The sequence below is a fragment of the Bos mutus genome, chromosome 8 (assembly GCF_027580195.1).
Source record: "Bos mutus isolate GX-2022 chromosome 8, NWIPB_WYAK_1.1, whole genome shotgun sequence".
Classification (NCBI taxonomy): Eukaryota; Metazoa; Chordata; class Mammalia; order Artiodactyla; family Bovidae; genus Bos; species Bos mutus.
Window position 1 is genome coordinate 15,464,558 of NC_091624.1, and position 144,179 is coordinate 15,608,736.

Sequence of the window (144,179 nt, forward strand, 5' to 3'; positions counted from 1 at the left end):
AAAAGCCAGCGCAGGGGAGAGCTGGTGAAAGGTAAATGCCTTCCATTTGTTCTGCTCTATGGTGCTATTAGTAGCACACGGAAAGAATTTGGGTGTCAGAGTTTCATCCCCAAAGCCTCACTCAGATAACGGGGCATTTTGCTTACATAGCAATCTTTTGATAGGATTTCCCTCATGTTTTTAAAACTCTCCTGCCTCATGCCTCACCTAAACACAGCTTCAATTTCTTTTTCTGCATCCTTTCTCTCTGCCCCCTTGGCAACAATGACAGCCACTGTTTTCTGAGCTTCTACTATGCAGAGGACCCTCCCCACACTTGGGAATTCTGAACAACCCTTTGGAGATCACAATCATTGTCCCCCCTACACCCATAGATGAGTCTCTGCAGATTCAGAGAAGCAAAGTCACTGACCCAAGGGCACACAACTCATGGGTGGCAGACCAAGGGAGTGTCCTGGTTGAAGCCATGAGGGCCCACCCCACCATGCTGCCCCCACCCCCTAAGTGCTTCAGAAACTCTAAGTCACTAGACCCTTGGCATTTCATACAAGTTGCTCCAGTGTATAGTCTCTGTGCTTAATCACTCACTACAGATGTGTTAATATTGCTTTGGGGACATTTTCAAGTCATTCTGGAAGTTTCTCTAAAGTATGTTTGATTTTCCCTGAAAAGGGCATATTTCTAAGTTGAAAGTAGAAACAGAGATTTGTGGCCATTGCTGGTCTTTCTGCTGTTGTTTAATATATAGTGGAGGCAGGGGCGTTGATTATCCTCTTGTTGTTTTATTTGGTATCACTGAGAACTTGCTACATCTACTTCAAGGGAATAAAATAATACCAGAATAGGTTTATGGAAAATGAAAACAGGAACTGGCCAAGTCAACGCTATTTCACAATTATTTGCTAAAAGAGTTTGCAACACTCAGATTTAGTTGCTTTATTACTTTTTGTTGTTCTGTTTCAAATGAAGGATTAGTCTGAATTTAAGACATTTTGAACTTGCTAGAATGCCACGTGCCCGGGGGGTGGGTGTTGGCGGGGGTGGGGGAGTGGCGGTGGGGAGGGGAGGAGAACTCTATGAAAAAATCCAAGTATTAGAAACTTGGTGAGATCTTCTCTGCTCCAGTTTCCCCTATATTGGGAAGCTGATTTCTCTGTAACCTCAAGGAGCCTGAGCTGCCTCTTTAGAGAACAGAAAGAACAATATCCCCTTTTAAAGAGAAGCTGCTCCAGCCAAGGTGTAGGGACTGCCCATCTGCTTGTCTGTGGACAAAGGCTGGTGAGCCTTTGAGAACCTCAGTGTCATCTCTGAGCCTAACACTCAGAGTCTTTACCAAAACAGCTGCCGAGAGACTGATCTGTCGTGTGAGACAAGGATGTGAAAGAGCTTTACATTCCACACAACTGAATTCTGCACAACCTCACGAAGGGGAGTGCTCCTTAGAGCCATCGTCAGGATCCAGAATATGACTTGATGAGTAGGCACAGCCCTCACAGCACATCCCATGTCTCAATGGAACGGTTTCAACAGAACTAATTCTTATCTGATCCTGGCAAATGTTCCTTTTTATGAGTGATTCCAGGAGTTCAAGTTGACTCGGTCAAGGGCTTGGTTTAAACTACCTTTGATACTGAAGGCAGGGGAGAGGGGGGCTGGGGGGTGGGAGACAACTCACTTTGTCTTTCATTCATTCATTCATTCATTCAGCAAACCTTCTGTTACAAAGAAGCTCAAACAGAAGTCTTCCCATAAGGAAGAACTTAAGCATTTTTAGAGGCACCATTTACACAGGCTTTTCACATGTTAAATATTCATTTACCAAGACTGGGTGGGTAACTGCTCTGCAAACTGTTAAGGTTATAGAAAGGTGAGGAACTCACTTTATAAATCATTTTGACCTCCTCTTTAAAGCAGCTCCCAGAGATGCCTCTCACTCACCTTTGGATCACCTGATTTAGGTGTGCATAAGGAGTTTTAAATCGTCAAGCGTATTTTAAAGTTATGTAAGATATGTATCTGTGACTTATCTGTTTTCAGCGTAGGCTTTGTCTAGTTCTTTCTCTAGCACTAAGATTTTACAGTGAATGGAGACAGAGTGGAGGGCAGGATGAACAAAGGGCTTTCCCAGTACAGATGCGTGTGTGTGTGTGTGTTCAGTCATGTCTGACTCTTTGTGACCCCATGAAATGTAGCCCTCCAGGCTCCTGTCCATGAGATTTTCCCTGCAAGAATACTGGAGTGGGTTGCCACTTCCTCCTCCAGAGGATCATCCCAAACCCAGGGATCGAACCCACGTCTCCTGCATCTCCTGCATTGGCAGGCAGATTCTTTACCACTGCACTGCCTGAGAAGCCCAGTGCAGGTACCTAGAAACAAATGATTTGCCTCTTTTGCAAAGACCTGAGTTTCCTGGGGCTGGGGCGGGGGTGGCGGGGTGGTGGGTGAGGAGGGGCAAGGGACGAGACCCGGCAAAGGTGACTTCTAGGGGCTGATCCTTCTGAAGCTTGAATCTTTTTAGAGGATTGGGTTCTCCCAGTCCCTCCCTGACTTGTTCTACCTTTGCTTGCACAGATCATGCCATTTTAGGGGGTGTTTGCTAGGTCTCTGGAGCCCCATGAGGCTTCTCCCCACCCTGTCTGATTCCTGAGTGGGGAAGAGATACACTGGGAAGAATTTTCGAGCAAGTGAAACCACACACCTCAGATGGGATTTGAATCCAGGGATTGAAATTCAGATTGGGAATTGAACCCACTGTCTTTTTTTTTTTTTCCAGGCGAGGCTTTATTGCAGCAGAGGGGAGTGAGAATCAAACCCACTGTCTTTTAATTAAGATCGCACACCTGGTCCCAGGACTGAACCAAGCTCAAATTCTTTATGTCTCAGTGCAGAAAGTGATAGGTAAGAAGTGGATTTACTTAGGAAGTTCCATAGACATTCCATAGACAGAATGCTGCTGCTGCTGCTGCTAAGTCGCTTCAGTCGTTTCTGACTCTGTACGACCCCATAGATGGCAGCCCACCAGGCTCCTCTGTCCATGTGATTTTCCAGGCAAGAGTACTGGAGTGGGGTGCCACTGCCTTCTCCAAGACAGAATGCAGTCTGTCTCAAAATGTGAGAGCAGCCTGAAATATAGGCTTCCTTGGTGACTCAGTGGTAAAGAATCCACCTGCCAATGCAGGGGACATGGGTTTGATCCTTGGATCAAGAAGATCCCCTGGAGGAGGAAATGGCAACCTATTCCAATATTCTTGCCTGGAATATCCCATAGGCACAGGGAGCTTGGCAGGCTACAGCCCATGGGGTCACAAGAGTTGTATGTGACTTGGTGACTAAACAACAACTTTGTATGGGCTGGGTGACGTCATAGGCTAATAAGAGGAAGGATTATTCTGACTATTTAGGGAAGGAGTAGAGATTTCCAGGAATTGGACCACTGCCCTTTTGACCTTTTATGGTCAACCTAAGATTGAAGGCAGGAGGAGAAGGGGATGACAGAGGATGAGATGGTTAGATGACATCACCAATTCGATGGACATGAATTTGAGCAAGCTCTGGGGGTTGGTGATGGATGGGGAAGCCTGGCGTGCTGCAGTCCATGAGTTTGAAAAGAGTCGGACACAACTGAGTGACTGAACTGAACTGAGGAAGTGTCATGGAGCCTGTAGGTGTGACATTTAGCTGATGTATTCCAGTGAGCCGATGCTGAGGCTCAAGGCCCCTGGAAGTCGACTCTTCTGCCATCTTGTACCTAATCGCTTTTCATCAGTTTTTGTCATATCCTCAATGACTGTCATTCTTTTAAAGGTCATGCCCCTGCCCCCTTCCCTCCTATTTCACAAATAGATGCTAGAATGATCTGTTCTTCAGACGGGCACCCCCAGAGTTTGGGGGAAAGCTCTTTCTGGAAAGGACTTTGAGAAGTAAGGTAGCCGGAAGATAAAGAGGGTGCACAGCTTTCTCAGCTTTGCTGCTGCTGCTGCTAAGTCACTTCAGTCGTGTCTGACTCTGTGCAATCCCAGAGACGGCAGCCCACCAGGCTCCCCCATCCCTGGGATTCTCCAGGCAAGAACACTGGAGTGGGTTGCCATTTCCTTCTCCAGTGCATGAAAGTGAAAAGTGAAGTCGCTCAGTCGTGTCCGACTCTTCTCGACCCCATGGACTGCAGCCTACCAGGCTCCTCCGTCCATGGGATTTTCAGGCAAGAGTACTGGAGTGGGGTGCCATTGCCTTCTCCGCTTTAGCAGGAGACAATGGACACAAAAGAAAAAGAGCACATGCTCCTTGGATTACGTAGCAAGGTGCTTACACTGAGCTTGTCATTTCACAGTTGAAGCCAGTTGATCCCCGTAAGCCTCAGTTTCTTCATCTGTAACGTGAAGAGGAGAATAACTCCTACAGGTTTACTGGGAAGACTAAGTAAAGTAACTACTCTCTGTAATGTAACGAGCACTCTGTCTTTGAGGAAGAGTGAGCCTAAAAAGAATGGTTAACAGTGTGGCTGATCATAGGCGTTGTCAGAAACGCTAATGCAAGCACGCGACAGCTCGAGCCACTGGCCTCTTTCAAAGCAGTGGAGGTGATGGTACCCGAGCGCCCTGCCCAGAAAGCTTCCTCCTTGGACCGTTTCCTCCCATTCCTTGCTTGTCTTCTCAACTTCAAAGCTTGTTGGAGGCACCATCTGCCTCCCACACCAGAAGTCGTCTCCCTGTCTTCTTTCTACCTTCCTTGCCAAGTTCTTGTCTGAAGGTTGTCAGACAGGGGCCCCCACCACTGTTCTCAATGAGCCCGTCTCATGCCCCACAGGGGTACCCTACCTCAAGCCCATCTATCTCTCTCCTCAGTTGAAATACTACCCCTTCTCTGGTCTCTGTGCCCTGCCCCTTCTCCATCTCAACACCCTCCATCTCAACAACCCACAGATCTTATCAAGCCTCCTGTCTATAATCTCTGGATTGGGGTTCACATACCCTGTGGGTGGTCAGGCTGATCCACTGAGGGCAGAAGGACAAACATAGGAACTTTATTTACACATACTTTATATCTCATTTGTTTTCCTTCCTAATCATGAGTATATTTTACATTTTGAGCTAACATTTATTGAGTACTTACTATGTACAGAATCCCCTTGAATTTATCCTATGAACTCAGACAGTCATCGCAGCAACCCTGGGTTATAATCTCCACTTTAAAGATGGGGAAATTGAGGCACAGCTCTGTTAAGTAACTTGAGGTCACACAGCCAACAAGGGGCTGAACTTGTACTCTTTAAATTATTCCAATAAATATATATTAATTGGTATAGAATATGAAAAATATGGTTGTATATTTTTTATTTGATTTAATTTAATGCTTTTAAATCAAAGTATAGTTGATTTATAATGTTGCATTAGTTTCAGGTATACAGCACAGTGATTCCATGTTAACAGTATATTCTTTTTTAGATTCCTTCCCCTTATACGTTATCACAGAACATTAACTAGAGTCCTCTGTGCTATACAGTAGGTCCTTGTTGGTTATCTATGTTATAAATAGTAATGTGTGCATAGTTAGTTTGAGCTGACTTCAGTTCAGTAATAGTCAGTTGCTCAGTCGTGGCCAACTCTGTGACGCACCCCCCCTGCCAGGCTCTGTCTATGGAATTTTCCAGGCAAGAATACTGGAGTGAGTTCCCATTTCCTATTTCAGGGGATCTTCCCAACCCAGGGATGGAACACATTTCTCTTTCATCTCCTGCATTGGCAGGTCGATTCTTTACCACTGCACCACCTGAGAAGCCCCAATGGGTATATGTTAATCCTAAATTCCTAATTTATCTCTCCCCTCCCTTTCCCCTTTGGTAACCATAAGTTTGTTTTCTGTGTCTCTGGTTGTACAATTTTAAAAGTTTGGACCAAATCTGTACTCTGTATCTTGGCCTTGCAGAGCTATTCTGATCTGGCTGCTGCCTCCCTCTGCCCTCTTCTTTCTTAGCACTTCCCTCCCTTTGCAGAAACACCAGGCTTCAGGACTCCAGATCTTGACTGGAGCTGTTCAGGTCAGATCAGTCACTCAGTCATGTCTGACTCTTTGTGACCCCATGAATCTCAGCATGCCAGGCCTCCCTGTCCATTACCAACACCCGGAGTTCACTCAGACTCATGTCCATCGAGTCAGTGATGCCATCCAGCCATCTCATCCTCTGTTGTCCCCTTCTCCTCTTCCCCCCAATCCCTCCCAGCATCAGAGTCTTTTCCAATGAGTCAACTCTTCTCATGAAGTGGCCAAAGTACTGGAGTTTCAGCTACAGCATCATTCCTTCCAAAGAACACCCAGGACTGATCTCCTTTAGAATGGACTGGTTGGATCTCCTTGCAGTCCAAGGGACTCTCAAGAGTCTTCTCCAACACCACAGTTCAAAAGCATCAATTCTTCGGCGCTCAGCCTTCTTCACAGTCCAACTCTCACATCCACACATGACCACAGGAAAAACCATAGCCTTGACTAGACGGACCTTTGTTGGCAAAGTAATGTCTCTGCTTTTGAATATGCTATCTAGGTTGGTCATAACTTTCCTTCCAAGGAGTAAGCGTCTTTTAATTTCATGACTGCAGTCACCATCTGCAGTGATTTTGGAGCCCAGAAAAATAAAGTCTGACACTGTTTCCATGTTTCCCCATCTATTTCCCATGAAGTGATGGGACCGGATGCCATGATCTTTGTTTTCTGAATGTTGAGCTTTAAGCCAACTTTTTCACTCTCCACTTTCACCTTCATCAAGAGGCTTTTGAGTTCCTCTTCACTTTCTGCCATAAGGGTGGTGTCATCTGCATATCTGAGGTTATTGAGATTTCTGGAGCTGTTATCTCTACCCAAATGCTCTTCCCTCCAGACCTGTTAGCACAGGTGAGATTCCAACTGCAGGGGAAAATGTGTGCTTTAATGGGAAACTCTGTATTGTTTAAAGGATGTCTTCCAGGTTTTCTGATTGATTTCATGGGAGCTATTTTACAACTCTGGAAATCATAGATAACTGATTGCCATGCAAACTAATTTGTGTTTATAGACATGTAAATTCTGTCCTGTCCACAGGGGTGCAGTTGACTTCTCCCTGGACTGTGAAAGAAGCTAGTTTTGCCTCTATTTGCACATTCATTGCCATGTTCCTCATCTATACCTGTGTCAGTTCTCTGGATTCTCCTTTGAACTGGTTGTAAAATCTTCTTGGTGCCCTCACTGATTAATGAAATAAAAGAAATCTTTGGCCCATATTTACTTTCTACTTGGATGAAAGTCATGATGCTATCCTTGTCTGAAACTATCCTTTAGTAACAGTGAACTCTGACCCTGAGCCTGTCTCATTCATTCACTGAAAACCTACTCAAGTGTTGGGTCCTTGGGATCAGGGATGAATTAAACACCATTCCCACCACCTACTGACTCCAAGTCAGGCCAGAAGGAGAAGGCATAAGGACATGGAAACTGTAATCAAAGTGAGGACCTGAGCCTCTACTGGCAACACAGAGAAGGTTTCCTGAGAATCAAGGTAAAAATTAATGCAATGAACTAATCCCACTACAACAAATACTAAAATTCCATCCCCTAGATGGGACAAAATATAATGTTATGCTGAATATTATTTGAATTAAGTGAAGTAAACCTTGGCAACATCTGGTTTCTCATGAGATAGGTTAGTAATGATATTTGGCCAGCACTTGGCTTGAAATAATAACTATACTTGAAATAATACTATATCCTTTTCCAAAGAACATAGTTTAATGTTTCCAAATCCCCAGGACAAAACTGATTAGTCAGATTTATCCAAACAACAGTCAATCATCAAATAGCCATCCCCATGGAAAGGAAAATACCTATCTACACAACAATGGAACCCTAAAGCTTTCCTGACACAAGACAAAAGGAATGGGAACATGTGTGAGTCTGAAATTAAAGCTAAGACAGGCATACATTTAACTGAGCTTTGGATTGGTTATCCATATACAAGCTTGTCTCTTCACAAGTCAACTGATTATATTCTTCCGTATTGAAAGTGTCCTGTGCAATTAATCTATCCATTCATTCATCCATCATTCATTCTAAAATCTTCACTGAATAACTTCTTGGATCTATAGCCCCTCAAGGGATATATGATGAAAAAACAGACTCAGCTCCTGTTCTCAGTCTTGTGGCTATTGATGGGGGAGGGCCCACAGTAAATACCCATAGAGCAATTAAAAAAAAAATTATTTCATTGTGCTGGGTCTTAGTTGCAGCATGCAGGATCTTTTGGCTGCAGCGTGTAGGATCTAGTTCCTTGACCAGGGATAGAACCAAGTCCCATTCAGAGAGCACAGAGGCTTAACCACTGTACCACCAGGGAAGTCCCAATAATGCAATTTAATTCATGTTACAATATAAGTTATATTCAAAGTTCTGTTAAAAGGAAGGCGATGGGGAGGGTGAAGGAGGCAGGGAGAACTTGTGAAACAGAAGGTGTTTTGAGGAGGCCAAGAAGCCTCCAGCAAAAGAGACACACAAGACGAGTCTGGGCTAGACAAATCCAGAGTGACCGCTCTCTCACTTCCAAGAGTATGTGCATCAGGAGTGTTGTTAGAGCATAATCTTCACAAAGCTAAAAACATGTCTTTCCTACAAATGTAAAACCGTGTCCAACCTAGAGGGGTAGGATGGTATGGGAGGTAGAAGTGAGGTTCAAGGGGGAAGGGATGTATGTATGCCGATTGCTATTTCAGGTTGATGTATGGCAGAAACCAAGAGGATGTTGTAGAGCAATCATCCTCCAATTAAAAATAAATAAATTTTAAAAATTAAGAATAAATAAATAGAATAATCAATAAGGACCTACTGCATAGCACAGGGAACTCTCCTCAAGACTCTGTAATAACCTATATGGGAAAATAGTCTGAGAAAGAGTAGATATATGTCTATGTATAACTGAATTACTCGTACACCTGAAATTAACACACATTGCAAATTATTTATACTCCAGTATAAATAAAAAATTTTAAAAAAACCCAACGGTGTCCAAAGAGTTTTTCAATTCTTTCATTAATAAGATATTAAAACCAGTTCAAATGAGAATTCAAGGAACTAGGTATTTGTAGGCGATTTAATAAAAAAAAAATCCCAGACTGAATATAAAATTGGCTAATAAGCAGTAGATTTTTGATTGTTGACAGAGGGGGTCCTGACCTCGCTGAACCCTATCCCTGGTTCAGTGAACTGGGCTAAATGTCCTACTAAAGACCTGTCAGTCATGGAATTGTGGGCCTCTCCAATCAAGCTTGAGATGATCCTGCAAGGATAAAGTTAGATGCCAAATGGTCTTATCCACACTTGTATTTTGGATTCCTTTTTCCTATGTCTTATGTGTGGGGTGCGGTGGAAGTTTGTAGAAAAGCAGTGTGTAGGCAGTTGGTGTTTGGAGGAAGAGAGCATTTGTATTTTAAGGTCCAAGGTATCACAGTGTCATAAAAATCATCTGAAACGTGAAATTGCCAAGAGAGTTTACTGGTGATTTTTCAGTGCAGTTCAGGGCTTTGACCTTTATTAGCTTTCTATTGGGAGAAGGCAATGGCACCCTACTCCAGTACTCTTGTCTGGAAAATCCCATAGACGGAGGAGCCTGGTGGGCTGCAGTCCATGGGGTCGCGAAGAGTCGGACACGACTGAGCAACTTCACCTTCACTTTTCACTTTCATGTGCTGGAGAAGGAAACGGCAACCCACTCCAGTGTTCTTGCCTGGAGAATCCCAGGGATGGGGGAGGCTGGTGGGCTGCCGTCTATGGGGTCACACAGAGTCAGACATGACTGAAGCAACTTAGCAGCAGCAGCAGCAGCAGCAGCTTTCTATTGATGAAGCTATTTTAAATCTGTAAGGGCTGAAGTTAATGTGTAGATTTTTTCTTTTTGTGTTTTTTTTTTTTTTGGTAGAGATGCAAAATTTCTGACAGTGTTAAGCTCACATAGTTCATGCTGCGATGACCTCTGTGGTATTTCAATGGTAGTGGGTTTACCCAGTTGGGGCTTCTTTCTGGTCGGTTGTAGCAGCAGTGGTGGGACCAGCGGGATGAGGTTATTCGCCAAATCCCACTGAGGTCACTCCTCCCCCGCACTTTGAGACGATTCAACCAGCACAAAACAAGAAAGAAGCTGGTGGGTGTTTTCAGGAAACAAGAAGTTTGTTATGACAGACAAGTAGTCTGAGGGGGAGCAAAGTGGTCTGAAGAAATCAGTGAGCCGTGTTAAGGAGAGCGTACGTTCTCCATTCTAGACTTGAATGCAAGGCGTGCATAACCTGCAGAGGGTCTGAGCCACAGAAAGACACCTTCTAGCATGAGTGCTCCAGAGACTGGAGTCAAAGAAAGCAACAGGAGGCACAGAATTGTTCAGAGCTGGATGAGGAGGGCTCGGGTAATTTAGAGAAATATCGAAGTGGCAGGATTTACTGAGTTGGTAACGAATCATGTGAGGAGTTAAAGAGAAGTCAAGACTCTGTTAGTTTTCTAATTTGAGTGTCTGAGATAAGGTGTACCATTTTAGAAAATTAATTAAAAGTAGGTTTAGGGAAGAGGGTTGAAGATGGTGAATCTATTCCTTGAGATAGTGAGCGCCCGGTAGGAGGTGGTAATCTCAATGCACAAGATAAAATGCACGGAGCCCTTGGGGGTCTTTGTTTTCCATGATGGGCCAGCCTCGAAATAACATGCACCCTTGAAAGTGTTTACAGAAGAGACATCCTCTGAGGCTCACACAACAATTCTGGCGTAACAGAGGCTTCTCTCATCCTTGTAGCCAATCATTTGTGAGGATCTGAATGCCTCTTGTGTGTTGGGTGTGTGCTGGGATGAAGTTACTCAGACAGGTTCTTCATCTTCTGAAAGTTCATTGTATCTGAGAACGGAATAACAACAGATGAGATGGAGGGCGGGAGGGGACTTGAGGGTCACAGGAAAGAGCCCCCTCCCACTCCTGGTGGCATGCAGCCACTCCCTCCGGGAACCCAAGGCCAGCTGGTCACAGGGTTTCTGTGTGGCCTTCATCTGATAAGAAGTCACTTGCAGGAGGAAGGGGAGAAAGTAACTAAAAATAAAGTGGTTTCTGATGCGAGTGTTTTGCAATCTTCTTTGGGTCATTTTAAGGAACAAGACCCTGTGTTCTTGTAGGAAGAACTTGGAAATCAACAGCCATAGATGATCTGAGTCATGAAATGTTTAAAGGCCTGGACCAGGCTTCTAGAAATCCTTCAGACATTGCTTCTGTCTAAAAAGAAGAGAAAACGTAATTTTCCTTTTCCCTTCTCTCTTCTCCCTCTCTCTCCCTCCACCAATCACCCCAATCTCTCTCTCATATTCTCTTCCTCCCACAAACTCCCATCCTCCTCTCACTCTCAACCCTTTCTCTCTGAAATGCAGGTGCTGAGAAATAAATTGATTTGATGTCTTTACTCCCTGGTCAATAGCATGATGTCACCATGGGATCAGGTTCAGGTACAAGGTCTCAGGCCTTTTTAAGTCTGCATATCTTTCCCAAAAGCCTTTGTTGGAGGGAGGCTAGATTCCCTAATTATCCATCTCTCAACCTGTCAAAGGCTGCCCCATCCTTCTCCCAGGTAGATTCGATCCTCCTTGCTTGAGGCTCACAAGCACTTGACGTGCATATCTCTTTCTGTTTCTTATAATAGCAGCCTGCATGGGCAGTAAGTTTCACTCTTGTGGCCCTAGTGCCTGCCACAGTTCCAGGAACACAGCAGGTGCCCAGTAGTCTTTGCTGGATGCAGGAATTTGCCACCAGATCCTCAGTACCTATCATGGTGCTGACCACTTAGTAGGCTCTCAATAGTCATTGGCTAAATGTATGAACATAAATTCATCCCTAGTGGCTCAGTGGTAAAGAATCAACCTACCAATGCAGGAGATGTGGATTCAATCCCTGGGTTGGGAAGATCTCATGAAGAAGGAAATGGCAACCCACTCCACTATTCTTGCCTGGGAAATCCCATGGACAGAGGAGCCTGGTGGGCTATAGTCCATGGGGTCACAAAAGAGGTGGATACGACTTAGTGACTAAACAACAACATGAACATAAGCTCATCTTTTCTCTCTGATTGACAGGTATTAGGTGAGCCATTGCTCTATGATTCCTGTTCCTTCCCCACCTCACCCCTACCCCATCCCCACCCATGAGCCAAATTTAGCACTTTGTACATGGCTAGTGCTGGGCACATATTTTTAAAAATGTGTTTTTCATATTTATTTTGCTTATTTATTTAGCTCACTGGATCTTAGTCGTGGCATGCAGGATCTTTGATCTTTGTTGCGGCACGCAAACTCTTAGTTTTGCCATATAGGATCTAGTTCCCTGACCAGAGATTGAACTCAGGCCCTCTGCAGTGGGAGCACAGATTCTTAGCCACTGGACCACCAGGTAAGTCCCTGGGCATGTGTTCTTAAAGTTATTTTGACGAGGAACTCTCTGCACTATTTTCACAATTTTCATGTAAGTCTAAAATACAAATTCATTTAAAAAATTAATTCGATCTTCCTTTGGAAATTTTCTTCTACCAGTAAACCACCAGAACACTCGGGAAGTTCTTTTTATAGCTCTTTTCATTGACAAGCCTGCCTTTTATTTCACAATTTACATAGATTTATTTGAAAAACATTTATATCATCATATGCCAAGAGCCACTCTGGGTCCTTTGTAAATACAACTCATTGAATCTTCATAACAACCCTGTGGTATGGTTATAAATAGTACAATTATCTGTCTACAAATAAAGCACTGAGACATAGAGAAGTTAGGTAGCAGTCATCAAGAGGCCCAAAGCCACATGGGTCTGGTCAGCTTAGGATATTCCTCCTTCCCTGGGTCTTCTTTACTCATGAACTGAGAGATGGTCTACTTCCACTCAGCCTAAAGAACCTCCATCCCTGGAGGTGACAACACACACAGCTCGAGAAAAGGTCACTATGTCTGCTTTCCCTGGACACTTCCTGAAAGAAAGAAAGATCACTGTTTCCATCAGTCTGCATGTGAAGTCAACTTCTTGTCCACCCTCAGGGGCTGAGACCAGGTCAAAGCCAGCCAAGCCGTCAAGTCTCCTTGCTGGTGTGAGCAAGAGTCTAGCTCATCTTCACACCACATAGGATACGTTGTTCTAACTTTCTGAGTCAGCTCATCCATTCCAAAACGTTTTATCTACTCCTCTGATGCTGACCACTCTCTCCAATTTCTGTCTCCAGACACCTGGCCCTGCATATCCCTCTGCCTTGTTGGCTACCTGAAACTGCCATCCCCTTAGTTACCCGCAATTCCTCAGTACCCCCTGCATATCCCCCTACCTCTTTCCAACCTGTAGCCATTGTTCTCCTTTCCCTCTTCCTGAAATAAACTCTACTTCCTGGCCCATCTGGTGGATTCCTACCTATTTTTTCCTAACTCATCCCCACATATCTCCTCCTCTTGGAAATCTCCCTTGACATTACTAGAAGTTGCCTCTGGGGCCCCATGGACTGCCAAGCTCATGGATTCACCATACTGCAAGGTTATTTCCAAGTCTAGTCTTAAATGATTCTGCACAACTTTTCTCAAATTTTTTTTGATTGACAAATATTTACATAACTGAACTGCACAGATCTTAAGCATACAGTTAAATGGAGAAAAGAGAGGGAATGTGTGCTCAGTTGTGTCCAACTCTTTCCAACTCCGTGGACTGTAGCCCCTGGGGCTCCTCTGTCCATGTGATTTCCCAGCAAGGATACTGGAGTGGCTTGCCATTTCCTTCTCCAGGGGATCTTCCTGACCCAGGGATCAAACTCACTTCTCCTGTGTCTCCTGCATTGGCAGGTGGGTTCTTTACCCCTGAGCCACCTGATGAATTTTTAACAATGCAGACACTCATGAAATAAAGACATCAATCAAGATTCAGAGCATTGCCAATAGCCTGGAACATTTCCTCATGCCTCTTCCCCATCTCTGCCCTCATAGGCACCATTGCCAGTATCTCTCACCAAAGATACAACTTGTGATCTTCAATTTTATATAAATGGAATCATACAGTATTGCTTCCTTTTTGTCTAGCTTCATTCTAACTTTCATTCAGCATGTTTTTGAGATTAATCCTTATTTTATATGTCAGTCATTTATTCTTTTTTATTGCTGAGCAGTATTCATCGAAGGAAGATACCATACGTTGTTCATCCATTCTTCTGTCGATGGACTTTCGGGTTCTTGCCAGCTCTGAGCTGCTATAAACAAAGCTGTTGAAAGCATTCATTTACAAGTCTTTTGTAAAACATAGGTTCTTACTTTCGGGTAAATATTCTTTCAAAGTGTCTGATCTTCCTGGAACCAACTTATCATTTTCCCTCTTACACATGTTCAGTGTCTCCATGTCTTAAAGGCCCAGGGCTTTTAAGGACCACCTTCACAATAAGCCTACGAAAAAGCCACAGTTAACCCCAAAATTCAGAGGAGCCAACGGTCTTGCCCAGAGTGTTGCCCCAGGGACAAAACAGGACGAGAGACTTCTAGACTCAGAGCCCTACCTCTTTCCTTTCTGACAAAGATATGCTGCCCACAGTTTGTGTATTTAGGAAGCTCCTTCAAGTTAGTCCATTTTTCCTCCCACCAGTGTTCTAGGGCCCTTATGTGAGCCCAGAATTCGAGGGTCCACAAAGCGCAGGAACCGCAAGTTCAGAACCCTTTTTACTTTTGCCTTGTCTTCTTGCTACCCTGGTAAACAAGTATCAGCTGGACTGCTCTGGATAGTTCAGTATTCTTTGAAAACCATGCCCTGGAGAAGAGGAGAGAGAGAGTTGAGGCATTTAGATATAATTCACATGGTGCTGGAGTCAATTCAATGAAAACTTTTTTTTAAGACTATTTTTTTTAATTAATTAATTTATTTATTTTGAATGTGCTGGATCCTGGTTGCTGTGCTCCAGCTTTCTCTAGCTGGGGCGAGCGGGGGCTACTCTTTATTGTGGTGGCCTCTCTTGCTGCAGAACACGGCCTCTGGGTGCATGGGTTTCAGTGGCTCATGGCCTTAGCTGCTCCAAGGCATGGGGGATCTTCCCATACCAGGGATCGAACCCATGTCCCCTGCACTGGCAGGCAGATTCTTATCCACTTTGCCACCAGGGAAGTCCTCAGTGAAAACTTGTGAGTGCCTATTTTACACTAGTTGCAGAGAACACGAGAATGACTAAGGTCTAGTCTGAGTTACAGGGAACTCACAGCCTAGTGAGGTAGACAGATGAACAATATTGCAAACAAGCAAGGCCCTGGCACCGACTGTTGATTGTGGGCGAGACTCGTTTTCTAGAGAAATTGAGATTGGAAGCTTTCTTGGAGGTAACAGCCAGTGCTTTAACCCTTGAAAATTGACTAATTAGATTGCTATGCTTGGAAACGTACGAGCCAAGTCGTAAAGTTGGAAGAGTACAATTAACACTTTATCGATTGGTGGATTTTCCAGAAACTAATGCCTGTGGCCTGTGATTTGTTATGTAAATGAATATCAATAATGTTCAGGTAATGAAAGGGATATTAATAATACGGATTATTAATTCGTCTCTGGTCAAATAGTTGTTAAGATGACATGGCAGTGCCCAGAAGAACGTGGCTGGAGCCTAAGGCTCATTCAAGGCCATCGTGAATGACTGACAGGGGTGAAGGTGGCTGGTTGGGACTGGGTCACCAGGGGCCCCCGTGCCAGACTGCATAGAGTTTGACTTTCCCTGATGGGGATCAGTAAATAGACCCAGGTTTAAGAGGATGCTGGAGCATTGAGAAGATGGACTGTGGAGGAGGAGGAAAGAGAAGGAGTCGTCAGATGAGAGATGCTGCAGGCCTATGTGTGTATCAGGGACAGAGGGGGACAGGCAGAGAGCAAGAGACTCGGCAGAGAAAGAGGCATGTCTTCAAGGACGTTAGCAGAGCAGAAAAGAAAGGGGCTCCAAAGCCGGATCTGTGGATGGCAGCCCAAGGGGCAGAAGTACTTACATTGGAAAGTGGTGACACATGACCAGCTAAGGGCAAACTGGAGATGAGAAGTGTTTTGGGGGAAATTGGCAAGAACAAGGAAGTCCAGTGTACTGGGCCACCAGCCCCAAAGCCAACACACCTGACAAGTTGGTCAGAATGTTGTTTGCTTTTGTATATGTTTGGTTTTTGCTTTATTTTATGTCTTTTTTAGGCAAATAGCAGCACAGACTCCTAGGAGCAGAAATAAAGGGAATCTCTCTGAAGGCTTAATCAACCACTGCAACAGAAATTAAAATTGGGAAGAAGGGCTCTTTCCCTCCTCATGGACCTTCTCCTAGTGGAAATGGGGCTTCCAAGGGACTGGGAGACCTGAGCTCTTGTGTTGCCCTCTAACTGGGAGACCCCAAGTACATCATTGTTCCCCTTCCCCACTTTCATCAGCCAAATTCCTGCCGTACCATCCTTACAAGCTGGTTTTGAAGATCAAATAATACTGTAAATGAATGAAGTTTATGAAAATGTAGTGCCACGCTAAGTCACTTTGGTCATGTCTGACTCTTTGTGACCCCATGGGCTTTAGCCCACCAGGCTTCTCTGTCCATGGGATTCTCCAGGCAAGAATACTGGAGTGGGTTGCCATGCCTTCCTCCAGAGGATCTTCCCCACCCAGGGATTGAACCTGCATCTCTTAAGTCTCCTGCATCGGCACACAAGTTCTTTACCACTAGTGACATCTGGGAAGCCAGGTGAGAATGCAGAGTGCCACTCAAATAGGAGACACTCTCATTCCTATTACCGTTTTGGTGTGCCATCTGCCAGGAAGAAAGAGGTCCTGATGTCACCATCCCTTTACACCAGCACCTAGGAAAGGTAAAACTCTCACTGACCAGATTTTGTTTAGCCCGAGAAAATTTAAATGTCATTGCCCCCAAAAGGATGACGCATTTCATAGCATTGTTTCTAAGTAGTAATTTTCCACGAAGAAGAACAATGCCACTTGGCTTGAGGGTTTTTAGCAAGACTTACTTATTTTTCCCTCCTAAAGAACTTCTAAGGATTTCTGGAAGCACCAAATCATCCTTGAATCCTTTCATTTCCTACTAATTATCCACAAAAGTACTTGTGACTAATATAATAGGCTACAACATCCTGAAGAACATCAAGCTTTCATTCAGACAAATGTGTCTGGGTGACCTCGACAGAGCAGGGAGTGTGAAGCCAAAGGGACTTCAGAGGCGCCCTGTCCTGACCTTATGTAGGATCCCCACCTAAATGGTCTTCTGACACAGGGTTTTTTTTTCAAAGGGGGCAAACTTCTCATGGAGCAATAAAGCCGGGTTAGGTAGGTGCTGAAGGTGGAAAGTTCTTGGCTGTGTCTGTACCACACACTTGTGGAGTACATCCCCTACCCCACCATCACAACCCTCCATAGGAGCCTGTGGTCCGTGCACATGGAAATTAAACAAGGTACCCACGTTCCAGGAGCTTGCAGACTTTCTCAGGGTTACTGAAAGACAAGTTGTGGACTGTGCATACGTGCTAAGATGCTTTAGTCGCGTCCAACTCTTTGTGACCCCATGGACTGTAGCCCTGCCAGGCTTCTCTGTCCATGAGATTCTCCAGGTATGAATATTGGAGTGGGTTGCCAGGTAAGGGGATCTTTCCAACCCAGAGAACGCGCCTGTGTCTCTTATTTGGGCAGGTCCTTTGCCACTTGCGCCACCTGAGAAACCTCAGCTGCTGACTATCTCTGCTCAGAAGAGCCTTTGTTGGGACTTCCAATTCGATTTCATTATCTGCCTATGAGAATGTGACTTCATTCCTTCAGTATCAGTTCAATTAAATTATTCTGTCACTTTATGCCAGACACACTGTCCTAGGCCCTGGGGAAACAGGATGTAATAAGCAGCCCTTGCCCCAGGGTATACGTACAGCCTAGTGGATGAAATTGACCGGGTTCAAGAGTAAGAAGGGACCCAACAAATGAATGGATAAAGAAGATGTGATATATACAATGAAATAATGATGTATTTCCAAAGAAATAATACTCAGCCATAAAGAAATAATGAAATAATTCAATTTGTGGAAACATGGATGGACCTAAAGATTATCATACTAAGTGAAGTAAATCAGACAGAAAAAGGCAAATATATGATATCAATTATATGTGAAATCTAAAAAAATGATATAAATGAACTTATTAACAAAACAGAAATAGATCCACAGACATAGAAAACAAACTTACGGTTGCCAAAGGGGAAAGGTGGGGAAGGCTAAATCTGGGGTTTGGAATTAATATATACACCCTGCTGCTGCTGCTGCTGCTAAATGGCTTCAGTCGTGTCCAACTCCGTGCGACCCCATAGACGGCAGCCCACCAGGCTCCCCGTCCCTGGGATTCTCCAGGCAAGAACACTGGAGTGGGTTGCCATTTCCTTCTCCAATGCATGAAAGTGAAAAGTGAAAGTGAAGTCTCTTAGTTGTGTCCGACTCCTAGCGACCCCATGGACTGCAGCCTACCAGGCTCCTCCGTCCATGGGATTTTCCAGGCAAGAGTACTGGAGTTGGGTGCCATTGCCTTCTCCGGATATACACACTGCTGCTGCTAAGTCGCTTCAGTCGTGTCCGACTCTGTGCGACCCCTTGGACGGCAGCCCACCAGGCTCTTCCGTTCATGGGATTTTCCAAGCAAGAGTACTGGAGTGGGGTGCCATCGCCTTCTCCGGATATACACACTACTATACATAAAATGGACAAACAGCAAGGACCTACGATACGACACAGGGAACTAAGTACATCTGAGACTAACACAACACTGTGAATTAACTATACTTTAATTTAAAACATGGTTAAATTTTTTTTAAGACTGTAGGATGGGACCGTTGAAAACCCTTTCTAATTTCAAATTCACACTTTTTGAATGACACGTGTCTAACGCGTTTTTTCCATTTGTTTGTTTTTAGAAATCATGGTTACTCTTCTGTCAACCCGGAATGAAACAAAGAATTGAGAATGAATCGGGTTAACCTGACCCATGTGTGCAGAGATGCTGGACATTTAGAACTCCTCAGATCTGCATAGGAGCCAGGATGTTCTGTCCTGCAGCCTATAGTGGTCAAATTAACCTGAATCCATCCGAAAGCCAACTCTCCTCAGCCAAGTCAGCAGAGGCTTCAAGTTACAGCAGAGGGGAAGGCAGAATACAAAGTAATACTATAATACAGAAGAGTTTGGTGAGAGCTGAGAAAAAGGAGAAAAAAAAATCATTTTAAGTGAGCATTGGGCAAAGTCTTGCAGACTCCTACAAAACATACACAGGGGAATCCTTCTCAAGGTTGAATTAGTGACCAGACCAATTTTACCCTCCCTTAAAAAAAAAACTGGCATTGATTAGTGCGTGTGACTGAATGAGCTATTTGGAGCTTTAGGTCTCATTCCAAGAAACTGGCAGCGTCTCTCACCACTGATCTCCCTAAATTGATGGATGGCAGCAATTATATAGAGTTATTTATGTAATGTGTTGTAATAGCAGCACACGTTGGCTGTCACTTTGAACCAGACAGCCCCTCGCCCAATTATAAAGAAACCCTATCACAGAACTGCCTTCAACAAGGGGGCCGGAAGAGAGAGAGAGGAAAATAAAACCTCTTCGTTCCACCTCCCACCTCTCATGGAAACAGAAACTTTGAAGCTGTCAGAGGAAATAATGTCCCTTCTGTAGGGATACTTAACAAGTATTGTTCAGTATTAATTTGTCTTTGTGGTTTATCAGTCCATACGGGCATTTACCCCTGCTTGTCCTCGGAGCAAGTGAAGATGAAAGCAGACTGAATGCCGTTCTTTCACTCAATGAGCATTTAATGACTGCAGGAAATGCACAGCTCTAGTCTGGTCTCTAGGATGCAAAGGTGAAGCAGAGCTCCTGGGCTCCGGAAGCTGGGTCCCTGGTGTCTCCAAGATAAGAACAGGAATAACAAGCATAATAATCACGGCTCTCATTTATTGAGCACCTGCTGTGTACCAAGCCTTGAATTAGATGCTCTAACACACAGTCTCATAATCTCCGGTGAGGCCTTCTCCTCTCTGGTCCTCCTGCCTTCCATCACTGATTTCTTTGTTCTTCCTTGAACATCTAGGTGTGCTCCCACCTCAGGGTCTTGCACCATTTCCTCTCTCTGAACTGTCCTTCACCCACAAATCCACATCTCATTTGCTCACTCATGCAGGATTTTGTTCAAATATCCCTTTATCTGGTGGTCCCTTCCTGACCACCAGCATCTTCACCCTTCCACACTTATTTGTAACACTTCTAACAAATTAGAGATCCCCTTGAAACTGACCAAGAATCAGATAGTGGTACAGTCATACAAGCTTGCTATGTGATAAAAACAACTGAATCGTGCATTTTAAGTGGGTGAATTTTATAGTGTGTGGATTATATCACAATATGGCTATCTATGGAGAAGGCAATGGCACCCCACTCCAGTACTCTTGCTTGGAAAATCCCACGGACGGAGGAGCCTGGTAGGCTGCAGTCCATGGGGTCGCTGAGGGTTGGACACGACTGAGCGACTTCACTTTCACTTTCCACTTTCATGCATTGGAGAAGGAAATGGCAACCCACTCCAGTGTTCTTGCCTGGAGAATCCCAGGGACCGGGGAGGCTGGTGGGCTGCCGTCTATGGGGTCGCATAGAGTCGGACACAACTGAAGCGACTTAGCAGCAGCATGGCTATCTAACAAACGAAGTAATAAACTGAAGAGACTTTAGTGTCTCTCCCTCCACCTCTCAGAGGCAAGCAGGACCTTTCCCAGTTTTATTCTTGGGGCTGAAAGAAGCATCAAGCAGAATTGTCATTCAATAAATATTTGCTGAATGAATGAACTTATGAAAAGGGATTTTGAAAAAAGCATTGATTTGCCACAAGTATGTTTGTACTTTTATTTTTTCCCCATCAGTGAAGATTGGGTTCTCCTAGAAGTTAAATCAGAATAACTCCTGGAATCTTTTGTCTGCTTCTCAAAGAATTTGTTGGGCTTCTAGATTCCTTTTTTTTTTTTTTTCAGTCAATTGCAGAGTCATCAAACCGAGAAGTGAAAAGAACACTTAACTGATATACTTTTCTAGATACACACTAGAATCATACACTGGCTCTGCCATTTGTAGTGTATGTCCTCAGTGAAATCACTTTTTTTAACCTCAGTTTTCGCATCTGTAAAATGGGGATCATAAAATCTTATACTGAGTTCTTACGAAAATTGAATAACAGAACACACATGGATTATCCTAGTAGCTTTGGGGTATATCAATACAATAAACAACCAAGAAGCTAAAGCACCTTGAGGATACTTAGATTTGATCCGAGGGTGCAAACGTTTCACAAAAAAAAAAGAAAAGAAAATCCCACATCTCAAGACAAATGAACCTAGATTTTAAAGCAACAAGAAAACGCCATGACTGCCCTTCTGCTGGGTGTCTAGTTTCATGCCCACCTCACCTCCTGTCATCATGAATGCAGACCTCTTGACTTCTGTGCCATGGGCATTGATCAGCACAGCAGAGTGGGGGAAGTGCTGGCTGAGCTAGGTTTGAACCTCGGAACTGCTTCTTTGTAACATTGAGCAAGAAGCTTGATCACTGATTCTCAATTTCCATTCCATAGGAATCACATGCAATTCTCCTCCTCTCTCCATCCCCTCTCTTGTTGACTCAAGGTGGAATGAAGTAACAGACGTGCAAACACAGCTCACATTCCTAATAATCGAAGTGCCTTATATTCCCTACCCCTGCTCACCCGGTGTCGGCTTTAAGGACTGTTCAGAAAGGCTTTCTTTCATTCATTCCTTCAATCATTCAATATTTAATGGATACCTCCTCTACTGAGCTTTGAGGAAGCATGGGTTTATAAGACAGACTTGATGGTATAATACTCCCCTTGCAGAGCACAGAGTCTGCAAAATCCCAGGTGAAACAACCCTCTCCTCTGTCTTTGAGACACATTCCAATTAGAAGCAGTGAGACTTGGGCTCCGGGGCTTCCCTGGTGCCTCAGTGCTAAAGAGTCCACCTGCCAATGCAGGAGACATGGTGTTCAATCCATAGTCGGGAAGATCTCACATGCTGTGAAACAACGAAGTCCATGGACCACAGCTACTGAGCCTGTGCTCTAGCGCCCAGGAACCGCAACTATGGAGTGCCCAGGCCATAGCTGCTGAGGCCTGACTGCCCTAGAGCTCTCGCAATGAGAAGACTGCGCACCCACAAAGAGGAGTGGCTCCCACTGGCCGCACCTAGAGGAGAGCCCACGAAGCAACAAAGACCCAGTACAGCCAAAAATAAAACAAATAAATAAATGTTAAAAAAAAAAAAAAAAAACTTGGGCCACAGAACAGCAGCAAGCAGCCCTCTAGTCCTTCCTCTCCTTCCCTCTGCAGGGTCCCAGAGCGCTAGGGGTCCAAATTCCTAAAAGGAAGAACCTTTAGTCTCTCCCGCTGACCACACGAATGAACTAAGGAAAACCTTCTCTCTAGCTTCCAAGAGTTCTGGATTCCTAGAAAAGATTAAAATCTGACTCCCAGCCCCAAAGACCAATGGTACAAGATGTTGGACTGCCATTAGCTCCAGTATCAGAGGAACATCAGATAAAGCATCCACACTTGAAAATAGCATCCTGCCATTATTGGGATGATATGTGGATGGTATATGGATGTACCATTTCAGTGAACTTTCTCTGCCACACTTAAGATCTTCATTCCAAGAAGGGAGCTAGTCCATCTTCCATGGACCAATAGCTTCATTGGAAACACAGGTATTAATTAGTGATTTAAAACTTCGAGTAGGAGAATTCCATGGCAGTCTAGTGGTTAGGACTCAGGAATTTCACTGCCAAGGACACAGGTTCGATCTCTGGCCAGGGAACTATCATTCCACAACCAGTGGTTTGGCAAAGAAAAAACAACAGCAAACAGAAAACAAGTAATGTGAAATCCCTAAAAATAAATAAGTAAAGCTTGGAGGAGAATGGGCAGCATATCAAAAAGCAGAGACATCATTTTGCTGACAAATGTCTGTATAGTCAAAGCTATGGTTTTTCCAGTAGTCCAGTATGGATGTAAGAGTTGGACAATAAAGAAGGCTGAGCACTGAAGAACTGATGCTTTCAAACTGTGGTGTTGGAGAAGACTCTTAAGAGTCCCTTGGACAGCAAGATTAAACCAGTCAATCCTAAAGGAAATCAACCCTGAATATTCATTGGAGGGACTGATTGTGAAGCTGAAGCTCCAATACTTCAGACACCTGATGCAAAGAGCCAACTCATTGGAAAAGACCCTGATGCTGGGAAAGATTGAGGGCAGGAGGAGAAGAAGACAACAGAGGATGAGATGGTTGAATGGCATCACTGACTCAGTGGACATGAATTTGAGCAAACTTCAGGGGATAGTGAAGGACAGGGAAGCCTGGAGTACTGCAATTTATGGGCTCACAAAGAGTTGGACATGACTTAGTGACTGAACGGCAACAGAGTGAGCAGAATTCGACTCCCTGAGTCACCTTGTAAAAAAAAATCCTGTCCAAATATCAGGGCATTCTTATTGCTTGTCCTTAATCAGAGTTTGGTGGAAGGAACACATCCCTCCTTTCAAGAAATGCTGCCTGTACTGTGCTTGAGAAAGAAACAGCCCATCCCTGATCCTTGTCATCAGCTTTGACTTTGGGGCCTTGAAAGATGCCTTTGCAGGCTGTCGCAAGGCCCCACTGCTGTGCAGCATCGCGTGCCTATAAATGTGGGTGCTTAGATCTGGTTTCAGGATGTGTGCTTACACTGTCTGGAACATAATATTTGTCACATGGCTTGATTTCTCTGTTAAAAAACATCCAATTCTTTCATATCTAATAAATTATTTTATAGCATATTACCACGTGCATTATCTCACTTAATTTTTATAACAATCCTGTGAAGTAGGTATAATCCTTTTTACAGAGGAAGACACCAAGCCCTAGTAACTTTATAAGGAGTAAAATCAAATCCAGGTCCTCAGATTTCAAATCCAGTGTTTTCCATCTAGTCCATACGGTCTTGCAACATTTTCCTGGAGCCGTCGTTGAAATTAAATATATATGTGTAACATGTGTGCATGCGTGTTCAGTCACTTCAGACATGTCCAATTCTTTGAGACACTATGAACTGCAGCCTGCAAGGCTCCTCTGTCCGTGGGATTCTCCAGGCAAGAATACTGGAGTGTGTTGTCATGCCCTCTTCCAGGGGATCTTTCTGACCCAGGGATCAAACCCGAGCCTCCTGCATTGTAGGCAGATTCTTTACCTGCTGAGCCACCCGGGAAGCCCTGTACATATTACATATATATATATATATATATATATATATATATATATATATATATATAAAATTGTTTTTTTTTATTTTGTGGGCAACAGTGAGAAATCATTTGGCCATAAAGCAACAGAGAACAGAACTCATTTCTTTTCTCTCTATAACCCTTTTGCAGTAATCCTGGGTATTTAAAGCAGTTTTAATGACTAGAACTTACTGTAGAATGCTTAGTCTCCATCTCAAAAGTGTGGGTTCTGTTTTCTATACCTGCAAGTCAATCACTGCAAGACTGAGAGAGAAAGAGCAATCCCTGGGGAGGAAAATGCTCTGGGACTCCCAATCACAGGTAGAACCATGCATGAAGAGCAAGCTTACTTAAGGAGTCCCAAAGAGCCAGCCGAGCTTCACTGGGGCATAACAGTATAATATGCACACACGTTTTCTCTTTTTTTCATGGGTTTAGGCAATAGATGGATTCCAAAGAGTTGCATGAAATCACGTGTTCATCAAGTCACTCAATATGTAGTTTTAACAGGGATAGTCTTTTGGGGAGAAATACTTAATTGTCTTTTCTCCCCTTCTGACTCCACACTTCTTTGATCATGATCTTCCATCTACTTACATCTGTTCCTCTTTTGAGCTATCTTTCTTGAAACATTGGCTCCCAAATTTCCTAGAATACATGGTTATAGAAGACTAAAACTAGAGGATTTTTAAGTTATCGTGTTTCTGGTTTAGAAAGTTTAACCAAGTTTACGCAGGAAGTCAGTGTTTAGAACACCCTACTGAGATTCAGCCCAGAGAAGAGCATCACCCACAGGGCTCAAAGCTCATGGACAGAAGAACTCAGGCACCAGGCATTCTGACCCTCTAACCCAAACTGCAAAGTACATGGAAGAGTCTGGAGAGATCTGCTGGAGAACGGGCTTACTGATGGCCCCTGTGACTACTCCTTGTCTTCCCACTTCCCAAACACACTGAGGTCAAGCCTCAGGAGCAAAGATTAAGGAAAACCATGTCAAAGAAGAAAAGGAAATGCCCACCGTCCAGCCCTTCAGCCTCATCTCCTACTAAGGAGCATCACCCTGCAGGGTTGTGGGTGGCCTGAGCCTCCAGCATGACTCCAGCTGATGCCTGGAAATTTCAGAGTGAGTGTGGCATGGGGTTGAGGACATAGGCTTGAAACTGAATCTCTTCAGTCCGAATTCCAGCTCCAGCACTTATTAGCTATTTGACCTTTAGAATAAAAACAGTGGCAACCTCACAGTGAAGATTAAATGAATTAACCTGTGTAAAGTGCTTGGAAGAGTCCCCAGGACATAGTAGGTCCTTCATAAAAGTGGAAGCGGTTCCAAGAAAGTTGGGGTGGATCTGAAAGATTTGTCTATTGAGAGATTCCCCTTTGTCCCTCCAGACTGACTCTACTCTTAGAAGACACCCTCCCTTGGGTTAATCTGCCACCAGAAAGTCCTTTGTAGGGGGCTGCAGGGGGGTGGGGGATGACTCCTTAAATCCCTGTTGTGTTTTCATCCTTGTAAATTCCCTCACCCCATACTGTACATCTGACTAAGGCCCCCTTTCCCACTCCAGTCTTCTGATCCAACTTGACTGAGAGCTCAGTGAAGCTTTCTCCACTTTCCAACCTGAAACTATCATTTAATTTTCTTCAAATAGTCCAGGACTATGGTGATGAAAAAAGGAAGGCATTTCAAGAATACGACGTGTCTTTCTGCTAAGAAAGACAACAGAATTCAACATGCACACACTTGTCTCTATTTAAAATCTCTTCCATCGTATATCTGAAAACTGTGACAGCTTTTCCTGCTCAATATTTAAAAGCAGCTTAATCCCTCTTTCTAAAGAAAAGCTTCCCTAAGGACCAGCAATTCACCACAGTGTCAAAATGAGGTGAAATAAGAAAATAGTTCCAACTGGCAGTACTTCCTCTCAACATAATGCTTGCTACCCAGGAAAGTGTGGCGAAAAGCACATGGATTGAAAATCAAAAGACTCGTCTTTTCAGATCATTGTTTCCCCTCTGTTTGATTTGCTGTGTGACATTGGATATGGGACTCTCTCTCTCTGGAACTCCACTTTGCAGTTTCAAACCCAGGGGCTTAAAGTGCAACGATGATCTTTCCCTGCCTCTCTCATTTCCTTCCTATTTTCCTTTCTTCCTTCCTTCTCTTCCTCTCTACCCATCTTCCTCTTTTCCTTTCTCTTCTTCTCCTTTTTCTTCTTCAATCTTTCTTCCTATTTTTTAATTTCAAATAGTAGAAATCCCCTTCCTCCCAGTAAATGAAGTTTCATCCACTTGGCCAATATCTTAAACATGAAGATGGAGTTGCTCTTTTGATGGTCTTCCCCTTGCCTTCAGGAGTGTCTTGGTAGCTAACTAGCATCTTATGTCTCCTTAGAACCTAGGTCTTTTTTTAGAAAAAAGGAAAAAATCACTGAATTATAGGTAAGAAACCACATACTGTAGTGCAAGGTACATCCAGTTTGGCATAAGACTTCAGTCCAAATTCCTTCTCATGCCTGCTCTTACCAGGGCACAACTATAGAGGAGTCACTGTACATGAACTACTCCTTCAACCCTCATCATCTGTAAAATGGGAATACTGTCTAGTCAATACAGTTATTATGAGGATTCAAGGGAAGACTGTATTAAAGGATGAGTTAAATTACTAACAAGGGCTCAATAAATATTGAGAAGACCAAATGTGCCACCCAACACCTGTAGTCCTGGAATCATGACTAATAGCACGCCCTTTCACTCTCAAAAGGTTCTGGTTTGGACAATAAATCATGACTGTTAATCTCCTAAAGTCACCTCTCCAGCTTTGATTCTGGGGCTCTCAAAACATGCATGAGTCTATGGATTGAGTCTTAGAACCCCACAAGGGACTGCAGACAACCTGTTAACGTTAAGGTATGAGGATGTGGCTGGTGTCACGGCAGAGGTAGGCGGGCAGCCCACAGGCACAGAGGAAACTTTTGTTTGATGCTTTTCTGCTTCTCCAGGGAAGGTCCCCTCAGCCCAATAACTGGCAAATTCCACAAGCATCCACGTTTGGTATCAGAGTGGACCAGAGTTCTGAAGGAAGCCAGTTTTCCAGGAAAGCCAGCCTTTGCTCGCACGAAGAGGACCTGTGTTGGGAGTCAGCAAACTCTTACTCGTTTCGTGTCTCCTGCAATCCTGGTGTTTCCTTTCCTTGTTGAACACAGACGTGCACGATTCACTCACACTGTTGGGAAATAAAACACTTGAACTATAAATTCAGAGCTGGGACTAAGCGAACACTGACCTTAAGAGTGTATTCTGAAATACAGACAATGTGCGTGGGGGCAGGGATTTTATGTGATAGTGGTGTGTTTGTGGTTCAGTTCAGTTCAGTCGCTCAGTCGTGTCTGACTCTTTGCGATCCCGTGAACTGCAGCACGCCAGGCCTCCCTGTCCATCACCAACTCCCGGAGTTCACTCAAACTCATGTCCATCGAGTAGGTGATGCCATCCAGCCATCTCATCCTCTGTCGTCCCCTTCTCCTCCCGCCCCCAATCCCTCCCAGCCTCAGGGTCCTTTCCAATGAGTCAGCTCTTCGCATCAGGTGGCCAAAGTATTGGAGTTTCAGTTTTAGCATCAGTCCTTCCAATGAACACCCAGGACTGGTCTCCTTTAGGATGGACTGGTTGGACCTCCTTGCAGTCTAAGGAACGCTCAAGAGTCTTTTCCAACACCACAGTTCAAAAGCATCAATTCTTCAGCGCTCAGCTTTCTTCACAAGTAAGTAAATCCGTTACCAGCCAACAAATACTTGTAGACTTTGTGTGTATGTGTGTTATTGATTTTGTTCCCAAGCCATTGACTTATTTGTAGAATTGAATAGTTTGTTCACAGAAAGCGAGCCATTTCAGAACTGTGTTTTAGGCTTCTACAACAGCCTTGAGAACAAGACAGTAAACACAAGTGGCACTTATCACTCGGGCAGGCTCCACAAACAGCATTTTGGAGTGTTAACAGCCCTTAATAAAGACTCTCACTGGTGTTGGTTAAACAAACAGGCAGTAAGGTGAGGAAGGCACTCAGTGGCCCATCTCCATATTGACTAGTTGTTATCCTACTGGCCTCGGCTGACACTCCGGCACATTCCCACCACAGCACCTTCTGACGAGAGCCAGTGGTATTCGCCACCTAGGAAACAGAGGTTGTATTGTTTAAACCTCTATTGAAACAGGTGGCTGTCAATAGACATTGTGCCACTTCCAAATGTTAGAGGAAATCTGGGGATGGAATTTGAATGTTTAAATATTATCATTTCTGGGATAGTTGCATTATTGATAGCGTGAGTGGGGCAGAAAGTTTAGAAAAACCAGTGACCCTTAGTATCTGTGAACAGCTTACTCATCTGCTTGGGAGGAAGGAGAAGGGAGGGGTGGGCAGTATAAAGGTTTTTGTGCAAATCACTGCACCACTTTAGAACTGGATCTACAGTTAGAGCTGGGCTGCTATTAGTTCTGTCCTAAATAAACTGGAATTTAAGCAAGGGTGATGTAAACTGTCTGTACTCCTCTTTTTCCACAATCAGTAAAAGCCCATCCATTTTCCCAGGTCCTCCTCAAACAGCACTCATCTCTTCTAGGAAATTTTTTCCCTCACACATCCCTCCTCTAACCCCATCAGGGGAAATTATCTTTTCTCCTCTGAATTCCCCCAATACAAATTTCAGCTGCATATGAGTCACTAGAGTTGTTTACAAACAAGGGAGGTACCTCTCTACTCCAACAACTGGAAATCCTGTTTCCAGTTTTGAATCCCTTAAAAGTGAAAGTCTCTCAGTCGTGTCTGACTCTTTTTGGCCCTTTGAACTGTAGCCTGCCAGGCTTCTGTGTCCACGGAATTCTCCAGGCAAGAATATTGGAGTGGGCTGCCATTTCCAGCTCCAGCAGATCTTCCCAACCCAGAGACCGAACCTGGGTCTTCTACATTGCAGGCAGGTTCTTTACTGTCTGAGCCTCCAGGGAAACCTGAATAATGCTCTCTAAGTGACTTGTATAGGCAGACAGAGCTGAGAACCAACCACTGCTTTTCTCCAAAGAGATTCTGATTCCATTATCTGGAGAAGGCTCCAGGAATTTTAATTTTTTTTTTTTTCTGTAGGAATTTTAATTCGTAACCAGCATCTTGGGGTTTGTTCCCAGTTCACATTTGAGAAATACTGCCATGGCCCTTGGGCTCTAAATGGGGCCTGACAGCTAACAGCTTAACATTGCTGTTTAAGGCATGTAAATCCTGGAAACTGAAGCATCCTTTGGTCTTCTAAGCATCACAGTGCTGTCTTCATATACAAGAGTGGAGGTAAAAGCTGAGGCAGAGGCGAATTGTTCTAATCATGGAAGAGAGAAGGCTGAACATGTAGGGGTAGGGAAGGGGAATGGGGGTGGGAGAGGGGAATAGGGGAAGAAACTGGGGTGGACAAGGCTGAGGAAGAGAAAGCAGGAAACCCACGACTGGGACACACGACCCCATCCCAAAACCAATGCTGAGGAATGAAAATATTTCAGGAGAATGAGTGAGAGAAAGTTGCTCAATCTTTGTGATCCCCGTGGACTGTAGCCAGGCTCTTCTGCCCATGGAATTCCCCAGGCAAGAATACTGGAGTAGGTTGCCATTCCCTTCTCCCAGGGATCTTCCCAACCCAGGGATTGAACTCAAGTCTCCTGCATTGCAGGCAGATTCTTTACTGTCTGAGCCATCAGGGAAGTCCTAATTTGTCAACTGTTTGCTCCAAGACATGCAAAGCAATCTCCCTCCTCCATCTCCCGTTATAAACCTTGAGTAAAGAGGTGCTGGGGACTTTTTCTACGTTGGCAAAGGTAGGAACAGGGAGACACTCGAAAAAGCAGAGTAAGAGGCGGAAGGACAGCTCACATCTGGCTAACATGTGTGCGCCTCATCGTTGCACGAAACAGGTGTTCAAGTATTTGGGAAACAAATGAAATGATTACTGGGAAAAAGTTGAGAAGGAAGACCCATGGTTCCTACCACCACAGAGGACGGACAAGGGTAGAAAGAGAAATGAAGTGGCCTTTGCCTTACCTTACCAGTTTGCAAAGGCAAATCCTAACTTCCTTAACTTCAAGTTAACACAGTACACGAGCATCTGCCAAGAAAGAGCAAGCAAGTTCAAAGCATCTAGTGCCAAAGAACCATCCATGTGACATTAGCTTGGCTATTGTTATTGTTTTGGAAAATTTGGGCAAGAAAAATTAAAGGAGGCAACTGAAAATACACAGAGGAAACTTACCACATTCCACGTATCCTGGTGTGCATGGCACTGACCTAAAAGCAAGCAGAGCATGAGATATCCGTACAACCCAGCTGGTTGAGTGAAAAGTTGCCTGGGTCCCATCTGTTCTAAGCCAAAGAGACAGATATAGCCTGGGGCTTCTACTCACAGTTCAGATTCACACAGCTCAGCAGCAACTCTTCCTTCTTTTGCAAGTCATGTTCCTTGGCTTGGAAGCTATATTTATCTCTGAACTGACAGAATTCACCTGATGACCTTAGAACAACTGTCCCAGGACTAGCACTGACTCAGAGAGAGACCTAAGCAAGAACCAGAAGCAAGTACTTTCGTTCTCTAGGGGTGTCCATGTGGGGTAGATATCCTTTGTTTCTGTCAGTCCAACACCCCTCCTGACTTTGGATAACTCTCTTCTTTATTCTATGTCATCCCCAGCAGAGCTACCAGTCTCCACATCCACCAGCATCCCCTTCCTGACCACAGGGTAGGTCATGTGACTCCAGAGTTGCCAATCGCAATGCTCTGGGCCCCTAGCAACAGTGGTTGATCCAGGCGTAGTTGTCTGTTCTAAGCGAGGCCGCTCAAAGTCTTACCTGGATTGCTAAATGGGTATTGGAAGTTAACAACCTGGAAAACATGTGAGTCTGGTGACCAGAGTCTTCCCTTGGGCTGGAGCCAATAACCAGAAGGACACTGAGCTAAGCAGTAATGAGAGGCTGCTCCTTGGCCTCACTGTTGGAACCCCTGGATCCCGCTGTACCTGAAGGTAGGTCATCTTGGGACTTGACCAGCTCGTGAAATTTCATTTTGTTTGTTCATTTATGCTTAGGTTAATTTTAAATTGGGTTTCTGTAACTTATAACGGAAAATATTGTAATGAACATAAGTGAATATAAAATGGTTATATTCAAGCTACTTTCATGAAGCAAAATGGAATCATCTCTTTAGTTATTGGTTGAACACCCGTTCAGAGCCAAGACCTATACCAAGACAGGAAATGTATACCTCGTTTGAATGTCCCACTTAGCATATGTAGAACTGAGACTTGGAGAGGTTGCTTGTTGTTGACAAAAATCACTGAGCTAATCAGCAGAGGAGTGGGTATCCTCATCTACACTCAGCTGACATTCACTTTACTCCATGCTCCATAGGGCCATCCAGTTACTGGGCATTAATTAGCGACTCTTTCATGCTTATTTAGTTAGCAGAATGCCAGGATTTCTCTGTGAAGCTAAGCCATCACTGCAGCTCCTTTTGTCCTACACAAGGCTCTGAGTTTCCCAACCAAAGTCTTGAGGGAGGCAGAGCCCAGCCTGGAAACCCAGTGGCCACCATATTGGCCAGGTGGGCTGCCCGTGCCACACCCCAGGCCACCAGAAGAGGCTTACTCTGCAATTAGCACTTGCTGGCTGAGAGCTGGAGGGGAAACAAACACCAAGATGGTGAGTTTCATCTAGGACCAGCCGCTTTCTTGGTCCACAGTGAGCTCATTCAGCCTTTCCTGAAGTGGAGAAGCAGAGGAGTTGAGACAGTTCTGATACGTGAAAAAAAAAAAATGAAGTGAGCATAACCAGGTTCATCCCTGACCCCATATGTGACTAACTCTGTCCATCCTTCCTCTTGGAAGTGGCAGGGGAATCACAGCCTAGGGAACACATTCCAAAGGCTCATTAATGAGGTTTTCCTTTGTTTGAATGTCAAATCCCATTTCCAGTTTTGAAAAATGCATGGTTTCCCCTATTTAAATTCTCATTCTGAGTTTTGAAAATGCATAAACATAGCGTGGACTTCCCAGGTGACTCAGTGATACAGACTCTGCCTGCCAGTGCAGGAGATGCAGGTTCAATCCCTGGGTTGGGATGATCCCCTGGAGGAGGAAATGGCAACTCACTCCAGTATGCTCGCCTGGGAAATCCCATGGACAGAAGAGCCTCGTAGGCTACAGTCCATGAGGTCGCAAAGAGTTGGACACGACTGAGCTACTAAATAACAACAACAAAACATTGCCCAGCACCACCATTCATTGCCTCTGTGACTCTGGGCAGGCTGCACAGTCTCTCCGAGCCTCAGTTTCCTCTTCTGAAAAATGGGTATAATGCTACCTACCCAAACTTATCACAAGAATTTAACAAGGTGATTGCCATCACTCGCCTTGGTACCTGGCAGGTGGTGAAGTCACAGTAATAGTAAATATTGGCAGGGTTTCTCCTGAGTATTCACAAGAACAAACTTTCATGTGTACCAGACACTGGCTCCTCTGCCTCATTTGGAGTTGCTGCCTATTAAATAGCCAACTTCTTCCAAATGAGGCAGGAAGTAAGTGACAGCTTTTCCCGTTTGCCATTTTCCATGACCCTAGAATCCCCGCAAATAATTGCTGGCCAAATAATTGTGTGGGAATAATATTGTCTGTCTTACAGTTGATGCAAGGACTACATGGCTCATTAGAAGGAAGTTAAGAAATGATGGCTATTGACCATTATTCAGAGTAATTAACTTGAAAACATAACAGATTTCTCTCCTCTGTATAGAAGGAACAGGAAAAGAAATATGACTTGAACACCCAAGTGCTAGCTCTAAACTAAAGTGTTTGAGGTCCATAGTGTTATGCCAATTTCACAAAAGGGGAAACTGAGCCCAGGGAAGAGTAAAGAACTTTTATCCAAGATCCCAAAGCTGAGTAAGAGGCATGGACCAGTTGCATCTGATTCCAAAGCTACATTCTTTCCCCACCACCTTGCCTCTGCTATATCCTGGTTGTGGGCAACCTACCCCATCTGAACACAGTACTCCCCAGTCAGAGGTTCTGAATACTAGCTGTCAAGGCTCCAGCTCCGACTCACATCCAGGCCCTTTCCTTGGCTGTGAAGCCGACAGCCTGTTTACAAGACACAGGTCTGGGATGGCAAAGTCTCAGTGCCTGCTTGTCTGCTTCTGCCTTCTCCTCTCATTCAGACCTTTAGTGAGTCAGTCATGGTCATATCCACGGACGGTTTGTGCTGAGTTCACTCCAGCTTAGGGAAGGTGTCTGAAGCCCTGGAGGTCACTGGGTGGAAGTGCCAAGGCAGACAGACAGATGACCTCTTGCCTCCTTGCCGGAGGGAGCTGTTTGTTGAGTAAAGAGTTCAAGAGCATCCTCTCCAAGTCCCAAACAGTCCTGAATCACCACCCCCACTTTCCAACCACAGATGTTTTCTTGCTCACAGCCAGGTTTCAAATGAGGCAGGCCCTGCCGGATGGAGCCCTAGAAGCGACTGTGAGGCTTCCCCTGCAGCGGGGGAATGTGAATCTGACAGGTTGTTTTCACCACTCTAAACCCGACATCCTGGTCCCTAGCCCAGTCCCGCCTCAGAATTCCCCCTTCTACAGCAGAGATGGCTACATGCTCCCAAAGATTCCTGCACCACCCTCCTCTCCATAGAGAGGAATTGCCGCTGGGACGTGGCTGCCCTGTCAGTGATTCCATTTCCCAGCATACCTTGCTTCTGGTGGGGGTCATGTGATCACTTCTCACCAATGAGCAGGCACTGTGTCTCCCTCCTGGAACACCACATACCTTCTTTACCCTCATCACAGACAGAAAGAAGCCACGGGAAGGAGCCTGGGTTCCTGACTCACCATGTGGAAGGTTTCTGAGACTAGGAACACCCATGGAGATGGAATGGTGATTGAGAAATAAAGCTTTATTATTTTGAAGCCACTGAAAAATTCAGATTTACTGTTAAAGCAACTAACATCACTCTCATCAGCAACCCCCAGGGTTGAGATAGCAGCATCTACTCTGGACACTTGATCTCAGTGACAAATTTCACACTTCCTTATGCACCTTCCTGCCATTTACTGCTTTTAACTCCCCTGATAGAAGCTTGCCTGTTCTATCACAAGTCCAAACCTTACCCATCAGGTACTAATGTCAATACAACCACTTCTAGAAATCCTTTCCTGAAATCTGCAACTGGGACTTCTGTCTCCCTCTCCTGAGCTCAGGCAGCAAGACTTCTTAAGGCCATGATAGCTTTGAAAACTGTTGACTCATTACTTGATTCCAGGTCTTATCTCCTCCTCCCAGTTCCTTAGAAAAAACTCCACCTGCTTCAACTATGCCTTCTCCATTTCGAGTATTGAATAGAATCATGTCTGGTACCTGGCTTCCCTGGTAGCTCAGCTGATAAGGAATCCACCTGCATTGCACAGAATTGTGGGCCCTTCCCTAGACCTACTGAATCAACCTGCATTTTTATAGGATTCCTGAGTGATGGACATGCCCATTACAGTGTGAAAAAGCACTCATGAACATCATTTCTGCCCACATTCCACTGGCAGGAACTCAATCTCAAGACCCAAACCAATTGCAAGGAAGGCTCAAAAAACTTCCCTACCCTGACGCCTAGATAGAGGAAATGGATTTTGCTATATGCTGTGTGGAATAGCATCATGTAAGAAAGAAAGGGTCCATTCCCACCTCCAGGTCAGTTAAGTCATATAGTAACTCTCTATGTTAGTCACCTGCTCTGCAATAGCCAAGGATGGATGGCGCTTCTACGCCTGGTTGAATAAGGGACAGGCTGTTTCAAGATGGCAGAATCTAGCGGAAGGGCAGAGACTGCCAACATATCTGGAGAGAGATGGAAGCCCGGTGAAAAGTCGCATTAAAAAAAACCTCTTGGCTAATGGCACTGAAAGAGCGTTTAAGTAGTGTACCCTGAATAAAAGAGTTCCCCTGTGCTCCCACCAGTGGTCATTCAACCAGTGCAAAAGGCAGCAAGCAGCCACAGCTGCGAGCTGAAACAAGCCATTGTTCATTTTCTGTGAAGTTTTGACCTGTTAGATGCGACTGTTCTCACGGTTTCCATTGGTCATTGTTTCTCATTGGTTCTCATTGTTCTTATTAGTTGAAATTTATCTTAATTATCCTATTTAATTTTTCAAGAACACAAGGATTTGAGGTCCACATACTTTCATCTTTTCTTTATGATTGGTTAATTAAGCAGCACTGAGTGGAGCATGAAAAGTGGAGGAAATGTTTAAAAATCCTTTTCATGTAAATATGTAGACCACTTGAGAAAACTCAGAGGTCCTTTGTAATATTTGTTCTTGATGGTGTTTTGCTTGGGAAATTATGGTAAGCCAGCTCTTAAGGTTTAAAGTATTTCATTAAAATTTTAAAAAGAAAACAAAATTATTTCATAGTAAGATTAGCTTCCATGTGCTAGACATGGAAAAAAATCAACCCTGAAACAATCAAAATTTCTCCATCAACACTGAGCGTATAACTTTTATAGCAGAACATCTCTTGTCCAAATATAATGCATTTTTATTTTTAAACCACAGAGAAATAAATTATCTAGAAACTCATTAGGAGAAAAGAAATCCTTGAAAAATATGTATCATGAAAAACATTTCTAGTGCTGAGTATAAATTAGCGTTTTATATTCACTCCTGTTTTTTTTTAAGTCTTTATTCAGTTTGTTACTATATTGCTTCTGTCATTTATATTTTGGTTTTTTGGCCATGAGGCACGTGGGATCCCAGCTTTCTGACCAGGGATCGAACCCTTACCCACTGCATTGGAAGGCAAATTCTTAACCGCTGGACCACCAGGGAAGTCCCTCACTTGTGTGATTTAACATTAGGAATCAATATGGTGTTACATAATTCATGAGTGAGCTTCTAGCATGAAAGAGTAATGTACATATGTATGCCATCAATTATGGGGAAATGCTTGCATTGCTAAAGGGCCATATGTCTTTTTCTCTTCCTTTTACTTTCATTTCTCTTCCTTGTGTTTTCATTCAAGGATAGACCACCTCTTTAGACAAACCATCCCTCTCATGGCTTCAATAGCTGAGTTGGTGACTCCCAAGTCTTCCTCTTGAATCCACCCTGCTCTCGAACTTTATACTTACGTGGCCAATTCATTGTTGGACACTTGTTTCCAGGTGACTTAGGCCAAGTGAAACCACCTTGGTTGTCTATCTTGTTAGTTTAACAGTTAGGTAATTGACAGTGGACTTAGGTAAATAACCTTAGTAAATAACCTAAATTAACCTTTCCTTGATGACTATCTGCAAAAGAGGAGGTAGGCAAAGAATTATCTTCTTTCCATGGTCTTTTCTGCTTCTCTGATTCTGATGAGCATCCTAAAATGAAATGTTAGTCCTGTATAATAAAAAGATAAAATCTAAAGATAAGTAAAATTTCTAAGTTAGGAAGTAGAGAGAAAGTATGGGGAAAATACTTCAAAGAATCCCCACAATACCTCTTGAAGGAGGTGTTAATAACCCAGTTTATAATAAGAAAACCAGACTCATTGAGATTAGAAAGTTCTAGCACTGGGATTCATAGTCATGTCTATTTGGCTCCAAAATCAACATTCTCCCTATGGTCCACAGTAACACACACAAATGTTCTCTCTGCATCTAAGACCCTGCATTTGCACTAGATTCTAAGAATACTTCTGGTTACATTAATGCTGACTTCACAGCGACCCTCAGTCTCCATCATCCTCCACTTCAAGCCTCCCCCAGTTACCTGGGATCTCACCTGTGCTGAGCACATGATGTGTGCAAGGCCCTGGGCCTCAGTATCAGTTCACCTTCATGGTCCTCCTACTAAGTCTGTACTGTTACTCCCTCCCATTGCCAGAGGGGGAAATTTACTCAGAGAAGTGAAATCACACCTCAAGTCACACAGCTGGATGAGGTGGATTTCAGATTTGAATCTACAGCTGTTGGGTTACAAAATGATTGCTATTACTGATTGTAGGACCATCTAAGAATGGTGACCGTATTAACAAAAAAAATCTAGTAGTTCAGTGCCCTCTTGGTGATGACTAGTGAGATCTATCTCAGGCCACTTTCCCTCTCCTGGCCACAGTCTTCACATCTGTAGAAGAGAAGCCTACTTCAGTAACCTTTGCAGTGGGGTTATCAAATGATCAAATCTGTTATTAAGTAATCAAATCAAAGGAGTCACCACAAGCGTTAAAAACAAGAAGAAAAAAAAATCAGAGCAAAGATGGACATTGTTTCTTGACAAATACACTCATGCACACACACAAGCATATATAGGTGTGTGTGTGCGTGTGTGTGTGTGTGCGTGCGCACACACACTAGGTCATGACATGAGGTCAATTTGCCATTGTCACTGTCAATCTGTTGCTATCAGGAGGTTGAAAATTACTGCTTTAAGGTACCTTTCAGACCAGCCACTTCGGACTGAGTGAGTTCTGACAATTTTCGAATGCAGACCCACCAGTTTCCTGGATACTCTGTAGACCAATAGACAAAGGAAACCCTTAGAGCCAGAGAGACATGGATTTGAATTTGAACTCTTCTACTTCTGACTTTACGCCCTTGGGCAAATCATGTCATCTCTTTGGGCTGCAGTTTCATCATCTATAGAATTCAAGCAGTAACGCCTGTCTTATAGGACAATAATGAGACTTAAAAGAAAATGCAGATACTTAGCAGAATTCATAGCACAGAGTAATGCTCAAAATATGTTAATTACAACCATTATTATTAACCTAAGTATTTTATTATGACCATTATCATTATTTTCAAATTGCATTGAAATCGTTTATTTATGCATCTCTTCCTAAACTAGACTTACAAAGAAATCCCAGGTATTCTTTGTCATTATGTTTTCAAAGCACATTTTATTCAGTGCAAACTGATTATGCGGACAGTACCTCCAAAGTTAGAACTCAAACCAGAAGGTATAAAAACCACTCCCCACACCCTCCCACAAATTTATGACAGAACTTTCATTCAGTTAAGGGCTCTTTGAAAAGACAATGTGGTCTTGAAAAGCAGTAACAGGAACAAAGCGTGAGCACAGTTAGGCGTTTTATCCTTACAGTATGAGATCACCCACGTCATTTTATTGCAATCTCACTATTTCAGGGGAAATAGTCAATATTATTTCCCTGTCCCACCACACAGACGTGGATGCTAAAGCTCAAAAAGGCAGAATGACTTACCCAGTGCCGTGGAACCAAGAATACTGACTTCAGGCCGTATGTTCTTTCCTTTGTATCAGTGACTTTTAAAAAACTTGAGTTAAATTAACATGTAATATAATATTAGTTTCAGGTGAACAACACAATGACTCAGTATTATTATACATCATGACCTGATCACAGCAATAATACCAGTTATCATCCATCACCATACAAACTTGTAACAATATGATTGACTACAGTCCCTATGTGTACTCTATATGCCTATGATTTTATACCTGGAAGCTTGTACCTCTTTATCCCCTTCACTTTTTTATCTCCCCTCCCCCTCCCCTCTAGCAATCACTGGTTTTTTCTCTGCATCTATGAGTCTGTTTCTGTTTTGTTTAGTCGGTTTGTTTTTTAGATTCCCTATGTAAGTGAAATCATGTGATGTGTGGTTTTTCCTGTCTGACATTTCACTTAGCATAAACTTCCAGGTTTATCCATGTTACCACAAATAGCAAAATATCATTCTTCTTATGGGTGAGTAATATTCCACTGTAGCTGTATCTTGTACATGTGTGTGTGCTCAGTCGCTTCAGCTGTGTGCAACTCTGCAACCCCATGGACTGTAACCTGCCAGGCTCCTCAGTCCATGGGATTCTCCAGGCAAGAATACTGGAATGGGTTGCCATACCCTTCTTCAGGGGATTTTCCTGACCCAGGGATCAAACCCACATCTCCTACATTGCAGGCGGATTCTTTAGCAACTAGGCCACCAGGGAAACCCCCTATATACCATATCTTCTTAAATACTAGGATGTGTGCAAGAATAACCAAGGGCCCATTCGAAAACATATTACCAGCCTCACTCCCAGAGATTTTTAGTTCCTTCATTGTGGACAAGTAGGATTTGGCTTCTAACAAGCACCTGCAGATGGCTCTGATCCAGGTAGTCAGAGATGCACTGGGTCTCCTAAAAATGCCCACTCACAAGCAGGGGACTTCTTTCTGTAGCCTGGAAACCTGTTAGTATATTTTCCAAAGGCTGCTCTCAGTTGGATGGGCACGTAGGGAACTGGAATCAAGAAAACTCGGCTTTTATTTTACTAGTGGTTTTCATCCTTGACCAAGCCTTAGGCCCTGGTGCTGACAGTGGTAAGGGGGGCATCTTCAGAGTGTCTGTCTTTTCTAATCCACTCTTCATGACCCAAGAGTCGGACCAACCTGTAACTACACTACACCATGGGGACTGGTAGGTTCCAGCATTCTGAAGGGCTTTGGGCGGGTGAGGATCCACCTTCTGAGAAGCCATCTTCAACTGCGTTAGCTGGAGTTGGTCCCTCCAACCTTGGCTCCTGCATCCTTTGTGTCCAGAGTAGTGTTATTGTTACTTACAAGCCTGTCACCCAGAAAGAGAGGCTCAGGGGAGGGTGGGCAAGGGAATCACTTTTTCTTCATGTTTCTATCCCAGTACCCAGTCCCAGGCACTCAGCAGATACTTACGGAATGTGTGAACCAACAAACAAATGCATGAATGGAGAACAAACAGAATCATGACTTACTCTTATTACAATGTTTAATGAAACTTTCCTAGATGCTTTTGTCTTTTTCTAGTCATTAGGTTTGACAATCTCTAGAATTCAAAGGAGAAGATCTTTTTTTTTTTTTTGACCATGATAAAACCTTTTATTTTTCTTGGAATACTTTAAAAACATAAAAAGGAACACTTCTCATGAAGCTATAAAAATGGTGCACAATGAACTCTGTGGTTTGTGAGACATGAAACACCATAAACTGTTTTGAAAAGATAATTTTACTGGAAACAATATATTTGGAAACTAATTAGCCATCTCAATTGCCAAACCTTGGCCTGCTAATCCCCTCGAGAAATATGGGGCATGAGGCTTTGTGGTGCAGCCAACATTTCACAGAATGATTTTCCCAGGACAAATCTTGTGCATAGAGCATCCAGACCAATGTTCTAACGGCATTCTCTCAATTGCCCTCTGACAGAGGGTACCATTCCCATTTCACAGCTGTAGTAACTGAGAGTCAGAAATCACATGGCTAATAAAAGGTGATGTGTGTGTGTGTGTGTGTGTGTGCCCAGTTGTGTCTGACTCTTTGCCACCCGCTGGACCACAGCTAGCCAGGCTCCTCTGTCCATGGGATTTTTCAGGCAAGAAAACTGGAGTGATTGCCATTTCCACCTCCAGGGGACCTCCCGGACCCAGGGATCGAACATGCTTCTCCTTCATTTTCTGCATTGGCAGGAGGAGTCTTTTACCACTGAGTCACGTAGGAAGCCCCTAAATAAGAGGTGGAGCTGGATTCAAACCTAGGTACTTTTGAATCTCTGTAGACTTCATGTAACTCTCAGGCTACAAGCACTTCTAATGAACTCTTGTTCAGTTGCTAACTTACATCTAACTCTCTGCAGCCCCACAGACTGCAGCAGCCAGGCTTCCCTGCCCTTCATTACCTCCTGGAGTTGCTCAAACTCATATCCATTGAGTCAGTGGTACCATCTAACCATCTCATCTTCCGTCGCTCTTCTCCTCCTGCCCTCAGTCTTTAACACAAATCAGTGAAAATCCAGGCCAAAAAAAAAAAAAAGCTTTCCCTTCTCAAAGAACCCCCTTGACCCCTTTCTCAGTCTCCCGTGCCACATGCTATGAGCTGTATAAAACATGCAAAATTGTCTGACAGCTGTTGCTCCATTACCCTGAAGCTCTCAAGTCACGTGGACCCTCAAAAAAATCAGGCTGCAATGAAAAGACATAATACAATTTAAAAATAAATACTCATAAAATAAAGTTTGGAATAAATTGAAAATAAGATACAGGACCCATAACCTAAAGACTGTAAAGTAGTTGATATTCTCTTGGAGAAATATATGGAATCATAGCACGTGGCATACAATACTACGTCTTTTTGCTTTTCCATTTAACATTTTTTGAGGTGCAATTGATGTATGATATAAGTTTCAGGTGTACCACATATCGATTCACAATTTTCAAAGGTTATATTTCATTTAGAATTATGATGAAATATTGGCTACGTTCTCTGTGTTGTACTATGTATTCTTGTATCTCATTTATTTTATACATAGTGACTTGTACCTCTTGATCCCCTACCCCTATCTTGCCCCTACCCACTTTTCAACTCACATTTATGCAGACACATTCTGCCATGCCTTGAAGTAGTCTTTGTGGCTTTTACTGGATGCATAATATTCTACCGAGGAAATATCCACTAATTCAGTTTGGTTCAGTCACTCAGTCATGTCTGAATCTCTGCAACCCCATGGACTGCAGCACGCCAGTCTTCCTTGTCCTTCACCAACTCCTGGAGTTCACTCAAACTCACGTCCATTGAGTCGGTGATGCCATCCAGCCATCTCATCCTCTGTCGTCCCCTTCTCTTCCTGCCTTCAATGTTTCCCAGCGTCAGGATCTTTTCCAATGAGTCAGCTCTTCGTTACACGCTTAGGTTATATTTAGTTGTTCATTACTCTATGCAATTCTATAATAAACAGCTTTGTAACCAAAGCCTTTTAGAAAACCTTTTTTTTTTTTTGACATTAGGATGCATCCCCAGAAATGCAATTATAAGTCTCTCAGGTTTGAACGTCACTCCAGTTGCTGAGCTCTTTCTGAAAGCTTGTGCTATTCTGCATCTCATCACCAGTCCAGTTCCTTTAGCTGGACCAGGGAGACCTTCCTTGGAGCCCCACACTCAGAAGGGCTCTCCATTGGCTTAAATGCTCAGTTAGCACCATTCTGAAATCAGGAATAATTTATCTTTGATTATGGATTTATGAGTAAAGTCTGATGGATCATGGGAAGAGTTAGGTGAGCAGAAGAGATGTGGGTCATGCGTGTCCACCATTCCCATGTTATGTCAGCCATGCCTCATGAGCAGAAAATTCTGGGGAATCTGTGGTGTGTGGGAGTTCAGAGGGCTGAGAGGAAACACATGTTAAAGAAGCTGGGGGGACCGGGGCGCTGACCTTGCTAAGAGGCCGTGCCTTTTGCTACAATCAGAACTTGCTTCACATGAGCCCCGTCACAGATTTTTGTGCCTGCGCGAGCTCAGTCACATCCGACACTTGCGATCCTATGGACTGCAGCCCGCCAGGCAAGAGTACTGGAGGGGGTTGCCATTTCCTATTCCAGGGAATCTTCCCCATCCAGGGAGCAAAACTGCATCTCTTACATCTCCTGTGTTGGCAGGCAGATTCTTGACCACTGTGCTATCTGGAAAGGTGAAGTCACAGGTTTTAACCAGCAACGTGGTTCCATCTCCTTGCAGTCCATCCTTACTCACTAGCGGGCCAAAGGTCAAGAACGTTGTTAGAATGTGCACTTAACAAGAAGTGGGTTAGAAACAGCTGAGTTAGTTTGCTGCAGACTTTACACCATTCTGGTAACAGTGAAAATCATCTGCATGCATGCATCGATGCAAACTACAAAATATGAATTTCAAATGTAGCACAAATACAGAATGTAATTTTGGTGATTCCACATATGAGTCTGCCTCCTCTTTTAAAATGAACTCAGTCACTTTGAGAGAATCAGAGAAGGACTGTACCAAGAGCCACCTTCCTCTTCCTCCTCCCAACCCTGCTCTATCTACCTTCTGGCTCAACTGTCAGCTGATGGTTGTTCCCACAAACTAATCCAAGACCGAGTGACTGGCCATCACTTCTCCAGATGGTGATTGGTTAATAGCACTGTTGGTTTGGGGACTAGTGTTTGGTAAAAGGCAAATGGGCTACTGTTTCTTTATTGCCCCGTTCTCTCTAAGGCTTAGGTTTTATATTTACCTACCCGCTGGTAAGTTTTTACAGCCTCATTCTGCCGAATATTGCTCTCCTTTAGGTTAAGGCTTCATTTCTGAAATATAGCACTTGAACTTTGGATAGCTGTAAATTCACTCTTGCTCTTATGAATTGACTCTTCTTTGTAAAATTACCAAGTTTTCCTCCTAAGGACATTATTACAGCAAACTCATTTTATGTTTTATAGCCCGTGTGCAAAATCCCCTCGGCTGATAACCCATAGCCTGGAGAAGAACACTCCTACCTCTAAGGCCTTTGTTCTCAGATGTCACTGCTCATTAGGAGGAGCGGAGGAGCCTCACAGAGTGGGAGAGCCTGGATCTCACCTACACGATTCTGATTCAGTGGATCTGGGGTGCCCTGAGGGTTTTGTTTTGTTTCTATTTTTTGGCCACGAACCGCAGCATGCGATTTTAGTTCACCGACCAGGTACTGAAAACACACCCCCCGGCAGTGGAAGCATGGAGTCTTAACCACTGGACTGCAGGGAAATCCCACAGGCTCTGAGAGCTTTAAAGGCTTTCCAGACGATTCTCTATGCAGCCCCAGTTTGGGAGGTGCTTAAGGCCACCGCTCTAAAATCTCATTTCTTCAATTTCTGAGGAGGAAATCCATCCAGCTGGCTCAGTCAGACCACCAGCCTCCACACTGGTAGGATTGAACAAATAATTACCTTGCTCCTGCTGCCTGACTGGCCTAATACTAGGCCCTATGGCAGCAGTGAATAAACTAAGCTCCCAGCCTGGAGGAGCTTTGCAGATGGAGGGCAGGTGAGAAGGTCAGCAACTAGGATGAGAGGAGTGTGTCAGTGGAGTATTTAGAACAGTTGCAGCCAGGAGCCCAGAGGACATAGGACACTTGTGTAGCCTCTGGCCAGGGACTGGCAGAGCGCTGTGCCAATGGCAGGGGGCTTTGCAGGTGGCGCTCGTGGTAAAGAACCCTCCCGCCAATGCAGGAGATGCAAGAGACCCAGATCCCTGGGTCAGGAAGATTCCCTGGAGAAGGAAATGGCAACCCACTCCAGTATTCCTGCCGGGAGAATCCCACAGAGGGAGTCTGGTGGGCTATAGTCCATGGGGTCACAAAGAATTGGACATGACTGAAGTGACTTAGCATTCACACATGTGCCAATGGTGTATCAAGCAGAAAAACAAAAAAGCCTATAAAACAGTGAGCTCTACAGCAAGAACGCTGTCTTGTTTGACTTTGTGTCCCAGAGGACCCACACAGTGCTGGCCACAGTAACACAATGCTGGTCATCAACAAATGTTTCAAGAATAAACAGACAGCCCTATTTGTAGCATAAGATGCTTGAAGGACTGAAACCAAAAAGGTTTAAAGCTATGTCTGAGCCAAATTGTGCAACCCTGGAAAGTTCTTGAGCTGGGCAGTTCCATCATCTGAGCTGTTCGTTGGAAAACAAATCTGGGAGTAGACATAGGCGATGCTTTGTTTGGAGACTAACCCTGGAGATGGTTTAGGAAGCAAGAGTTCAGAAATTGGGGGGGAGGTGCTAATGGGGTCCTGAACTATGCCAGAGAAAGTGGGGATAAAGTGGAAAGTCAGGCTAGGAGATGGTGCACTAAAGTGTTTAGGAAAGAAGCTTTATTTTAGGATATCTCACCCGGAGCCTCTCCTACCTAGACAGCCCAGAGAACCTCAGAAGCTACCATGGCCTCCTAATCTGACTCTTTAGACAGGATGGACACAGGCAGGAACATCTGCTCCCTAGTCCTTCCCCAATCAGTCCCCTCTGCGTTCCCAGAGTCCACCTGTAGTAGTCACAACACATGCCACGTACTGACTACCTGCCACGCGCCAGGCTGGGGAAGCAGACACTTTTGAGATGTCTGCTCAGCTTTGACAGTGAATCCGAAGCCCCAGCTGAAAGAGTGAGGGATAGGAGAGAGGCACTAAAGCTGAATCCTACCTCTTACTGGTTACTTGGGCAAGTTACTTAGCCTTGCAGGGCCTTTCCTGCCTATGTGAATGAAAACTGCTCAGTTGTGTCCAACTTTTTGTGACCTCACGGACTGTAGCCCGCTAGGCTTCTCTGTTCATGGAATCCTCCAGGCAAGAATGCTGGAGCGGGTAGCCATTCCCAAACTTCACCACCCGAAAGAAGGAATAGTAGTGTCTGCCTCCTAGGGCTGTAGGCAGAGCTAACTGAGGAGACGCACGGGAAGCCTGTAACAACACTGCTCCGAAGACAGTGCCGTATTTAGTGTCCGCACTTTGCCCTTCATTTCACCCCTCACAGGTTGCCAGTGTGCACACCTACTGCCCAGGTGGAAAGAGGACTGAACAAAGTCATCTGTAGGCTTCAGCTCAGGGGGTCAGAGCAGGAAGAGGGCTGAAGAGGTTGTGCTATCCCAGTCTTCAGGAGATGCAGTCCAACCTCCTGTTTTATGGACTGGGACATCAGGCCCGGAGAAGGGCTGCCAATTGCTCAGACCCGCCAGCACCTTGGGGTGCTCGTGGAGACTCCATTAACCAGAAGGGAGGAGAGGCAAGGTTGCCCAGGGTGTGGCGTGTCCAGCCCTGCTCCCCGCCCCACCCAGCCCCCTAAGCCCCGAGAAAGGCTTCTGGAAGAACCCTCCAGCTTGAGGGGCAAGGTGCCAAAGCCTCCCTAGAAAACTCTCTTTCCAGGAGATCTGTGCTACAACTGACTCAACAGGTCTGACCACCTCCTGCGGGCACTCAGAACTAGAGGCTTTATCCTAATCAACCTCAAATCTTCCTCCCCACACAAATTAATAACCTTCACTAATAACAAGACAGAAGTTCCATCCATTTTTTAATAAAAATGCACCTTTGTAACAGCTACTCAGTCGTTGAGGGTCACAATACACCAAATAGGGAGAGAATGAGGAGGGATCAGACTGAGCAATGACTCTTTCCGCAGCAAGTAGATTAACCGAAAAGTCCCTGTCTTTGTCCAAATTGACAAGGATGGTTCATTTTGTGTGTTAACTTGTCTGGGCCATGGGGTGCCCACATATTTGGTTAAACATTATTCGGGGTGTATGAGGGTGTTTCTGGATGAGATTAGCACTTGAATCAGTAGACTGAGTAAAGCAGATTGCCCTCCCTGAGGTGGATGGGCCTCATCTAAATCCTTTGAAAGCCTGAATAGAACAGAAAGCTGAGTAAGGAAGAATTCACTCTCTCTGCCTGTCTTCAAGCTGGGAAATCAGTCTCCTCCTGCCTCTGGACTCAGGGTCAAGCTGGAATTTGCACCATGGGCTGTCCCGGTTCCCAAGGCTTCAGATTCAGACAGGAACTTACACCATCAGCTCTGGGTCTCCAGTTTACCCGCTGCAGCTCTTGGGACTTAACCTCCATACATAACTGCATCAGCCAATTCTTTACACACACATACATATATGTGTGTACACACACATGTATATGTACACACATGTATATATACACAAACATGCATATATGTATATATGTATGCATACACATATATATATTCTACTGGATCTGTTTCCCTGGGGAACCCAGAGCACTACAGTATCATGAAGGACTTTGCATGCACATTCATGTTTAATTCTCACAACAATCTTCAGCAGAGGGAAAGGCAGAGCACTATAGTGGTTTTCGTCTGCTTGGGCTACCACAACAAAATGCCATAGACAAGGTGATCTTGTCAGTAGAAGGTTATTCTTCACAGTTCTGTACAACAGGAAATTCAAGACTGACCTGCAGGCTGGTTTAGTTCACTGTTGGAGCACTCTTCATGGCTTCGTGCCTTCTTGTCATGTCCTCACACAGGGAGAAAGAGCTGCCGGGGGCTCTCTGGTGTCCTTCTCATAGGGCATGAATCCCATCATGAGTGCCCCACCTTTGTGATTCTGTCCAACCCTAACACCTCTCAGAAGCCCCATCTCTAAAAAGCATCACATCGATGATCAGACTTCCATGTATGAATTTTGGAGGACACATGCATTCAGTTGATAACAGTTGTCCCCTCATCTCACAAATGAGAACACAGGCTGGGAAAAGGGACGTAACTTGGCAAGTCACCAAGCATATAAAGTACAAGAGTCGGAACTCGATGCAACGTTTCTCCTGCAGCTGCCATTCTGGCCTCTACAACCATGGTTTTTTTGTGAGCTGTTTAACGTACAGCAAGGACTTCACCTTCAGAAATAGCCAGTAAAGATAGGAAAAGTTAAGTTGCGCTCTCTTGCTAGTTATCTGGGACTACTAATTAAAATGACAAGCCAGACTTCATCTTTCACTCATCAGATGAAAATCAGTAAAAAGCAAAAGGCTAATATCTAGTGTCAGTGAGGGAGGCGGAATGGCATGCTCTTAAAAACTGCTTGCAGGAATGCACATCAGTGGACTCTTTTGAGGGCAATTTGGCAGAATCCATAACAATTTTAAACATTCATTCTCTTTAATCAAGCAATTTGAGTTCTTGATACCTACCTCAGGGAAATACTTTCACATGGATACAAAGAGGTGTACACTGCTTTTTCAGGAACAATGAAATGTTGGTAGCACCATCTTACCTGTTGGTAGGAAATGGCTAAAAGACCCGGGGAGTATCAAGCCTTTGGCATCTGTGAAACCAACCAAAAGAATGTGGTTGATTTGTATATTCTGACAGAGGTTGGTTTATTCAGTAAAAAAAAAAAAAAAAGTAAACGGTGGGGTATGTATAGCTGAATTCTATTTATGAGATTAAAAGAAAAAGAGACCATAATGTCTACATTATATGTCTGCTGCTGCTGCTAAGTCACTTCAGTCGTGTCAGACTCTGTGCGACCCCACAGACGGCAGCCTACCAGGCTCCCCCGTCCCTGGGATTCTCCAGGCAAGAACACTGGAGTGGGTTACCATTTCCTTCTCCAGTGCACGAAAGTGAAAAGTGAAAGTGAAGTCGTTCAGTCGTGTCCGACCCTCAGCGACCCCATGGACTGCAGTCTACCAGGCTCCTCCGTCCATGGGATTTTCCAGGCAAGAGTACTGGAGTGGGGTGCTGTTGCCTTCTCCACATTATATGTCTATAAGTGTATAATTTCATTAAAAACATCAAGGACACATATACATGAGGGAAATGGGAGCAAAAACGCTCTTTTGTCCTGAAAATGTATTGATTGAGATTTCACAGACTACATTCATGTTACTGTTTTTATAATTACGGTAAAGAAATATACGCATAAAAGCATGGGAAAGAGGTGCTTTCCTTCACAGTGTTTCCTTCTTCAAAGAATGATGTCTCCAGGCTGACAAGATAGGGTGATTGCCTCAATATTCTAAACAAGAAAGCGGGGCATCTGAGGGGAGAGGAATCCGAGTAACAAGATAGGTTAGTGACAAAGCCAGGACTAGGATCTAAGTCACTGGGCTTCCCTGGTAGCTCAGATAGTGAAGAATCTGCCTGCAAGGCAGGAGACCCAGGATCCATTCCTGGGTTGGGAAGATCCCCTGGAGAAGGGACTGGCAAACTACTCCAGTATTCTTGCCTGGAGAATTCCATGGAGAGAGGAGCCTGGTGGGCTACAGTCCATTGGGTCGCAAAAAGTCAGACACAACTGAGCAACTAGCATTTTCGCTTTCCCACTCCACTTCCAGTGCTCCGTGGGTTGCATCCTTTGCTTCACTCATTTTCCAAAGTCTTCACACCACCTTGCCCCTGATGAGAGGAAGCTATCAACCCATCCTTTCAAGAGAACCTCCAACTCTTAAAGAACAATAAGGCTTCAGGATTTTCCTTCTCCCTCTTTGTTTTTAAAGCACTGCTGGGACTGAGGGCAGCGTCCTCAAATCTCTGCTTGAAACCGGCAGGTTCAGTGTTGAGAAGGACTTGTCTGATGTTCCGTCCGATTTCCATTCAAGTAAATCTCGTTTTGCTGATGTCTGTGAAGTCTGACTTTATAGCAGAGAGCTCTCCTAGAACTCTGTCTTTAATAAAAGGGGAAAGAAGTGGAACTACTAATTTAGTTTCTTTAAAAGGCATGTATTTTCATGCACATTAAGTCCATCTGTTGGTGAAATGGATGCCTTTGCACAGTGTATAATTTGATAAAACCCAAAAGAACTCAGAGCTCCCAGCTTGAAGCAGAAATAGAGAAAGTGGCTGGGAACCTGACTCAAGTGGAGAAATCCAAACACTATTTTTAGAACTAAAACCTGATTTAAAAAAAAAAAATACCCGTCAGGGAGACGGATTAGTGTTCTCCGCATAAGTGTCTCTCAGCACATTTGAACTGCTTGAGGGACCAAGATCAAAGCGCCCGGTGTCCCTGCAGCTCATTTACTGGCAAGGTCTTATTTGAAGCACCATGCAATGTCTGAGCCCCTCACTTCCTGCCTTCACAACGCCCAGCAGCTCCCCACTAGCTACAAAGAGCTTACAAGATAGCAGCCACACTTCATTTTGCTAGTGCAAAGAATTCTAAAATTTGAAATGTTGGCATTTCACATTAATAATCAGAAATTTCGCAGGAAAAAAAAAATCAGAAGATCTGGCCACATGGGGTCCACAGTCCCACAGAGCTTTAACGGGTTGAGGCTGAGTAGTGGAGTCACACCCTTAGACAGTGTTCACTTCCTTCCACAATCCCCACCTGTAAATGTCTGACCTCTAGGGACATTTGAGGTTGCAGTACCTGGTCTTGGAAATTATTATCTAAACTTCTCAGAAGGGCATTGAAGACCCTTCACTACTGGCTTGGCTTCTGGCCAGCTCCTCCATCTTCATCCTCTCCCAGTCCCTTACCCATTTATTTAGTCAGGAAGACTTCACTGAAAGAGGCTGTGTACTAGGCTGTGTGCTGGGTGTGTATGGAGTTGAGCGAAATGCATTTATCAGTCAAGGTCCCAGGAGGTACACACAAACCAGCAAAGCTCAAGCAGTACTGGCTGAAGGGGAGAGGAACTTCAAGGAGAGTGTAGCATTCTGAGCTCAGAAGTTCTGGGACTGATAGTACCTCTAGGCCTGGAGGAAGGAGTTGCTTACTGCAGAGAAGCTACGACCTACAGCTACAGCCAGCCCAAGATAGCCCTGCAGAGCAAGAGTTCGGGGAAAGATCCCCTGCACTCTCTCTCCTCCCTACCTCCAGTCTTCTCTGGGAACTCGCGCCTTGGCCAGAGCCAGAAGCAAAGGGCAAGGAAGCTTCTTGATGCTGTCCACAAAGGTCAGCTTCCCTGGATGGAGAACAGGGCAGGAAAAGGGCAGAGTGGATCAGAGGTGCAAAGAGATGATACTGAGCCAGCCTGTTCTGTCCTTCCGGAAACTCAGTCTAGTGAGAACAAAGACAAGACCCAGGACTTCCCTGGTGGTCCAGTGGTTGGGACTCTGAGCTCCCAATGCAGGGGGTCTAGGGTTCAATCCCTGGTTGGCAAACTGGACCCCAGATGCCACAGTAAGATCCCGCATGTGGGATCCATGTGCTTCAACTAAGACTCAGTTCAGTTCAGTCGCTCAGTTGTGTCCGACTCTTTGCGACCCCATGGGCTGCAGCATGCCAGGCCTCCCTGTCCATCGCCAACTCTCAGAATTTAGTCAAACTCATGTCCATTGAGTTGGTGATGCCATCCAACCATTTTATCCTCTGTTGTCCCCTTCTCCTCCCGCCTTCAATCTTTCCCAGCAGCCGGGTCTTTTCCAATGAGTCAGCTCTTCACATCAGGTGACCAAAGTATTGAAGCTTCAGTTTCAGCATCAGTCCTTCCAATGAATATTCAGTACTGGTTTCCTTTAGGATGGACTGGTTGGATCCCCTTGCAGTCCAAGGGACTCTCAAGAGTCTCCTCCAACACCACAGTTCAAAAGCATCAATTCTTCGGTGCTCAGCTTTCTTTATAGTTCCAACTCTCACATCCATACATGGCTACTGGAAAAACCATAGCTTTGACTAGATGGACCTATGTCTGCAAAATAATGTCTCTGCTTTTTAGTATACTGTCTAGGTTGGTCATAGTTTTTCTTCCAAGGAGCAAGCGTCTTTTAATTTCAAGACTTGGTACAGTCAAATAAATTTTTAAAAAAGAAAGAAAGATGAGACCAACAAACAATGCCAGTGAAATAGGAGCAGAACTTTGTTAATGAGTATCATGGTGGCCTATAGGAGCTTAGAGGGGCTAACTACCCTTCCCCCTTGCCCACAAAAACAAACAAACAAAAAAACAGAACAAAACCAAAAAAACACAGAGATAGAAAGCACTGAAGAACAAGGACATAGATAGAGGTGAGGAGGGAGAGAGATGGTGTGTTCAGAGGGAGGGAGATTTCGTCAATTAGATGTCACGGGCACTGCATACTCAATCCGTGGGTTACCCAATGTTCCCCAAGTGTCTCTGGCTCCTTTACACCTACATGCCTGTGCATGGACCCTTCCTCAGATGGGAGAGCTCCTCTTCATCCTTTTGGGGAAGTTGTCGCATCCTCTCTAATCAATTCCACTTCTGGGTGTACCCAATAGAAAGGTAAACATACATACACCAAAAGGTACATTAGAATGCTCACAACAACATTGTACATTGGGCCAAAGGTTCACTGGGATTCCCCAGTGGCTCAGCAGTAAAGAATCCGCCTGCAATGTAGGAGACACATGAGACTCAGGTTCAATCCCTAAACTGGGAAGATTCCCTTGAGGAGGGTATGGCAACCCACTCCAGCGGAGTTGCTGGAAAAATCCCATGGACCGAGGAGCCTGGCCGGCCATGGTCCTTGAAGTCGCAAAGAGTCAGACACGACTGAAGAGACTGAGCTCACATGCATGCAAAGTTCCATCAACAGAGACTGGCTCATTAAGCTATGATATATCCATAGAATAGAACACTATACAGTAACGAGACTGCATGGTTTATAATCATGGGTAGAAATATGAGACAATACACAAACATGATATTGAGTTAAAGAAACCAGACAAAAAATAGTACATCTTTTATCAATAAGATTCCACTGATTAAAAAGTTCAAAAACAGGCAAAAATCAATCTGTGGTGTAAGAATTCAGGATAGTAGCTTCCCCTTAGTGAGGTGGTAGATGCTGCAGGGTAGCACAAGAAGGAGGGCTCCGTGTTGTTACTGATGTTTCATGAGCTGAGTGCTGGTCACATGGGTTCATGAGAATTCATTCAACTGTACACGTATGTGTGCTTTTTGTCACATTATATTTTAAGTCTCCTTCACTGGGAAATCATCCCAAGTTATTGAATAATAGAAGCTTCATGTCCAAAGAACTCAGAAAACTCTTCTGTAAAACTCACCCAAGACCTCTGAAAACCACCAAGCAAAGACAAGTAACACAAAAAGTTTTTTTTACCATATACCAAAAAAAGTCAATTTAATCAGGGTAATGGCTGTATAAATGCAAAAATCTTACAACAAAATGCAAATGCAGTATTATATATGTGTAGTCAGTTTCCATGCAAGTATGGCTGCTACAGTTTTATAGGCATCAGAGATCAATGGGTCCTCTAGCTTTTTCTGAACTCCTGTGCCAACCCTGGACAGCCTCTGCTCGTAAAAAGGCTGTAACTCTAGGCTGAGGGGCCCCTGACTTTCTCATCAAGGAGGAGGCCTGTCACTAATATTCCTCCCATGAGCCCTACATAATGATAGAGGATGAAATTTTTTTAAAGATGTTTACTCTGTCACAACCCATTTGTTTCAATCAAGACATTTATATAGACCTGTCAACCTGACCTTGTGACCAGCATCAGAGAACCAAGGTGCCTGCAATGTTGCTGTTGTTGGTGTTCAGTCACAAGTCGTGTCTGACTCTTTTCGACCCCATGAACCGCAGCACGCCAGGCTTCCTCGTCCTTCATTTTCTCCCAAAGTTTGCTCAAACTCATGTCCACTGAGACAGTGATGCCATCCAACCATCTCATCCTTTGTCTTCCCCTTCTCCTCCTGCCCTCAGTCTTTCCCAGCATCAGGGTCTTTTTCAATGAGTTGGCTCTTTGCATCAGGTGGCTTCAGCTTTAGCATCAGTCCTTCCAATGAATATTCAGAGTTGTTTTCCTTTAGGAGTCACTGGTTTGAACTCCTTGCTGTCCCAGGAACTCGCAAGAGTCTTCTCCAGCACCACAATTCAAAAGCATCAATTCTTAGCTGCTCAGTCAAAGCTATGGTTTTTCCAGTAGTCGTGTAAGGATGTGAGAGCTGGACCATAAAGAAGACTGAGCTCCAAAGAATTGATACCTCCAGTGGGATGTGTAATTCCAGCTCAAAGCAGATTAATATGATAGTTTAGTTTATCCAGGAATATCCATTGCAGGGGCTCAATGTAGGGTTTCTGTGGTTAATTTTGTGTTGTAGGCATTCACTCAGAGCCCTTATTTCTTTTTCTCACATCTCTCAAGATGGCACCCCTAAGTCGACACCACCATATTAGTTCCCCAGGCTACAGACCAAAGCGACTTTGGGTTTTGTCTACTCAAAGATATTTCTTGGTACTACTTCCTGACTTCTTTTCAATAATCAGCTGAAAATGATATGGTCTTTGTGGTGCTGCATAAGCCAAGTGAAATGAAAGATGATTATTTTAATAACATCAATGTGATGTTAGTCACTCAGTCATGCCGACTCTTTGCCACCTCATGGACCGTAGCCCACCAGACTCCTCTGTCCATGGAATTCTCCAGGCAAGAATACTGGAGTGGGTTGCCATTCCCTTCTCCAGGGGATATTCCCACGGGTCTCCTGCACTGCCGGCAGATTCTTTACCCTCTGAGTCGCCAGGGAAAACACGAATCCTGGCTGCCCTTTACCAGCATCTCGTGTGTGCCCCCACTGTCCTGGCACCTTACATGTGTTCCTGAGGGCTGTGAAGTCAGATAGCAGGAGTTCAAATTCCACCTCTGATCCTCACTGGCTCAATGACCTTAAGTGAGCTTGTTCTTGGACTCTGGGTCCCCATTTTCTTATCTGTAGGATGGGCTTTCTACCATAGTTAGGCCACTGAGTTATTAGAATGATCGAATGCATCTCATCCATGAGAACACATGGCCTAGCGCTTGGCACAGAAGGATTGCTCAGAGAAGAAATTCTGCTTTCTTCACCACAGCCCTTTCAAGAAAGCATCATTATCCCCAAAGGAAAAACTGTGGTTCAGAGACTTGCCCAAGATCACACAGCAATTGAATGGCAGATGCAGGATTTTTTTTTTTTTTTTGGCTGTACTGGATCTTCATTTCTGCATGTGGAATTTCTGTAATTACGATGCACAGGCTTCTTTTTTTGTAACATGTGGGTTTCTCTAGCAGCAGCAGCAGCACATGGTCTTAGTTGCTTCACAGCATATGGGATCTTAGTTCCCAGACCAGGGATCGAACCCACATCCCCTGCCTTGGAAGGTGGATTCTTTATACCACACCAGGGAAGTCCCATATCCAGGATCTTTAACTCTTGCCCTTGACATCGAAGTCTGATCTCTTTCCACTAGTAAACCTCAGCTGAATGCCTCAGTAGTTGCTTCCAATCCCTCGTAAACACAGAGTATTTTTGAGATAAAGGATATGTTGAATATTTTACTTGATTATTTTAAACAGCAAAACTAGGTAAGACTTTTGCCTTTGTCAAAAAAAAACATTTTTCCAATTTCATTGTTTACGGATTCAGGATTTTGATTATTTTAGTTGGTAAGTTCTGTCCAACTCTTTTGCGACCCCATGGACTGTAGCCCTGCCAGGCTCTTCTGTCCATGGGATTTCCCAGGCAAGAATACTGTAGTGAGTGCCATTTCCTTCTCCAGGAGATTTTCCCGACTCAGGAATCAAGCTTGTGTCTCTTGCATTGCCAGACAGGTTCTTTACCACTGGGCCTCCTGGGAAGCCCTAATTTTGTGAATGTTGCCAATTTTGTTTCAGTCTTTAGCAAAAGCCTAAGGGAACCCTGGCCAAGCCACGTGATCTTGGACATCCTCTTCCCTCTCAAATGGGCCTTGGTTTCCCTTTATGTAGAACCGGATAGTGAACGGAGGCTCCTGCAGTTCCTGCAGCCTTGACAGTGGAAATCTCACTCTTGATGTCATTCCAGGGCCTTTTACACACGTGAGCAGCTGGGCTTCCAACTGCCCTGTCTGTCTGATTCTTGCTCTTTTCTTCCTGAACTGTGTCAGAGGGGAAAATTAAAAAAAAAAAAGAAGAAGAAGAATCCGACATCTGTTTTCACACCATGGCTGGGAACTCATTCCTCAAACATTTTTCATACTTGACCAGAAGAGCATTTCATCACGAGTAAGAGGATCCGTCCCTTGCTTCCTGGCCTCCTCTGCAATTTGCTGATAAGACAGTAACGAATGTGCTGATGTGCATTTCCAGAAACCCATGCTTCTCCCGGGCCAGGCCCGCTGCCTTCTCAGAGGCAGGTGCCAGATCCTGGGGCCTGCAAGGCCCTCCCAGGCAAGCTGGCCAAGCTGCTGTCCTTGGGCTCCCCTCTCTCCCTGCTAGCACCTCCTCAAGGCCCAGAAGGCAGGGATTGACCACTGACATAGTCACCAGTCAAATATCCTTCTCTCTGGCTTCCCTGGTACCCAGCCCAGAAGGGGAAGAAGGACCCTTTCTGCCAGCTTCTCCATCTCCAGGCTTGGAAAGAGCTAGATACACCCTCAATCCCACCAAGGGCTCAGGGGAATCTCTACCACTCACTCCCAGGGTGACCTGGGACAAGACTCTTAACATCCTTGGTACCTCCATAATAGCTAATATTTCTAGAACACGTACTGTCTTAGTTAATTTTTACAGGAATCAGCTCATATTTAAACTACCCAACAACCTCACATCATGTGTAATTGACTGTATTGTCACCCTACTTCACAAGTGTGAAAACTAAGCCTTCAAGAGGTTACACAGTTTACCTAAGACCACACACAGTCAGGACTTAAACCCAGGCCCCCCATTTCCTGAAGGGCTCACTCTTACCAGTAACCAAGCACTTACTTTCCTCCAGTGCTGTGGTCTCAGGACTCCTTGACAGCTTTCAAAATCACCAAGGATCCCAAAGAGCTTTGGATTCTGTGGGTTAGATGAATCACCATATTAGAAATTAAAACTGGAAACAAATTTAAAGCCCAAGAATACACAACACATGTTCCATTAGTCATCAGAGCCATTAGTTATCATGCATCAAGGGACCTCCAAAAAACTCTACTGTATACCCATGACAGAACGGAGGTGAGAAAAGTAAATGACATCTTAGTATTATTACAAAAATAGTTTTGACCTGGTGGACCCCTTGAAAGGCTCTCAGAGACTCCTAAGGGTCCCCAGACCACACCTAAGAACTGACATGCTACACTGCCTCCTTAACTTTCTAGAACACGCACCCAAGGATGCCTCCCTTCCTTCCCCCCAACGGAGTGTTGATTCATCAACAAATATCAACAGAGCAGTGACTGCTGTATGACCCTCAGTGCTAGCCCTGGGAGACAGCAGGAATTAACAAGCACATCCCCACTCTGTAAAGCTCCCCGTTCACTGAAGGATGCAGACATCCAGCAGAAAATCTGTCTAATAAGTAATTTTAAGCTATCAAAACCATTGTTCAGTTGCTCAGTCATGTCCAACTCTTTGCTACTCCATGGCCTACTGCAAGCTAGGGTTCCCTGTCCTTCATCATCTTCCAGAGTTTGCTCAAACTCATGTCCATTGAGTCAGTGACGCCATCTAATCATCTCATCCTTTGTCGTCCCCTTTGCCTCCTGCCTTCAATCTTTCCCGCATCAGGGTCTTTTCTAATGAGTCGGCTCTTTGCATCAGGTGGCCAAAGGATTGGAGCTCCACCTTCAGCATCAGTCCTTCCACTGTATATTCAGGGTTGGTTTCCTTTAGGGTGGACTGGTCTGATCTCCTTGTAGTCCAAGGGACATAGTAAGCAAAATTACTAAGAAGCAACTAGACACAACTGGACCATAAACCAGAGACACGATGTTGTTCGATGGGTCAGGGAAGAGTTTTCTGAGGAAGCGGCCAGTCTTGCTGAGACCTTAAAACTGAAACTGCTTTGTAGGATGACCCCACTGGTGGCATCCTTCTAATGAGGGTTCCTGCATCATAGCATCTGCTCTTCCCACTCCTTCTGTTAAACATTTTCAGCCCAAAGACATTCACCCTTGAGCAGCTCTCTATTTCAGCTCAGAAACTTCTCCCCAGCATTAAGGGCCAACACAACAGCTCCACAGATCACATGAAATGGGTGAAATTGGTGGCCAGGGAGACAAGAGGCAACTCAGGGAGGGAAAAGACCTCTGGCTTTGGGCTCCAGTCCCGTCCCAGGCTCAGCCTTTCCTATTCACATGACCCAAGTTAAGCCCCTGTTCTGGATTCTTAGCATCCCCAGCTGGACCCACAAAGAACAATAATACCTCCATGACGTGGTTAGAGAGATAACCCAGTAAGGCAATGTATGCAAAAACACCTTATGAGTGCACAGTATGTACAGAAACTCACAAGCATGTGAGTACAGCAATATTGATAATCTTTAAATTAGAATCTAACTGTCAGACACAGTGGACGAAGCAGCTTTGTCTCTGTTACATGTGGAACTCCACGCTTAAATATAGAGTGCTTCACAGAAAGTCTATAATTCAAAATATAGATTCTTTGAAGGACGCATAGTGGTTTTTGTCCTTTTTCCTAAATGCAGAGCTACAAATGCAAAAAAGCAGCTGTAATTTCTTCAAGACAGAAGTCCTGGTGATTCAAAGCTTGCTGTTGCTCAGCTTGTTTATCTTTTAAAACTGAACTTTCTCATAAGATCTGCTAGGGCATTTGGAGCCAGGCACTGTATCTCATCTCAGCTCTGGATCAGTGATCACAGCAGGCTTTTGAATAAGTTTCTTCTCTTGTTTCGCCACAATTTTCACATCTATGAAATGCGTGGGGAGGCTGTGGGAGACTATCAATATTTCTCAATTATTGCTTTGACTGTAACAGTACTTTTTCTCTATGAGGGCTGATTTCAGGAATTGTAGTCTTAAGAGAAAGTAACTTAGTGAAAAGATGAATCACATTTCAATTCTCTTTTTATCCTTCAGATTACAAAGAGAAATTCTCATCTTGGGGCTTGCAGGTCCCCAACTCTTGACATTTGGCACTTTCCTCTTTCACTGAGAACGTGTTTCAGGACCAGGGGTCAGCAGACAAGAATGTTTAGCTAGAATTTAATTTCATTATTTGTTATCATTCTGCATACACCTTGGTTAACTTCTACTTTAGCAAGTAACTCTTTTGGTTTTCATAAATCGTCATGTTGTACAGTTTCCTTTGTAAATAAATTCATCTTAGTCTTAAAAAGCGAGTTAGTTTAAAAAATAAAAAGTATGGGAGACGTTACAGGAAGCGCGTGGCAACAGCAGCGGTGCTGGCCGTGTCACCCAAGTGAGGGAACTCTGTGTGCTCATGTCTGAGGTCACCTCGCTTACTAAGCTAAGTCACAGCTCCCACTCGGTGGCTTTGAGTGGGTTGGTCATGGGAGGTCCTCCCCATCTGCCGTTCCTCTATTATCCCGGCTCCCTGTGTGCTGATCTTGTCCTAAACGGACTCTGGGTGAGGGAAAGAGAGATCCGTGTGGCTCAATTATGCTGCAGGTAGAAGAACAGCAGGTAGATTCTCCAAGAATAATCCTACTTACAACGCAAGAGGGCCCTGGGCATGATTTTAGCCATATTCAGAAGAAATTATCAGAATCTTGAGCTCTCCATGACTTAAGAGCTTACAAGGTGCTTCCTTGCATCTCAGCCCAGGATTTTCACCACAATTTAGATATTATTTCTGACTTCATTTTGCAGGATAGGGAAACAGAGGCTTAAGAAGTCACACAGCTAGAAAGTAGTTGGAGTAAGGACCTTAATCCTGCCTCTTGTGTCACCAAAGTTCATACTCTTTCAATTACAAATGAGATTAAAGGTTTGGAAACAAATCAGGAAGATGAACCCAGATATTTTTATGGCTATGAATATCTCATTCTATGAATGTGCTAAATAGTCCCCTACTTTGGAAACTATCTTGAATCCAATAAAGAAAAAATCTTGTGGCTAAACCTTGTGTACATCTATAATATGTTTATAAGATTTATTGTTGGTCACTCAATTGTGTCCAGCTCTTTGAGACCACATGGACTGCAGCACGCCAGGCTTCTCTGTCCTTCACCATCTCCTGGAGCTTGCTCAAATTCAGGTCCATTGAATCAATGGCACCATCCAACCATCTCATCCTGTCGTCCCCATCTCCTCCTGCCATCAGTCTTTACCAGCATCAGGGTCTTTTCAAATGAGTCAGCTCTCCGCATCAGGTGGCCAAAGTATTGGAGCTTCAACTTCAGCATCAATCCCTCTAATGAATATTCAGGATTGATTTCCTTTAAGATTGACTGGTTTGATCTTCTTGCTGTCCAACGGACTCTTAAAGAGTCTTCTCCAGCGCCACAGTTTGAAAGCATCAGTTCTTCAGTGCTCAGCCTTCTTCATGTCCAACTCTCACATCCATACATGACTACTGAAAAAACCACAACTTTGACTATATGGACCTTTGTTGGCAAAGTAATGTCTCTGCTTTTTAATATGCTACCTAGGTTTATTATAGCTTTTCTTCCACGGAGCAAGCATCTTTTAATTTCATGGCTGCAGTCACCATATGCAGTGATTTTGGAGCCCAAGAAAATAAAGTCTGTCACTGTTTACATCAGCAGGCAGATTCTTAACCACTGGACCACCAGGAACTCCATTACCTTCATTTTCAGTAACTCTTCCCTCTCCTTACATCCCTGCCAACCCCACCGTTGATCCTATCCTTGGGAAAGCAGACGTGCCGAAGACAACCATCTCCATGGCAACCAGAGGTGATGTTACTGACATGTTTATAAAAGAAAGTATCCCAGCTTATAAGAAGAGAACAGCAAAGCTTTAAGAGACGCCTCATACCTGTCTTTACCCAAAAAATCACTGGAAAGATTAATTTCTTATTATAGATTTCCCAACCTAGACAGCATATTAAAAAGCAGAGACTACTTTGCAGACAAAGGTCCATCTAGTCAAAGCTATGGTTTTTCCAGGAGTCACATATGGGTGTGAGAGTTGGAACTATAAAGAAAGCTGAGCACCAAAGAATTGATGCTTTTGAACTGTGATGTTGGAGAAAACTCTTGAGAGTCTCTTGGACTGCAAGGGGATCCAACCAGTCCATCCTAAAGGAAATCAGTCCTGAATATTCATTGGAAGGACTGGTGCTGAAGCTGAAACTCCAATATTTTGGCCACCTGATGCGAAGAGCTGACTCATTGGAAAATACCCTGATACTGGGAAAGACTGAAGGCAGAAGGAGAGGGGGACGACAGAGGATGAGATGGTTGGATGGCATTACTGACATGATGGACATGAGTTTGAGTAAATTCTGGAAGTTGGTGATGGACAGGGAGGCCTGGCGTGCTGCAGTCCATGGGGTTGTAAAGAGTTGGACGTGACTAAGCAACTGAACTGAGTGATTAGATTTCTTTTAGTGATGATCATTTTAAATTAGAAAAAAAAATGCTCGTTTTTCATCTTGGGTGGGTATCTGGTTAAGATAAATTTCACTTAGCTGAAAATGAAGGAAGTTAAAATTCCTACAAACTGATTATTGCATGAAAATGAATGTGTAAACACAGAATGGCATTGCATCAAGGAAAGTTTTGGAAGTGCATGTCTTAATACACTAGGGTGGCTCACAAATATATTTTATTTCACATGTCTTCCAACAAAAGGAGGACCTGCACATTTTAACCTTGACCTCCCTTTACATCCCATTTCCCATCCTTTCAGCTGGATTGACTTACCCACACATTACACTCCCGATGATCAGTTAAAGTGAGCTGTAGGCAGAGCTGATGTGAGAGTTCATGGAGGAGCCCCACCGTCTATGTGACCTCTGCCTGCTCTCTCCCCTTCTGAACTCCTGGCTCCATTCACGGCTCTCCTCTGCTGGTCCTCACAGCTGGTGGTGCCCTTCCTGACTGTCCAGTGAATAGTTTCTAGCTTGGTAAAGTTCTGGTAGCTGCAGATGTACCGGTCCTCATAATCTCCACCCCACAACCCCACCCAAGCTCTCAAAAGAGTGAAGATGAGTAGATGTCAACGTGTGCCTGGTTTCATCTTTGGAGCAGGAGAAATAAGATGGAGCTGTGTGTGGGCATCTCACTAAATCATCACATGTATGCGTTTGAACCACATTGTTGTTTTGGCCCATGTCTGCCTTCAGTCTCCTTTAGGACATTCCTGATCACAGAGAATTAAAAGTTAAAAAATATTTCTCCCAAACCTGCTAGCAATGTAGAGCTTGTCTTCTAGAACTTCTGACATTTTGTTCAGCTTCTATTTCCCTGCACTAAACTCCTTTTCTGCTTAAACTAGCTAGAATGTTTTCCACTGCCTACACCAGAAACCTGACCAATATACTTCCTCTCCAGTAACTGATGCTTACGGTGGGTTTTAGTTTTATAAAGCACTGTTTCAGAATTTTTCTTTCTTTGGAGCCTCATTAAACTTCCAGGACAGACTATGCATGTCACTAGATCCATTTTTCCATATGATTAAGCTGAGGCTTGAGACTCAATATCTCATTTTGAGAAGCAGTAGAACAATGCAAACCCAGATTTTCTGATTCCAGATCCCAAGCTCCTCCCACCATATCACACAACCTCAGAACCCAGCAGTCTCAGACAGGGTGTCTTGGACATAAAGGTTTTCCTTCTGATGGCACTGCAGACACAATTAACATGTAACGGAGTTGGCTGGCCAGCCAAACTGGCACAAGGACCAGAGCGGAGACCAGCATGGAAGCTCCAGCCCCACACTGCCTTACACCAGTTGTGTGATATTACTCAATTTATTTCAACTTTGATTCTCGGTTTCCTCATCTGTAAATTGGAGATCATAATACTCCCCTCTTATTGGAGATCATAATATTCTCCTCTTAAGGCTAAGATTGGAGAAGGCAATGGCACCCCACTCCAGTACTCTTGCTTGGAAAATCCCATGGACGGAGGAGCCTGGAAGGCTGCAGTCCATGGGGTCGCTAAGAGTCAGACACAACTGAGCAACTTCACTTTAACTTTTCACTTTTATGCATTGGAGAAGGAAATGGCAACCCACTCCAGTGTTCTTGCCTGGAGAATCCCAGGGACGGAGGAGCCTGGTGGGCTGCCATCTATGGGGTCACACAGAGTCAGACACGATTGAAGTGACTTAGCAGCAGCAGCAGCAAGACTAACATGACGGCTAAAAAATAATGGCTATGAGGTGCTTACCACAGTGCCTGACACAAAATAAACATCCAATAACTCAGTTACCTCTCATGAGTAGGGCCTTGTACCGAAATAGTCAGTAAAAGAGAGGCATAGGCCGTGGGAGAATGCTGAGTGAGAAGACTTGAACTTCACTCCCCTCAGAAGCCTCCCCTGGCTCTCCCAGGTAGACTCAGGGTTTGATCCCACAGTATCTTATTTGTGTCCCTGTTAAGTCATCAGTCATAATGAACAGTCATGGACCATTTGCATGTCCATCTCCCCAGCAGACTGTGGGAGCAGGCACTAGTCCTCTGGTCTTTATATTTGTAGGTATGGACAGTGCCTGACATGAAGCAGGCACTTGCTCATTAAATGTGATTGAGTCAGTGAATGAACAAATGAATAAATGAATGTTACATCACTGTGAAACTTTAAGTCAACATCACTCATCAGAAGGAAGGTGTTGGTGGCCTTACTGATAGGGATCCTCTCAGCCCTGATTTTTAAATCCTTTCCCAGTTCTCTCAATTTTATCAAACTGATTAAAAGAGACTGTTGTTTCCTAAGGAATGCAAAACCTTAAAACTTATATGCTTGGTACAGTTTATAAGAATAATTATTATCATGAATCAATACCTCCAATCCAAGTTTACAATTAAAAAAAAAATAGCTGCCTAATGAAGTATTCATAGGATGCTAATTGATGAAGTTAAATCTTCTTCCTTCCCTGCATCCCTTTAACCTCTTTCCATTTTCAGTTCATACTTCTGTAAAGTAAAATATATAAATAATAGCATTTATTGAGCACTTACTATGATGGGCTAGTCAATATTCCAAGAACTTTACAGTGATTGATTTCTTCAGTCTCACTGGCAGATTTCATTATTGCCACGATTGTAGAAATAAGGAAACTCTGGCACAAAGAGGTTAAACAGCTTGCCTTAGGTCACGCAGCTAGGAAGTGGCCCTTCGGAGCTGTGAACCCATAGCCCATGAGTCCACTCTGGTTTTAACCTCTACACAATACAGTTTCTCTTTTCCTCAACATTTAAAAATAGCAAGTATTAAGAAGTTAACCAGTTACGAAATCCTTCCTTGCTATTTGGTCTCACTGACTTTAGCTTTTATAAGACTGCCCTTAGTATCTCTAATGGAAAGTTTTGTTTTTACTCAGGGAAAGAGGCAAAAGGTGTGTTAACCCCATTAGCACCTCTGATGAAAACTCAGCTCCGGTCTGGCCATCATTCTGGCCAGGAACCATATCCCAGGGAACTCTGTCCTCACGAGGAGGGGCAGGCCAATGATCAGGTGGGTTTGAGCGCTTCCCTTAGGGATTCCTCACCCCTCACCCAGCTTTGAGGGGAGGACAAGGAGGGAGAGTAAAACATGCCGACTTTTGCCACGTTCCTGTCTTACAAGATCTATATTAGCTTCCCCATTTGATAGGTGAGGGAGTTGAGCTCAGAGAGGTTGAGTGACTTACCCACAGTCACACAGCGAGCAGGCTGTGGCATTGACTGTGGGCCCCCTTTCTGTCCGATACCAGAGCCCAAGTCTGCCATTCACAGAGCCAACTGACATGTTCCTCAGCCTCTTGATCGACCAGGTGCCTGAAGGCCTTGTGGGACGTGGCTGCCCCTGGGATTCTGTCTCATCTGTCCATGGACTTGAGGCTAGGTGGTCGGCACAGTTAGTGTGGGAAGAAAATTGCTCCAGCTGAGGTGTGGATGAGGGGCAGTGTTCACAGGACAAAGGCCAGCCAGGAGCACAGCATCTCCTGTCCCTTTGCCTTGCCTCCAGCAATTCAACTGCCACCATCACCCACCCCAGGATCAGGGCAGGAGAGAAGATGCAAGAATGTTGTGTGTGCTTCTGTGGTGACCCTGCAGAGAGAGATGCTTGACCTATCCTTTTGAACCCCAAGTACGTGTCGCTCGGGCACCTCCTGAGTGTGGACAGTTCATTCCTACCATTGAAAACTTTAGAGGCCATTAGATGAAAGCTCCAAATTCAGAGTCCCCCTAAGAAAATAAAATAAACACTAGTCTTCAGACCTGGTAGAAGGAGAATGGAGAGAGGGAAAAGAACCAGATGATATTCCCTTAAAAAAACTAAAAATCCCTCAGTAATGTCTTCCCCCAGATTTCCAATGCCATCTCCATGGAAATCACCCGCTGTTGCCTTGGGGAAGTGACTTGACCTCTTCTGTAGAAGGGTGTTAATAACACCCATCACAGGGTGTGGTGGATTTAACAAAGTACCCAGTATACAATAGGTGCTCAATAAATGGTAGCTCCCTTCTCTGTGGAAACAAGGCCTAATTGGAAAGAAGTCACAAAGCCTAAAGAAAGACCGGGGGATGAGAAAGTTGGAGCCAAAAAGAGGTTGGATGAACAGGAGTCCTCTGAGCCGGTAGCCATGACAATGCTAAGATAAGGAAGATGACGAAGCCATGATACTGACAAGGCATCCCTGCCTGCAGCATCCCCAGTGGACAGTTGCTGACTTGTTCCCCTGGAAAATGGCTCTGTCGCCTGTTGCTCTCAGTGAGATTAAGAAGTCACTCCAGTGATAGGTGGGGGCTGAGAATAAGAAAGCAACCCCGACCCCCATCAATCCCAGTCTATAGTGTACAGAAAGAGGGAGTACTCTGGAGTCAACCTGGGTTCCCACCCCTGCCCTCCAGCTTCCTAAGTTAGGACTTCTATAGTCTCAGGCGAGTCAGCTCACACCTCCAAGCCTTAGATGCCCCATCTGAAAAGGGTATAAAAATACTCCATACCTCAAAATGTCACTGAGAGGATTAAATTGAATGAGGAAATTACGTAAAGGCCTGCTCGTGCTTCCTTAGAAAGCACTCAGAGTTTGCTTTGTTGTCCTTATTATGGGTTAAGGATGGCTGCAGGGTCCTGTGAAAGTGAAAGTGAAAATCGCTCAGTCATGTCCGACTCTTTGAGATTGTATAGTCCATGGAATTCTCCAGGCCAGAAACTGGAGTGGGTAGACTTTCCGTGCTCCAGGGGAACTTCCCAACCCAGAGATTGAACCCAGGTCTCTCGCATTGCAGGTGGATTCTTTACCAGCTTAGCCACAAGGGAAGCCCAAGAATACTGGAGTGGGTAGCCTATTCCTTCTCCAGCAGATCTTCCTGACCCAGGAATTGAACTGGGATCTCCTGCATTGCAGGTGGATTCTTTACCAACTGAGTTAGCAGGGTCCCTTAATGCAACTCTTTTCACGCTGTTCAAAAAGTCTCTCTAACAGAATCCTACATAGTTGTCCACATCAAGTGAAAGCTGCCAAACAAACAGGTTGTTGGAACTTGTTGCCATGCCAGAGGACCACTGTGAGCCACAATTTCCTCATCTGTAACCCAAGCACACTCTGGACACTGCAGGGTTGTTGGAAGGCTTTCACAAGGTAGTGAGTGGGTGGGATGTGGCCAGCCCCAGCCCTGGCACAGAGGAAGCCTCCAGAAATGGGAGTTCCCTTTCTTTCTTTTCCTGCTCCCCCTCCCCAGGGAAATTCAGAAAGCCAGGTTAAGGACCCCCTGGGGCTCCTCTGGCCACCTGACCGGAAGGGGAGGGACAGCTGGGAAGGAGAGCAGGAAAAGGGTGGTGTGGTGTAAAGCAGGTCAGCTTCTTCCCCTGTGGGATCCAGCAATTTGGAAGTAGACTCTGGTCGGTACAGCCGGGGGTGGCCCTTCCCAGGACAATGGCAGGATGCAGACCTGTGCTCACCATCTCGGGCATGCAGGTCTTTGCACACAGAGGGCCTGCAGCCTCAGTATCAAGTGAGGGAGCCCCTGGTGTGGCCCCAGGAATGTGGGAGTCCCGGGAGACCTGGCCAAGAAACAGGAAAGGAGGCTCGGGGCTCCCTGTAGCATTGATGTGAGAAGCTTCCTACCCACCATGTTCCCTCCTTCTTACTCTGGGCTTGAGCTCATGTTTGGATTCCTGGTGTCCCCTCAAAGTTCTTTGCCAGACTCTGGACTTCCCTGATCATTGAGAATCTGCCTGCCGGTGCAGAGGACACAGGTTCGATCCCTGGTCCAGGAAGATTCCACATGCCATGGAGCAACTGGTCCCACTCACCACAACTACTGGAGTCCAGGCACAGCAAGAAAAGCCACCATAATGAGAACCCCATGCACTGCAGCTAGAGAGTAGCCCCTGCTCACCACAACTAGAGAAGGCGCAGTCACAGCAATGAAGATCCAGCACAAACAAAAATAAATAAGTAAATAAGTAATATTTTCTTAAAAATCTAAGTTCTTTAAAAATTTTTTTTTCTAAAAAAGGTCTTTGCCAGACTCTATGCTGATTCTGATGTTAATATAATAAGCTGCCATTTTTTCACTGAGCGCCTGCTGTGTGCCAGGCCTGCTGTGAAGGACAGTCAGTCCTTCTTCTTAGAGTCCATGTCTTCAGATTTACCTACTCTGCTAAAATTTATTTGTAACCCCTGCAAATCAATACTTGCTGACTTTTTTGCACTTTCGCCGTCACTCACAGACAAGCGGAGAACAGCAAAAATTTGAATTGCACGGGGGACATGAACTGAGGTCGAACAAGATAAACTCCGCCTTCTGGTTTTAATTCTCATACTGCTACAGGCATCCTTTTCAGGTCCATGTACTGCAATGCTTTTCACACTTGGCTAGCTTTTCCTTGGTAGTTTTGCTTTTTGAAATGGCCTGCAAGCACAGTGCCCAAGTGCTACCGGGTATTCCCAAGCACGAGAAGCTATGATGTGCTGAACGGGGAAAATACACAGTTTAGACAAGCTTTGCTCAAACACGAGTTATGGGGCTGCTGGACTTGACGTCAGTGTTAATGAATCAACACTGTATATTAAATGAGGTGTCTCTAAACAGAAACACAGGTACAACAAGGTTGTATGTTGATTGGCTGATGAAAATGTTGTAACCAGAGGCTTACAGGGATCTCACCCCATATTTCTTCAGGGAGCAACGGTTCAGTTTTCATGATTCGGTACCAGGGCCTCCTGGCTGAGCTCTCGCTCTGGCCTTTACCTGCCCCACCCCTAAGACTCTAAAAGGTTTACTCTCTGATGGCTGACATGCAACGGAGCGCTCTTAGGGACAGGGCAGCATGGTGCTTGCAGCTCTATAATCCTTACCCTATCTTTTCCTAGAAGCAGGTTCTCATTCTGCTTGCTTGAGGAATTATTAGTTCTCTACTGCTCTGTAACAAATTACCACAGAACTAGCAGCTTAAAACAAACACACACAATTATCTATCTGATAGTTTCCATGGGTCCCAGCATGACTCAGTTCTGTCCAGGGTCTTATAAGGCTTCTGTGAGGGGGCCGTCTGGGCTACATTCTCATCTGGAAGTTTGACTGGAGAAGATACTGCTTCCAAGCTCATTCAGATTGTTGGCAGAATCCATTTCCTTGAGAGTAGATGAGAACCCCAGCTTCCATGGGTTGGAGGCCAACACAGATCCTAGAATCTGCCCACAGCTCCCTGGCACGTGGTCCTCTCCACAGGAAGTTCACAATAGAGCAGTCTGCCTCCTCAAGACCGCAGAAGGATCTTTCCCTCTAGTTCACTAAGATGGAGTCATATATGTGCAGCACAATCATGGGAGTGACACCCCATCACCACTGGCAAACGATGGAGAGATCTGTTATTTGTATTCTCATTACTATCATCATCTATAATAATTATTATTATTTATCATTATCATACATTCAATATTCTAAAAGAGACTACTAAAATGTCATTTACCTTTCACATAAAAACCTTCCGTTATACCCGGTGCCTCTGGAGTAAAATCCAAGTTCCCAAGCCTGCCATTCATGACCCCTGTTGTCCTCCTGGTTTTCTCTCTGTCCCTGGCTCTTCCTCAGTGGTATCCAACTTCCTTTTTGCGTCCTTTCAGCCCATGCAGCCCCCTGCCCGGCCTGCCCTTTGCTTTCCTCTCAGTCAGCAATATGTGCACATCTTGCAAACCTATCAGGAAGACGACCTTGACCCTTCCAGGATTGTCAGCTTCTCTCTTCTCTGGACTCCGGAGCTCTGCGTACGTGCCTCTTTATACTGTGGTCATGCTGCATCTTATAATGTCATCAAACAGTGGGCTCCAGTTCATCTCCAGATTCCAGGGCTGGGCACACATCAGTTCTTGATAAATCCTGCTGACTAAATACACCATCAATATGATTAGCAACTTTTTTTGACAGCCCCTTATGTGCAAACTATATTAAGCTGATACAGGCAAATCTGGAATAAAGACATTGGGCAAAAGGGCAGAGACAACCAGCTGGGTGACCCGAGCAGGCCCAAGGCCGTTCAGGACAGGATGTCTTCTTCTTATAGACTGATAGGTTTCAGAAAGAAGCCACAGAGCCTCTGAAGAGCCTTGGGCTCAGCACTTCCCGTATTCACGACTGTTATTCTCAGCGCTCCCCTTCCCCAGAGCCTGCTTCCATATTTTCAGGTCTTTGAATGTTGCAGCCAAACCACTGGTGTGTTTCTGAAAGCAGAACCAAAACACCCCACCAGCCACCGCTCCTCACTGACTTCCTGCTCCTGGGGCTCCAATCCCAGCTTCCCGCCTCCTGGTGGGCTCCCTGCTTCCTGGTCCTGGGAGCAGGTCCACTTTCTGTGCACTGGCCAGGCACCATGCCTGCCTCCACTCTGTACCTCCAGCCTCCCACCTCCTCCAACCAGGCTCCTGGGACCCCTGCTTGCGCCCAGAAGCCCTGCTCTCCTCTGCTCCCTTCCTGAGGAACCACTTCCCCATTTGAATACTTTATGTCCTTCCTGCCTTTCTTCTGGGGAAACCTGGTCCAAAAGCCAGCAGTGACTGCTGTGGGTTAAAGGCCAGGATGAAGAAACCGAAGACACTACCATGTCTGTCTCCATAACTCGTTAGCCAGGAAGGGGCCACAAAGGTAGCACAAGCTGGCCAAGCAAAGAGGCCATTAGAAATGGCCGTACTAGCCAGCTCCTGGGAAGGAGACACCAGGAAAAACCAAAGCCCACCAAGATCTGGAGGGTGGGCTTCAGTTTCTCATGAAGCTGAAGGGATATGAAATAAAGCTCATTTTAATAGATGATGGCTCTCGATGTTCTATCTGAAATCTAAAAGCAAGACTGAGTAAAGACAAGGGGCCAGGTTTGTGGCCCAAGGCAAGCCAGGTGAAACCTTAGAAGGCTGAGTTTCTCCTAACAACAAGAAGCATAAAATCTTCCCCTTGGGATGAGAGAATCAAATGAGATAATATTATATTTAAAGTGACTAGCACAGCATATAAGATGGAGAAGTCTCGCCAAACAAAGCCAATGACCTTCTCCTTTAAAATTGCTGTTGCTCCCTTTGGTGGAGGCCCGGGAGGCTGTCTGGCTCTCAGCCACCCTGGCTGAAACACACTCAGTACCTTCAGGGCGCTGCCCACAGAGGCTGCGGCAGGCCGGCCGCCGCTGGTCCCACCAGGGGGGTGGTAAGTGGCCCGGAGCCAGCGTCCTCAGCAACTTCAGGAGCTGCCGAGAAGGGGTGACTTTGATGTGAAGCCAAAGGAAGACGTCTTGCAATTATCTAAATTATTCAAGGCCCCCACAAAACTCAAAGAGCTGTAGGTCACTTGCAAATTTAAAATTCCCCGCCTACCGCTCCCTGTCACACCAGCCAGATTTTCAGCACCCGTCAGGTCCTGTCATCTCACACCTCAGAGCCTCTGCATGCGCTTGAGTCTCTGCTTAGGATTCTCTTCCCCCACCTCTGTAGCTGCCCAGAAAATTCCCCATCATTCTTCAGATCTCAGCCCTGTGGCCCCTCTTCCAGGAAGCCGTCTCTGCCAGTCCCTCACTGTTGACCACACCATGTGGCCTGTGAGATCGTAGTTCTCCCAACCAGGGATCGAACCCCTGCCCCCTGCAGTGGAAGGGAGGAGTCTTAACCACTGGACCACCAGAGAAGCCCGACCTCCCTGGTGCTTTCTACATGTGGTGTTTGCTACTCTCAACTGTCTGTGTGCCTGGGTTCCCAACACACTGACAGCTCACCCAGGACAGGGGCCAGGCTCTGCTTACATTCACACCTATTGCTCATTCAACACTTACTGCCGAGACGTTCTCAACCAGTGTTTGTTGAAATGCACGTCTGCAGTCACGTGGCCGTGGAAAGAACCAAACCTTTAAAATGAAAAGGCCTCTTTTTGAACTCCAGCTGTTTGCCTAAATAACCCATGATATTGACCTGAGTTCCTGAGCCTCTACATCTCAGGTTCCAGTTGGTAAAATAGGACCATGAGGCAACCCCTAGAGAATTATTTGGGGAAAACACACACACACACACACAGATGCGCACACACAGTCACTCACTCACACTTCGGTGGCCAGGTTTCCACAGTTAGAAAGGAATAAAAGGAGCCATTTGCACTGATACTCTAGGCCACAGTGAGATTGCCCACTCACTGTGCCACTCATGGATGCTGACCTTGGCCTCAGCCTCTTATACACACAGGTGCTAAGTCCTGGGAATAGTCAGCTGGGCAGGGAGACCAGGTTTCCCTCCCAAGAACAGAGCAAGACTTGACCCCTGGCCAAGGTCAGAGCCCTTCACACAGACCTCAGGCAGATCTTTGGTCCCTGTATGGAGCCTGCAATGACACTAAGGGGGGTGTTTCCAGTGGGTCCTCTCTTGGGCTAAAAAGAACAGATGCCCTGGTTCCTAGGTTCAGTCTCTGGCTGGCACTTTGAGAAACAGAAGGGCAGCAAGGACCCTCAAAATAAGACTTCTCTTCCCCAGAGCACAAGCCTGCATTTCAAGCCGGGACACTTTTCCTGTCATTAAGAAGATTTACACCATGGGTTAAGGATGAGTTAGGATAGACTGGATATTGCATCAGTAGCAAACAGCCCCCCAGATCTCAGTGGCTTACACTCACAGTGGTTTCTTGCTTGCTGCTCTGGTTTTATGGATTCTGAAGACTCCCTATGGCAGGTGCTCTCCATGTGATGGTTCAGAACAGCAAGCCCACATTGGCACGTGCTTGTAAAACCCCAGAGTCAAGAAAGAGCAGGCACAGGGTCTCATTCAGCAGTGACACGCCCCACCTGAACGTGGGCATGCGTGCTTACCTCTTAGATTGTAAGCTCTTTCAGATACAGAGCCATATGTCTTTTTTCCCCCTGCTTCATGCCTGCTCCAGAATAAACAATATTTGTTGCATAAATGAACAAGAGAATGAATATACTTATCAGTCATTTCTTTCTCAGCTGGTACCCTAAACCAGGCTGGGCTCTGGGCTGGATGATTGGGACACACCTGGAAATAAGACTCATCCTCTACTGCCCGGTGAGCTCCCAGTCTAAAGAGGGAAGCTGATACATGAAGAAAAACTCATTCGGTGCAGCATAATAAGGACCATAATTGAAACCCATGAAATCTGCTGTAGGAGCAAGTTAAGGGGAAAACAGTTTTCCCAGGAGATCCAGAAAGGACTTGATGGGGGAGGGATACGAGAACTGGCTCCTAAAAGCCGGGTATTGCTGGGTAGAAGGGATGAGAAGAAAGAGCCTGTGGCAATAGCACAGATGAGCGCATGGATGTTAGAACAAGCCCAGTGTGTTCAGAGAAGGGAGAGCCTCATTCTGTGTGTTGCTGGAGAACTGTGCTAACCATGGGCATGGTGAGGGGACCATAGATGTCAAGCTTAGGAGTCTGACTTTTATCCCATTGGAAACGAGAGTCCTTGGAGGTTCTTCAAGGGAGAAGTGATACAGTCTCCAAGTATCTGTAAGTGTCCTGTCAGCAGAGGAAGACTGTATTGGCAGGGGAGCATCTAGAGCCATGGGGGTGAGTAGAATGCATCTCAGTGGACTGAGCCTGTCCAGTCTCTGTAAGGCAGGCGCTCTTGCTCCTGCATCCACAAGGATGTCCTTTGATGTCAATAGGCTCTTTTTTTTTCTTTTTTTCTGTAGCCCACCAGGCTCCTCTCTCCATGGGATTTCCCAGGCAAGAATACTGGAGGGGGTTGCCATTTCCTTCTCCAATTCAGGTATATCTTATCTGTGTGTGGACTTGTGGATACGTATGCATCAGTTCAGTTCAGTTCATTTGCTCAGTCGTGTCCGACTCTTTGTGACCCCATGGACTGCAGCATGCCAGGCCTCCCTGTGCATCACCAACTCCCGGAGTTTACCCAAACTCAGTAGATGATGCCATCCAACCATCTAATCCTCTGTCATCCCCTTCTCCTGCCTTCAATCTTTCCCATTATCAGGGTCTTTTCCAATGACTCACTTCTTTGCATCAGGTGGCCAAATTATTGGAGTTCATAGGGCATTTAAGGCCTTTCAATATTGATCTATGTATGTTTTATGTATAAACATAGTAAAACTGAACTCACCGAGCTTTAAAATTAAAACTGCAGTATTAAAATTACAGCTGACAGTTGTCGTTTTTCTACAGAGAGCTAGAAGCGTTGGAGCACATGACCCAATACCCATGTGCACAGGGTCTGGCATATGGACTTCTTTTTTCTTATTGTGGTAAAAGTCACATAATATAATGCATACATTTTAAAGCAAATTTAGTTGCACGATTCAGTGGCACTAAGTACATTCACATTATTGTGCAACTTTCACCGGATCGTTTCCCTTCCTGAACTGAAACACAGTCCGCATTAAACATTAATTCCCTTTTCACCCCACTCTCACCCAGCAGTTGGCATCTACAAATGTACTTTTTGACTTTATGAATTTGACTATTCTAGGTATCTCGTATAAGTGGAATCAAACGTATTCTTCTGTACCTAATGCATATTGGAATGCATTTTTAAGATTAACTTAATATACGTGGCGTATGGACTTCTGAGTGCAGTTTGATGCTTTCTATTTCTGTGAGGAGCTATGCCATGCGATGTCAAATGCATCATGATAGTGTCAAAATAAGATGACCTCATAAGTTCCCCTCTGCTCTCGCGTCTATAAAACTCGAGGTTAGAAGGGCTAAATTACCATGAAGGCTTGCCCTCCAAGGTCATCAGCAGTCTAAGACAGAGCTGTCTGGCACAAAACAGCTGAGGTTGGTTGTTTTGCCATTTCAAGTCACATCTCAGAAATCCATATATGGGGCCACATTAATTATTTTATGGCAAAAAAACCCCCAGTTATTTATTTAGTAATTATAGTATTTTTCAAATCATTACTATGAAAACTGTTCTAAAGAATTATTTTATTGACTTTACTTATAAAAGAGCAAAACATAAGACCATCAGGGCAAATCTAGTGCCAGTCATGGCTCAGTCTAAGCGAGTAAGGATGTTGGTGTTTTCAGACTGAATGGGTCAGGAGAGAGCAGATGATCACAGAGGACCCCTTGCTTGTGACTCCAAGTTACATCAAAAAGAGCTGCCTTCAGCTATAGTTTTCCTCTGATGATGAAAGAAGATCAACTTTCACAGAAGCAGGTGAGGTCTAACCACCTGCTTGGCTCCAAGACTCGATGGACAAACTATCACTGAAGCCTTTCCATGGTGTGGTTTTCAGCTCCATTCCCCTTCAGTTGAGTCAGGCTGAGCAGGACTGGCACTTGATTGGCAGACCTACTCTCAGGAGTCCACTCCAAGGACATTGCAGAAACAGGATAAACTGGCCTCTGATCAAAATCTGTAAATTTCTTCTGGACTGTTTCACTTCACTTAAACCCTATGTATCAGTGAGGGTTCTCCAGAAAAAACAAAACTATGTGTCTATCATCTGTCCATCCATCCATCCACACAGTTATCTAGCCATCCATCTCTCTATATGTGTATATAGACACACATACGTATATAGTCTGAAAGCCATAGGGAAGGCTAGAAAGTCAGGCAGAAATTGATGCTATAGTCTTACGTCAGAATTTCTTCTTCCCCAAGAAACTTTACTTCTTGCTTATAAGGCCTTCAACTGTTTGGACAAGGCCCACCATGTTATCAAGGACAATCTCCTTTACTCAAAGTGAACTGATTGTAGAGGTTAACCACACTTCCGTAATACCCCCGTGATAACACCTAGGTTAGTGTTTAGTTAAAATAACTGGGTACTATAGCCTAGCCAATTGACACCAAAAACAAACCAGCACACTGAGTTTCTGCGATTTCTCAAAATCTGTGATTCTACTGGACTTGGGGCAAGTTAGCTACAGGAAGTCCAGTTTTTCCAGTTGCCGTTAAGTTCAATCTATCTGCCCAAATCAGTCACACTCTTGTATTTTCCTGGTAATTTTGAGTGCAGTATGCCCAGATGTCTTGTCACATCAATTAGGAAGCATAAACCCATGAGTCATGGAGGGTCTGGCAGGATGAATTTTCAAATCCTTTGAATAGGTTTTTATAATCCAGCCATCTGATTGCCCTAAAATAAACCCAATTGCCATGCTCTGCTTCACCTCCTTCCAAATACCCCATGACCTAGAGGTGACTCAGAGCCCAAGAATGAAGAAAATACTCAGAATCCCAATCACTTCCTCATTGCATCTTCAGGGAGCCTGATTGCAAAGCAGAAACTCTCCAGATGAGTGAGGAAAGTGGAAGCTAAACCCAGCAGCCTTCTTCTGGACATGAATGAACTGTTGTAACATTCCTTCCCATCCGGGTCAAGGGAGCTCAGTTTTTCAGTTGTTTTGTTTTTTCTTTTTTGCTTTTAGCCTGCAAGTCTCAAATGCCACATTGGCAGGTGGATAGCCCTGCTGCTTCTCATGTGTTAGAAAATTGTATACAATTCTCAGACACAGAATGAAAAATACAGTAAATAGCAAGTTCTAAGGAGAACGTGGAGGAAGCAACCATCGAACACTGCTGCTAAGCATGTAAACTGGCACGGCCACTTTGAAAACCTGTGTGACCACAGCTGCAAAAACTAAAAACACCTCATTCCCCAGCAGTTCCCCTCCCAAATGTACATCCAGCAGAAATACACACACTGGAATGCTCACAGCAACGCTATGCATAATAACGCAAAGCTGGAAACAACACAAATGTCTATCAACAGTAGAATGATAAATAAAGATATTCACACAGCGGAACACAGCAATGAGAGTGATGATCTGTAGCTACAAGCGACATCAGAGAGGAATGTCATAAAAATAATATGGAGCTAAAGAGACCAAATAGATGGGGAAACAGTGGAGACAGTGTCAGACTTTATTTTTTGGGGCTCCAAAATCACTGCAGATGGTGATTGCAGCCATGAAATTAAAAGATGCTTATTCCTTGGAAGGAAAGTTATGACCAACCTAGACAGCATATTAAAAAGCAGAGACATTACTTTGCCAACAAAGGTCCATCTAGTCAAGGCTATGGTTTTATCAGTGGTCATATATGGATGTGAGAGTTGGACTGTGAAGAAAGCTGAGCGACGAAGAATTGATGCTTTTGAACTGTGGTGTTGGAGAAGACCCTTGAGAGTCCCTTGGACTGCAAGGAGATCCAACCAGTCCATTCTGAAGGAGATCAGCCCTGGGTGTTCTTTGGAAGGACTGATGCTAAAGCTGAAACTCCAGTACTTTGGCCACCTCATGCGAAGAGTTGACTCATTAGAAAAGACTCTGATGCTGGGAGGGATTGGGGGCAGGAGGAGAAGGGGACGACAGAGGATGAGATGGCTGGATGGCATCACCGACTCAATGGACGTGAGTTTGAGTGAACTCTGGGAGTTGCTGATGGACAGGGAGGCCTGGCGTGCTGCAATTCCTAGGGTTGCAAAGAGCCAGACACGACTGAGCGACTGAACTGAACTGAACTTAAAGAGACCAAAAATAGTATGATTGATAGAAAGTATAAAAACAGACAGAAATAATCTGTAGCATAGGAAGTCAGGAGCATGGTTACCATTGGAGGAAACATTATGACTGGTAAGGGTCACAGGAGTCTTCTGCAGTGGTTGATACTGTTTATTACCTACTGCTGTTCAATAAATTACCCCCAAATTACGGGCTTAAAACAACAACCATTTCTTTATATCTCATGACTTTCTGGGTCAGGAATTCAGGGTCAGGTAGGTCTCAGCTGGGTGATTCTTTACGCCATGTGTGTTTTCTTTTTTTTTTTTTAATTAAAAATGACTGCATTTTAAAAATTGAAGTACAGCTGATTTACAGTGTTTCAGGTGTACAGAAAAGTGATTCGGTTATACATATTTTTACTGATTACTTTAAATTATAGGTTATTATAAGATATTGAATAAAGTTCCCTATACTATGCAGACAGCATATTGAAAAACAGAGACATTACTTTGTCAACAAAGGTCCATCTAGTCAAGGCTCTGGTTTTTCCAGTGGTCATGTATGGATGTGAGAGTTGGACTATAAATAAAGCTGAGCGCCGAAGAATTGATGTTTTTGAACTGTGGTGTTGGAGAAGACTCTTGAGAGTCCCTTGGACTGCAAGGAGATCCAACCAGTCCATCCTAAAGGAGATCAGCCCTGGGTGTTCATTGGAAGGAGGACTGATGCTGAAGCTGAAACTCCAATAATTTGGCCACCTGATGTGAAGAGCTGACTCATTTGAAAAGACCCTGATGCTGGGAAAGATTGAGGGCAGGAGGAGAAGGGGACAACAAAGGATGAGATGGTTGGATGGCATCACTGACTCAATGGACATGGGTTTGGGTGGACTCCAGGAGTTGGTGATGGACAGGGAAGCCTGGCATGTTGCGGTTCATGGGGTCGCAAAGAGTCAGACACGACTGAGTGACTGAACTGAACTGAACTGAATTGATACTTTTCAGTAAGTCCTTGCTGGTTATCTGTTTTATGTATAGTATGTATGTACATATGTATGTGTGTACATATATCCCAAATTCCTAGTTTATCCCTACACCCCACCTCCCGTCTTCACTTCTTCTTGTGCATGGAAGGAAGGAATTGATGGCCATCATCTTGGAAATAAGCTATCCCAGATAATGTTCTATTTCTTGATTCAGATGTTGGTTTCAGGCTACATTCAGTTTGGGAAAATTTTCCAAACTATATACTCAGGGTGTGTGCCCTCTCTATATGTATATGTATAGACTGAATAAACCTTCAGTTTGTGTTCCCCCTAAATTCACATGTTGGAACCTAATCCCCAGTGTGATGCTCCTTGCCACTGGGGCCTTTGAGAAGTGGTTGGGATTAGCACCCTTATAAAAGCAACGCCCGAGAACTCCTTTACTCCTTCCTCTACATGAGGACACAGCAAGAAGTTGCCCATCCATTAACCAGGAAGCGGTGCTCACCAAATCTGCCAGCGTGTTGATCTTGGGCTTCACCCCCTCCAGGAGTCTAAGAAATAAACTTCTGCTGTTCAAACCACCTAGTGTATCATATTGGAGAAGGAAATGGCAACCCACTCCAGTGTTCTTGCCTGGAGAATCCCAGGGACAGAGAAGCCTGGTGGGCTGCAGTCCACGGGGTCGCACAGAGTCGGACACGACTGAAGCAACTTAGCAGTGTATCATATTATATTATAGCAGCCACAAAGGACTAAGATAATATAATTCTCATAAAAAGTTTACATAAAAAAGAATTATCAAGCAGAATCAATGGTCCTGGGAGCATTTCTGTGCCATGACAGATACTCTTGCTTCAAGGTGCCAACCTGGCCGTTTACCAGCCCCGAGTTCTTGGGCCTTTTCTGCTAGGTCCTCAGTTTCAATGAAGAAGAAAAGCAACCGGTACCTCCTTGGGTCCCAGTGAGGGAGATTAAGACAACCTCAGACAGAAACTCCCAGCACACCCTGGTTCTCAGTCAGTTAATCTCATTTCATTGCAAACCCCCGCCTCCTCAGTTCCTGAGGGAATTAGCAGCTAAGACCTCCCAGAAGACTAGGGGTCCACACCCTCCCCAAGGTCGTCACCTTGTGAGCAGAGACAGGGGCACATTCTCTGGCACCTGTGCCCTACGGGGGTGTTGGGGGGGTGGGTACAGGATGTCCGGATCTGAAGCTGATGGAAACACACAGACAAACAAGCCCGGAGTCCCGAAGCGGAGTGACAAGTGAATCACCTCGACTCACGCTTAGTCACTGCAAGGTACTTTCCACATGGACACATGGAGATGGTTACCAAAGAAATGTCTGCTGGCTGCTCACACATCAGCTCAAAGAAAATGTTGTTTTAACCTTTACTTTGGAGGGGAAAAAAATAGCATCACTTTCCCTTTTCCTTTCCTTTCCTTTTTGGAGAGAGATTTGTTGGCAAAATAGTAGAAGTGGTTGTTTTTGTTTACCCTGGAGAAAGTTTCCAGAAAGCTCTGAATCCCGAGCCTTGTGTATGTGGCAGGCCCTTCGCGTCCAAAGTACTTAGTGTCTAAGTGTGGAAACAACCCCCTCAGAGGGGACGGTCCCATCAGACTCTGATCACCAGCGGAGTCCTCCGGGCTTTATGGAGTTAGAGAGCCAGGCTTCATATTCTTGCTCTGCCCTGTGCCATCAGGATACCTGGGGGCGGGGCTATTCCAGCTTTATGAGCCCCTGATTCTTCATTAATACTACTGAGGATTAGTCATGCCCACCCACACACTGGTTATGAGTTACGTGGGATATGTGTAGAAGCTCTACAAACAATGCTTGGCACGCACGTAGTAGTTGACTAGTTAAAGTGAGTTCCTCCCTCCCTCCCTCTCACCTGATCCTCCCTTTTTTATTTCCCTTTCCACCTTTTTCTTTTTAAATTCCCTCCCTTCTTCTCCCTTCCCTTCACTCCAAACTTAACCAACCCTCAAGTCTCTCCTCCCGTCTCTGCTGTCTGCTTCCCTCCCCTCCTTTTTTCACCTTATTTTCAAGTCTCAAACCCCCTCTGCGCTCACAGCCTTCTCTCTGGCTGGTCCAACCTTGGCATGGTGGCTATTGAACGCCAGCCAAGTTCTGGTTGAAAAACACTGTGATATTTGGCCAGACTTTCTCTCCTTACAAACAAGGGTGATATTTCAGTCACGGGAAGTCTTCCCATCCATTGAGGCCAAAAAAAAAAAAAAAAATAGCAATGCCTCAGTGTGTGGCCTTAGGTGGACAGCGATGTGAGGCTCTGAGTACTGACAGAAATAAATCTGGTGTTTCTGAAAATTGTGAAACACGCACAGTGGATGTGTCATCCTAGCAAAAGTGAGTCAGTCCCCAGGCCTGAGCCCAAATCTGGCTGCACTGGCTTTCTAAATAGAAAGTGTATTCCTGGCCAGCCTAAGATTAGCAAATTGGCGGTCAATGAGAGTGGAAAGAGTGGCAGAAGAGGAGACCTGAAAATCTATACTTTGTAAGAAATTTTACTGGAAAAATAAAGTTCTCTCTCTGTGATTTTTTCTTTTCTAATTACTCCTTTTCTCTCTACCTGCTGTCTGTGCCAAGCTTTTCCTCCCATCATTATCTTAGCACCAAGTTCGAAAGAGGGCTTTGAAAATAGGACTATAACATCAATGGATGAATGGATAAAGAAAATGTGGTGTGTCCTGTAGACACACGGGAGAAGGCAATGGCACCCCACTCCCGTGCTCTTGCCTGGAAAATCCCATGGACGGAGGAGCCTGGTGGGCTACAGTCCATGGGGTCGCTAAGAGTCAGGCACGACTGAGCGACTTCACTTTCACTTTTCACTTTCATGCATTGGAGAAGGAAATGGCAACCCACTCCAGTGTTCTTGCCTGGAGAACCCCAGGGACGGTGGAGCCTGGTGGGCTGCCATCTATGGGGTCGCACAGAGTCAGACACGACTGAAGCGACTTAGCATATACACACACACACACACACACACACATATACACACACACACATACAATGGATATTGTATTGTTCAATTGATAAGTCATGTCTGACTCTTTGCAACCCCAAGGACAGCAGCACGCCAGCCAGGCTTCCCTGTCCTTCACTATCTTCCTGAGCTTACTCATATCTATTGAGTCAGTGATGCCATCCAACCATCTCATCCTCTGTTGCCCCCTTCTCCTCTTGCTCTCAGTATTTCTTAGCATCAGGGTCTTTTCCAGTGAACCAACTCTTTGCATCAGATGGCCCAAGTATTGGAGCTTCAGCTTCAGCATCAATCCTTCCAATGAATATTCATGGTTGATTTCCTTGAGGATTGACTGGTTTGATCTCCTTGCTGTCCAAGGGACTCTATGAAACCATAAAAAAGAGCAGCATCTTGCCATCTGCAACAACATAGATGGAACTTGAAGGCAGTATGCTAAGTGAAATAAGTCAGAGAAAGACAAATACTGTATGATCTCACTTATATGTAAAATCTAAAAATAAAAACAGCTCATTGACACAGAGTACAGATTGGTAGTTGTCAGAGGTAGGCGAGTTCTGGGAATGTAATGTACAAAGTGGTGACTACAGTTAATAAAACTGTATTGTATTTGAAAGTTGCTAAGAAGTAAATCTTAGAAGTTCTCACAACCAGAGAAAAAAGTTATTGCTGTGTATAACAACAGATGTTAACTAGACTTTCTGTGGTGATCGTTTTGTAATATATACAAATATCACATCATTATGTTGTACATCAGAGAAGGCAATGGCACCGCACTCCAGTACTCTTGCCTGGAAAATCCCATGGACAGAGGAGCCTGGAAGGCTGCATGGGGTTGCTGAGGTCGGACACGACTGAGTGACTTCACTCTCACTTTTCACTTTCATGCATTGGAGAAGGAAATGGCAACCCACTCCAGTGTTCTTGCCTGGAGAACCCCAGGGACAGCGGAGCCTGGTGGGCTGCCGTCTATGGGGTCACACAGAGTCGGACACGACTGAAGCGACTTAGCAGCAGCAGCAGCATGTTGTATATCTGAAACTATTGTAATGTTATATGCCAATTATACCACACTTAGTTTTTTAAAATGATTGGATAGTAAAGATTGTTGAAAGTAAAGGAGGAGGAGAGGAAGGGACTTCTTTGTGGCTCAGCGGTTAAGAATCTGCCTTGCAATGCAGCAGTCATGAGTTCAGTCCTTGGTCACACATGCTGCGGGCTGTAACTACTGAGCCCGTGCACTCTAGAGCCCCGAGTGCCACAACTAGTGAAGCACATGATGAGTTTATGTGCCACATTGAAATGATTCAATGAAGACCCCATGTGCCACAGCTAAGATCCAAACAGCCAAATAAATCAATCAGTTTTAAAAAGTAGAAGAGAGTGTTTTGCCTATGTTCTCCTCTAGGAGTTTTATAGTTTCTGGTCTTACATTTAGATCTTTAATCCATTTTGAGTTTATTTTTGTATATGGTGTTAGAAAGTGTTCTAGTTTCATTCTTTTACAAGTGGTTGACCAGATTTCCCAGCACCACTTGTTAAAAAGATTGTCTTTAATCCATTGTATATTCTTGCCTCCTTTGTCAAAGATAAGGTGTCCATATGTGCGTGGATTTATCTCTGGGCTTTCTATTTTGTTCCATTGATCTATATTTCTGTCTTGGTGCCAGTACCATACTGTCTTGATAACTGTGGCTTTGTAGTAGAGCCTGAAGTCAGGTAGGTTGATTCCTCCAGTTCCATTCTTCTTTCTCAAGATCGCTTTGGCTATTCGAGGTTTTTTGTATTTCCATACAAATTGTGAAATTATTTGTTCTAGCTCTGTGAAGAATACTGTTGGTAGCTTGATAGGGATTGCATTGAATCTATAAATTGCTTTGGGTAGTATACTCATTTTCACTATATTGATTCTTCCAATCCATGAACATGGTATATTTCTCCATCTATTTGTGTCCTCTTTGATTTCTTTCACCAGTGTTTTATAGTTTTCTATATATAGGTCTTTAGTTTCTTTAGGTAGATCTATTCCTAAGTATTTTATTCTTTCCGTTGCAATGGTGAATGGAATTGTTTCCTTAATTTCTCTTTCTGTTTTCTCATTGTTAGTGTATAGGAATGCAAGGGATTTCTGTGTGTTGATTTTATATCCTGCAACTTTACTATAGTCATTGATTATTTCTAGTAATTTTTTGGTGGAGTCTTTAGGGTTTTCTATGTAGAGGATCATGTCATCTGCAAATAGTGAGAGTTTTACTTCTTCTTTTCCAATTTGGATTCCTTTTATTTCTTTTTCTGCTCTGATTGCTGTGGCCAAAACTTCCAAAACTATGTTGAATAGTAATGGTGAAAGTGGGCACCCTTGTCTTGTTCCTGACTTTAGAGGAAATGCTTTCAATTTTTCACCATTGAGGATAATGTTTGCTGTGGGTTTGTCATATATAGCTTTTATTATGTTGAGGTATGTTCCTTCTATTCCTGCTTTCTGGAGAGTTTTTATCATAAATGGATGTTGGATTTTGTCAAAGGCTTTCTCTGCACGTATTGAGATAATCATATGGTTTTTATTTTTCAATTTGTTAATGTGGTGTATTACATTGATTGATTTGCGGATATTGAAGAATCCTTGCATCGCTGGGATAAAGCCCACTTGGTCATGGTGTAGAAAATAATAGCAAATGAAGCAACTGACAAGCAACTAATCTCAAAAATATACAGGCAACTCCTACAGCTCAACTCCAGAAAAATAAATGACCCAATCAAAACATGGGCCAAAGAACTAAATAGACATTTCTCCAAAGAAGACATACAGATGGCTAACAAACACAAGAAAAGATGCTCAACATCACTTATTATCAGAGAAATGCAAATCAAAACCACTATGAGGTACCATTTCACACCAGTCAGAATGGCTGCGATCCAAAAGTCTACAAATAATAAATGCTGGAGAGGGTGTGGAGAAAAGGGAACCCTCTTACACTGTTGGTGGGAATGCAAACTAGTACAGCCACTATGGAGAACAGTGTGGAGATTCCTTAAAAAACTGGACATAGAACTGCCTTATGATCCAGCAATCCCACTGCTGGGCATACACACTGAGGAAACCAGAAGGGAAAGAGACACATGTACCCCAATGTTCATTGCAGCACTGTTTATAATAGCCAGGACATGGAAGCAACCTAGATGTCCATCAGCAGATGAATGGATAAGAAAGCTGTGGTACATATACACAATGGAGTATTACTCAGCCATTAAAAAGAATACATTTGAATCAGTTCTAATGAGGTGGATGAAACTGGAGCCTATTATACAGAGTGAAGTAAGCCAGAAGGAAAAACACCAATACAGTATACTAACACATATATATGGAATTTAGAAAGATGGTAACAATAACCCGATTATGCGAGACAGCAAAAAGAGACACTGATGTATAGAACAGTCTTATGGACTCTGTGGGAGAGGGAGAGGGTGGGAAGATTTGGGAGAATGACATTTAAACATGTAAAATATCATGTAAGAAATGAGTTGCCAGTCCAGGTTCAATGCACGATACTGGATGCTTGGGGCTAGTACACTGAGACGACCCAGAGGGATGGTATGGGGAGGGAGGAGGGAGGAGGGTTCAGGATGGGCAACACATGTATACCTGTGGTGGATTCATTTTGATATTTTGCAAAAATAATACAATTATGTAAAGTTTTAAAATAAAATAAAATTAAAAAAAAAAAGAAAATGAATAAATAAAGAAAGAATAATTCAAATTAAAAAAAAAAAAAAAAAGTAGAAGAAGAGAATGAAAGAGAAAAAGAAAAACAGGACCACAAGTTGCATTGAGACAGCCTGGGACTGGATGCTGTAACCTTTAGAGTAAAACAGACCTGGGTTCAAACTCTGGTCTGACCTCCGATCAGCTGTGGGATGTATGTGTGTGTGTGTGTGTGTGTGCAAGAGAGAGAGAAACTTTTGGCAAATCTCTCACCTCTCTTGAGGTTTAGTATCACTTCACCCAGATGGGAGCACCCAGGCTCTTTCCCTGTGAAGGTTAAAGGAGGTGACATCAGCAGAGCCTGACCCACGGTAGCTGCCCATCATATCAGGGCACCTTTCTCTTCCCCTCCCTGGGAGGGGAAGCGCCAATGCCAATGCTTCTTCACTCCCTGATTCTCTTCACACACAGGGCTGCCTCTTCTGGAGGCTGTGAGCCCTGAGCCTACGTGAGCCGCAGTCACAGCAGCAGCGGCTCCATCTGCTCTGTCTCTCTGCTCCAGACAGATTCTGGAGAAAAGGAGTCACCCTGGATCTGGGGCCTCCCGTGCCAGCATCCCTGGCAAAAAGGGATTCCCGAGTCACGTGGTCTCAGTGGTGCCAGAGGAAGTGATGCAACCACCCTCCGGCTTTGGGTCAGCAGGAGGAAAAGTGTTCTGTTACAGCCTGGGCGTGGCTGGCTTCAGGGCTCCAGGCCTGCACCTGTCCCAGAGCCACAGCAAAGGGGCAGCAGGAGAGCCTGCCTTGTGCCCACACTGCCTGCTACTTACCCCGCTTTGTGCACCACCATCTGGGCCCCACAAAGGGCCGGCCAAGCAAATCAGCTCTGCCCCTTGGCTTCTCACTTCCCCTTTGCTCCAGCTTACAAGCAACAGTTTCCTTTTGCCCGGTCCCTGTCGGGGTCCAGCTCTTCTATTGACTTCATATGCATAGCAGAAATGTAATTGAATTCAATTATGATAAGTGCGCTCATTAAAAACCTATGTAATGTTCATTAAGCAGCCTAGGTAATATGCAATTAATAGAATTAGCATATGAATTGAGCATTGGGTCACTAATACGCACATTATGTATGATGTTCAACGTATGTATTAATTACAGCACCTGCCAGAAAAACACAACATTCAAAGCTTACAGGCCCGTCCCAGTTACAAACCCTTTTGATCTCATCCAAATCCCTTTTATGGAACAGCTTTTTCATTTGCTTTTCGGCTCTTTACACCAAGTTGGCTGTTAGAGAGAAGGGATTCAGAGAAGGTGGTTCAGTTCAGTTCAGTCGTTCAGTTGCGTCTGACTCTTTGTGACCCCATGGACTGCAGCACGCCAGGCCTCCCTGTCCATCACCAATTCCCAGAATTTATTCAAACTCATGTCCATTGAGTCGGTGATGCCATCCAACCATCTCATACTCGTTCACCCCTTCTCCTCCAGCCTTCAATCTTTTCCAGCATCAGGCTCTTTTCCAATGAGTCAGTTCTTTGCATCAGATGGCCAAAGTATTGGAGTTTCAGCTTCAGCATCAGGTTAGGGCTGGAGTTGAGGAAACCTGAGGAGCCTGTATTGGAGTTTATCCTGGAGAAGGGCCATGACCTTGAGGGTAGAGTTCAGACCTTCTGGGTTCTGTCCTGGCCTCTTTGGAGACCTCCCCTGCCCATCACTACCACCTCCAGTGGACATCCATTATCTGGGAAACGGACATAATAGCACTTGACCTCACTGGGACATTAAGGAGATTATCTCATTAGGGGGATAACATGCACAGGAAATGCAGAATGGCAACAACACCGAGCATCATTGCCAGAAACTTCCCGATGGAAAACCTCTCCACTAAGGAAAAGTGCCCTCTCCAGCACACCCAGCCTGCCCTTGACACGAGTCCCATGGCACTTGGTCGTGGTGAGCAGGCATCAGTAATGGCTGCCCTTCATGAAGGGCTCTCTCCTCGATTCTCCTCAAAGCCGAGACTAAAATCCACCTAACACCTGACTCGTTATTCTCGGTTGTCTTCCTCACCACTCTGCCTCACTCACCTCACTCACTGGCCTAGAAGAGCACTTTGCCCAGTGTAGGTACTTGGCTCACCACTGTTTCTTGCAAAGATCCAAATCAGAGTCACCTCCTCCATGAAGCCCTCCCCAACATCCCAAGCAAAGTTGCCTCCTCTCCCCACCCCACGCCCCCACCGGCGTCCATTTGTGCTGAAGGCACTTTTAGGGATAATTTACCATCTGTCCTCCCTGCTCCCCTTTCCAGCCCACAGTGTGACACACCAGCGTGTCTTCTTTATTTTTATGTCCCCATATAGAAGAATCAGGAAGAATTGGTCAAGCTCATTAATTAATGCATCACGAGGGAGTTTGAGGGAGTCTTGCAAAAGGAAGAACAAGCAGTTTGGAGTCCAGCAGATCTGAAGTCAGTCTCTGCCTTTATGTTTTCAGGTGGAGTGACCTTGGGAAAGCCCCGTAGCCCTTAAATCTTCAGTCACTGGTGTAAGGGAGGGAGGGAGAGAAAGAGGAGAAGAAAGAGGGAGGGACCCTAGTCTTCTCTTTACAGGACAGTCTGAGAATTCATGAGGTATTGCACCTAATATCTCATGAGATATTATAACCCTAACCTTAACCAACTCAATGGCATCACCGACTCAATGGACACAAGTTTGAGTAAACTCGGGGAGTTGGTGATGGACAGGGAGGCCTGGCGTGCTGCAGTCCATGGGGTCGCGAAGAGTCGGACACGACTGAGTGACTGAACCAAACCGAACTGAACCTTAACCGAGAGGCTGCACCTGGTAGACCCTGGTCATCTTCTCCCTTCTTCCAGCCACCCAACCTGTTCTGGTCACCGTGGGAGGGCGAGGCGGGGCAGGACTCCTGACAGCGAAGTGGGGTCCAGGCCCCTGCTGCCGCTTGGATCATCAGACCATCTCTCCCATACCAGGTGAATATCCTGAACTGGAAAGAAAAGCACCCCCTGTTTGCCCAGCACCCACTTTGTAGCTGGTGTCTACAGACCTCACATCACGGCCACTCCCCTTAGTGGAGGGAGGTGGGCTGGTCCTGCCGTGTGGTTTGTGAACTGTCAATCAAGATGCAGACAGTCCTTATTTCCCTTCTAGGGGGAACTAAGGGAAAGAACTCAGTGATCACTCCTATTCCCCTCACACACCTCCCAGAGCCCGAGCCTGATGATGGCAAAGACTCTGGCCAGGTTTGGTGCTAGAAACGGCATTGTAAGAGGAGGGGTGTTTCAACTCATTCATTCATTCACTCATCCCTTCACTCACACACTGACTCATTGATTCACTCATTCATGTGTTGGTTCCCTAAATGTGTACACTGTATATTCTCTGCCAGGCTCTGTGCTGGGCGCAGGGTGAGGAGCTAAGTGTGGCTCCGTTGGTCTTTGCAGTTGAGGAGCTGAGTTCTTTACATACTTCTCTGCTGAAGATATACATGCGTGTTCAGGCTTGGCCTGAAAGCCGGTCACTGCCATGTGCCTTCTAAACACACCATGGAGACACCAAAGACGGACCTGTTTTTGCTGAAGGCTGGAGTGTTGGCATGAAGTGGTGAAGTAGTGGCATGAAGTGAGCCAGAGGTGAGTGGAGAGAGGGCTTTGAGTTGTGGAGACCTAGACGGTTCCTCCAAAGAGGGCCACTGAAAGCCTTAAGGCCAAGAATTGACTTAAGAACCCCCCTCCTTCCTGCGGCAATCCCAATGCAGTTCAATCTGCCTTCCCCATTGCATTCCCCCAGGGGGCTAGAGACAAAGTAAATTGCCTCCCAGTTCACACCAAACACTCCTTTGTACCACTTGGGCAAATCGCTTCATTACTTTGAACCTCCAAAAGGAAAACAGCAGGAATCATGAGCCTCCTCGCCAAATAGCAGGGCCATGTTTTGAACAGGTACAGTTCCAGGGGTGGTTAAGCAGGCAGGTGCAGGGGTCAGACTTAGCTGACATGCTACCTGTTATTTTGAGATCTTAACCACTCGGATCCTCAGCTTTCCCACCTCTAAAATGGGCATGATCGCATTTCCCCTGTGATTGTGCGCATGGAAAAGGGTAACATATGTAGAAACACGGCACAGAGCCGGCACACAGTAGGCACACAATGCATGGTATTATTATTACCACTGCCTCTTTTTTTTTTAATTTTTATTGGACTATAGTTGCTTTACAATGTTGTGTTAGCTTCTGCTGTACAGCAAAGTGAATATCACGGCCCCTTTGTTAATACCCTATAGATATTATCCATTGCCTGACACTAGAGTCTCTACCCAAAATGCAAGCTCAGTCCTTGTTTTTGCTGAACACTCACAAAGGTCTCAGGCCAAACTCTGAGTCCAGGCTCTCACAGTGCCCCCTCCTAGGGGGTTCAAATATCCATTTGAGAAGAAGAGAACTGCCAAAGCAAATCCAACCGCACAGTTTCACTATCAAAGAGAAACATAAAAAAAAAAATGCAAAACATTCTCAGGAACACAGTGGTTTTTGTCCAGGGACTTCCTGAACATCTGCGGGCCTTTCCACAGCGCTCAGGGCCGGCCACCAGGATGGTTCCCGGCAGATGCCACGGGTGCCCCCTGCCAGGCTCCAGGGAGGGCACAGGGGAAGGCCCCGCCAGGCACAGCTGCGCCCCGGGTCAAGCCGTGCCCATCTTCCCGGCCTTGCTGGCCTGCGGAGAAGGTGGAGCAGGCTTTGGGCTGCGCCCAGGGTTCTGAGGAAGAAGCTCTTTCATCTCCAGAACAGTGAAGGGCTCCTGGCAGGCTTGGCCGCCTGCTGCTGCTCCTGGGCACCCAGAGCATCGTTCCTTACTGCGGCTCCTTCTCCACCATTTCTTCCCTGCTCTGCTCTCCCATTTGGGCAGAGCCAAGACTTCATCCAAAGACCCTCCTGTACCCTAGAGAAGGGCCCCAGATCCTCGGGAGGCAGATGGGAGAGGGGGCTGGACCCAGCTCTGGAAGCCTGAGGGTAGAGCCGCTCAGAGTCACCGCTGCATGCTGGAAGCTGGCACCGCAGCCCCAAGCACACGGTAGGGGCTCCCTAAATAGATAATTAAGCAACTTATCAGGTTTCTGAGCGATTAGACACTATATTACTTCATTTCATGCTCATCCTAACCCAACAAAGCAGGCCTTCTGAGCCATTGTACACGCTTTGTAGAACTGAGGCCCATGCATGCATGGCTGACATTTCCTCTTCCAGGGGATCTTCCCGATGCAGGGATTGAACCTATGTATCTTACGTCTCCTGCATTGGCAGGTGGGTTCTTTACCGCTAGCCCCACCTGGGAAGCCCACAGGCTAAATAAATTGACTGCGGCTCCAGGATGTCCCTATAGCTCAAACAGTAAAAAAAACTGCCTGCAATGCAGGAGGTTTCCAGGGTTCAATCCCTGGGTCAGGAAGATCCTCTGGAGAAAGGAATGGCAATCCACTCCAGTATTCTTGTTTGGAGAATCCCATATACAGAGAAGCGTGGAGGGCTACAGTTCATGGGGTGGGAAAGAGTCGGACATGACTGAGCAACTAACACTTACTTACTTACTCCAGGTATAGGAAGTGATGGTGCAGGGGCCGCAATCAAGCCTGTCTGACTCCAGGGCTCTTTTTCCGCTGCAGTCCCTGCCTCTCCAAGTCGACCAGCCTTCAGTATCCAGACTCTGCTTGGAGGGCTACCTGCACTGCTCCAGAAGTGGAGGGGGGAGACTGATTTCTGACCACTAACATCCAAGGCCCTGCATCCTGACCAAGAAGACAGCTCAGGGAGAAAATCCAGAATGGGAATAAAAAGAAGTTTTATCAATGGTGAGCTGGAGAGAGACAGAGGGCCCCCTGTGAGTGTGATCAGTGAGTCAGCACATATGGGATTTGAATGCCTGCTGCTGCTGCTACTAAGTCGCTTCAGTCATGTCCGACTCTGTGCAACCCCATGGACTGCAGCCCACCAGGCTCCCCCATCCCTGGGATTCTCCAGGCAAGAATGCTGGAGTGGGGTGCCATTGCCTTCTCCAACGCATGAAAGTGAAAAGTGAAAGTGAAGTCGCTCAGTCGTGTCCGACTCTTCACGACCCCATGGACTGCAGCCCACCAGGCTCCTCCATCCATGGGATTTTCCAGGCAAGAGTACTGGAGTGTGGTGCCAGGCACTAATTCCTCTCATCTTAGCCTCAGTCAGGAAGACTCCATGCAGGAGAAGCTTCTGAAATCCAGATCCAAGGAATAAAGCAGTAACACTAAAAATTTAAGCTGCCTACACCATCCAGATTAAAATTCCCATGGATGGAGGACCCTGGTGGGCTACAGCCCACAGGGTTGCAAAGAGTCAGACACAACTTACCTACTAAACAACAACATTGTCCAGATACTCTGCTAGGCTTGGCATTTTAGCCCTCATAACAACTCCAAGGGTATGGGCTCTGATCCCATTTTACAGGTGGGAAAACCTGAGGCTCGGCTTACACAAATGAGAAGTGTGGTGAGTGTCATCAGAAGTGGTGGATTCTGGAGAGAGCTGGAGAGTTCATGATCTAGCATTTGCGATTGTGACTCCACCATGATCAGATCTTCTCACCTCAAGATAGGCCAGATGTAATTTCTACTCCTGGGTGTAAATCCCATATTTAAATGTTGGGAATTAATTTTAGAAAAGTCTAAACAGTTGGCAATCTAAACAAAGCCTGTCTGAAAGGAAAATATGGCCCACAGGTCACCATTCTGCATTCTTTGAACCACAGTGTGGGTGTTAGAGAGTACCCATCACTGGAGGTACTCAAGCAGATGTGATGCAACTGACCTCAAGGGTGGTGAAGAAGCAAATGGAGACGAAGTTGCTGAGGGTGGACCTTTAAGATTCCACCCCTGACGCTCACTGCTGGATCCATGAATCAGCTGAGAAATGGGCAGGTCCCTAAGCAAGAAGAAAGTTCTGAGCAAAGGTATGGCTGGACGGAGCCAGCAATAGTCTTCTCATCTTCACTCACTGCAGCTTCAAAACCTTCTGTGGCTCCCCATCATCCCCTCTCCTTGGCATCTGGGGATAGCTTGGCCCTAAAGGTTGTTTTTTTTAATAACTTTATTTAGTTTTGGCTGTACTGTGCCTTGTTGCTCCCTGTGGGCTTCCTCTAGCTGCAGTGTGCAGGCTTCCCTTATGCTGGCTTCCCTCGTTGCAGAACATGGGCTATAGGGTGAGGGCTTAGTCTGTGGTACATGGCCTAAGTTGCCCCTTGGCGTGTGAAATCTTCCTGAAAAGGGATCATACCTGTGTCTCCTGCTTTGGCAGGCAGATTCTTAACCACTAGACCACCAGAAAAGTTCTGCCCTAAAGGTTTTAGAGTTGAATTTATATTCATTCAATGTAACATTTTTCACTTATTTTACAGTTTTATGTGGGGAAAGTCCTTCTTACAAAAGGGCAACTGCAAAATTCAGGCCACAATGGCTTGGTTTTTTTAGAAAGGCTGAGCAGGATCCAAGAAATCAAAGCAGGAAAGGGACAAATCAGGAGCCTCTCCAAGTCATATTCAGGAAATGGGGCAATAAAACACAGAGCTAAAATTTCTGATCAAGGAATTCTATTTCTTCATAGAAATTGTTTACCATTTGGTATAGCATGATACATTCATCCAGCCTTGGGAGGAGTGTGCAATGGCACTAGGAAATACCACCTTCTGTGCTTCCTGGACTTGCCTCCATGCCTCCCACCTGCCCAAGCCTGCATCTCCCCCTCTCCAGGTCTCTTCTCCAAACGCTCATCACACTTACAATGGTAACTCCCAACCTAGATGATCACAAAGGCTGGTCACCTGTCATTTGCCTTTTCTCCCCAGATGGCCCATAAACCCCGAGTATTCATGGTGCTCCTGCTGTGTCGGGAGCTCTCTGCTGGGCATTCAGGCCATCACCATGGACCAGACAGCTGTGATCCCTTCTGCATTCATAGTTCCGTCATCTCATCAGTCCTGGCGGTGCAGGAGATACTCCGCAAAGACTTGCTAAATGCAAGCAAATGTGGATGAGACACAGATAACCGTAACCACCCCATCTCTCTCCCTCCAAGCCTCTGTACCTCCTCCACCTGCAAACATACAACCGTGGTTATTCTTCCTAAAAATCTCTCATAGGCATTAGAAGAGACACAGTTGTTAAAAAAGAACGAATTTTTCAAAGCCTTGGGAACCTGTATAAAAAGTAGTCAAAAGGTGGCGTCTTTTTTTTTTTCCCCCTAATGTTCTCCTCCATCCAGCATGGCAAAGGTCCATGTCCAGACACACTCCTCCTGGAGCTGGAAGCTGGCCCTGCCTCTGCTGTGGCAGGCGGCCCTGGGTTGGCTGCCAGGGCCTGGGGGTGGAGTACAAATGGCCCCATCCCCCCTCCAAGGAGACTGAGAGCCAACAGCTCACCCCCCTGGGCACCCAGCCAGGTTCCCTTCAAGCCAGGGCCTGAGCACATGGGCCCTAATCAGCTAAAATCCCCCACCCTTCCTTCTGCAAACACTCTCATGGCCAGCCTCAGGGCGGGCCCATGGGCAGAGCTGATCTCCCTGACCTCCCAGCGTGGCTCCTCCGACCTAAGGAGCCGGCCGGGGACCCTCATCCCAGCCGACTTCAGCTGGGTCATCTGAGCAGGGCTGTCCGCCGCCCCGAGACCCAGAGAGGCATTCAAATCAGAGGAGGACTCGGACTCTGCTGGACGCCTGCCCGCCCTCAGGCTCCCTCCAGTTCTCTGCTTAAAACCACCTTATCAAGGAGGCCAGCCCTCACCTCCTGCCATTAGGGTTAGGGTTCACACGCGGCCCCCCACCTCATCGAGGCCCTTGACCATGCTTTCTTCTTCTTTATATGAACTGGTTACCATTTGACAGAGCTTTGTTGGTGGTTGGTTTGTCTGTTTTACTGTTGTATTTGGGGGAAGTGCTTCCAGCTGAAAAATACAAGGAACTCTACCACAATGGGGCTTCCCTGGTGGCTCAGATAGTGAAAAAAAAAAAAAAATCTGCCTGCAATGCAGGAGACCCAGGTTTGATCCCTGGGTTGGAAAGATCCCCTGCAGGAGGGCATGGCAACCCACTCCAATATTCTTGCCTGGAGAATTCCCATGGACAGAGGAGCCTGGCAGGCTACAGTCCAGAGAGTCGCAAAGAGTCAGACAGGACTGAGCAACTAACACTTTGAACACTTTCTGCCACCATGACCTGCTTTCTCTGAAAAGATTAGGGGAATCCAAGGAATCCGAGCAGTAGAGAGATAGATCAGGAGCCTCTCCAAGTCATTTTCAGGACACAGAACTGCAGAACACAGATCCAAAATTTCCGATCAAGGGGTTGTTCTTCTTTACAGACCTTGTTAACCATTTGATGCAGCGTGATGTCTTCACTTGTGGGAAAATTACTAGAATGAAAGCCCAGTGTGGACAGGGGCCTTTTTGTTCTGTCACTATCTGCACCTCAGGGTCCTGGCTCCTCCCACGTGTTCCGCAACTGAGGCAGGAAGGGAGCCAGGGAAGAGGAAGAAAGGGAGGGAGGGAGGGGTTTTGGAGAGGGAAGGCACTGGTTGGCCTTCTTTTCTTCCCAGTTGGCAAGTCTCTCCTCCAGAACTACCCCAGGCTGCTAGCCCATGGCCTTCCTTCCAAGTGACATGACTTGAGTTACCACGGTTTTTTTTTTTTTTTTTTTTTAATTTTATATTGGATCACAGTTGATCAACAATGTTTTGTTAGTTTCCAGCATACAGTAAAGTGATTCACTTATACATGTACATGTATCTTTTCTTTTTCAAATTCTTTTCCCAGCTAGGTCATTCCAAAACATCATAGAGTTCCCTGTACAGTAGGTCCTTCTTGGTAATCTACTCTAAACATCACATTCTGTCCTTATCAATCCCAAACTCCCCATATATCCCTCCCCCTATCCTGGTCCACTGGGGACCACCGTAAGTTTGATCTCCGTCTGTGAGTCCGATTCTATTTTGTAAATAAGTTTATGTGTATCCTTTTTTTTAAGGTTCCACATATAAGTGATATCATATGATATTCGTCTTTCTCCATCTGACTTACCACTTCTTAAACTTCTGTTTAACCAGGGTCCGGCCCGCTCTGGGTTAGGCAGCGCAGACATGTGACCGTCTTCTCGCCAACTCTGAGCTCTGGGCAACGACTTTGACTCGGCTTTCTCAGCATCGGCACTCACGACCTTCGGGCCACATCATTCTTGGCTGTCGGGGGGCTGTCCCGGGCATTAACGAGGCCAGCACCATGCCCCGTCCTTGGCCTCTCCCCATCAGTTGCCTGGCGTGCCCTGCCTCCCTCCTTGGTGCCAGCCAAAAAACATCTGCAGACACTGTTTAGTGTCCCCAGGTGGCAAGAACCTCTGTGTTCATCCTACAAATGAGGAAGCCAAAGCCCAGAGAAGCTGAGTGTGTTCCACATGCTCTGTCCAAGGCTGGAATCACTCCGGGCCTGTCCTGCTCGGAAGCTGGCGTTCTGTCCATCCACCCCAGCGGGGCTGGCCATGGGGGGAGCAGTCACTGGCAGACCCAGAGCCTCTGCCCAGCGCTGCTGGTGTCCTTGCGGCCGCAGAGCAGTGCCAGGCCTCTGACGTGGGGCAGAGCCTTCCCAAGCAGCCAGAAAAACACTTACTCACCCGCTGGCCGAGGCTGGGAAGCATCACCAATGATAAATCATATCTCTTAATTATCTGTGATTTCTGGGGCCAGCCAAGATTTCCTTTTCGTGACAAATATTTTCTCGGAGATTCCTGCCCTCCTCCCACACAGCCGCCTCCCCCCAAAACGAAAAGCAAAGTGCAGGGGAGCCCAGACAGCTCCGGTCAGCCGCAGGTCCCGCCCAGCCCTTCTAGAGCTGGGTTCTTGCCTGGGCCTGTCCCTTCCCGCCATGCTCCGGGTAGTGAAATCCTTGGGTTTCTGTTTCGTTTGGTTTTGGTTTTTGTTTTCTCAGAAGGGTTTCTGAATGTTCACTTAGCTGAGTCCTGCTTGAAGTCACTGTCAGAGAGATTGGAAGATAGAAAATGAAAGAAACAGGGTCAGGAGGGAAAAGGGCAAGGTTCAAGTCACCTTGAACCTGCGGCAGAAAAAGTTACTCCACCCCACTCAGGCCCCTCTGCACGGTAAGGAAGTAACCAGGCTCACAGTCTCCAAAACTTTCAGCTCTTCAACCTCTGGGGCCTCATCCTTGCCCCTTTCTCCCTACTCTCCAGTCAGGCTGGACCCACTTACTAGCTTTTAAACGTGATTTTGCCCGTTATTGTCTTTACAGTGAATACTTTTCTCTCTTCTCTTCTTCAGAAAACTCCTATTCATGCTTTGAAACCCCATGTAGATATCCTTTCCTTCTCCAATCTCCTGCCTCCAGCCCAGACCAAGTTCATCCCTCCCTCTCTGGAATCCCTCAGCAACTTATGCCGATACCAGTTTAACTTGGTTTACACGCAGAAATACTTGTGTAGCAGGATTCCAGAGGAAATGCTGAGTCAGTGGCCAGAGCAACCAGGGATTGTCAATAGAGACAGGAAAGACATTCAGATTGCTTTCCCCCAGGACCTTCTTTCTACCAAGCCTGGCTTTCCTTGGTCCACTAACACATATGACTTTTGTGGGTGTGTCTTCCAAGTTAAAAACTTGCCAAGAAGCTTTCTAGCACTCAAAGACCCTCCCCCATTTTGTTCTAGATTCTGAAGCAGATGACATGGACCACCACCTCCTAGGACAACATCTGGGTTCTGGTTAGGGTTGGTGTCACTGTTGTGGAGCTAGGCTCTTTGAAGGCACCTGTGTGCATGCGTGTGCTGTCACTTCAGTCGTGTCCGACTCTTTGCGACCCTGTGGACTGTAGCCCACCAGGCTCCTCTGTCCATGGAGATTCTCCAGGCAAGGATACTAGAGTGAGTTGCCATGCCCTCCTCCAGGGGATCTTCCGAACAGGGATTGAACCCATATCTCTTAGTCTTCTGCATTGGCGGGTGGGTTCTTTACCGCTAGCAACACCTGGGAAGCCCCTGAAGGCACCTGGCCCCAGTCAGTGCCTTTGCTCTTGGTATGAAATGGTCTTGGATGTGCGAGTGGGGCAACTGGTCCAGGGTGACATGGAGAGCAGAAAGCTGGCGCTCACCTCGGCTGGTCAGCCTCCAGCCATAAATCCTCATGTTTCCCCTCAGGCCACCTGCAACCTGGCTGAGATTCAGGGACACTTCTCTTCAGCTCTGATCCTGCTGGGACAGGGAAGAGCAGGTCAAAAGGTCTGCCTCAGGTGCCCAGAGCTACCTGCCTGTCCCTCAGTGATGCTCTGAAATGTCCCCACCCTGAGAAAGTGTCCCATGCCTCCCTTAACTAGAGTGGCCAGTGATAACCACACAGGAGCTCCCCCATGGAGGCTGGGTTTGCGGCTCTGCAGTACTCTGCTCAGCAGAGATGTGCCTGCAATTCTGGGAAGAGCCCAGAGGGGCCCCCTACTCCTTTATCTACACCTACTCCATGCCCTGAATTTACTAAACAGCAAATCTGATTGGAATGTTACCCCAGCATCATCATTCAGAAGGTAGTCCCAAGCCCCATTCAGAAGACCTCAGGTTGTCATGTAGTAGAAAACCCAGGAAACCATATTTGATGGTAGAGGATGAGATGAAGGATGAGGAGGGGATATATCATGGGAATAGAAGGGCTGGGTATTGAATGACAAATGCAGGATTTTGGCCGTAATTCTTCAGACACTTTGCAGCCAGAGGAGTGGCATGTGTCTAACCTGGTCTCAGGAAACCCCAAGGGGCAGTGCTAGAAGCCAGGAAACCAGAGAGCGGCTACAGCTGCCACAGGAAGAATTGCTGAGGATCCAGACCAGTGCAGGAGGTCAGGGAGGAAGAGGCAAATCTGAAATGTACAGAATGAACCAAATCAACAGGACTTGGCCATTTACTGGATTGGGTGGTTGGAAAGGGGCATCATCAAGATGAGTACTGACTTAGGTGACTGGTGGTGCCCTTAACCAAGACAAGGACCAGAGCCGGAGGGACAGAGCATGAGAGGCTGGGAAGGTGGGGAGGACGGGGGAGGTAATAGACTTCAGTGTGGATTTACTGCATTAGAAGTCTCTGGGCAACATCCAAGTGAATATGGATGTGTGTGCGTGCTAAGTCACTTCAGTTATGTCTCTGCTCTTGGTATGAAAACGTGTTGGGTGGGCGAGTGGGGCAACTGGTCCAGGGTGACATGGAGAGCAGAAAGCTGGCGCTCACCTCGGCTGGTCAGCCTCCAGCCATAAATCATGTTTCCCCTCAGGCCACCTGCAACCTGGCTGAGATTCAGGGACACTTCTCTTCAGCTCTGATCCTGCTGGGAGAGGGAAGAGCAGGTCAAAAGGTCTGCCTCAGGTGCTGTTCTGCTCTGTGCGACCCTACGGACTGCAGCCCACCAGGCTCCTCTGTTCATCGGATTATCCAGGCAAGACTATTGGAGCGGGTTGCCATGCCCTCTTCATGAATATAGATATAGCAGCATAAACATCAGGGCAGAAGTCAAGAATGGAAATCAAGCTTCAGTCAATTCAGTTCAGTTCAGTTGCTCAGTCGTGTCTGACTCTTTGAGACCCCATGAATCACAGCACACCAGGCCTCCCTGTCCATCACCAACTCCCAGAGTTCACTCAGACTCATGTCCATCGAGTTGGTGATGCCATCCAGCCATCTCATCCTCTGTCGTCCCCTTCTCCTCCTGCCCCCAATCCCTCCCAGCATCAGAGTCTTTTCCAATGAGTCAACTCTTTGCATGAGGTGGCCAAAGTACTGGAGTTTCAGCTTCAGCATCAGTCCTTCCAATGAATATCCAGGGCTGGTCTCCTTCAGAATGGACTGGTTGGATCTCTTTGCAGTTCAAGGGACTCTCAAGAGTCTTCTCCAGCACCACAGTTCAAAAGCATCAATTCTTAGGTGCTCAGCTTTCTTCACAGTCCAACTCTCACATCCATACATGACCACTGGAAAAACCATAGCCTTGACTAAATGGACCTTTGTTGGCAAAGTAATGTCTCTGCTTTTGAATATGCTATCTAGGTTGGTCATAACGTTCCTTCCAAGGAGTAAGCGTCTTTTAATTTCATGACTGCAGTCACCATCTGCAGTGATTTTGGAGCCCAAAAAAATAAAGTCTGACACTGTTTCCACTGTTTCCCCATCTATTTCCCATGAAGTGATGGGACCAGATGCCATGATCTTCATTTTCTGAATGTTGAGCTTTAAGCCAACTTTTTCACTCTCCTCTTTCACTTTTATCAAGAGGCTTTTTAGTTCCTCCTCACTTTCTGCCATAAGGGTGGTATCATCTGCATATCTGAGGTTATTGATATTTCTTCCGGCAATCTTGATTCCAGCTTGTGCTTCTTCCAGTCCAGCGTTTCTCATGATGTACTCTGCATGTAAGTTAAATAAGCAGGGTGACAATATATAGCCTTGACGTACTCCTTTTCCTATTTGGAACCAGTCTGTTGTTCCATGTCCAGTTCTACCTGTTGCTTCCTGACCTGCATACAGGTTTCTCAAGAGGCTTCAGTTCAGTTCAGTCACTCAGTTGTGTCCGACTCTTTGCAACCCCATGAATCGCAGCACTCCAGGCCTCCCTGTCCATTACCAACTCCCAGAGTTCACTCAAACTCACGTCCAAGAGGCTTAGAAGTTGCTAAATCCATAGAGAAAGATGCTTCTGCCCAGAAGGAGTGGAGAAAGAAAAGGGGAGGTTGGAGCAGCCCTCTGTGACTTGCAGCCTGTGAGGGGAATTCTAGAGAAAAGAGATTGTGCAGAAAGAGAGAAACTCAGCCAGGTAAGAGAGAGAGAGCTGGCAGATGGCAGGGAGAGCATCATGAGGGCTAAGTTAGAAGTAGTCGGCATGGCACCCAGCACCTAGAAGGTGTCCTCCACGTTGGCAACTTTCTACCCAGTGGCAATAACACAAATGATAATAACTCTTACCAGACCAAATGCTGAGCACTCTCCCTAGGGGCTCACACATTCTTCTCAGTCACTGGGAAGTTGGTACTATTCAATATTATTATCTCCATTTTAAGAATAAGAGGGATGAAGCACAAAGAAATGAATAAGTGTGGGTGACACTCTGGTTTACAGATGGAGAATCTGAGCACAGGATGACAAGACAGAGTCCATCTTAGGAAAGCAGGTACTAGAGCAAAAAAATGAGGCTGGTCCCTGGACCCAGTTCCCTACCTACACCTACCAACTGCCACTCACTGCTGTGCAGACTGTTGCTTGCCTGCCGGGCGGTCCAGAGCGCTCTGAACCAGACAGCACAGCTCGTGTTGACTACAAGTCAGAGGCCGAAAGAAGCCTCCAAGGTGCCCTGGCTGCCAGACTGTGATTGCAAAACAACTTCTGGTGATTTAACTGTAAATGAATCTGAAAGATACAGGCTGAATTTCCCTTGAACTACACATTAAAATTTTCATTTAATAATAATTTTTAAAAACTCTGATGAAAAATTGTAAAGGAAAACAAGGTGGTGATTATGTGGGGGTCAAAGTGTCTGGAAAGCAAGGAGCTGGTAGAGAGAAAACACTTCTCATGTCACCCAAGTGCAAAGCAAGTGAGAGATTTTGCAAAGGGCTGTGAATTTCTTCTGCCTCTCCTGGGAGATACCGGCCTCCTGAAACTCACAGCCGGGGTGGGGGTGTCCAATGACTGCTGAGGAGCTGGGGAAAGAGGGAACCAGTTGTATAAAGTGGGGTAGATGTGTGTGTGTGTGTATACAAGAAACTGCTTGAGAAGAGGGGATATATACATACACAACACATATACACATATACATGTATGAACTATCTTCTCTTTTGAATTGAATTTGAACGGGCATGCATGCATATATATTAACATATATATAATTAAAGTGATTTAAAGAACTGTTTTATACATAATGATTTAAAGAAGCACTTTGTTCATAAAATTAAAAGTTAATTTATGTGCATTTATATAGAATTTTACATATAGAATGTTTCCTTCCCAAGCAGTTAAGTGTGGGTGGGTGTGTGTGTGTGTGTGTATACTTACAGATATATAAAGAGAAGATGGTTCATATACATATATATGTGTGTGTATGTATATATACACATGTATATATACATAGATAAATACATATATATGTACACATTATACAAGTAAGGTAAAACTTTAATGTATCATATATGCCCCAAATAAACATATTCTAAAAATATGGATTTTAAGTATGTATATTCTAAATGGGCTTCCCTGGTGGCTCAGATGGTAAAGAATCTGCCTCCAATGCAGGAGACCCAGGTTTGATCCCTGGGTCGGGATGATCCCCTGGAGAAGGAATGGCAACCCACTCCAGTATTCTTTCCTGGAGAATTCCATGGAGAGAGGACCCTGGTATGATAGGCTACAGACCATGGGGTCGCAAAGAGTCAGACATGACTGAGCACCTTTCACTTTCATATTCTAAATTTATCTTTTAAAATTTGTAGTGTATATTCTAAAGCAAAACACAGCAGGAACAGAATCTCGTGGGAGAGCAGTAGAAGCTTGAAAACACTGACTCAGCTGCCAAACTCAATCCCTAGGTGTTGGGATGTGTCAGGCACAGTGACTGGGATTTTAGGAGCTGAGCTTCTGGTGGCCTCTGAGTAGTTAATTTAACTCAAGATCATATGAGAAGTGAATTTCATCATCAGAGCTGAGCTAGACATGTGGCAGAGAGCCAGTCACCATGCAGCTCCTCCCCAGGACCCAGCAGTCCTCTCCACCTGGCTTCTTCTACAATCAAACCATCTACTATGTTCTTCATCTCCTAGAAGTCACAACTGTTGGCCAAAACCTCCAATGAGGTGAAGAGAATTCTCCTTATCTAAAGAAAAACAAAAATCACCTTTGTCAGAGAAAGAGCACCAGCTCAGAAACTCTGGTTTCAAATTATGAAGAACCCAGAGCCACAGTTCAGGCTTTTTACGGGTGGCAGTGGGTTTATTTTGTGTTTTTCCTCCCCAATCAATTCTACAGTCCTGTTCTGATTTACTTTCTCTCTTCTCCTAACCCCTCAGTGCTGTTAGGAAATAGTTTTGGGAAACACTTGTCCAGAACACAACAGCAGAAAATGGGTTAGCAGCCAATATGTTTTTCAAAAGAACTATTTGGCAGTGCTGAAAGAGATTACCATGCTGGTACAAACCTCGGCTGCAAGGTTACAGATGTCAGAATTCTGCGTATCCAGAAATATGCACAACAAATGGAATCTCTGTGCTAACGCCTGGCCCTACCAACATTGCAAAATGCTGGCGAAGAAGAGGAAGACCATTCGTTCACAAGGTTTTTCCTGAGTGGAGGTAGGGCTCTTGCAAGCCACAATTCAGCTGTCAATAAGGGTTGGAAATTCCTTGACTCTACCCAAATAAACTGAACCTTTCCATGCACGTCTCTGTTGAAAATGACTGTCTTTTAGGAGAGCTGCATCAACAAAAGGGTATGGGAACCTTTGCCAAGGCTGTGATGGGATGGATAGAAACTCTGCCAGTTCTTCTGGCACAAGGCAGGGGTTAACCCTTGACAATCCACTGCTGCCATTAAGAGCTCTGACTCGAGCCAGATTGCATCCATTCAAACCTCAGCTCAAAAATTTACTTGTTACGGGGCTTTGAAGGATTGATGCTAAAGCTGAAGCGCCAATACTTTGGCCACCTGATACAAAGAGCCAACTTGTTGGAAAAGACCCTAATGCTGGGAAAGATTGAAGAGAAGAAGGAGTGACAGAGGACGAGATGGTTGGATGTCATCCCTGACTTGATGGACGAGAGTTTAAACAAACTCCGAGAGATAGTGAAGGTCAGGGAAGACTGACATACTGCAGTCCATGGGGTTGGAAAAAGTCAGACACGACTGATAGACTGAACAGCAATAACATGGGGCTTTGAACAAGTGACTTAATTAACCTCTCAGCCTCAGTTGCCCCACCTGTAAAATGGGCATGATAATAACTATAACTACATTTAAAGATAGTATGGGAATTAAATGTGATAAACACGACAAATAATTTAATTGTGCATGTGGGCGTGTGTTAGTTGCTCAATCCTGTCTGAATCTTTTTGACCTATGGACTATAGCTCACCAGGGTCCTCTGTCCATGGAATTCTCCAGGCAAGAATACTGGAGTGGATTGCCATTCCCTTCTCCAGGGGATCTTCCCGACCCAGGGATCAAACCAGCATGTCTTGTGTCTAACCTGCATTGGCAGGCGGGTTCTTTACCACTAGCACCACCTGGGAAGCCCCCATTAAGACTCACAGTCTAGTTAAAAAGATAAGCATAGCCAGAATGATGATATGAGGCACAGCCATCCCCGTGCTCAATAGGAGGGTCCACATAAAGCAGAGGGAGGAGCACTGTGTTCTGACTTGAGGAATCTGAGAAGGCTTCGTGGTGGGTGGACTGAGTTTAGGCTTGGAGGTGAGCAGGATATCGATAGTCATACAGAAGAGCACTCCGTGCAAGGGAAGCAGCTGGAATAGAGGCTGGGAGGGCCTCACGACCTCAGCAGAGAGTAAGTCTTCAGGCGCTAGGACCGTAGCTCTTGTCACGAGCCACATGAAAACAGGAGCCAGATAACGGGAGAGTTGAATGTCCTGCTCAGGGGGTGGCAGGCCTTCCTGGGGACAAAAAGGAAAACAACGCAGGTCAACTTGATTCCTACTTGCCGACTTTGGCTCAGCTCAGACATCACCTGTCACAGGACCCCTCCCCTCGCCCTCAGCCAGTAATGCCCCTTCTTTGCTTTGGCACTCAGAACACTCAGGTGGGCTCATCGGCCACCCTGCCTTCTCCTCTAGATCTGGCTCCTAGAAGGCTGGATTGAACATCACCGAACTTCCAGTGCTAGCATATGGCTGTCATCTAGAGCACGAATATGGGAATGGGTGAGAGAGGGAAGGAATGAATGAATCAATCCATCCCGTCAACAAGGAAAGGTGAACTGAAAATGATAATTCTGAATTACCAGCAAGAGAATTGCTGGGAAAAGGCAGGACTGGCCTGGATAATTTCCTTAAAAAATATTATGTGAATAGCAGAAAGACCCCAGCAGAGAAGCAATTGTCTAAGCATTTAATCTGTTTGTGTCCATCATAAAGGTATGAGTCAGTGCTGAGATCTGAGGCTCCCCAGGGTGAACTAACACCACTTTTGCCAGAGATCCAAGGAGACAGAGGCCAACTTGTACCATGACAGAGTGAGAAGAGTATGGATGTGGTAACATAGTGTCAATTACCCATGGAAATGGGCCACGGGGAAACTTGCATTTAAAAATCCCATAGAAAGGAGCCTCTTAGTCTTGTTTTTAGATCTCAGTCTTTCGGCAAGCAGGGCTCCAAAGCAGAACAGGAAGAGAAAGGAACACAGACTAGAATCCCGTGATAAAAAAAAAAAAAATCCCATGGTATTCCAGGAACTGTGCTAAATCCTTTGCGCATAGTCTTAGAAGATAGGCAGTAGTATCTCCATTTTGCAACTCAGGCTCTTGAGGCTCAGAGACGGCAAGCAACTTGTCCAAAGCCACACAGCTAGTAAGAGTCAAAGACAGTAAATAAACCCGGGTTTGCTGACTCCAAATCCTGTGTTCTTGCTTCCTAATCACATTGTCCCTCTTCTCTTTCATGCTCTCATGGGAGCACTCCAATTCCCACCATACATCCAGTTCTCAAAGGAAACCTTAAACTGTTTTTGTGTTGTTTTTTTTTTAATTATCATTTGGCAACCACACACAGTTCTTCAGGGAAATCCGGGAGCTCAGGATGAAACTCCTGCCCATGGATTAGCTGAAATTGCTTGTGTTTCCTTGAAAAATGCCTGGCACTGCCAACAAACTCTGGTCTGGTTTCCAGCAGTGGCCAGGCATTGTCCAACCGAGAGGCTCTGAGAATCGATTGGCTGTGGTCTCCCTGACACTCATGCCAACAGATGCTATGAGTCAGAAGTTGCCATCTGTCCATGACACTCAGCTTTATGGGGGCTTCCAGAGCCATCCAACCTGAAGAATCAACCGAAGCCCCATCAGGGCACTGCCATGGTGCATCCCCAGCACTGGTGGAATGCTAGCTTTCCAGTGGGAAAATGCTGGTGGGCTTTGGGGTCCAGAGTGTGCTCAACCACAGCGTGGAAGGCAAAGGGGCTGCAGTGCTCTTCTGGAGACCAAAAGCATGGCCGCTCCCAAAAGATACTACTTGTGTGACAGAAGGGGGAATAGGCAGGTTTGTAGAAGGGAATAATGAGGAAAACATCAGCCTTGACATCACTTGTTAGAACCAGGAAATGGGAACTCCATGTTCTGCAAACACTGTGCCTCCCTGGGAGTAGAAAGGACACTGGATTTGGGATTGGGAACCTGGGTTCACACCCTGGCCTCACGGAGTACAAGTCCGACTACCTGAGGTGATCACACACCCTCCTTCCCTGCCCTTCCCACCATCACTCACACCCCCACCTCCCATCACCGCGGTGTAGTACAGCTATCTGTCTACATTTCTATGTCCTCACTAGACTGTGAACCCTGTAAGGGCTGACACCATGCCTACCCATGCCAGCATCCTCAGCCCTCAGCATTGTGCTGAGCCCTGCTTGGCATTCTACAAATATTAGCAAATGACGAAAGAGAACAAAAGATATGACTTACCAATTCTGCATAAGGTGGAGTCCACCACCATGGATCCTCCAATCTGAGACATTTTCAGAATAACCTCAAGAGTAACTTAGTTTGACAGAAGACTCTGAAAAAGTCTTGGAAAAGAACTGGGGAGAAGAACCAAGAAGGAGGCAGGGAGGGGCCACTGGCTAGAGGGCACAGAGGGCAATCTTGAGTGAATGGCTCAAGGACCCTGAGAGTCTCAGGTCTCCAGCACTCAGTGGGAAGAGATAAATCCTCCCACTGGAAGGTCATGGAGGGAGATGGCTCCATTGGAGACTATGAAGAAGTCCCCCACCACCCCCAGAGGAAGTAAGGACGCTCTAGTTCTCCCCTAAACAGAAGTATATGAATCTCAGTCCATAAACTCAGATGGGAGAGAAAGAGCACAATACTATACACAAATCAGCTTAGTTTTGATCCTGAGCGCCCTTCTATCAGGATGAAAGAAATTCAACCCCATCACTCCATTTCCTGAACCTGCATCAGTGACTCTAGGGCATCACTTAGTACCTAAGCATTATGGAGGTCCTTGTGTGATTATTCCAAGGCCAAATTTGCCTGTTACTCCAGGTGTTTCTTGACTTCCTACTTTAGCATTCCAGTCCCCTATAATGAAAAGGACATCTTTTTTGGGTGTTAGTTCTAAAAGGTCTTGTAGGTCTTCATAGAACTGTTCAGCTTCTTCAGCGTTACTGGTTGGGGCATAGACTTGGATTACTGTGATATTGAATGGTTTGCCTTGGAAACGAACAGAGATCATTCTGTCATTTTTGAGATTGCATCCAAGTACTGCATTTCGGACTCTTTTGTTGACCATGATGGCTACTCCATTTCTTCTGAGGGATTCCTGCCCACAGTAGTAGATATAATGGTCATCTGGGTTAAATTCACCCATTCCAGTCCATTTTAGTTCGCTGATTCCTAGAATATCGACATTCACTCTTGCCATCTCTTGTTTCACCACTTCCAATTTGCCTTGATTCATGGACCTGACATTCCAGGTTCCTATGCAATATTGCTCTTTACAGCATTGGACCTTGCTTCTATCACCAGTCACATCCACAGCTGGGTATTCTTTTTGCTTTGGCTCCATCCCTTCATTCTTTCTGGAATTATTTCTCCACTGATCTCCAGTAGCATATTGGGCACCTACTGACCTGGGGAGTTTCTCTTTCAGTATCCTATCATTTTGCCTTTTCATACTGTTCATGGGGTTCTCAAGGCAAGAACACTGAAGTGGTTTGCCATTCCCTTCTCCAGTGGACCACATTCTGTCAGATCTCTCCACCATGACCTGCCCGTCTTGGGTTGCCCCACGGGCATGGCTTAGTTTCATTGAGTTAGACAGGCTGTGGTCCTAGTGTGATTAGATTGACTAGTTTTCTGTGAGTATGGTTTCAATGTGTCTGCCCTCTGATGCCCTCTTGCAACACCTACCGTCTTACTTGGGTTTCTCTTACCTTGGGTGTGGGGTATCTCTTCACGGCTGCTCCAGCAAAGCGCAGCCATTGCTCCTTACCTTGGACGAGGGGTATCTCCTCACCGCTGCCCTTCCTGACCTTCAACGTGGGATAGCTCCTCTAGGCCCTCCTGTGCCCGCACGGCCACAAATTTGGCCTTGGAATACGGAATGAAGCAGGGCAAAGACTAATAGAGTTTTGCCAAGAAAATGCACTGGTCATAACAAACACCCTCTTCCAACAACACGAGAGAAGACTCTATACATGGACATCACCAGATGGTCAACACCAAAATCAGATTGATTATATTCTTTGCAGCCAAGGATGGAGAAGCTCTATACAGTCAGTAAAAACAAGACCAGGAGCTGACTGTGGCTCAGATCATGAACTCCTTATTGCCAAATTCAGACTTAAATTGAAGAAAGTAGGGAAAACCACTAGACCATTCAGGTATGACCTAAATCAAATCCCTTATGATTATACAGTGGAAGTGAGAAATAGATTTAAGGGACTAGATCTGATAGATAGAGTGCCTGATGAACTATGGAATGAGGTTCGTGACATTGTACAGGAGACAGGGATCAAGACCATCCCCATGGAAAAGAAATGCAAAAAAGCAAAATGGCTGTCTGGGGAGGCCTTACAAATAGCTGTGAAAAGAAGAGAAGCGAAAGCAAAGGAGAAAAGGAAAGATATAAGCATCTGAATGCAGAGTTCCAAAGAATAGCAAGAAGAGACAAGAAAGCCTTCCTCAGCTATCAGTGCAAAGAAATAGAGGAAAACAACAGAATGGGAAAGACTAGAGATCTCTTCAAGAAAATTAGAGATACCAAGGGAACATTTCATGCAAAGATGGGCTCGATAAAGGACAGAAATGGTATGGACCTAACAGAAGCAGAAGATATTAAGAAGAGATGGCAAGAATATACAGAAGAACTGTGCAAAAAAGATCTTCACGACCCAGATAATCACGATGGTGTGAACACTGACCTAGAGCCAGACATCCTGGAATGTGAAGTCAAGTGGGCCTTAGAAAGCATCACTACGAACAAAGCTAGTGGAGGTGATGGAATTCCAGGGGAGCTATTCAAAATCCTGAAAGATGATGCTGTGAAAATGCTAAACTTAATATACCAGCAAATTTGGAAAACTCAGCAGTGGCCACAGGACTGGAAAAGGTCAGTTTTCATTCCAAACCCAAAGAAAGGCAATGCCAAAGAATGTTCAAACTACCACACAATTGCACTCATCTCACATGGTAGAAAAGTAATGCTCAAAATTCTCCAAGCCAGGCTTCAGCAACCGTGGCTTGGAGCCAGGCTTCATGTGAACCGTGAACTTCCTGATGTTAAGCTGGTTTTAGAAAAGGCAGAAGAACCAGAGATCAAATTGCCAACATCCACTGGATCATGGAAAAAGCAATAGAGTTCCAGAAAAACATCTATTTCTGCTTTATTGACTATGCTAAAGCCTTTGACTATGTGGATCACAATAAATTGTGGAAAATTCTGAAAGAAATGGGAATACCAGACCACTTGACCTGCCTCTTGAGAAATCTGTATGCAGGTCAGGAAGCAACAGTTAGAACTGGACATGGAAAAACAGACTGATTCCAAATAGGAAAAGGAGTACGTCAAGGCTGTATATTGTCACCCTGCTTATTTAACTTATATGCAGAGCAGACTTCCCTGGTGGCTCAGACGGTAAAGCATCTGTCTACAGTGTGGGAGACCTGGGTTCGATCCCTGGGTCGGGAAGTTCCCTGGAGAAGGAAAAGGCAACCCACTCCAGTACTCTTGCCTATATGCAGAGTACATCATGAGAAACGCTGGACTGGAAGAAACACAAGCTGGAATCAAGATTGCCAGGAGAAATATCAATAACCTCAGATATGCTGATGACACCACCCTTATGGCAGAAAGTGAAGAGGAACTAAAAAGCCTCTTGATGAAAGTGAAAGTGGAGAGTGAAAAAGTTGGCTTAAAGCTCAACATTCAGAAAACAAAGATCATGGCATCTGGTCCCATCACTTCATGGGAAATAGATGGGAAAACAGTGGAAACAGTGTCAGACTCTATTTTTGGGGGCTCCAAAATCACTGCAGATGGTGATTGCAGCCATGAAATTAAAAGATGCTTACTCCTTGGAAGGAAAGTTATGACCAACCTAGACAGCATATTGAAAAACAGAGACATTACTTTGCCAACAAAGGTCCGTCTAGTCAAGGCTATCATTTTTCCAGTGGTCATGTATGGATGTGAGAGTTGGACTGTGAAGAAGGCTGAGTGCTGAAGAATTAGTGCTTTTGAACTGTGGTGTTGGAGAAGACTCTTGAGAGTCCCTTGGACTGCAAGGAGATCCAACCAGTCCATTCTGAAGGAGATCAGCCCTGGGATTTCTTTGGAAGGAATGATGTTAAAACTGAAACTCCAGTACTTTGGCCACCTCATGCAAAGAGTTGACTCATTGGAAAAGATTCTGATGCTGGGAGGGATTGGGGGAAAGAGGAGAAGGGGACAACCGAGGATGAGATGGCTGGATGGCATCACTGACTCGATGGATGTGAGTCTGAGTGAACTCCGGGAGTTGGTGATGGACAGGGAGGCCTGGCGTGCTGCAATTCATGGGGTCGCAAAGAGTTGGACACAACTGAGCGACTGAACTGAACTGAACTGCATAATTATAAATGGTTGTCCAGAGCACTCCCCCTGAAACCAACCTTCATCATCCGGCTGCCATGATCCCACAGGTCTAACCCCTTGCCATGTGACATTAGGCTGTCCAACTGGGGGAGCCTCACATGTACTACCAGCCACCTGTGGTGGTTTAGTCACTAATTTGTGTGACCCCAGTGGACTGTAAACTGCCAGGCTCCTTTATCCATGGGATTCTCCAGGCAAGAATACTGGAGTGGGCTGCCATTTCCTTCTCCAGGGGATCTTCCCAACCCAGGAATCGACCCTAGGTCTCCTGCATTGCAGGCAGATTCTTTACCAATTGAGTTATAAGGGAAGCTCCACCACCAGCCTCCTGGGTGAACCACAAAACTATTCCCTCTGAGTTCTTGCTCTACTCTTTTGGTACTTCAGGGATTCTGCTCAAGGACTCTGCAGACACATCCCTGTCACCCACAGCCTGGGTGAATGTCTCTTTCATCTGGGAGAATCCTCTCCCCAAAGCTTGGACCCCATTGCTACATTAGAGGTCTGCTTTCAACTGTTAGGATGGGTTTTATCCAGCAGAGTGTACACTGGCACCTGTCTTAAAATCTAAATTAAATCAATTGAGAATCATTTCGATTCTCTAGAAAACTGTGAAGATCTGCCATCTCAGATCCCTTCTGAGTAACTAAGCCCTCTGCACTCTGTGTGACTCCTCCACCACTAATCATATTTCCACGCAGCCTATTCCCTCTATGCTTTGCTTTTGTCTCACCTACCTGAACCGCAAAAGAATCTGATCCTGAACTCTGAAAGAATCTGATTTCAACACTGAGGTTAGCCACGCACCTTCAGCTATAAACCTGAGGTAAAGAAGCATGACCTTCTACGGACTTGAATGGGGGAAAGTGAAAGAGAAAGGAAAGGAAGAAAATCCAAGGAGATAAAAACAAATTAACACTTTAAATGATCCTGCCTTGAAAGTATTAACTCGGATCATGCTAGAGGCCAAAAAACAAATCTCTGAGCTTCTCAGATCTCGCAAAGGTCATCAAGGGAGCTAGAAAGACATACTCCCACCACCAATATGGCAAAAGGGCTGACTTAGTGCCTGGGGAGCCACTGAGTGCTGAGAAGGTGGGGATGGGTGGTCTTGGTGTCTGTAAAGGGCTAAGATAGGACCTGGCATTCAGCAGGCATCCATACAAGTCCACCTTACGTTAAAAATGTCAAAATATCATAACTTTACTTAATTCTCACAACACCCCTGGAGAACCAACAGAGATATTTCTGTGGTACAGATGGAAAAACGAAAGCTTCTGGAGACAAAGTTAACTTGTTCAAGGTTCCAAAGCTGATTGAGACAGACAGTTGTTGTTGTTCAGTTGGTAAGTCCTATCGGACTCTTTGTGACCCCATGGATGGCAGCATACCATCCCTGTTGGATGGCATCACCGACTCAATGGACATGAGTTTGAGTGAACTTCGGGAGTTGGTGATGGACAGGGAGGCCTGGTGTGCTGTGATTCATGGGCTCGCAAAGAGTCGGACACGACTGAGCAACTGAACTCAACTGAACTGAACTGTATTATAAAGTTGGTGTGAAAATTCAATCAGTTATTCAAAATTAAGCTCTTGGCTGCAAAGAGCAAATTTTGCAAAAACAATTACAGTTATTATGTAAGTAGATAAGGTAGGAGATCCCTGGACAAGAACCAAGCCTGGCTTTCTTGACCATTTTTGGCCTAAGTCATCTTGTGATCTAAGCCTGGCCACAAGACTTGTCCTTGAACAGGTTTTAGTAACAATGATCTTAAGGGAACAAAACAATGAACTCTTATCAGGCAAGAGAGGTAACAATAACAAAGATAGCAAATCAGTTGTAAAAACTCCCAGTTGCTTTTCAATGGTAAAGAATAGCTTGAAGCACTTTGTTGAGCCAGTTTACAAAATGTAAATCCTCCAGGTGCTCAACACTCAGATCTACTGAACCTAAAGGATGATGACATTGAAATTTTCTAACCCTGTAGACTTTAAGTGTGTTAGTCTGTGTTATCTGACTCTTTGCAACCCCATGGACTGTAGCAATGCCAGGCTTCTCTGTCCATGGGATTCTCTAGGCAAGAATACTGGAGTGGGTTGCCATGCCTTTCTCCAGGGGATCTTCCTGACCCAGGGATCAAATCTGGGTCTCCTGCATTGCAGTCAGACTCTTTACCTCCTGAGCCACCAGAGAAGCCCTTTAATCATCACCCAAACTCCTTCATGAATATGCACGTACCCTTAGATTAAAGTGAAGTCGCTCAGTCGTGGCCAACTCTTTGCGGCCCCATGGACTATAGCCTACCATGCTCCTCCATCCATGGGATTTTCCAGACAAGAGTACTGGAGTGGGTTGCCATTTCCTTCTCCAGGGATCTTCCTGACCCAGGGATCGAACCCTGGTCTCCCGCATTACAGGCAGATGCTTTACCATCTGAGCCACCAGGTAAGTCACCCTTAGATTAAAACTTCCTCAATTTCTCAGGGAAACATAGCTTTGGGAAAGATCCCCCGAGTTCTCCTGACTTGCCGAAAGTGATAAATCCTTCAGTCTTCTGCTCTTGACATGATATGTCTTTTAACTCCAAACCTGCCCAGAGGCTTGCCTGATAGCTCAGTTGGTAAAGAATCAGTCTGCAATGCAGGAGATCCTGGTTTGATTCCTGGGTTGGGAAGATCCCCTGGAGAAGGGAAAGGCTACCTACTCCAGTATTCTGGCCTAGAGAATTCCATGGGCTGTATAGTCCATGGGGTCGCAAAGAGTTGGACAGGACTGAGCGACTTTCACTTTCTTTCACTTTCACTTTCTGCCCAGAGGCAAACCCAGTCTTCTAGTAACAATTACCCTTGTGAGGGCTCAACTTCTGATTCCCTGACCTCAATTGCAGACTTCCCTGACTCCAGTTTTTTCTCCTTCCAGTCATTTCTCTGAGCTACAGACTGGCTGCCTTCTCTCACTGGTCCTAGGACTAGGACTACTTTTTATTTTTTTTAATTTTTATTGGAATATAATCACTTTACAATGCTGTGTTAGTTTCTGTTATAAAGCAAAGTGAATCAGCTATACATATACATATATATATATATCCCCTCTTTTGGGGATTTCCTTACCATTTAGGTCTTCACAGAGTACTGAATAGAGTTCTTTTGCTATACAGTAGGTACTCATTAGTTATCTATTTTATGCGTTCGTGCATGCTGAGTTGCTTCAGTCATGTCCAACTCTTTGTGACTCTATGGACTGTAGCCCACCAAGCTCTTCTATCCATGGGATTCTCCAGGCAAGAGTACTGGAGCAAGTTGCCATGCCCTTCTCCAAGAGATCTCCCCAGCCCAAGGATTGAACACTCATCTCTCACATCTCCTGCATTGGCAGGCAAGTTCTTTACCACTAGCAGCACCTGGGAAATCCTTCTATTTTATAAGTAGTATCGATCGTGTTGATTTTTCCAGTAGTCATGTACACGTGTGAGAGTTGGACCATAAAGACGGCAGAGCATAAAGTTGATGCTTTCAAACTGTGGTGCTGGAGGAGATCAAACCAGTCAATTCTAAAGGAAATCAGTCCTGCATATTCATTGGAAGAACAGATACTGAGGCTGAAGCTCCAATACTTTTGCCACCTAATGTGAAGAGCCGACTCACTGGAAAAGACCCCGATGCTGGGAAAGATTGAAGGCAGGAGCAGAAGGGGACAAGAGAGGATGAGATGGTTGGATGGCATCACCAACTCAATGGTCATGAATTTGAGCAAATTCTGGGAGATAGTGAAGAACAAGGAAGCCTGGCGTGCTGCAGTCCATGGAGTCACAAAGAGCTGGACACGACTGAACAACTGAACAACAAGAACATCATAGTGTATAGGTGTCAGTCCCAAACTCCCAATTCATCTCATAACCCCCTTGAACTCCTTTGCCTGAGATCTTCCAAAGGCTTCCCGAACACACCTTGTCTTGGCAAGACTTTGTGCCCAGTGGTCTCTCAGCAGGGACACCTTCCTTAGCCGGCAGCCCAAAGACTTCCTGAGGACCCCCAGCCCATCCTGCTGAGCCACTTCTGAGTTCTTGGCCCCTGTCAGATCTCCAGGAATGGTTCTGCATGGAGTCACTAGGATCATCCTCTAGGCCTGCTGGCCCAGAGCATGCCTTGGTTACTGCATTAATAATACTCCTTCCAGAGTGGTGCCTACATCATAATCACCCTCCAGACACAAGCTCTGCCCTGGGGGCTCATCACACAGCAAGTGCTCAGTGAGTATTAGTTACCTGATGTATGAATGAAAATTTGGGTGGATGAATGTCTTACAACTCGGCTTCTCCCTGAACTCAGCCACATTTCTGGCTCCACAAGGACTCCTGAGTGTCCCTGCAGCCAGAACACAGAACTTGACTTTCTGGGGTCTTGTCTGCACCTGACCCTAAGGACTATTGTCTCCACAGGACTCATCATTTCCAGGGAAGGTGAATTTCCATTATTTGTGTCTATGAAAAAATAATATATAAAAGACATGGGGATCAAAAAGGATTGTATGTATCTGAGAACATGATACCTAATTTCTTTGTGATTATACTGGAGGATTTTTTTTTTTTAAGTCAGAAATGACCTTTAGACATTAAAGGAAGGTCCCCTGAAGTATGACCTCATAGTGCCCAAAGCCACCGTCATAGGTCTATGGCCCAACAACAGCTGCAAACCTTTGACTCTCCTTGCAACCTGAAAAGCCAAGACCTTGAATTTGTGTCACATGGACTTGGAGCCTTGGGTCCCTGGCTTGGCTGCAGAGGTCATCTCTTCACCAGGATGGAGTTGTGGCCGGTAAGGGAACAGAAGCAATGGAAGCAAAAGAAAGGAGACTCACCTACTGCACCCCTGAGCCTTCACTGCATGCCTGTCACTTTATATACATGATCTTATTTTACCTTCACAAGTGGAAGGGCAACCTAATAAGGTGGGGCCCCATCCCCACATACCAGCTGAGAAAACTACAGCTCCATAGGGACTTACCTCGGGTCTCATCACTAGTAACGAGTGGACACACAATTTGAAACCACACAGTGTAGCTCTGAATCCTATGTTCTAGGCTGTTGCAGCCTCTGGGGAATTTGATGAGTGCTATGTATCTACAGCCACGAAATTAAAAGATGCTTAGTCCTTGGAAGAAAAGTTATGACCAACCTAGATAGCATATTAAAAAGCAGAGACATTATTTTGCCAACAAAGGTCCGTCTAGTCAAGGCTATGGTTTTTCCAGTGGTCATGTATGGATGTGAGCGTTGGACTGTGAAGAAAGCTGAGCACCGAAGAATTGATGCTTTTGAACTGTGGTGTTGGAGAAGACTCTTGAGAGTCCCTTGGACTGCAAGGAGATCCAACCAGTCCATTCTGAAGGAGATCAGCCCAGGGATTTCTTTGGAAGGGATGATGCTAAAGCTGAAACTCCAGTACTTTGGCCACCTCATGCAAAGAGTTGACTCATTGGAAAAGACTCTGATGCTGGGAGGGATTGGGGACAGGAGGAGAAGGGGATGACAGAGGATGAGATGGCTGGATGGCATCACTGACTCGATGGACGTGAGTTTGAGTGAACTCCGGGAGTTGGTGACAGACAGGGAGGCCTGGCGTGCTGCGATTCATGGGGTCGAAAAGCGTCGGACACGACTGCGCGACTGAACTGAACTGATGTATCTGAAAGGGTTTCCCTGATGGCTCGTTGATAAAGAATCTGCCTGCCAATGCAGGAGATGTGGGTTCAATCCCAGGGTCAGGAAGATCCCCTGGAGAAGGAAATGGCAATCCATTCCAGTATTCTCACCTAGGACATCCCATGGACAGAGGAACCTGGTGGGCTACAGTCCATGGGGTCACAAAGTGTGGAAGACAACTTAGCAACTTCACAACAACAACTTTTCAGATACATAATATCTGAAAAGCCTCTGATACTTACTGCCTCTTTTTTTCATTTTGAGTATCAAACATGGATTGAGCACTATTCTCAAATCACCCTGGGAAAGGTGTCCTGAACACCTCTGTTTTACAGAAGAGAAAACCTCCCAGCCAGGTGATAGACATCATTTCCTTGGTTAAGACCTCTGCCAGCCTGGACCGTAAGCAAATCTATAGCCCTGAGGAAAGAGGAAGAAGAACAAGGACTGCGTTTATCTACGACACACACGTTTGCACTCTCACTCCTGTGCTGCTGTGCTGGAGTCCTGTGTGCAGACAGAAGTCCATGGGAGACAACCTTCACCTGCTTCTCCAAATCCTCCAGAACCCCAAGAAGTTAGTTACATCCTGTTCTCCCATTTTTCCAGATAGAGAAACCGAGAGGGTGAGTAGGAGAACACACAGGAAGTAAAGCCCAATAGCTTCTGAAGTGTTAGTTGCTTAGTCGTGTCAGACTCTATGAGACCCCATAGACTGTAGCCCACCAGGCTCCTCTGTCCATGGAATTCTCCAGGCAAGAATACTGGAGTGGATAGCCTTTCCCTTCTCCAGGGGATCTTCCCAATCCAGGGATTGAACTCAGGTCTCCTGCGTTGCAGGCAGACTCTACTGTCTGAACCACCAGGGAAGCTTCTTCCAAAGAGGGATCTAAAATTCTAGACCAAAGGGCTACACCTCAGAAGCTCCTATTCCCCGCTGTCCCCCTCTTAGGCCCCTTCTGCAGCAGACCCCACTGCCTGAGAGAGAGGCAGCTAAGCACTTTTACTTACCACACCGAGAGGTAGATGTGGACATGGCTTCAGGGAAGCAACCGGGGGCCCTTCCTGGACAGTTGAGATGATCTTCTGCGGAGATGAGTCAGGTAAGATGGAAGTTTCCCAGGAAGGTTGCTGAGCTGAGGCCGAGAGTGGCTCCTTTATGTTCATGCAAGGAAGATGTAGACTTTCATACCTGAAGCACCTTCTTTGGCAAAAGGGAACTTTCAAAAGTCAAATGACCCTGTATACGAGACAGCAAAAGAGACACTGATGTATAGAACAGTCTTATGGACTCTGTGGGAGAGGGAGAGGGTGGGAAGATTTGGGGAAAAAAAAAAAATTATTATGTCATACAGATTTTTCTTAAAAGTACTTTACCTGACTGAGGAAATTCCCTTCTATTGTTAGTTTCCTGAGAGTTTTTGTCATGAATTGGTATTACATTTTGTCTAAACAACAACAAAAAAAAACCCCACAAGATTGTAATTCACTTCTGTTCAAATTGTAGGGTAAAAACAGAAAAATATGTTGATTCTAAAAAAAAAAAAAAAAAAAAAACAAAAGTCAAATGTAACCAAGCAACCACTTTCCTTAAGATCCTTAAGGTTCCAGCCTCAGTTACCACCAGGATTTTGACCCAGTAGCTTAACCAGACGTCAGGAGCTCTTCAGCCTCCCTCCCTCCACCCCTCCACATGATCCTTGTGTTTCCACCTGGTCATATGGTATAGCCGCTCCCCAAATCCTCCAAGCTGCACAGGGACTTAGGCTTTTTGCTGTGGCTCTTCCCTATCTCAGGAATTTATAGCCTTCTTCTGTAATTGGAGAACATGTCCGCAAGCCTCAAGACTGATGCCTGGACCTTCCCCCATCCCCTGACACCATCCTTGAGGTACCACCCAGCCACCATCTTACAACTCAGTGAAATCCACACCCCTCTCCCTGGATGCTCCTCCACCTCCCAGTGGTCTCTCCACACCAGTATTTCATGCCATCATTGTTTCTGCGTTCGCCTATCTCCCCACCAGACTATGAGCTCTCAGGGGCAGGGACTGGGTCCAGTCAAACTGCAGTTTCCCAAGTGTTTGGGCCAGCAGTCTTTTTCTCCTGGGTAGACTGACACCAAGGGTATGTTCCACTCTGCTTGAACCCACAGGGCATGTTGAGAAGAGGTGGAGGGAAAGAAGCAAGCAAAGTGCCTTGGGCACAGTGCTCCTTTGACTGGAAGAAGATTCCTGCTGTCTGGCACCACACTGTGATGTCCTGGCTAAACAGCAGAAGTGACTCAGTGTTCGCACTGTCTGAAATACCCGCTTCTCTGGCCTGCTCTCACGCCCACCCCATATCCAGTCTTTCCTCGAGTCCTGTGGGCTCCACAGACACAATGTATCTTGAGCGCAGATACTCCTCACTGTTCCCGGCACTGCCGCGCTGGGCCAGGCCACCCTGTCTCTCTTGTGGTTTGCTGCAGTGGCCACCAGATTGTTCCCCCTGCTCCTGGCTTTGCTCTCCTACAGCTCATCCACCACCCAGCAGCCAGAAGGTGGTTTTTACAAACTGAAAATCAGATCATGTTTTGCTCCAGCTCAAAACCTCCCCGTGGCTTCTACTCCCACTTAGAATAAGATCCAAAGTCTTTCCCACGGCCTGCAAGGCCCTGGTAATCCAGCTCCAACCCCATCTCTGACCTCGTATCTCCCCTTCTCTCCCTGCCCTGCTTTGCCCCAGACACACTGGCTGTCTTGACATCCAAAACACGCCTCACTCATTCATGATGAGGTAATCTGTGATTTTCCTCCTCTCTTTGCCTAAAAATCCAGTGCCCTCTACTACTCGTTGGTCAGGACTACTCTTGGATTTCCCTTCCTTAAAGCGACTTTCTTGGTCACCCGATCCCAAACAGTAGACCCCACCTCTTGCCCCTTGCCCCTTCCTGGATTGTTCTTCAGAGCAGTTGTCCTGAGCTGAAGGTATATTACACGTCACATTTTCACATCCATGGTCTGACTCACACTTGAATGAAAACTTCATAAGAAGCGAGGACTTGGTCATGTTTTTACAGCTGAAATGCCAGTGCTTAGAACCTAGTAAACACTTAATAATATTTGCTGAATGAATGAACAATTGAGAAATTTAGAAAATAAATGTGATGAATGTTTTCAGACAAACTTCTGAATCGACACGTCACTCCTTACTGATTGCTGACACGTCACAGATGACATACCTGTCTGACACTTGGTTGCCTGCCGTGGATATTTTGAGGCCTGAGCAGGTGTATTAGGACGGGGAGGGTGTAGTATAAAGGGTCAATGAGAGTGACGCTTACAGTGCTGACTCTGTCGTGTATTATGAAAATGACAGCAAACTACACTTGTGATAAAATTGCACAGAACCATATACACACACATACACACATGAGTCCAGGGGAAACTGGAGAAATATGAATACAGTCAGAGATGGTATCAGTGATATTGTGTTTATGTGTTTATGTAGAACTGAATCACTTTTGCTCTGCATCTGAAACTAACACAACATTGTAAAGCAACTTACTTCAATACTTCTTTTTTAAAGACAATATCCTAGTTGGGATATCACGCTACGGATTTGTAAGACAATGCCTTTGGGGGAAACTGAGTTTATGGGATCTTTCTGTGTTTTATTTTTTTACAGCTACATGTAAACCCCAAGTATCTCAAAATTTTCAATTAAATATTAAATTAATTAAATGGGGGGAGCATTCTGCGCATTGAACACTCAGTTCACTACCTGGTTCATCAGCTCAGTCACCCAGTCATGTCCAACTCTTTCTGACCCCATGAACCGCAGCACGCCAGGCCTCCCTGTCCATCACCAACTCCCGGAGCTTGCTCAAACTCAAGTCCATTCAGTCAGTGATGCCATCCAAACACCCCATCCTCTGTCGTCCCCTTCTCCTACTGCCCTCAGTCCTTCCCAGCATCAGGGTCCTCTCCAATGAGTCATTTCTTTGCATCAGGTGGCCAAAGTATTGGAGTTTCAGCTTCAGCATCAGTCCTTTCAATGAATATTCAGGACTGATTTCCTTTAGGATGGACTGGTTGGATCTCCTTGCAGTTCAAGGGACTCTCAAGAGTCTTCTCCAACACCACAGTTCAAAAGCATCAATTCTTCAGTGCTCAGCTTTCTTCACAGTCCAACTCTCACATCCATACATGACTCCTGGAAAAACCATAACTTTGACTAGACAGACCTTTGTCCCCACAGTAATGTCTCTGCTTTTTAATATGCTATCTAGGTTAGTCCTAGCTTTTCTTCCAAGGAGTAAGCGTCTTTTAATTTCATGGCTGCTGTCACCATCTGCAGTGATTTTGGAGCCCAAGAAAATAAAGTCTGTCACTGTTTCCACTGTTTCCCCATCTATTTCCCATGAAGTGATGGGACCAGATGCCATGATCTTCGTTTTCTGAATGTTGAGCTTTAAGCGAACTTTTTCACTCTCCTTTTTCACTTGCATCAAGAGGCTCTTTAGTTCTTCGCTTTCTGCCATAAAGGTGGTGTCATCTGCATATCTGAGGTTATTGATATTTCTCCCAGTAATCTTGATTCCAGCTTGTGCTTCATCCAGCCTGGCATTTCACATGATGAACTCTGCATATAAGTTAAATAAGCAGGGTGACAATATACAGCCTTGACGTACTTCTGTCCCGATTTGGAACCAGTCTGTTCCATGTCCAGTTTTAACTGTTGCTTCATGACCTGCGTACAGATTTCTCAGCAGGCAGGTCAGGTGGTCTGGTGTTCCCATCTCTTGAAGAATCTTCCGCAGTTGTGATCTACACAGTCAAAGGTTTTGGCATAATCAATAAAGCAGAAGTAGCTGTTTTTCTGGAATTCTCTTGTTTTTTAATGATCCAATGGATGTTGGCAATTTGATCTCTGGTTCCTATGCCTTTTCCAAATCCAGCTTGAACATCTGGAAATTCACAGTTCACGTACTGCTGAAGCCTGGCTTGGAGAATTTTGAGCATTACTTTGCTGCCAGCCTGCCAGCAGCAGGTTTACTCTGAGTCCCACCTGCCCTGAAGTTAAAGTCCCAAAGTGAAAATGAAGGTCGCTTAGTCATATCGAACTCTTTGTGACTCCAGGGGCTGCACAATCCTTGGAATTCTCCAAGCCAGAATACTGGAGTGGGTAGCCTTTCCCTTCTCCAGGGGATCATCCTAACCCAGGGATTGAACCCAGGTCTCCTGCATTGCAGGCAGATTCTTTACCATCTGAGCCACAAGGGAAGCCCTTTCCCAAATCCTCTGTCAGGCTATCTGATAAGTGCTGGGTGTTCAGAGAACAATAAAACACACTTCCCTCCCTTGAGGCTTCTATGGGCTCAGACAGAAGTGGGAGGAGAGATAGGTGATTCCAAATTCTGGATATGGAGGTGTTCTAAGATGCCATGGAAGGCTAAAAAAAGGAAAGTGAAAGTGAAGTCACTCAGTCGTGTCCAACTCTTTGCGATCCCATGGACTGTAACCTACCAGGCTCCTCTGTCCATGGGATTCTCCAGGCAAGAATACTAGAGTGGGTTGCCATTTCCTTCTCCAGGGGATCTTCCCGACCCAGGGATTGAACCTGGGTCTCCCGCCTTGCAGGCAGACACTTTAACCTCCAAGCCACCAAAATCTGAAAGATGTCAGGGAAGGACTTCCTTGGTGATCCAGTGGCTAAGACTCCACACTTTCAGTGCAGGAGGTGAGAGTTCAATATCTGGTCAAGGAGCTAAGATCCCATATCCCACATGCCACATGGCACCGTCAAAAAAAAGATTTTTTTTTTTTTTAATTAAAAAAAAGACATTAGTGAAGGAAATCTTTGAGCTGAGACCTACAGTATGTCTAAGGACTAGGTAAGGAGACGCAGTGAGGAAGTGCTTTTTAAGGAAAGGCACTGACAAAAGCAAAAGCCTGGATTGGCACAGCTGCTTCTGGAAACACCAGGATGTTGGTACACCTGGAGCATGAACTGCAAAGGCTAAGTTTCTGGAGATGAGCTTGAGAGAAAGACAAGTCAACTCATGGACAGCCTGGGGGTGCCTTTATCAGAAGCCTAGGTTTCTAATGTGCAAACCAGTGAGGAAGAAAAATGAGTAGTATAACTCTTCAATTGGAAAAAAAAAAAAAAAAAAACACTTGGACACAAGTTATCTGGAGATGTTAATAAGTCAATCTACATGACCCCATAAACAGTTGAATTTTACCTGAGTACTGATTAACCCTGGCCATGTGACTTCCCACAGGTTCCATATGTCCTTGGGAGGAATCTGGCTAACAGAATTGCTCTCCTGGATTGCTGGGGCATAAAAAGTAGGAATCACAGGTGACTCTCTAGGGTTCCTTAGCTGAACTCTCACAGAGAGAACAACAAAGTGACTCATGGTGAAAGCACTTTGGCCATGGAGCTCTTTCTCAAGATTGCCATCATCACCAAGAAAAAGCCATGTTCTCGTGGCCAGCAGACCCAGGCATCTGCTTAGCAGATGCTATTCCCTCAGACTGGATACAACTGGCTTCCTGGTTCACTGTGTGCAGAGATGAGGATCCAGTGCAGGCATCGGGGTCAGGCATGCCTGTGTTCACATCCCAAGTCTACCATGGGCCAACTCTCCCATCAGGGGCAAGGGACTCCGCGTCTCAGTCTCGCCATCTGTAACACAAAAGTGTCCATCCTTGCTTCAGAGCACTACTAAATAATAGAAAACCAGGAGAGCACTTGAAAAAGAAGAGATTCTCAAAGACAGAGACAGGTATTATTATCACTGGCGGTCAAGTCCTGTTTTTAGCCTAGATCTGGAGAGCGAGGCACTGAGGACCTCAGAGAGCCAAGCCTTCTCCCACCCACGTGGCTATCCCTCATTCCAGGGTGCACAGAGACTCAGCCAAGGAGGAGCTGGCAAGTGGCTGGTCCTCCTGGCATGAGCCTCTGTGTTCCTCTGGCTGTTTGCCTCACCATTCGGCAATGGGGATGACTGCCCATCCCCTGGATGATACTTCTACCACTGCCGAGGAGCCTGCCAAGGGACCCAAGGTTGGAGGATGGAAGGGCAATTCTGGGAAGAAAAGATTTGCCCAAATCCCTTCAGAATTCTGAAGTTCCAACCCTGACACTTCAATCAGAGACAGAAGCAAATATCTCCCAAGTCCACGGTCAATGGGCTCAACCCAGCAGGAAAAAGCCGGGAATGAAGTGACTACTATATGGTGGTATTGCCCGTGTAACCTTGCACCAGGGATGACTAAACAGAATTAGCCCTAAATTAATTTCAGACCCTGGTGTCAGGGAATGTCAAGCACATTACACAGGAAGAATAGTAGGACTGCAAAGGTGTTCTGCTCACACTTAAGTGGAGAGTGAGTCGTTCTGCCCACTGGGACTCAAATGCTCTTCCTAGGGTCACAGCAGAGAACAGTCACCCTGAAGCAGGACATATTCTTCCAGAAAAAGTGTAGACCAGTGTGTTCAAACTCAAAAAAAGGCAGCTCCTCCTTCACATTCCTTGTCAGCAAGCAGAGGACATAGGCAGCATTGTAGAGAAGACATTAGAGGGGAAATTCAGCTGCCATATGGCTTCCCTGGCAGCTCAGTGGTAAAGAATCCTGTTGATGCAGGAGACACAGGTTCAGTCCCTGATCTAGGAAGATCCCATGTGCCGCAGAACAACTAAGCCCATGCACCGCAACAAATGAGCCTATGTTCTACAGCCGAGGAGCTGCAACTATTGAGCCCATGGGCCTCAGCCGCTAAAGCCCAAGTGCCCTAAAGCCCATGCTCCGCGAGAGATGCCACGACAGTGAGAAGCCCGAGTTCTGCAACTACAGAGCGGTCCCTGCTTGCTGCAACTAGACGCCAAAAATAAATAAATAAAACTACTTTTTATAAATAAAAGGAAAAAGAAATGCAAAATGGCAAAATGGTTGTCTGAGGAGGCCTTACAAATAGCTGAGAAAAGAAGAGAAGCTAAAGGCAAAGGACAAAAGGAAAGATACACCAGTTTGAATGCAGAGTTCCAAAGAATAGCAAGAAGAGATAAGAAAGCCTTCCTCAGTGATCAAAGCAAAGAAATAGAGGAAAACAATAGAATGGGAAAGACTAGAGATTTTTTCAAGAAAATTAGAGATACCAAAGGAACATTTCATGCAAAGATGGGCTCAATAAAGGACAGAAATGGTATGGGCCTAACAGAAGCAGAAGATATTAAGAAGAGGTGGCAACAATACACAGAAGAGCTCTACAAAAAAGATCTTCATGACCCAGATAATCACGATGGTGTGATCACTCACCTAGAGCCAGACATCCTGGAATGTGAAGTCAAGTGGGCCTTAGAAAGCATCACTACGAACAAAGCTAGTGGAGGTGATGGAATTCCAGTTGTGCTATTTCAAATCCTAAAAGATGATGCTGTGAAAGTGCTGCACTCAATATGCCAGCAAATTTGGAAAACACAGCAGTGGCCACAGGACTGGAAAAGGTCAGTTTTCATTCCAAACCCAAAGAAAGGCAATGCCAAAGAATGCTACCACACAATTGCACTCATCTCACATTCTAGAAAAGTAATGCTCAAAATTCTCCAAGCCAAGCTTCAGCAATACACAAACCATGATGTTCAAGCTGGTTTTAGAGAAGGCAGAGGAACCAGAGCTCAAATTGCCAATATCCGTTGGGTCATAGAAAAAGTGAGAGAGTTCCAGAAAAACATCTACTTCTGTTTTATTGACTATGCCAAAGCCTTTAACTGTGTGGATCACAACAAACTGTGGAAAATTCTTTAAGAGATGGGAATACCAGGGCACCTGACCTGCCTTCTGAGAAATCTGTATGCGGGTCAGGAAGCAACAGTTAGAACTGGACATGGAACAACAGACTGGTTCCAAATTGGGAAAGGGGTATGTCAAGGCTATATATTGTTACCCTGCTTATTTAACTTATATGCAGAGTACATCATGCGAAATGCTGGGGTGGAAGAAGCACAAGCTGGAATCAAGATTGCCAGGAGAAATATCAATCACCTCAGATATGCAGATGACACCACCGTTATGGCAAAAGCGAAGAAGAACTAAAGAGCCTCTTGATGAAAGTGAGAGAGGAGAGTGAAAAAGTTGGCTTAAAAGTCAACATTCAGGAAATGAAGATCATGACATCCAGTCCCATAACTTCATGGAAAATAGATGGGGAAACAGTGACAGATGTTATTTTCTTGGGCTCCAAAATCACTGCAGATGGGGATGCAGCCATGAAATTAAAAGACGCTTGCTCCTTGGAAGGAAAGTTATGACCAACCCAGATAGTATATTAAAAAGCATAGACATTACTTTGCTGACAAAGGTCCGTCTAGTCAAAGCTATGGTTTTTCCAGTAGTCATGTATGGATGTGAGAGTTGGACTATAAAGAAAACTGAGTACCAAAAAACTGATGCTTTTGAACTGTGGTGTTGGAGAAGACTCTTGAGAGTCTTGTACTGCAAGAAGATCCAACCAGTCCATCCTAAAGGAAATCAGTTCTGAATATTCATTGGAAGGACTGATGCTGAAGCTGAGATTCCAATACTTTGGCCACCTGATGCGAAGAACTGACTCATTTAAAAAGACCCTGATGCTGGGAAAAATTGAAGGAGGGAGGAGAAGGGGACGACAGAGGACAAGATGGTTGGATGGCATCACTGATTCGATGGACTTGAGTTTGAGCAAGCTCTGGGAGTTGGTGATGGATAGGGAGGCCTGATGTCCTGCAGTCCATGGGGTCACAGTCGGACATGACTGAGTAACTGGGCTGAACTGAACTGATTTTTTTCTAAAAAGAAATCCAGCAATAAAGGGGAAGTGATTTCAGAGTCTCTTTTGAGTAAGTCCTCAGGTGGAGTTTGGTCAGTTTTCTGTTATTGTGGTTTTCATTCTGTCTGCCCTCTGATGGGTAAGGATAAGAGGCCTATGGAAGCTTCCTGATGGGAGAGACTGACTGAGGGGAAACTGAGTCTTGTTCTGATGGACTTGAGTTTGAGCAAGCTCTGGAGCTGGTGATAGACAGGGAGGCCTGGTGTGCTGAAGTCTATGGGGTTGCAAAGAGTCGGACACTACAGAGTGACTGAACTGAACTGAACTGAACTCAGGTGGAAACTAAGGACCTCTGAAGGGAGAAGCTGGTGTCTCAGTACTCACTGCCTGAGGTAAGATGGCGTGGAACACCCCAGGGTTCCCTGGGAGAAAAAGAGTCAACTTGGGATGAAAGTTGAGTCCTCACCTACCCTTGGTAAACTCCATTTCCTGCAGTACCAAGAGGGAACCTAATATCAGTGTCAAATGCAGACCCTGTAACATTAGTAGACTCTCTATAGAGAGACTCTACATTACCTTCATAATTATCATTATTGTTGTTCTCATTATCATTACAGAGTATGGGTTCAATCACCAAGGTATCCTTAACAAATTCTCTGTCATCTTCATAAAGTCCTAAGTCTAATAACTACCCTGGGGGTGGGGTGCCTGCATGTGGGGTGCCTGTGTGTGGGCTAAGTCACTTCAGTCATGTCCAACTTTTTGCGACCCAATAGGCTGTAACCCGTGGAGAAGGCAACAGCACCCCACTCCAGTACTCTTGCCTGGAAAATTCCATGGATGGAGGAGCCTGGAAGGCTGCAGTCCATGGGGTCGCTGAGGGTGGGATACGACTGAGCAAATTCACTTTCACTTTTCCCTTTCATGCATTGGAGAAGGAAATGGCAACCCACTCCAGTGTTCTTGCCTGGAGAATCCCAGGGACCGGGGAGCCTGGTGGGCTGCTGTCTATGGGGTCGCACAGAGTCGGACACGACTGAAGTGACTTAGCAGCAGCAGCAGCAGCAGGCTATAACCCACCAGGCTCCTCAGTCCATGGGATTCTCCAGGCAAAAATATTGGAGGGGGTTGCCATGCCCTCCTCCAGAGGATCGTCTGACCCAGGGGTCGAACTCATGTCTCTTAAGTCTCCTGGATTGTCAGGTGGGTTCTTTACCACTAAGACCACCCGGGGAGCCCTGGGGTCCAGGGTGATGAGGGGATAAACTGGGAAATTGGGATTGACACATATCTACTATTGATACTACGTATAAAATGGGTAACTAATGAGAACTTACTGTATAGCACAGGGAATTCAACTCAGTACTCTGTGGTGACCTAAATGGGAAGGAAATCCAAAAGAAAGGAGGATACTTGTAAACATACAGCTCATTCACTTTGCTGTACAGTAGAAACTAGCACAACATTGTAAAGCAACTATGCCCCAATCAAAATTAATTTAATAAATAAAATAAAAACTACCCTAGGGACATCCCTGGCTGCCCAGTGGTTAAAGACTCAGCGTTCCCACTACAAGGGGTTTGATCCCTGACTAGGGAATGAAGATCCTGTACGCCACACAGCATGTCCCAAAAAAAGTATGTAAAAATTATCCTAGGTACCAGTATGAAAAGGTTTCCAGCTAGTAAAGATTTGACCTGACTATTGAAATCAATATTCTGTTGCTCAGGGTGGGTAAGACAAGATAAGCAATTCTTTAGAGACACTGGCAGTAGCCATGCCTATTTCTTGCGAGATATGACACGTGTTACACCAAGACCGTGTTCAGCCTTCTCAAACTGGAACAAACGTGGAGGCCTGCTGCTCAGATCTCCCTTCAAGAAAGAACTCACCAGTCAGCTGCAAGGAAAGAAGGTAGATGGTAGCTTCCAGCCATAACATTACAGGTTGTACCTAAGCTTTCAAGCCAAGGCCATGTTCTTCCTGGGAACCCTCTAGCCAATGCTCACGTGTGATGGGCCATTTCTACCTAACACAGGATTCCTTTGACAGGTAATCTTTGCTCCAGAGCAAACAATTGAGTTGGCAGAAATGTCATGCGATCTGAATTGTAGTCTGAGGTGCATCTTATCTTGCTGCTCTATTTTTTTCACTCATGTTAGCTTTGCATCATGGTCTTGAAGACTTTTCCTGCCCAATTCTGCTTCTTCCCTCTCTTATCTGTCACAAGCAACAAGCCTCACCGTGAACTAATAAACTGTTTTACTCCTAATTCCACCTCATGGGCTGCTTCCCAGAAAACTCAATTGAAAAACCTGGTACCTTGTTTAATATGGATACCAGCTTGCAAAGTAGGTGGTGATAGCCCTATTTTACAAATTAAGAGACTGAGAGTCAAGAGAAGTAGATGGGGGAGCTGTCATTCAAACCCAGGTCTGCTTGATTAGGGAGAAAAAAAAAAATTACAAGGCAGCATTTGCTACTCAATTGTCAGTAGAAAGGAAAGTTTTACTAGTGTTGGCTTAGTCTGAGCGAAGATATGACAAGAACTCAAGGTTAAGATGCTGCTGCTGCTAAGTCGCTTCAGTCGTGCCCGACTCTGTGCGACCCTATAGATGGCAGCCCATCAGTCTCCCCCGTCCCTGGGATTCTCCAGGCAAGAATATTGGAGTGGGTTGCCATTTCCTTCTCCAATGCATGAAAGTGAAAAGTCAAAGTGAAGTCGCTCAGTCGTGTTCAACTCTTAGCGACCCCATGGACTGCAGCCTACCAGGCTCCTCTGTCCATGGGATTTTCCAGCAAGAGTACTGGAGTGGGGTGCCATTGCCTTCTCCACAAAGTTAAGGTGAGGGTCCTTTTATCCTTCATGAGATTTGTCTGGGCAAAGGAAAGTTCCAGGCAGAGATCTGGCCCCAGAGGTTTCTGAGGAGGAGCTGCTACCATCATGACAAGCATGGATTTTTGTACAGGAGCCTCTCTGGCAAACTGGTGGCACCTACAGACCACGTCTCAGAGCAGTGTTTTTAAATGCATTGAATGAAATATGTCAAATGGCAAGGAAGCCAGTTATATTAAAAGAAAGCTATGAAAATGTGTTTAAAACCTGACTTTTTAGTAATGCATTAAATAACAAAGTCTTAGTAGTACCATAATTTTGAAGTAGCTTTGAATTTGAAAGATATGTTGAGATGTCTACAGTGACTCCAGCTTGATGTGAAAAATCTGTGATTTGTATCAGTGACAAAGTCAAGGTCATGCTAATAATATTACTGTGCTTTGTTGCATATGTTGCAATTGAAAAACATGTTAAATTTCAGTTGCTGCTGCTGCTGCTAAGTCGCTTCAGTTGTGTCTGACTCTGTGCGACCCCATAGACAGCAGCCCACCAGGCTCCCCCGTCCCTGGGATTCTCCAGGCAAGAACCCTGGAGTGGGTTGCCATTTCCTTTTCCAATGCATGAAAGTGAAAAGTGAAAGTGAAGTCGCTTAGTTGTGTCCGACTCCTAGCGACCCCATGGACTGCAGCCTACCAGGCTCCTCCGTCCATGGGATTTTCCAGGCAAGAGTACTGGAGTGGGGTGCCATTGCCTTCTCCGAATTTGTTCTCATGCAAGTTCACAAACCCTAGATTAAGAAGCCCTTCAGTAAACTCTGAAAATATTTGACAAACTGTGTGGAATGTTCTAATTGATTCAAAACTATAATCATTCCCAACTAGGCAGTATTTAGACCCTTAGAGGGGCTTTCCAAGTGGTGCAGTGGTAAAGAGCCTGCCTGCTGATTCAGGAGAGTCAAGAGACACAGGTTCAATCCCTGGGTCGGGAAGATCCCCTAGAGGAGGAAATGACAACCCACTCTAGTAATCTTCCCTGAGAAATTCCATGGATAGACAAGCCTGGTGGGCCACAGTCCATGGGATCGCAAAGAGTCATACACAACTGAGTAACTGAACACACAGAGCCTTAGAGAGGGACAAATGAGCTCTAGGAGCTATTGAGATTTCCAAGAATAAGTTACAGCAAATAATCCTATTTGATTTTTGCAATAGAATCAAGAGACGAATAGGTTCGGAAGGCTCTGTGTATGACCATATTATGCCTGAAAAGCCCTTGACCCAAACCCTCATGATATCTTTTAACTGAGATAAAGAAATGTAATCTGGACAATAAAGCAATTAGTTTAGGTCGACCTCCTAGAGAGTTCAGCCAGTCTCCAAATGGTCAAAGCCAAGCTGGAGAGTGTGTTCCAACAGCATCCAGCAAGACTCAGCCCTAAGCCCTGGCTGACCCAATGGTTTTTTTGCAGAGACTTGGATGAGAACCTGGAAAACCAGCTGAGCCAATTCTCAAAAGACATGAAACCCCAAGGCTTGTAAATACTCTGGATAGAAGAGTTCAAATCCCAAACAATGCTAGGGAAACAGAAATAAAAAAGAAACAGAATTTCTCAGGAAGGAATTTAATAAAGATAGATGAAAAGTCAGACCTTGAAATGTATAAGTCTAACTACAGGTGCAAAGGATGAAGATGAAGAGCTTATGAGTGGTATATGTGGTGCTAAAGACCTGGGGATGCTATGTCTCACTGAGGTAGCCTGTGCTACCCTAGACGGAAAGCTGTTGCCCAGAATAAGGGGGCCAAGCCTCTTCCTCTTCACAAAGCTGGATATCCCAAACCCAGAGGTAGGGGAAGAGGGATGTGTGCTGTACTAAGAGTCATATTCAAAGGGCTTGTAACGAACAGGATTAAACTTGGAGGAGAGCCAAAGGAACCAAACTCTAGGATATAGAAACTGTGGCACATCTGATTTCCATCACAGCTACACTCTGCCACTGAATGCAAAAGCAGCATAGACAATATGGAAATGAATGAGTGTGGCTGTGTTCCAATAAAACTTTATTTGCAAAAACTGATGGTGGCTCAGGTTTAGCCTGCAAAACATAGTTTGTCCATCCCTGGTGTAGAAGGAGGAAAGCAACACTTCCTTAGAGTCTGCACTGTGCTGTGCTTAATCACTCAGTCGTATCTGACCCTTTGCAACCCCCTGGACTGTAGCCTATCAGGCTTCTATGTCCATAGGGATTCTCCAGGTAATAATTCTGGAGTGAGTTGCCATGCCTTCCTCCAGGGATTTCCCCAACCAAGGGATCAAACCTAGGTCTCCCGCATTGCAGGAGTATTCTTTACTGTCTGAGCCACCAGGGAAGCAGCCCAAGAGTACTGGAGTGGGTAGCCTATCCCTTCTCCAAGGGACCTGCCCGACCCAGGAATCGAACTGGGGTCTCCTGCATTGCAGGCAGATTCTTTACTAGCTGAGCTACCAGGGAAGCCCTCCTTAGAGTCTAGTCTGTGTCAAACATCTACAGATTATCTCACTGATTCCTCATAGAACTCATAGAACCAAGGTAGATACATTTTTACAGATTGGAAAACTGAGATTCCATATATTCCTATATTTGTATATGTCTACATGTGTTAGTAAGAAAGTACACCCCAAACCCCACAGCTAGCATGAAATGGCCCTAGAATTCTAACAAGTGTCTACCATGGCACTCATCCCCTGGAGAACCAGTGTGTGGCCGTGGGAGGATCTACACATGGCCCAAGTACTATGCAAATAGCACATCTGGAAGGACCACCAAGCCCCAGAAGCATCTTGAGAAATACAAAGACCGTGATTCCAGTCATGAGGGGAAGCCCTGGGTCACTGAGTTGAAAGCTATGATGAAGTGATCTTTAGTACCCACTCTTGATGGGAACAAGCCAGCTAAATGCTTTCTCATTGTTTTAAGTATTTTTTTAATTAGATGATTCATCAGCCACAGAGATATTTTCCACAGTACCACTTACCGCAGTGCTTCCTGCCAAGAACAAGGTCAGAGGCGAGGGTCTCTGAAAGCTGCAGCATCAGGGTTAGAATAAGGCAGTAACATCTCCTCCCTGTCTGGGTGGAAGAATCGCCTTCCCCCTCCCTGTCTCCCCTCACAATGCAGCCCTTGGAAGCCTCTCCGTAGCTTTGCAGCCAGCCCTTAGACAGTCAGTCACTCCCTGCTCTGCACTCTCTCCACACCATCATCACACATACCGTTACTCATTTCTTAGAAGGACCATCAAAATGGCACAAGTTGCTCACTGGGACTGCATGCCCAGTTGCTTCAGTCCTACTCTTTGTGACCATAAGGACTGTAGCCCACCAGGCTCCTCTGTCCATGGGATTCTCCAGGCAAGAATATTGGAGGGGGTTTCATGCCCTCCTCCAGGGGATCTTCCCACCCAGGGAGCAAACCTGTGTCTCCAGCATCTCCTGCTTTGCAGGAGGATTCTTTACCATGGAGCCACCAGGGAAGCCTGAAGTTGCACATTACTTGTCACTGAATCCCGTGGCTCAGAGGGTGCCTGATACATAGACTCGTTCAATAAGTCTGTTTCATTAAACTTAACTAACACAGGTCTCAAGCAAATGCACTAGCCTACATTTTCACCTGACTTCCATGGCAATCACTTAACAAACCACCCTCTGTCCTACTTTATAGAAAAAAATAAGAAGTCCCAAAAGGTACCTGGATGGAGGCAGAAAGAGCAGTTGGTGCCTGCTAGAAGCCAGGCCTGTTTCTCCCGTGCTCCGCGTGGTCTGTGTCCCTCCTTCACTTCGAGCCAGGAAGAACATTAACACGGATGTCAGCCAAGTTGTCAACTGCACCACTTTCCTTTGGGACATTTCCTGGAGGACGTCGATTTTTTTTTTTTTTTCTCTAGTTCAAATCAGCACCTAAAGGCCACTTCTAGAGCAAACTGAGAGTAAACTAACCAGATAGGCCAGTTCTGCCTGGACCCACTCTACTACATTATTGCAAGAATCGCTTCCTCATGTGTTCATTGATCAGTGTCTTCACAGACCCAGTGAAGTATAAAGAAGAAAGCAAGGCTCTGACGTCAGACAGACCTGAGATGAAATCCTGCTTCTGCCATTGACCAGCTCTGTGACCCTAAGCACTTTGCTTAATCTCCCAGGGCCTTGATTTCCTCATCTGTAAAATGGGGTTAAGAATGTCTACGTTGTAAGCTTGTGAGATTAAGAGAAATAATGGGCCAGGAAAAGCATCTGTAAAATGTTGATATAGATTAGATAGATCAGTGATAGACTGATGGCTAGGTAACAACATATAAATATGAAATGTATTTTGTAACTTGAGAAATTGAGTGTTAAGATTTTAGGAAGAGTAATGACATTCTCATAAACACTTATCCACTTTCTCAGTGAAGGACCTGAGACTTCAGAGCTATGAGATTACTTGCTTGGTGGCACCCTGCTAATAACAGACCTGCACTTGGACATCATACAACCTGCAACTGGACAATGTCTGGCATTGTACTAGGTACTCGGGGAGAACGTGCAGACCAATCAACTGAAGGAATGATGAGATGTGGTCTAAAAACTCGGGAGTACAGTGCTCTGGTCTCCCTCAGGAAGGGTCATTCTTACTACATCTTATTGGGATCAACAGTCTTAACGAGTTCTAGTGTCTCCAGGAGGTGTAGTCACCATAGCTCCAAGAACTAATTTAACTTGTTGATATTCTTCTAAGCAAGAGAAGCTGGCGTTCAAAAACATGGCAGTTTTAACTGTTTCTGATTGGTCTTAAACAAGTAAGATCAAGTTCTTTTGCAATGAGACTATTAGAAAATTCAATTTACTGATATTCAATGGGCTATCAATTCCCATTCGTTTTAATGGCATAGAACTAAGTTGAATTCTATAGAGTCACAGTGGTATAACAGAAAGAGCACTGGATTAAACATTAGGAGACAGGGGTTCAAATCTTGGTCCTTATGAGCTCTAGACAAGTATCTTAGCCTCCTTTCCTGTTTCCTCGTCTATAAAATGGGAAGATAATACTTGCCTCTCTCCACTATAACGGTGAAGACTAAGTGGGGATCATGTATGTTAAAGTGTTTGTTTTGGTGCTTAGCACATGTGTGTGCTTTGCATTCTAAGTTGCTTCAGTCATGTGCAACTCTTTATGATCCAATGGAATTATAGTCCAAGGGCTCCTCTCTCTGTAGGATTCTCCCGGCAAGAATACTGGAATGGGTTGCCATGCCCTTCTTCAGGGAATCTTCCCAACTCAGGGACTGAACCCACATCTCTTAAGTCTAGTGCATTGATAAGGCAGTCTTTACCACTAGAGCCAGCTGGGAAGCCCCCTAGCACATAGAAAAAGCTTAATAAATATTTATCCATCCAATGCAATGCACATGAGGTATCTGTCACATTATATACTCATAATAAGAGGCTATCCAACCAGTTCAATCTTACCATTTAGACCAGAGTCCCTAAAAGGCACTTGTGTGCATGTGTGCTCCGTCGCTCAAACATGTCTGACTCTTTGTGACGCCATGGACCATAACCTGCCAGGTTCCTCTGTCCGTGGGTTTTCTAGGCAAAATACTGAAGTGGGTTGCCATTTCCTCCTCCAGGGGATCTTCCCAGTTGAGATTGAACCCGCGTCTCCTGTGTCTCCTGCACTGGCAGGCAGATTCTTTACCACTGAGCCACCTGAGGCCCAAAAGGCACTTAATAAATGCTTATTCACTCAGTGGAATACTTGCTCAGTGACAGGCATAGTAGTTGCTTAATGAATGTTCATTTAATCTGTGGAATCCCAGCACAGTGCCTAGAACTCAGTCGACACTCCATAAATGTTAGTCAAATTCAAGTAAGGACAATGTAGGTTCATTCATTTAATGAGATTTTCCAGTCTTATAAATATTGTATATTGTTGCCAGTACTTTACAAAGCAAATCAACCATTCCTGAAATGTTCTCAGCTTTTGCTGGTTAACAAACCGTTGTAAACTATTTTCCAAACAAGCAGCATTCCGTGAATGCTCCGTAATAACACTGGAAATGCTAAACACCCCCCAGATCCTACACAAGCGATGGGAGAGAGCAGCATACGAATTAACTCAGAAGTCAACAAAGGATCCCTCTCACAGAAACAAATGAAACTACACAATCTTTCCTAAGCTTGCCCAGAGATCAGCTTGACAACTGTTCTGGCAGATCCTAGAGACACTGAACTCCAAGAAAAAATTCCCAAGTGTAGGCAGAGTCTGTCAGGAATTAGAAATGCACATATGCAAATGTGTGTATTTGGCAGAGTGTGTGTATAGAGAAAATCTTGTAAAGGATTAGTCACTGAAAGTTTTGCTGTATTTAGGTACACTGCAACATTCAAGCATTTTTTTTCCTTGGGAAAAAGGGGAGTGGCTTTTAATCATGTAATTTCTCCTTTTAGTGGCCACTTTCTCTAGAATGACCATCCAGGAAAGACTTTCAAGAAAGGAGGGACGCTTGGTTTTCCCAGTCAATCAGAAGTTCAAGAGGGAGGGACTTCCCTGGTTCCCCAACCCATACACCTCAGCTACTGAGCCTATGCACTCTGGATCCTTTGCTCCACCAGAGAAGTCCATCTGCTGCAACCAGAGAAAGCTGGAGCCACAACAGAGACCCAGGGCAGTCAAAAGTAAGAAAATAAATTTTAAAAAAATGTTTAAAAGAAGTTCAAGTTCAGTTCAGTTCAGTTCAGTCACTCAGCTGTGTCCGACTCTTTGCAACCCCATGAGTTGCAGCACGCCAGGCCTCCCTGTCCATCACCAACTCCCGGAGTTCACCCAAACTCACGTCCATTGAGTCGGTAATGCCATCTAGCCATCTCATCCTCTGTCGTCCCCTTCTCCTCCTGCCCCCAATCCCTCCCAGCATCAGAGTCTTTTCCAATGAGTCAACTCTTTGCATTTGGTGGCCAAAGTATTGGAGTTTCAGCTTTAGCATCAGTCCTTCCAATGAACACCCAGGACTGATCTCCTTTAGAATGGACTGGTTGGATCTCCTTGCAGTCCAAGGGACTCTCAAGAGTCTTCCCCAACACCACAATTCAAAAGCATCAATTCTTTGGCATTCAGCTTTTCTTCACAGTCCAACTTTCACATCCATACATGACCATGGGAAAAACCATAGCCTTGACTAGACGGACCTTTGTTGGCAAAGTAATGTCTCTGGTTTTTAATATCCTGTCTAGGTTGGTCATAACTTTCCTTCCAAGGAGTAAGAGTCTTTTAATTTCATGGCTGCAGTCACCATCTGGAGCCCAAAAAAATAAAGTCTGACACTGTTTCCACTGTTTCCCCATCTATTTCCCATGAAATGATGGGACCAGATGCCATGATCTTCGTTTTCTGAATGTTGAGCTTTAAGCCAACTTTTTCACTCTCCACTTGCACTTTCATCAAGAGGCTTTTTAGCTCCTCTTCACTTTCTGCAGAAGGGTGGTGTCATCTGCATATCTGAGGTTATTGATATTTCTCCCGGCAATCTTGATTCCAGCTTGTGCTTCCAGCCCAGCATTTCTCATGATGTACTCTGCATATAAGTTAAATAAGCAGGGTGACAATATACAGCCTTGACATACTCCTTTTCCTATTTGGAACCAGTCTGTTGTTCCATGTCCAGTTCTAACTGTTGCTTGCTGACCTGCATATAGGTTTCTCAAGAGGCAGGTCAGGTGGTCTGGTATCCCCATATCTTTCAGAATTTTCCACAGTTTATTGTGATCCACACAGTCAAAGGCTTTGGCATAGTCAAGAGGGAGAGACAAATTCAATATGATACCTGTGCAGAGTAAGTGAGTGACACCGAAGTTTAGTTCTAAAGAATGAGCATGGATTCTTTCAGCACGAAAGGCGGAGCAAGAACATTCCAGGTCTGAAAGGGAAAGTGACATTTAAGGTATGGCAATGAGTTTGATGTGGCTGAGGATCAGGTGGAGCCCATTGCATAGTAGCAGCAAATGAAAGGTGGGTCAGACTGGGAGATCTTTAAGCCATGGTCCATGACCCCTGAGGAATGCTGTGCTTGCCTCTCTTCCATAACACTCATCTCCATCTGTCTTATTTTGAACTTGGGTTTTTCCCCTCTACTTCCTTCTTCCAGTCTGGAACTCCTTGAGACCAAGATTGCATGCTTGTTACCTTCATATCTGCAACTCTAGTTTAGCATACTGCCCCTAAGAAGTTCAAAACAAGTTTCAAAGTAAATAAAAATCAATAACACCCTTCCAGAAGTTTATAGCTGTTGCCTACTATCTTATCCTCCTTTGTATACAAGGCCAGCGTGTCAGTTAGGAGGTAATACAGAGAAAAGAAGTCTCTCCAGGTATTTTAAACAGAGGGCATTTAATACAGGAATGAGGTGCTTCTGTAACTATTTACTATAATTTTTTAAATTAATTTGAAGGATCATTGCTTTACAGAGTTGTGTTGGTTTCTGCCGAACATCAACATGCATCAGCCATAGGTATACATCCCCTCCATTTTGAACCTCTTGGAGGGCTAAAGGAGCCACTCTGAGGCAAGTGGCTCAAGTTCACAGCTCCAAAGCTGAGATTCAGAGGTCAGTGCTATTACTGCTGCTTCTGACTTCAACTGCCAACACCTCTCATTCTCAGAAAGCCAGTGACTGCATTACATGCCTTAACCCTGAGTCAGTCCACAGACACACATGTGAGTCAATGACCTCACTGGCCAGTAGCAATGACAACAAGGCTAGGGCTTCCAACTCTCTTTAAACTCCCAGGTCTCCTGGAATTTCACCCCATTGGTGAAATCTAATTTGCTGCCAGAACCCCCACAGCAAGGGAGTCAGGAAAATGTAGTTTCTAGCCCCCTGTGATAAAGAAAGATCCCTAAGAAGCAGAAGGGAATAGTTACCTGCTTCTAATCAAAGATATCCAGCACAGTCAAGAATAATTATAATAATTGCCTGCTGAATACATGAAGTATGGGCTCTTTAAAAAACAAACAAGCAAAAACCTTTTTCTAGCCTGGATAAAGTTTTCTCAGAAATGAACATTTTTTCTAGCAGTCTTATTTTTTAACTAAAATCAAAAGCACCTGAAGCCAGATTAAAGGACCCCCACTGGCCAAATCTGGGACCCTTTGAACATCAAAATAAATAATAACAGCAAAGGATGATAAGTCATTGAATAAAATAGGAAGCAACTGAGAAACAACTTTGTAAGGTGAACATCTGACCAAAAACAGGATATTAAAAAAATATTTAGTTTCAAAGTACATGCCCATAAAACTGCAGAGGGAAAAATGAGTGTCATGTAACAGCGAGAATTTCGCATAGCATATCGGGATGCAATGAGCAGAACATCATCGTTTGTGGAATTGTCCTGCCAGAGCGGCACATCTAAAATAATGTTGTGAAGACATTATCAGAAAAATGCAATTGAACTGATGTTCTATGAAATAACTGGCCTGTAAGCTTCCAAAGGGTCAAGGTCATGAAAATAATGAAAGACTGAGAAACTGTCTCAAGCTGAAAGAGACAAAAGGGCATTAACAACTGAGGACAACGAGAAAAGTTGAGTCTTCCAGCAGCTCTAACAGGAAATTGTTAGTGGGTGAAATGTGCCTGGGGTCAGAGAATTAGAGAATAGTATTGGCTAGATGTTAATTTCTTGAATTTGATGATTGCGTTGTGATTATATGGCTTCCCAGGTGGCTCAGTGGTAAAGAATCCATCTGCCAAGTGGGAGACTCGGGTTCAATATCTGGGTCAGGAAGATCCCCTAGAGAAGGAAATGGCAACCCACTCCAGTATTCTTGTCTGGGAAATCCCATGGACAGAGGACCCTGGCTGGCTACAGTCCATAGGGTCGCAAAAGAGTTGGACATGACTGAGCAACTAAAACAACAGCAGCAAAACTGTGGTTATATCAGAGAATCTCCTTATTTGAAGGAAATACCCACTTCACTATCTGAATGTTATAGAACATCAGATTGGTAACCCCTCAAACAATTCAGAAGGAGATAAAATTCTTCACATAGTACTTATCACTCTTCTGTAAGTTTGTGCATATTTCCAAATAAAATTTATTTGTAAAAAATGAGAAATACCCATGCTCCAGGAGAAGGCATTTTTATGAAATCAAAAACCAAAAACCTCACCTGACTTACAGCTTCAAAAGAACTCCATTTCACCTTTCCAAACAAACAAGAGTCCTTTTCTTTTCATATTAGATCTGGGAAATAGAAAATGAAATTGTATGAGGTGTAATAGAAAATGGAAATAGAAATTGAAATTGTATGAGGTGTCTGGAATAGGCAGTCTTCCTGGAGGCTCTGCTGGATATATGGCCACCTCCAGCTTTCCACTGGAGAAGGCAATGACAACCCACTCCAGTACTCTTGCCTGGAAAATCCCATGGATGGAGGAGCCTGGTGGGCTATAGTCCATGGGGTCGCTAAGAGTCAGACAGGACTGAGTGACTTCACTTTCACTTTCCACTTTCATGCATTGGAGAAGGCAATGGCAACCCACTCCAGTGTTCTTGCCTGGAGAATCTCAGGGACAGGGGAGCCTAGTGGACTGCCGTCTATGGGGTCGCACAGAGTCGGACACGACTGAAGCGACTTAGTAGCAGCAGCAGCCGCCTTCCAGTGTCGATCACATACGGAAAGAAAACTTGGTGAGGAATAAGGAGATCCAGGGTCTGAATGTCTGAAAGTCTAAATATGCTACTTTGGGCAATTGCTTTATCCTCCCTAAGCCTGGGTTTCCTTAACTATAAAATGGCGATAATAATGACTCCATAATTACTTCACAGTATTGTTGGAAGAATTCAATACAATAATGGGTGTGAACCTGCATAATGATTGGCATAGGAGCACAAGGGTTTTGTTTTTAATTGCACAACAACTTAATCTTATATAACCTAACAAGTTCCTTTGACCCTGACATATTTGCCACTTATTCACTCATTCTCACTCATTTATGCACTTAATGTCTGACAAATACTTACTGAGAATCTATTCTACAGAGTTCTATGGTACAAGTTGGAAACAATGAACTGCAAGTTATCCTTTTCATTTTCTTTTTCCTACAAAAGAAGATACAATGGAAAATAATGCTTTACATCCAGCTGTGAATTATGAATTTAAATCAGTTTAACAATCCAACTAAGGGTGTGTTTGCATTTCGTTCCCTCTCTCTTGTTGTAGCTGTTGAATCCACCCACGTCTCCATCACATACATATTTATTTTCCAATGAGTTCTGAAAGATTTCCAAGGTAGAGCAAGACACAGGGAATGCAGCTGACGTCTGCTTCCCCCTGGGAATTATGTCACTCCTTCATTTAATTCCTCCTGACATTTTCCCCATTGTACTTTCTGCTCTTCATCAAAATACATCCCTCTCAGAAAACAAATGTACTTACTTATTGACTACCCAAGACAATCTTGGAAACAGTTGCAATTCATCGTGTGTAGAGTTTAAAAAAAAAAAAAAAAGGGAAAACCAAACGCACAAACATAAGATCTCCAGAGCAGTAACCAGTTGGTTGATTCCGACATCCAGAGTCAGGGATTTCTCAGTAAACCCCCCTTAGGCGAGGCAGACAGATTTTTTTTCCATTTTTAGGCCATTGGCAATTTCGTTTGCTTAGGCTTAATTGTTCCCGGATATTGAGAGGGTACAGAAGGTATGTTTGATTTTAATGACTCTTTTGGCCTCGATTTAACATCCTTGCTGACAAAATTACCAACGAACCCACATGCACACAGGGTTTTCTGTTTGTTTTTCAGTTTTCTTCCTCAAGAAATTCGCCTGGGGGTGACATACAAATAAAATCCAGCTCAGCAGCCTATTCTGAGTGGATGGTTTTCAGCTGCTCAGAGCGGACATCACAAGCACAGTCTAGAAAGGGTCCCCTTTCTGGGTCAGAACCAGGGAGACAGTAGCTGTGTCCTCAGCCAGCCAGGGGAGCCCACCCCACCCCCACTCTGGCATTTCCCCTTAGCCCGTAGGCACCCCGCTTCCTGCAATCCCAACTTCTAAAATTTCTCTGGCCAAGTGGCACCATTTTGGGGACACCCACCTCCCTGACTGCCCAAAGATGGAACAGTTTTAACTGCCAGAAATGTGACAGAACTTTCAGAAGTGCATGAAATCAGCTTCCTAAATTGTGAAATAGCTGCTGTGCGACAGCATCAGAGCACACAGTCAAGGTCCCCTTGCTAAGAGGAGGTGACCTGACCACCATCCTCCTGGGCATCGCCTTGCCATCAGCCTAAGTGCCACGTGCACCCAGAGCCAGCCATGCACGGGGCAGGCCTCACCCTGGTCCTCTGCAGTACCTGGCACCGGTGACCGCACCCTAGAAACCCCTCCTCCCTGCCTTTTCCCTCTAGTCCCCACCTCCCTTCCCCTTCTTCCTGTTTTTCTTTCAATCATCTTTCCCAGTCCTCTCTTTAAAAATTGGCATAACCCAGGCCTCGGGAGGATGAGGGAGAGCAAAATGCCAGCTGTATATGTCGGAATTGCTAAGATACGATAAATACATTTTGAAAAAGCATATTTAATAGTTAATATTTAATAAAGGAAAGAGATGTCTCAGTTTTTTTTTTTTTTTTAATGTATGGGTTTATATAACAGTTTAAGGTTCACATGGACAGGATTGCTTCAACTTCTGTGTACCCAACAGCGGTGTTGCTATTTAATCACTAAGTTGGGTATGACTCTGAGAGCCTATGGACTGTAGCCTGCCAGGATCCTCTGTCCATGGGATCTTCCAGGCAAGAACACTGGAGTGGGTTGCCATTTCCTTCTCCAGGGCATCTTCCCCACCCAGGGATTGAATTTGCATCTCTTGCATTGGCAGGTGGATTCTTTCCCACTGAGCAGTCTGGGAAGCCCATGTGATGGCATGCTCACCACCAAAAAGTGTGGTTTCCACCCCTCGCCCTATAGTTGACCCCCTTTCCCCGTTTCACCCCACCCCACCCTTTCCCCTCAGGTAACCACTACTCTGTTCTCTATATCCACCCGTTTGTTTTGAGACGTCTGTTTTTTAATACGAACTTCTGAAACTTATACTCTGCAAAATCTCCTTGGTGATGAAAGATGCAGTGACTCAGCTGTACTCATGGAGTTCTATCAGTTTGTTTTTCAGGGTTTTTTTGGGAGCAGGGGGCTTATATTTACCAAAACAGTACATCTGCGTGTGAAGTTGAGAAACACTGCTCTCAGTAACCTCATCCACTCCCACAGCTTCGATTATACCTCGAAGCCGACAACTCCCAGCGCTCTATCTCTAGCCCAGATCTCTGCTTAGGATCCCACGGGGACTCCTTACTGGATGTTTCCAGTTGTGAGGCTCAAACCTAACAGGTCTGAAGGTGAGCTCACTGTCTGCCCCATGACCCAGGCCAGGCCCTGGGGATGCCTCCTCGCCCCGGCTCTTCCCATGTTAGAGTCAGCTCTAAACTATCTCATACACCCATCTTTTCCTCTCCTGCACTGAAGGCCGGCCTCTGCTCAGCCCTCCCTTCAGGGTCCCTTCAGAGATAACAGCCTCCAAACTACGTTCCTTGGCTTTGAATTCCCCTCCCTCCACGCTCTTGGGAAATAGTCCATCTAAAATACTCTAGTGCCTCCTTGTTGCTTGTAGAATAAATTTTAATGTTCTCAGATAGGATGCCATTCCATATTTCCTGTTTCTTTTCTTTCCAATATTCCTTTCAATTCTACTTCAGCCACCGGACTCCCCCAACCCTACAAACTCCTTCCTGCAGACTTTGATGCACAAGGTTCCTTCTGCCTAGAATTCCAGCTCCCTGCCTGACTACATAGAAAACTCCTATTCTTCCTGCAGAACCCAACCAAGAGTCGCCTTCTGTGTAGAGCCATTCTGTTGCAGGAAGAGGGACTTCTTCCCGGGCCTGGGAGTGGACTCTTGTCTGACACTCAGAGAAGAATTGTCCGAGGAGACACACATGCTGACAAAGGAAGAGACTTTATTGGGAAGGGGCACCCGGGCAGAGAGCAGCAGGGTAAAGAAACCCAGGAGAATTGCTCTTCCCCCTGGTTCAGAATCTCAGGTTTTATGGTGAAGGGATTAGTTTCTGGGTTGTCTTTGGCTAATTGTTCTGACTCAGGGTCTTTCCTGGTGGTGCATGCATTGCTCAGCCAAGATAGATGCCAGTGAGAAGGATTCTGGGAGGTGGAAGGAGGCATGGCATCTCCTTGTGACCTTTCCTGAACTCTTCCGGTTGGTAGTGGCTTACCAGGACCTCCTGTCATAAAATAACACAGAGATAGTTACTGTAGTGCCTGGCCAGAGCAGGCAGTTTCAGTCCGTATGCTTCCCCTATCATTTCCACATTTCTCCAGGTAAAAACAAGGGTTCTCTTCCTTGTTTCCTGCTGCTCTTCCTACAGTCTCTTTAAAGGCCTTATTAGTTTGCAAATTTAGTTATTGGATTAGAGTCTATCTTCTCCTGTATATGATGACTTATTCGAGTGTAGAAGCTGAAGTGACATCTACATCTATGTTTCCCTAGAATCTTACATGGAGCCTAGAAGAGAGTAGGTACTGAATGAATGAATGAATGAATGACGGTGCCCACTGCCTTTCCCCAACATTATCGTCCTTTCAAGTCCTCAGTGATGTAATAGGACCATCAGGGCAGTAAAGAATTGCTGTATCTTTACATTAGTTCACTAATGCTGCATAATAAATTACCCCAAACTCAGCAGCTTAAAAAAAAAAAAAATCGGTCATCACTTATGATCTCTCTCTGGACAGGACATTTGAAGGGGCCACTAATCCCTCCCTCGTGATGTCTGAGACCTCAGCTGGAAGACTCAACAGCCGGGGCCCAGAACTATCTGAAAGCTCATTTACCCACATGTTGACATTGACTGTCAGCTGGGGTTTAGCTAAACTGTCACCAAAGCACTTCCATGTGGCTTCTCCGTGTGTCCTGAGCTCCCTTACAACAGGGTGTATGGGTTTCAAGGACAAGGGTCCAAGGAGTGAGAAGAAAACCAGGTGGAAACCATACTGACTTTGATGAACTCCCCTTGGGGGTCGTACAGCCTCACTTCTGCCACATTCTATTGACCAGGCAGTCACAAAGCTCTCTCCAGTCAGGTCCAAAGGGAGGGAACATAAAGTCCACGTATTGGTGGAAAAGTGTCAATATCACATTGTCATAAGAACATGTGGGAAGGCATATACATTGGCGTGGCCGTATTTGGAAAATATCTGCTATGATCTCAGGGAACACCACCCTCTGCTATTGTGTGGGCGCTAACCTTAATCCCATGAAGTATTGGGAGCACATAAGACAAATAACCCTACGTGGCTTTCTAACTTGGTCATGAACAGTTGCTATGAATCTCAAATGGAAGCTTTCCATCTAAGTAGCAAAAGTCTCAAAATCTGAGGGATATACAACTGTGTAAAGAGAATTACACAGGGAATTATTTAAGATTTATTGAATTCTCTCACCAAAGACTGACTACCCTGTACCAGCTCTATAGATAAGCCAGACATATCCCTGGCCTTCCAGAAACAAATATACTCAAAACCACTTTTTCTTATTACATTAATAAACATCCTTGTGCCAAGCTGGTACACTTTTACATTCCCTTGATACAGAACCTTGATTCCATGGGTAAAATGGACTCCAAGGATGTGCCCTGGGATACCTGGGTCCAGAGACAAACACAATTTAGGCTTCCAAGCTGAGGCTCTCTATTGCACAAGGAAGAATTAAATATCTACCCTAAAAGTAAAACAGATAAAATATTCTTAGTGGCTAGAATATGTAGCTATTACAGGACTCAGTCTCTTTGTGTGGGAAAGCTACAAACCAAGAGCCAAATTCCACCAGCAGACTCTCTTTACAAATAAAGTTTTATTGGAACACAGCTCTGTTCATTGATTTAAGAATGGTCTCCGGCCACTTTCATATGGCAGAATTCATTCATTACAATAGTGACTAGTCCCACAAAACCTAATATTTAACATACAAAACCCAATATTTTAAATATTTATCATCTGGCCCTTTACAAAGTTTGCTGCATTTGCTCTAGGCTAAATTTGTTTACTTGCTTGCATCAACCGTAGTGACTGCCTTCTGTCATGCCTCACCTACATGCCAGGCTCCGTGCTGGGAATCGCTGGAGGCATTATTTTCAAAGTTACATGGAACCGCCATCTTGCAGATGGAGAAAATCAAGATTTTTAAGAAGTAAAAGATTTGCACAAAGGCACAAACCCAGGTGGGTATAATTCGAAAGCCATGCTCTTTTCTTCATGTGCTAAGTCACTTCAGTCGTGTCCGACTCTTCGAAACCCTATGGACTGTAGCCTGTCCATGGGGATTCTCCAGGAAAGACTAGTGGAGTGGGCTGCCATGCCCTCCTCCAGGGGATCTTCCTGACCCAGGGATCGAACCTGCACCTGCTGCGTCTCCTGCATTGGCAGGCAGGCTCTTTACCACTAGAGCCATCTGAGAAGCCCTTTTCTTCACACCATTCAGTAAAAACATGGGGTATGGATACTTCTGCTGTCTGGCTAAGAAACAAATGAACTCCAGTAGCTGCTGGACATGATTATTAGCATAAGGAATCTGTACTGAAGCAGAACCACTAACCCCAAATGACTGTAATGGAGATGATTCATCATCCAGAGAAGCCAGGATCATGGAGTTTGCCCCTTGAAGTGGCAGAAAGAACAGAGAGGAATAGGTCACCAAAACCCAGAGCACACACAGCAGAGACAGGGGACTTGGAGCTACAGATCAGAACCATGAAGTGAATTCATCAC

The 144,179-nt window shown here is 45.2% G+C and overlaps 2 long non-coding RNA genes across 4 annotated transcripts; one reads left to right on the forward strand and one right to left on the reverse strand.

Moving 5' to 3' along the window:
• Positions 1–9,500: 9,500 nt before the first annotated feature.
• On the reverse strand, positions 9,501–30,765 carry LOC138988864 (uncharacterized). Its single transcript, XR_011465045.1, has 3 exons — positions 30,627–30,765; positions 30,419–30,482; positions 9,501–10,891 (listed from the first exon to the last, which is right to left on the reverse strand). It is a non-coding gene; the product is annotated as an uncharacterized lncRNA (long non-coding RNA).
• Positions 30,766–30,777: 12 nt separating this feature from the next.
• On the forward strand, positions 30,778–100,313 carry LOC138988865 (uncharacterized). Of its 3 annotated transcripts, none has more exons than XR_011465046.1 (5): positions 30,778–31,392; positions 86,966–87,082; positions 87,554–87,742; positions 89,700–89,954; positions 94,226–100,313. It is a non-coding gene; the product is annotated as an uncharacterized lncRNA (long non-coding RNA). The 3 variants fall into 3 exon arrangements; XR_011465048.1 differs by having other exon boundaries at positions 89,769–89,954; XR_011465047.1 differs by lacking the exon at positions 86,966–87,082.
• Positions 100,314–144,179: the final 43,866 nt, after the last annotated feature.